The sequence below is a fragment of the Nicotiana tomentosiformis genome, chromosome 12 (assembly GCF_000390325.3).
Source record: "Nicotiana tomentosiformis chromosome 12, ASM39032v3, whole genome shotgun sequence".
Classification (NCBI taxonomy): Eukaryota; Viridiplantae; Streptophyta; class Magnoliopsida; order Solanales; family Solanaceae; genus Nicotiana; species Nicotiana tomentosiformis.
Window position 1 is genome coordinate 1,064,063 of NC_090823.1, and position 144,179 is coordinate 1,208,241.

At 39.7% G+C, this 144,179-nt stretch overlaps 4 protein-coding genes and 2 non-coding genes across 11 annotated transcripts; 4 read left to right on the forward strand and 2 right to left on the reverse strand.

Moving 5' to 3' along the window:
* Positions 1–54,507: 54,507 nt before the first annotated feature.
* Positions 54,508–70,756, forward strand: LOC104116056 (serine/threonine-protein kinase BLUS1-like). 5 transcript variants are annotated; one of them, XM_009626830.4, is made up of 22 exons: positions 54,508–54,809; positions 63,326–63,580; positions 63,670–63,794; positions 63,891–63,935; positions 64,173–64,254; positions 64,352–64,420; positions 64,553–64,723; positions 64,800–64,865; positions 65,362–65,430; positions 65,534–65,605; positions 65,733–65,794; positions 66,302–66,574; positions 67,078–67,208; positions 67,328–67,422; positions 67,616–67,675; positions 67,840–67,941; positions 68,071–68,122; positions 68,228–68,283; positions 69,447–69,511; positions 69,605–69,656; positions 69,951–70,062; positions 70,144–70,756. In XM_009626830.4, the coding sequence occupies exons 1-21, from the start codon at positions 54,645–54,647 to the stop codon at positions 70,017–70,019; spliced, it is 2,136 nt and encodes a 711-aa protein (XP_009625125.1). In that variant the 5' UTR covers positions 54,508–54,644; the 3' UTR covers positions 70,020–70,062; positions 70,144–70,756. The 5 variants fall into 5 exon arrangements, with proteins under 5 accessions (XP_009625125.1, XP_009625126.1, XP_018633149.1 ...); XM_009626831.4 differs by having other exon boundaries at positions 70,152–70,756; XM_070191525.1 differs by adding an exon at positions 56,834–56,891 and having other exon boundaries at positions 54,671–54,809; positions 69,951–70,756.
* A 999-nt stretch (positions 70,757–71,755) lies between these two features.
* On the forward strand, positions 71,756–73,089 carry LOC104116055 (uncharacterized). The gene has a single exon (XM_070191680.1). The coding sequence runs from the start codon at positions 71,798–71,800 to the stop codon at positions 72,836–72,838; it is 1,041 nt and encodes a 346-aa protein (XP_070047781.1). The 5' UTR covers positions 71,756–71,797; the 3' UTR covers positions 72,839–73,089.
* Positions 73,090–89,033: 15,944 nt separating this feature from the next.
* On the forward strand, positions 89,034–91,524 carry LOC104116054 (protein yippee-like At4g27745). 2 transcript variants are annotated; one of them, XM_009626828.4, is made up of 4 exons: positions 89,034–89,191; positions 89,989–90,066; positions 90,168–90,306; positions 91,074–91,524. In XM_009626828.4, exons 3-4 carry the CDS (start codon positions 90,214–90,216, stop codon positions 91,299–91,301), a joined length of 321 nt encoding a protein of 106 aa, XP_009625123.1. In that variant the 5' UTR covers positions 89,034–89,191; positions 89,989–90,066; positions 90,168–90,213; the 3' UTR covers positions 91,302–91,524. The 2 variants fall into 2 exon arrangements, with proteins under 2 accessions (XP_009625123.1, XP_018633147.1); XM_018777631.3 differs by having other exon boundaries at positions 90,171–90,306.
* Positions 91,525–91,598: 74 nt separating this feature from the next.
* Positions 91,599–91,672, reverse strand: TRNAV-AAC (transfer RNA valine (anticodon AAC)). The gene has a single exon. It is a non-coding gene; the product is annotated as a tRNA-Val (tRNA).
* Positions 91,673–92,175: 503 nt separating this feature from the next.
* Positions 92,176–92,249, forward strand: TRNAV-AAC (transfer RNA valine (anticodon AAC)). The gene has a single exon. It is a non-coding gene; the product is annotated as a tRNA-Val (tRNA).
* Positions 92,250–92,656: 407 nt separating this feature from the next.
* On the reverse strand, positions 92,657–97,202 carry LOC104116053 (plant UBX domain-containing protein 10-like). The gene is made up of 4 exons (XM_009626827.4): positions 96,215–97,202; positions 93,910–94,080; positions 93,626–93,829; positions 92,657–93,110 (listed from the first exon to the last, which is right to left on the reverse strand). Exons 1-4 carry the CDS (start codon positions 96,986–96,988, stop codon positions 92,880–92,882), a joined length of 1,380 nt encoding a protein of 459 aa, XP_009625122.1. The 5' UTR covers positions 96,989–97,202; the 3' UTR covers positions 92,657–92,879.
* Between the last annotated feature and the right edge of the window lie 46,977 nt (positions 97,203–144,179).

Below are 144,179 nucleotides of genomic sequence, written 5' to 3' on the forward strand. Positions count from 1 at the left end.
TCCGAAAGCTAGAGTTCGCAATCACTAACCCAAAAGCCTTAGCGAAGTCCAACAATGATGTACCTCCTCCTTTCCTCTCCCCAAAACCGAAGCCTCCATGCACCTCGCCATAACCACCTGCAATCAACCCAATATTCCCATTGAAATCCCCTCATGTGAATAGCTTCTCAGCAGGCGGAACCTGGCGCACAATCTCATCCAACCCTTCCCAGAAGCGCCGTTTAACCTCCTCATCTAGGCCCACATGCGGCGCATAGGCGCTAACGATGTTTAGGGTGCACTCTCCAACCACCAACTTAATAGTCATCAATCTATCATTCACTCGTCTAACCTCAACCACAGACTCTCTAAGTTCCCTATCCACCAAGATGCCCACTCAATTCCTACCTTTCTGGACTCCTGAGTACCAAAGTTTATACCCGTCCACGTCCCTCGCCCTCGACCCTACCCACCTTGTCTCCTGGACACACGCTATATTGACCCTCCTCTTCTGGAGGATCTTCACCAACTCTATAGATTTACACGTCAACGTACCTACGTTCCATGATCCAATTCTCAACCTACAGACACCTTTGTTCCCTTTACCTCCCTTGCCTCCCGCCCCACCCCCTAAACCCTGCCCTACCTCCCGTCCCACCACACCCGTTCCCCCCGAGGACATGACCTCACTCGACCATCCCAGACCACAGCCACTATACCCACGACAGAGTAAGGGGAATCACTATCACACAAGGCAACAGACCAAACCAGAAGAATACAAGTTGCAACTACAGGCACACTAATATAGTAAATAAAGTAGTACGAGGTAAGATGCCAGCAATTTAACTCACACAACAAAGGGAAACTAGAAAACGGGAGGTACCAACTCCCGCGAGCAAAAAAAATAATAATAAAAATACCGATACCACGAGTACCAGATATAGAATGAAAGAACTTGGAGCAAGTTTTTCTGAAGCGTGTCGGATCTGCTCAAGAGCACTGGAAAGTCCTGTTGTGTCCCGCTGGAAAGCTGTTCGGAAGTCGCCGGAATTTACGAAACTTGCCGGCAATCTGAACACACCGGGAAATAGTCCGTCCTCGCTGGGAAGAAGATGCACCTAAGTTGGAAAACTGAAACAGCTTGAACAAGGATCGAATAAAGGTCAAATAAGGAGATGATGAAACTCGAACCACAAAGTGATAGCAAAATCAGCAGAAAGAAACAACAACAACTTCTACTTCAGCTCTCAAAAAAACTGAGACCCGAGAAATTATTAAAGCAGTGTATAGAGGAGAGAAGAACCAACTTCTCAACAACAACCCTTAGTAAATCGAGGAACCGATTATTTGAGACGTTTAGGACTTCGCTTAATAACAACCAACGGTTGGAATCGGCGGATTTGCGGAGGAGCAGCACCGTAGAACGACACGCGAGTGGGGACTGAACACAGAGAGCGGCGAAAAGTGAGAGGAAACTCGAGGGCAAAACTACCCCGTTGAAAATGCCTTTCAGCAATATAATAAATCATAAGCAGATATAAAGCACACAACAATAATGGGGTAAATCTGTAAGTTACATAATCTTCCAAGAATTTCTTTAAAGGGTATGAATTTCTTAGTTTTGTATTCTACCTCAACGGCTTAGATATATCAAGTGCCAGAATCAAACGGATAAGGAATACCATATAAAAGGCAGGCATTAGTGGAAGGATAATCTCGTAAATATTTGGACTGCCAGCGATATAATGCACGATTATGCCGAGGTCGTTCGACTTGATCCAGAATAATATGTTCACTGCCGAGGGTCGAGCGACACGAACAATAGATGCATCTATTATACTGTCGAGGCATTCAGCCAGCTCCACAAGAAAGGAAGGAAACCATCGAATTACGAGACACATGCTTACAATACAGTACATGAGCACAAAGTGAATATAATCTTTACCGTTTCTCAAATAACTTGCCAACAACTCAAGGTGATAAGGCTCGGCCTAGTATACATACATTTATTTCTAAATCAATTTCAATTATAAATTCAATTAATTAAGCCAGCAGAATGAGTTCAAATAATTCAAATATTACATGATAAGGTCCTAAGTATACCCGGGCATAAACATGCTTTAGATACGTACTGAATGTCGTCACCTAGTGCGTACGTAGCACCCACAACTAGTAACACATAACAATTACATCACCTAGGGGGTAGTTTCCCCCTCACAAGGTTAGACATAAGACTTACCTCACCTCGAAATGCCATAACCGGCTCCAACGCCCCTCTAACTCTTCAATTCAAAGCCAAACGATCCGAAACTAGTCAAATAATATACAACTCAATCAAAATACACTCCAATGCGTATAAGTTAACGACTTATAATGATTCTTAACTCCGTTTGAAAACTCAATAAAGTCAACTCTCGGGCCCACGTGCCCGGATTTCGAACATTTTTGAAGATAAACTTTACCCATAATACCACGAACTCAAATATATAATTCATTCCTAATTCCATGTCCAATTTCGTGATAAAAATCCAAAAATACCAATTTCGAGGTTTCCTACCAAAATTCCACAATTTCCATAAATTTTCTTCTTTAAATCCACATATAAACCATATATTTAGCTTACAACAAGTGAAAAATTACTTACCTTGTATTGCATGATGAAACCCCCCCTCCCCCCACCCCAAAATAGCTCGCCAATTTCGGCCACCCAAGAGAAAAATGAGAGAAATGAGAGCTAATCCTCGATTTAAAAGCACCACTGCCCAACAACTTTCGCACCAACGGACCATGAGCCGCACCTGTTGCTCCGCACCTGCGGACAAATCCATCATAGGTGTGGTTCTCCCTAAGCCCAGGCAAATATGCTTCTACAGACCCAAGTCCGCTCCTATGCGAACGCTTCTGGGGTCCTACCTTGGCTCATCCGCGCTCGCACATGCGGTGCCCTTCCACTTCTGTGACTCCAGTCTTGCCCACCTCCTTTCGATTCTGCGATCACTCCTCCGCATCTGCGACTTCGCAGGTGCGGAATTTTCCTCGCACCTATGCTCCCAGGTCCCTTCCACAAAAATCGCACCTGCGATGGCCCCCTACGCACCTACGTGACCGCACCTGTGGCCATTCCTTCCGTAGGTGCGATGACACCAGACTTCAGCAGGAACAACATGTCCTCAATTCCAAGTTTCAATATGTTTCAAACCTGAGCCCCCCCTCCCCGGTATCCCATCCAAACGTACCATCACAACCCAAAATACAATACGGACTTAGTCGAAGACTTAAATCATGCCAAACAACATCAAAACTATGAATCGACAATCGAAACCTCCTTTCAACTTTCCAACATTCAAACTTCGACGAACGCGTCAGATTCATACTTAAACATTCCGGAATGACGCCAAACTTTACGCATAAGTCATAAATCACGATACAAATCTATTCCAAGGCTCAGAATCCCAATCGGATATCGACAACATCAAAACTCATTTCAATCAAACTTAAGAAATCCTTGAACTTTTAAAAATGCCAACCTTCCATAATAAGCGCCGAAATGCTCCCGAGCCACCCGATACTCGACCCGAACATACGTCCAAGTCTAAAATCATTATACAAACCTATTGAAACTTTCAGATCCCGATTCTGAGGTCGTTTACTCAAAAGTCAAACCTTAGTCAACTCTTCCAACTTAAAGCTTCCGAAATGAGAAATTTCCATCCAAATCAACTCCCAACTTCCTGAAATTCAATTCCGACCACACGTACAAGTCATAATACCTGAAGTGAAGCTACTCAAGGCCTCAAACCGTCGAACGATGCGCTAGAGCTCAAAACGACCAGCCGGGTCGTTATATTCTCCCCCACTTAAACATACGTTCGTCCTCGAACGTGCTAAGAACAGCTCCGGAGTTGCCCCAAAATCACTGTTCAACACCTTGTGCACCTACCCATGCCACCACTACCCAGTTGAATACATTAGCTCGAGCCAGACTGAAGATCCTCCATTTTATTTAGTCAATAAGCCTTAGAACCAAATTCTCACCTCCGAATTTCTCTACAAGACCTGATTCTAACATACGAACATCGTATCAATTACTACACACTGTACCAAAACATGATCATACACCTTTGCTGAATTCGTACCATGTACCATATAATTCCTATGTCCATAATACATCCTCCGACCACAATACCTGCAATTTCAGGAATCTGATGCCAGTAATACGCCTCATAATATATGTAAGCCTTGTTCCAACTCTCGCAATACCGCCACTACTAAAGAGATGTGTAGAAACTCATAACCACCTGCCAAAACAATAAATCATTGGGTCTCTTCACCTAACAAGCACCATTACCTCACTCTGAATTAAATAACGATAATTTCTCTTTAATATACCTATTTAACTCTGATCGCTCTTATCTCAGGTCCAATAATCTCGTCTCACCCAGTATAGGCTGCTCGGGCAATAATCTACCTCAAACACCATCTTAAATCTTATATGACGCCATCAATGTGCCAACAAGCTACAACCCAAATATGACTCATAATGAAAAACGAACTCTGGCAAGGAACTACCTAGCTCGCATAACGAATGAAAAGGTCAAGCTGATGTTATGGTTTCATCTCGGAGATAAGAAACAGGGCACACAAATAAGGATAAGGAATCGTACTTAAAATCTCACTGTTGCGGCGTGCAACCTGATCCAACTATGACACTATTGCGGCGTGCAACCTGATCCGAATAGGACATTATTGCGGCACGCAATCCGATCCACACAACATACCCGTGGTGGTATGCCACCCGATCCAACAATATACCCGTGTCGGTGTGCCAACTAATCCACACAACAATCAATAAGGAAACACCCATAAAGTCGTAATGCTTATACTTATGAATGCTCGAATATCGACCACAAGCACGCCAAGTGCATAATACAACCCTGGGGAGACGGATAGCGCCATACGCTACAAAAACCCAAGAAAAGACTAAGGTGCAATAAATGACTTGTATCTCGAGAGCCATCTTGCTCATATAACACCACAAACTACGCGGGATCACATCACATATGTGTATAATAAAGATGTCTCACAACCCACCTGGCACAATATTGTATTACATAGAATAGCTGGCGATGGGAATAACATCCAATGCACGAAGACTCCTCCGTAAGCAATGCTATGACGAATGAACACATCCAACCTGACGTAGAGCACACATTCACATTAGACCCACCAACAGAGCTCAAAACGATTCTGATCATACCATACTTGGCCAACAACGTTTCAGGATCCACAATGGCCCTATTTATGACACACACGAGCAGCTGTCTAATCTGGACCAAACTCCTACAATCCACAACCAAATAACTAGAGCGCCTTTCAGGCATAACTCTTACACTAGCGATAGTACCAGCATCTCCATACTTGGTTACAATCCTTACAAATCAAGTGACTAACATGTCACACTTATACAAATTTTTCCGTGGGATACGATCCCACAACCTTCCGCACCAGGTAGCAAAGTCTGCACATCCATACCACCAACCGTACTAATTCCGTAAAGCAAATCAATATCCAAAGCCACTTACACAGGACACTGTTCTCAGGTGACACTAAAGAAAATGCCAGCTTACTCTGAACATCTGAATTCTTCCCTGCACATCCGAGCTCGTGACATTCTTATCAACACCGAGCCGCAACTTTGATCCTTAACTTCCAATTCCCATGCCACTCACTGCACCTATCATGCCGTAACGTGAGAGTACAAGAATTCATCATAACCCTTGTACTACTAGTAGAATAAACACTTCATTCGCTAGAACCCTTTCACTTAACTCATTTCAGAAGAACCATTGCAACACACAGCTGAATTCCCATAACCGTAGAAAATACAAATCTCAAGTTGTGGTTTAAACCACTATAATTCTTCTGGGAACTATTTACACATAACAATACCATTTGAATCAAATACCTCCCAAATCAATCAAATCATGGTGGCTGTCAAGCCCGCACGTACAACCACAAACCACCAGTATAACTTAACATACACGAAGGAACTGATCATTGCCACAATCATGCTGGTTCAAACCATTACTTACAGACCCAACTTCTTCCAATTTAATCTTGACTTGACTTAGAAATAATAATAATAGCTCCATTTAAAAACATAACAAAATCGATCAACACTTATCCCGAGTGACCCAAATCATGAGACCACATCGTCTCGATACCCACGAACCATCTCATACCATCCTCTTGTGCACAATAATATCTCCAACTGATACACACATTCTGAAGGACCTTCCACAAATCCGAAACTGTTTCTTCCATTTCTCCAATACTGCCCCGCATGCCCGATGATAACATAGGAAATTCCCCAAGTATTCTTCACACTCTGGTGCAAAATCGCGGTCTTCAACCACACAACGGACCCAAAATCCTTAGACAACACGCTTACATCCTTGAACCCATTAGAACCACTATTGAGAGTCACCCACTCTGACCTGGTCCCGAATATAATCAAACTCCAACACTCTGTTAGCATATGAATACTCTCAAAGAAGCAATCGGATGAATTCTTTTCTTTGTACATCACATTCATAAGAAGTATAAACTCTGAGTCTTCCCAAAACTTGTACATGAATCGATAAGGCAAAATATAGCACACATTAATCAAGTTCTTTACTTGAATTATCCCTGATATTCTCTTTTCTTAGTCATAAATGATCTACCAATGCACCGATAACCAGAAATCGCAAGAGCAGACAACCACGCGATCTAATCGTAGACGGTGGGCTCCCCCACTTAGCTTTAAGCTACCATCACATAAATGTAGAACGCACAAAGATTCCTCATTCTCAATTACCATGATCTTCCACCGTTAACCCGCCAAATTTCTCTTGGTCTCTTGTTAAACTTTTCATGAACATTTTGAATTATCAGCCATAATCGCATATTCGGTCTTATGCCGAATAGTAAGTAGAACTCTTCGTAGAAACTTCATCAAGATCAGTAGATCACGCAACTGCTAACCTGCCCACATGAGATAGCCTACCTGTGGAATTCCATACCGACATCTTCCAACGATATTGCACTGGGTACCACTACTACGAAATCAGTGAACCCTCCTGAGCCCATGCTCATCTACCGGCTGTAAAAGTCTGTTTATTCCCCATAGACATCAACTGAGAGTACGACAATACATTCCAAACTCGAAGTCGCGTCGTATCCCATAACGATAATCAAGCTCTTACACCCTTAAACACTCAAATCAACCTTCTTTCCGTCATATTCAACCTTCCTCAGCACAGTAGCCATCATTCCAAATAAAATCCGTAGAACTAGTCACTGTCCACCATGATTCCCAAATCGCTCTAAACGTTTCTCAAGGCATGTGGTTATCCTACCACAGAATCCATATACTACTCTGCCCCTCCCACTTCGGTTAAACCATCTCCTTTAAGCAACTTCTCGATCTCTGCTTTTCATACTTGACCTGCTAGCAATTCAACCACCGCGAGATGCCTCCCACCATGTCCTTCCTCATCCTTCTCTACCCAAATGTTGCATAAAATCAAAATCCATCTCTGTAGCACAGGGACTAATAAATTGCTACCAACTCTAAGCCTCATCGAAGATCATCTTTATCGAGACATCAACATTAGGAATATCGATTCGATTCTGAAACCGCTACACACCGCCATCTCTGACAACCGCTTCTCAGGCACCATCACAACACCCTGCTCCGAAGGTAAATCAAAGAAGACCATAACACCGAAAAACCTTAATGCGTTCAAACAAGGACGGTGATATCATATCACAAATGAGAATTCCACTATGCTCGAAAATATCAAGTCTCGCTACTCCATCAATCAAAGCCCTAACATTCATAGTCCGATTGTCTTTCCTCCGCTGGAATTCTAAACCATGCACCGAGAAATCCTCTTTTCGAGTCACTCATTGCCTCGACATATAAACAAGCACCCTACCATTACATCAACACTGTGGGATAACAACACATGAACATCATGATAGTGTGTGCATAGCCTCGAAACCATAGGAAATACAGATACCAGGCTGAAACGACATAACACCCTTTCACAAGGCGACGATAATAGCGTGCCCGAATGCGCAAGGAGGAACATTCTGCACCATGACTGCAGTTCCACTACAACTCCTCGGTGCCTAATTGATAACAAGTGCTCCACGTTGCATAATATTGAGTAGGAAGGAAACGAAGGCATAAAATTCAGTGAAATCAAATCGCACGAAGAGGAATCAAGAAGGGAAGTGCTCCTAACAGCCCTGTAGCATCTCGAAGATAAGTACAGACATCTCTGTACCGATTTGTAAGACTCTACTAGACTTGCTCATGACTCGTGAGATCCAAGTGAACCTAATGCTATGATACCAAGCTGTCACAACCCAAAACTCATTATAGGTCGTAATGGTGCCCAACGTCGCCGTTAGGCAAGCCAACAGTGAAGTACCAACTTAATTGTGTATTTTATTATTTTTAAAATCGTGAATTTTATTAGATAAAGAAATCAACACATAAAAACCATGGAAACATACTCTTTAAGTAGAATAAATAATAAAAGAGTGTAAATGCTATGCAGAATCACATCCAACATCTAGAACATCCCAAAATCCAGTGTCACAAGTGCATAAGCCTTTACTAAGGAGCACAATAATAATACAACATCTGTCCAAAATATAACTAAGACAGGATAAAGTAAATAGTATGATGGATACTCTGCGGGCTGCGATACGTAGCATGGAATGCAGCTCACCATAAAGTCTCCTCAGACGTTGCACCTATGCTGCAAGATAACTACCAATTGAACCTGTCACATCCTGCACATTTAGTGCAGAAGTGTAGCATGAGTACGTAAATTAATGCGTACCCAGTAAGTATCTAGCCTAACCCCAGAGAAGTAGTGACGAGGGTTCGACATCGACACTTACTAGAGGTCCAATAAAGCAATGTAATAAATCATAAGCAGATATGAAGCACACAACAATAATGGGGTAAATTTGTAAGTTACATAATCTTCCAAGAATTTCTTTAAAGGGTATGAATTTCTCAGTCTTATTCTACCTCAACGTCTCAGATATATCAAGTTCCAGAATCAAATAGATAAGGAATACCATATAAAAGGCCAGGCATCAGTGGAAAGATAATCTCGTAAATATTCGGATTGTCGGCGATATAACCCACGATTATGCCGAGGTCGTTCTGCCCGATCCAGAATCATGTGTACACTGCCGAGGGTTGAGAGACACGAACCATAGATGCATCTATTATACTGCCGAGGCGTTCGGCCAGCTCCACAAGAAAAGGAAGAAAATCATCGAATTACGAGACACACGTGTACAATGCAGTACATGAGCACAAAGTGAATATAATCTTTATCGTTTCTCAAATAACTTGCCAACAACTCAAGGTGATAAGGCTCGACCTAGTATACATATATTTTTTCTAAATCAATTTCAATTATAAATTAAATTAATTAATCCAGTAGAATGAGTTCAAATAATTTAAATATTACATGATAAAGTCCTAAGTCTACCTGGACATAAACATGCTTTAGCTACGTACAGACTCTCGTCTCCTCGTGCGTACGTAGCACCCACAACTAGTAACATATAACAATTACATCACCTAGGGGGTAGTTTCCCCCTCACAAGATTAGGCAGGAGACTTACCTCGCTCCGAGGTTCCATAACCGGCTCCAACGCCCCTCTAACTCTTCAATTAAAAGACAAACGATCTGAAACTAGTCAAATAATGTACAACTTAAACAAAATACACTCCAATGCGTATAAGCTAACAATTTATAGTGATTCTCAACTCTGCTCGTAAAGTCAATAAAGTCAACCCTCGGGCCCACGTGCCCGAATTTCGAAAATGTTTGAAGATAAATTTTACCCATAACACCACGAACTTAAATATATAATTAATTCCTAATTTCATGTCCAATTTTGTGGTAAAAATCCAAAAGTACCAATTTTTAGGTTTCCTACCAAAATTCCACAATTTCTATAAATTTTAATCTTTAAAATCCACATATAAACCATATATTTAGCTTACAACAAGTGGAAAATTACTTATCTTTTGTTTCATGATGAAAACTCCCTCAAAATAGCTCCCAAATTCGGCATCACCCTTCGTGCATTAACACTCACAATATGACACGGCATCACCCTTCGTGCTTTTACTCTCATATCATGGCACGACATCACCTTTCGTGCATTAACACTCATAATATGGCACGGCATCACCCTTCGTGCATTAATACTCACAATATGGCACGGCATTACCCTTCGTGCATTAACACTCTCTCTTACCATAATGCAATGCATAAATAACAACAGGGAGATAGAATAACAAGTACAAACCTTACTTCAACATTTGGTTCCATAATATCAATCTCAACTTGAAATAAAAACTCAATTATCACCAGAAAATTTCGTAAACATGATAAGAACGATAATTTGAATAACACTAGTATAACACGTAGCAATTTGGCATAGGAATGAGACAATATGAGAAAAACAGAGAAACATGGAAAAATAGGTAAATTGGCGGCGCATAGGTACTCGTCACCTCACATATACGTCGCTCACATGAATTTCACTTAGCAAATAATCTAAGGTTCCTAATTCTCTTAAGTCAGGGTTAGACACAACACTTACCTTGCTCCGAAGGCCACTTAATTCTCAATCACAGTTTTTCCCTTGGAATTTACCTCCAAACCACTCGTATCTATTCAAAAATGACTCAATAATAATAAATTTTGCTAAAGGAATCAATTACATTGCATAAATTTAGATTTCCTAAATTTTCCTCCAAAAAGTCAAAAATTGCCCCCGGGCCCGCTTGGTCAAAACCCGAGGTTCGGACCAAATTCTATTTACCCATTCGCCCCCGAGCCCGAATATATAATAGGTTTTGGAATCCGACCTCAAATTGAGGTCTAAATCCCCAAATTTCCGAAATCCCTACTTTCTACCCAAAACCCCTAATTCTACCATAAAAATATTAGATTTTTGGTTGAAATCTTGTAAAATGTAGTGAAAGATTGAAAGAAACTAGTTTAGAATCACTTACCTAATATTTGGGGAAGAGATGGTCTTTGGAAAATCGCCTATTGTGTTTTAGGTCTTGAAAATTTGGGAAGTGAATGAAAATTCCCGTCCAAATGTCATTTTGTTCATCTGCAGACGTCACATTTGTGACCTGAGCTTCGCAAATGCGAAGCTCGCAATTGCAAAGGGGCTATCGCAATTGCAAAGCCTTCACAATCCCGCTGCCCTTCGCAAATGCAAGGAAAGTGTCGCAATTGTGATCACTGACCTCACAAATGCGGACAAAATATCGCATTTGCGATCTATACCCCTCCCAGACTCCCTTCGCAAATGCGAAGAAAAGTTCGCAATTGCGAACACAGGCTGGCCCATCTTCTCTTCGTATTTGCGATGAGAAGTTCGCAAATGAGACCTCAACAGTGATCGCAAATGCCAACCATGACCTCGCATTTACGAGGTCTGAGGCCTGCAACACAGCTGAAGCACACCAGCTATTGTTTTCTAAGTCCAAATCACTTCGTAGCCTATCCAGAACTCACCCGAGCCCTCGGGGCTCCAAACCAATCCATACCCAGTATGACATCAAAATCAACCATGTCGAGAAGTAGAAGATCTACATGAGTCTCAATAATCCCAATGGTGACCACACACGAATGATAAACACGATCTACAACAATAGCATATCCCACTGGTGTGGACAGCTATACAGGAGCACTCAAAGACTCACGGGGCACAACCAAATATGAAGCAAAATAGGATGACACATAGGAGTAAGTAGATCCCGGATCAAATAGAACCGAAGCATCTCTACTGCAAACTGAAACAGTACCTGTGATAACAGCGTCAGATGACTTAGTCTCAAGCCTGGCTGGGAAAGCATAACACCGGGGTTGGGTCCTACCACCCTGAACAACGTCCCTAGGACGACCTCTAGCTGGTTGGTCTCCACCTCTAACGGCCTGACCTCCACCTCTAACTGTCTGGCCCCTACCTCTGGCTGCCTGACCCCTGCCTCTGGCTGGCTGAGTGCAGCAACTGGTGCCGAAACCATGGCACGAGAACTCTGATGTTGTGAGCTGCCCGTTGCCCGAGGGCAAAATCTAGCAATGTGCCTCGGATCACCACAAGTATAACATAACCTCGACTGCTGTGACAGCTGACCCTGAAACTGACCTTGCCGACCTGAATAACCACCCTGATAAATCTGGAGTGGAGGTGCACTAATAGGAGCTGGTGGTGCACTGTAGGTTAGTTGGTCGGAATAATGCATCTGAGGGCCACGACCACCTGAGGCACCGTAGCATGACTGGAGCGCTGAATGAAACGGCCTGGGAGGATGGTCTCTACCAAACGCACTCCTGCCTCTAGATGAGGCACCGCTGAACTCACCGGAATGATGAGGCCTCTTGTCAGACCCCTGGCCTCCCTAAGTAAGAACCATCTCGACTCGTCTGGCGACATTAGCAGCCGCCTGAAAAGAAATCTCACTCCCAGTCTCCTTAGCCATCTTCGATCTAATAGGTTGAGCAAGTCCATCAATATACCTCCTTACCCTCTCTCTCTCGGTGGGAAGCAGAAGAATAGCATGACGGGCCAAATCCACAAAACGGGTCTCATACTAAGGAACCGTCATACTGCCCTGCTGGAGACACTCAAACTGGCGGCGACACTCCTCTCTCAATGTGATAGGCAGAAACTTCTCTATGAAGAGCTGAGAGAACTGGTCCCAAGTAAGAGCAGGCGACCCAGCTGGTCTGGTCAACAAGTAATCTCTCCACCATTTCTTGGCGGAACCAGTCATCTGAAATGCAGTAAAATCGACCCCATTGGTCTCCACTATACCCATGTTCCGTAGAACCTCGTGATAGCTGTCAATATACTCATGGGGGTCCTCTGAAGGGGCACCACTAAAGTAAACAGGAAAGAGCTTGGTAAACCTGTCCAATCTCCATAAAGCCTTAGAAGACATAGCTGGCCCATCTCCGACCTGTGCCGCAATAACCGGCTGAACTAATCCGATTGGCTGAGCTGCTGGAGCCTGATACTGGGGAGCTATCTGTTCCGGAGCAGGAGTGGTAGGAGTTTGGGCTCCTCCTCCAGCCTGAGAGACTGCTGGTGCCATGGGAAATGCGCCAGTCTAGGCCACACTCACCATAAGGCCCACCAAACGGACCAAAGCGTCCTGAAGTACTGGGGTAGCAATGAACCCCTCCGGAACCTGAGCTGGTCCGACAGGAACAGTCTGGGCTGGAACCTCCTCGTCAATCTCTATCTGAGGCTCCACTACTGGGGCTACTGCTCGGATCCTAGGCTGAGCCCTGCCCCTACCTCGGCCTCTGGCACGGCCTCGGCCTCGACCTCTGGCACGGCCTCGGCCTCGACCTCTGCCCCGCGTAGGAGCTATCACTAGAGGCTCTGGCTGCTGCTCAGCTGAGCAAGCGGTACGTGTTCTCGCCATCTGCGAGAGAATAAGAGTAGAAGAGTTCAATCAGTGTTAAGAAAGCAAAATCGCACGATAAAGAAGAATAGAAGTGAAACTTGTTCCTAAACTTCATAGCCTCTCGAAGATAAGCACAGACGTCTCCGTACCGATCCTCCAAACTCTACTAAGCTTGCTCGTGAATCGTGAGACCTATGTAACCTAATGCTCTGATACCAACTGTCACGACCCAAAATTTCCCACCGACGGGACCGTGATGGCGCCTAACATTTCACTTGCCAGGCAAGCCAACGTTAGAAAATCATTAAACCAATTCCTTATTTCCATTAAGTAAATAACAACCATTAACTAAAATAAAATATAATAAGTGCGGAATATCATAAAACTGTATTAATTACTACCACCCGGATCTGGAGTCACAATTCACGAGCATTCTATAATTTACTACAAGTAATAGTCTGAAAGAAATACAACTGTCTGAATGAAAGAAAACAGTAGGACATAAAAAGATAGACGAGGACTTCAAGGTCTGTGAACACCGACAGATCTACCTTGAGTTTCCGGACAGCGGACCAATAGCAAATTTCGATTAACCTGAGCCGGTATCAAAATTTGCACAGAAAGTGCAGAGTGCAGCATCAGTAACCGACTCCATGTACTGGTAAGTGTCGAGCCTAACCTCGACGAAGTAGTGACGAGGATAAGACAAGGCACCTACAATCAACCTATACAATTTAACAGTGTATATGCAAATAACAGGAATGAAGAACTAAACAGGAAATATCGGGAAGGGAGACATACTGAGGGGAATAAAAGATAAAGAACTACAATAGAATGATCACAGGAGCACTCAATATACCATGAATCAACAGGAATAGTGAATACAGTAAAGAAAAATGCATGGCATCACCCTTCGTGCTTTTACTCTCAATATCACCATAAAATTAAAAGAAAAGGCACTGCATCACCCTCCGTGCTTTTACTCTCATATCATGGCACGACATCACCTTTCGTGCATTAACACTCACAATATGGCACGGCATCACCCTTCGTGCATTAATACTCACAATATGGCACGGCATCACCCTTCGTGCATTAACACCCTCCCTTACCATAATGCAATGCATAAATAACAACAGGGAGATAGAATAACAAGTACAAACCTTACTTCAATATTTGGTTACATAATATCAATCTCAACTTGAAATAAAAACTCAATTATCACCAGAAAATTTCATAAACATGATAAGAACGATAATTTGAACAACACTAGTATAACACGTAGCAATTTGGCATAGGAATGAGACAATATCAGAAAAATAGAGAAACATGGAAAAACAGGCAAATTGGCGGCGCATAGGTACTCGTCACCTCACATATACGCCGCTCACATGAATTTCACTTAGCAAATAATCTAAAGTTCCTAATTCCCTCAAGTCAGGGTTAGACACAACACTTACCTTGCTCCGAAGTCCACTTAATTCTCAATCACAGTTTTTCCCTTGGAATTCACCTCTAAACCACTCGTATCTATTCAAAAATGACTCAATAATATCAAATTTTGCTAAAGGAATCAATTGCATTGCATAAATTTAGATTTCCTAAATTTTTCTCCAAAAAGTCAAAAATCGACCCCGGGCTCACTTTGTCAAAACCCGAGGTTCGGACCAAATTCCATTTACCCATTCACCCCCGAGCCCGAATATATAATAGGTTTTGGAATCCGACCTCAAATTGAGGTCTAAATCCCCAAATTTCCGAAATCCTTACTTTCTACCCAAATCCCCTAATTCTACCATGAAAACATTAGATTTTTGGTTGAAATCTTGTAAAATGTAGTGACAGATTGAAAGAAGCCAATTTAGAATCACTTACCTAAGATTTGGGGAAGAGATGGTATTTGGAAAATCGCCTCTTGTGTTTTAGGTCTTGAAAATTTGGGAAGTGAATGAAAATTCCCGTCCAAAAGTCATTTTGTTCAGCTGCAGACGTCGCATTTGCGACCTGAGCTTCGCAAATGCGAAGCTCGCAATTGCAAAGGGGCTATCGCAATTGCAAAGCCTTCACAATCCCGCTGCCCTTCGCAAATGCAAGGAAAGTGTCGCAATTGCGATCATTGTCCTCACAAATGCGGACAAAATATCGCATTTGCGATCTATACCCCTCCCAGACTCCCTTCGCAAATGCGAAGAAAAGTTCGCAATTGCGAACACAGGCTGGCCCATCTTCTCTTCGTATTTGCGATGAGAAGTTCGCAAATGAGACCTCAACAGTGATCGCAAATGCCAACCATGACCTCGCATTTGCGAGGTCTGAGGCCTGCAACACAGCTGAAGCACACCAGCTATTGTTTTCTAAGTCCAAATCACTTCGTAGCCTATCCAGAACTCACCCGAGCCCTCGGGGCTCCAAACCAAACATGCACGCAAGTCTAAAAATATCATACGAACTTGTTCGCATGATCAAATCGCCAAAATAACACCTAGGACTAAGAATTTAGTACCAAATCAAATGAAATTCTCAAGAACACTTTAAAATTTCTATTTTCTCAACTGGACGTCTGAATCACGTCAAATCAACTCCGTTTCTCACCAAATTTCACAGACAAGTCTTAAATATCATAATAAACCTGTGCCGGGCTCCGGAACCAAAATACGGACCCGATACTAACAATGACAAATATCAATTAATTTTTAAAAACAAATAATTTTCAGACATTTAATTTTCATCAAAAATTCATAACTCAAGTTAGGGACCTCTGAATTCAATTCCGGGCATACGCCTAGGTCCCATAATTCGATATGGACCTACCAGGACCGTCAAAATACGAATCCGGACTCATTTATCAAAAATGTTGACCGAAGTCAACTAAAATTAATTTTTAAGGCAAAAATTCTTATTTTCATTAGTTTATAATATAAAAGCTTTCCGGGAACCTGTCCGGACTGCGCACACAAATCGAGGAGGATAAAAATAAGATTTTTAAGGCTGAAGAGCGCAGATTCGAGTTCTAAAACATAAGATGACCTTTTGGGTCATCACAACGCCCAAGTCCGAAATCATCATACGAACCTATTGAAACATTCAAATCCCGATTCTGAGGTCATTTACTCAAAAAACAAACATTAGTCAACTTTTCCAACTTAAAGCTTCCGAAATAAGAATTTTCCATCCGAATCAACTTCGAACTTCCCGAAATTCAATTTCGACCATACGTACAAGTCATAATACCTGAAGTTAAGCTACTCAAGGCCTCAAACCGCCGAACGATACGCTAGAGCTCAAAACGTCCAATCGGGTCGTTACAAAGGGTTAGTAATATGAATTTGGCTCGTTGTTAAAGTTGGTTTTTTTCACCTTTTAGCTAAAATGTTTTCCGTGTTAAAATTCTTGTATTCTCTATTTTATTCCGCACTTTAATATTTTTATATAAAAAACACGTGAGGAACCTTTAGGTCGTAGTTATGGGTGTACATGGACCAGGTTGGTTAGGTTTTTATCAAAATCAAATCAAACCAACTATATCGGTTTAGATTAGTTCGATTTTGTCGGGTTTTTTTGGCATTTTTATTATATGAATATTATTTCAATTTTACTTTGTTAAATTTTTTATAAGTAAATATACGTTTAGTAAAAAATAAAAAAGTTGTCAAACATATGATCTATTATCATATTCTTATGGGAGAATTTTCTTAGTAACATTTAGAGTAATAGTTATTTTTTTAGTTGTCTGACAATAATTTTTTATTGATGTGCATTTCAAGGTTAACTGAATTTAAAGGTTAACTGAATTTAATAATTAAATATAAAAATCAATATGACACTTATACAATGATATGTTCTATTTAATTTTAAATTATCGAAATACCACTTCAAATTCGAAAGAGAAATAAGAATTAATAGATCTTGACATATGAATATGGAAGAACAAAGAGATTGACACATTTCATTAATACTTGTTAAGAAAGTGATCTTACAACGCATTATTTAAAGTTAATAAAAATAGAGCACTTCATATTTAACTATATATTATCTCCCATAAGAGAATCGCAAATATTTCTAGACATTTTTAAATTTTTTGTTTTATGAAAAGTCTTAAAAGTATATATAAAAATTATATATTTATATGTCGATTTGGTTCAGGTTTCTTTACTCAACACTAAATCAAATCAAACCAAACCTAATCAAATTTTTTAATCGGTTTGGTACGATTTTCCGATTCGGTTTGTACATCTCATAAATATACAACTAATTGTGCATTTTAAACATATCACTTCATTGGACCTTTAATAACCTCCTCAAAGAAGAATAGACATACAAATCATGTGTAAGAAATAATTTCAATGACGACAGTATTCAAAGTTAGTGCCAAATTTGCGGCCACCACAAGACGGATTATATTTAAAAACTTAATGCCTTTTTCTCTGGCACTATTAATTAGTAATGATAAAATGACTAAGAATGATATGTATATCTTCTTTTTGTGTGCGCGAATTGAGAGGATTAAATCAAATGAGATTCAAGTAGATAGACTCTTACTTGAATTTGCATAGTTATTGTTCAAATAATATGCGAATAGATAACATACGCGTTGTTTTATGCGAAATACATAAACCTTTTAGATTTGTGTCACTATCCAAAATTCGCATGTCGTGATGACGCCTATCTCAATACTAGGCAAGCCAACAACCTCAATAAACCACGATTTCTTTTAAGTTTGAAAACTTAATAATTATTTTTTTTTTAAAATCCCACAAATACTTGCAAATACACTCCCAAAGTCTGGTGTCACTGAGTACATGAGCATCTAAATGATAACATAGTCTGACTGATACAATGTAGAACAATACAAATAACTGAAAGGAAAGAGAGTCAAGGTCTGCGGACGCCAAGCAGCTACCTCGATAATCTCCAATAGATGAAACTCTGAATTCTAGCAATCGCCGTATCCGGAAGTACCTGGATATGCACACGAAGTGCAGAGTGTACTATGAGTACAATCGACCCCATGTACTCAATAAGTAACCAGACTAACCTTTGGGCTCAAAGTAGTGACGAGCTCAACAGGTACAGTCCAATATAGAAATAACATTTCAGAAATGTAGGCATGCTTTCAGGTTCAACAGTTAAACTCAGTACAAATAAAATAGATCGATTTTGAATGATATGAGAAATATGACATCCCTATATCTACATGCCAATGTACATGCTGTATGTGATGCACCTCAGTGGAAACCTCGTGTACTCAAAATACTCAATCACTCAGTATGGTATATGGCCAATCCAGCCCAGGGAAGATCCATCATATATATATATATATATAAACTAACAGTCAGTCACTCAGTACTGTATAAGGCCAATCCAACCAGGGGAAGATCCATCCCCAAATATAAATGATTCGGACAAGATTCATGTCCAGGGAAAATTCATCCCTCAATATAAAATGCTTCGGGCAAGATCCGTCCCTCAATATAAAGTCAATCGCGCTCACTGTGGGGGGTGCAGACTCCGGAGGGGCTCCTTCAGCCCAAGCGCTATAATAGTCCGATCTAGGCATAAATAAATAAAATATGATGCGGCATGCAGCCCGATCCCATAAATATCACTCAAAATCTCCAGTCTCTCGGGCTCTCAATGATATGAAAATCAACCCGACATGATAATATGATGTATCAATGAATGACAACAGAGACTGATATATGATATGCACATAATAGATGTGACTGAGTACAAAATTATAAATTTAAACAAGTAATTCAATAGCAATAAGAGCTTTGTGGATCCCAAAAATATCGGCACGTAACCTAAACATGATCTTTAACATGAGTCTCAACTCAATTTCCTATAACACGTGGAGGATATGTGGATAATGACATGAGTATTTGACTATGCAACTCCACGAAATCAATTAAGTCACAATTGCTATGGTGCACGCCCACATGTCCGTCACCTAGCATGTGCATGCGTTACCTCCAACAAATCACATGACATGTATTTTCGGGGTTTATACCCTCAGAACCAAGTTTAGAAATGTTACTTACCTCAAACCGTGCAAATCCTCTATTCCAATATGCCTTTGCCTCGCGAATCGGCCTCTGAATGCCTCGAATCTAGTCACAATTAATTCAATACAGTCAACACAAATTATAGAAATTAATTCCATATGAAAATACTAAATTTTTTCTACAAAATCTGAAATTCAACTCAAAAATCGTTACTGGGGCCCACATTTCGGAACCCGACAAAAGTTACAAAATATGAACGCCCATTCAACCATGAGTCTCCAACCATACCAAATTACGACATCAAATCGACCTTTAAATCCTCAAATCTTATTTTCAAATCCCTATACCCAAATCCTCAAATTTCACCTCAAAAACATGTAATCTAGTCGAAATACTCAATGATAATTCAATATTATTGACTAACAATAATCATAAGTGACTTACTTCAAGTTTTTCCGTGAATTCCCTCTGAAAAATCGCTTCAACCCGTTTTGGAATGTCCAAAAATGCCAAAATCCCGCAACCTCTCTGATTTTATTTTGTCCAGGGCTTTTCGCATTTTCAGCTCACTTGGCCGCATCTGCGGGCTCGCATATGCGAGGGCTTCGATGCTTCTGCGGCTCAGGGCACTTCTACGGACAACAGTCCACTTCTGCGATGAGGCTGCCCCTTCCCATTTTTCACTTCTGCGCTACTATGCTCGATTCTGCGTTCCGAAGGTGCGATTGCACTAGAAGACCAAAATTTTCAGATTTTTTCTTAAGTCCAAATTTGACCCGTTAACCATCTGAAATTCACCCGAGGCCCTCAGAACTTCAACCAAATATACCAATAAGTCCCAAAACATCATATGAACTTAGTTGAGGCCTCAAATCACATCAAACAACGCTAAATACACGAATCATATCCCAATTCAAGCTTAATGAAACTAAGAAATTCCAACTTCTACATTCGATGCCAAAACTTATCAAATCAAGTCCGATTGACCTCAAATTTTGCACACAAGTCATAAATGACATAACGGACCTATGAAAATTTTCAGAACTGGATTCCAACCTCGATATCAAAAAGTCAACTCTCCGGTCAAACTTCCAAACTTTAAATTTCCTATTTTCGCCATTTCAAGCCTAATTTAACTACGAACTTCCAAATAGTTTTTCGGAAATACTCCTAAGTCCTAAATCACCACACGAAGCTATTGGAATCATCAAAACTCAATTTCGGAGTCGTTTACACATAAGTCAATATCAAGTCAACTATTTCAACTTAAGCTTTAAATATTGAAACTAAGTGTTCCAATTCATTTTGAAACCTCCCCGACAAGTCACGTGATTATAATTGAACACAGGATAAGCAGTAAATGGGGGAATGGGGCTTTGATACTCAAAATGACTGGTCGGGTCATTATAATTTATTTGAATAAAAATGGATGACTCAAATATCGGGGAGAAGTTTTAATAATATTATCAGCTTGTGTGTGAATATACTAGTACATATTATTGTGAATGTAAAAACGATTAGCAAATGTATAAGTTGCAATATTATATGCACTTTATAAGGTGCAATTAGTGAATTCGAATTCTTGATTGCGACTTATAAGTCGCAATCACTGAATGAGACTTATAAGTCGCAATGAATGAATACGATTTATACAGATAACTCACAATGATATTAGGTCGCAAATGCGATTTATAAGCCGCAAATGCAATTTATAAGCCGCATTCAAAAATAAGTCATATTCAACAAATTGAATTTATTCGTCTGATTTTGGCATAGGTTACCTTCGATATATGCAACCTCAAACTCCTTCAGTGCATGCTGTTTTTCGTCTGATTTTCATAATTGGACCTTCCAAAATTCCCCTCCAAAATCAGATAGTTTTTTTTGGTAATTCGTTAATCAATCTACTTGATTTTAACTCATCCAAAATCGAATTCCCGTATCAATCTAGCAGTGTCACAGGTACTGATGAATCGGACAATAAATTCTCGTTATAACATATTTTGAGTGTAGATAGTGTATGGGTCAAAATCCGTCCATATAATATTTAAGTCAAGATATTATTAAAGGAAGAGTTCCCAAGTCGTCGTCTGTCGAAATGGCCCAAGGAGCAGTAAGTCTGTGATCGAGGAGTCAACAAGACATGTCGTCAACAAGAGATGTGGTCAACAAGAGATGTGGTCGAGGTGCCAACAAGAGACGAGGTCGAGGTACCCAGATATGAGTAACAATGAGGCCGAGTATGAGGCTGTAATTGTAGGTTTAAGAATAGTACTTAAATATGAAGCAAAACAGTTGAAACTGTGATGCGATTCCCAGCTCGTAGTCAACCAAGTGACAGGGACTTTCCAAATCAAGGAACAAAGATTGCGAAAATACCAGACCGAAATCTGCAAGCTACTGCCTGAGTTCGATGAATGTCAGCTCGACCAAATCCCACGAGCATAGAATGCCGAAGCATATGGCCTCGCCAAACTAGCCGCAACCACCAAAAGCATCACCATCGGAGACCAAAACGTGGTCCATCTTCTCAACTCATCACTAGACCAAGTCGAGTTAAGGACTATAAATTAACTTGGGACTGGCGCAATCATATTGTCGCATACTTGCAGGACGGTACACTCCCTGGCGACAAAAAAGAGGCCAAGAAACTAAGAATGCAAGCGGCCAAGTACAGTATCCTCCGCAGCAACCTACGACGACCATCTAGTGAAGTGCTTGGGCCCGAACCAAACTCAGCGCGTCCTTGAAGAAGTCCATGAAAGCCATTGCAAAGCTCACTCCGGTAACCGGGCACTGGTCAGATGCCTCATACTGGCAGGATATTACTTGCCCACCATGAAAAAGGATGCCGCAGAATTCGTAAGGAGATGTGAGCAGTGTCAAAAGTAGACCCCAATTATTCACCAAGCAGGCGAACATCTCCACTCAGTCACATTCCCTTGGTTGTTCATCAAATGGGGAATGGACATCGTGGGCTCCCTACCAGCAGGGCGAGGTAATGTACAATTCCTTTTTTGTTTTAACTGACTATTTCTCTTAGTGGGTGGAAGTAGGAGCATTCGCCCAAATACGTGAAAAAGAGGTAATCACCTTTATATAGAGAAACATCATTTGCCGGCTCGGCCTTCCCAAAGAAATCAACTGTGACAACGGACCCACGTTCATAGGAAAGAAAACCGCTGAATTCTTCGAGAGATGGCATATCAAGAGGATACTCTCGACCCTGTATCATCCTGCTGGTAACAGACAAGCCGAGTCCTACAACAAGTCAATACTAAATATCATGAAGAAAAAGCTCGAATACGCTAAGGGATTGTGGCTAGAAATACTACCAGAAGTATTGTGGGCCTACCGAACAACTCCAAAAATGAGCACAGGAGAGACTCCCTACTCTTTGGTATACGGGACCGAGGTACTAATACCAGTCGAGGTCGGAGAACCCAGCCTAAGGTACTCCCATGAGAGCAGCACGAGTAACGACGAGAGCAGAAGGTAGGAACTCGACGAAGTAGATGAACGCAGAGAAATGGCCTACATAAGAATGGTCACCCAAAAATAACAAGTAGAACGTTACTACAACAAGAAAGCAAAGGTCAGGCAGCTCAAAGTGGGGGACTATGTACTGAAAGCCAAAACCCAAGAGAGCATAGATCCCAGGGAGGGCAAGCTGGGAACAAATTGGGATGGTCCATATAAAATCACATCCGAAGCAAACAAGGGTTCGTTCCAATTAGAAACAATGGAAGGAAAGCTACTACCAAGAAATTGGAATATCAACTACCTCTAATACTTTAACTTCTGAGAGAAAAAGTGTCCCTCAAACCGTACTCATTTTTCCTCACTTGAGTTTTATTCCATTTGGGGTTCTCAAGGAGGTTTTTAACGAGGTGGCGAAGGGAACGTTTTGAGTCGAAGTACGCGAAGGTAGGGCCGTGATTACTATTTTATTACTTGACCTCTCAATATTCTCCAGATTGACCAATGAAGGGATTAGATAGAGTGGGACTGGAACACCAACTAATACTTAAAAAATCTGTAAATTTATCCAAGTATGTAACCAAAAACAACAATGTCAAAGCAATAAACTTTACGCTTATCAGAACATCTTTCTTGCATTTAGGTTATATTCGACCTCGCTCAAACAAACACCTACCGGCCCTCGGCCATAACTTAATGAAAGGTTATGTTCGACCCTGCTCGAACAAACACCTACCAGCCCTCGGCCGCAACGTAATGAAAGGTTATGTTCGACTTTGCTCGAACAAAGCCTTACCGACCCTCGTCCGCAACTTAATGAAAGGTTATGTTTGACCCCGATCGAACAAACACCTACCGGCCCTAGGACATAATTTAACAACAGATTATATTCGATCTCGCTCGAACAAACTGCTATCGGACCTCAACCACACCCCAACAAAGAAATAAAAACATGCAAAAGTATAGAAAATAAACCGCAGGAAGAGAAGAAGATGCAAGGAAATACTTTGAAATTTCATATACTTAAAAAATTGTTTACAATAGGCTCATGAAGACACCAGCAGAAACATACACAAAAAATCAAAAGAAAACTACTGGCCATTACCATCACGGCCTTCAACATCCCCACCGACTTCTTCCTAAATGGCATCAGCACCCTCGCCATCAGCACCCTCGCCCTCAGGATATGCAGCATCATACCAGGCATTCTCCTCGAGCCAGTCTACACCCTCGTCCCCCTCATCATCACCTTTCTCAGGCGTAGCAGGGTTATACCCACAAGTGACTCGAGCCTCACGAGCCTTAACACAAACATCTTCGAGGGCGACCTCAAAAACGGATCCCTCCTTATGAAAATCTCGAAAGACATCCAACTGACCCTCGGCGTGAATCCATTCCTCAAATAATTCCCAAGGAACATTGGGAAAATCTGAAGTACGAGAAGAAGACGGTTGTGCAAGCAGTTGGGCCTTCTCATTTTCCAAAGTGGTCACCCGGTCATGGAGGATGGAGTTATCCTTCTCCAGCTCTCCTCTCCTCTCCTCTCCTCCAGTCGATCCTCTTTTACTTTCGCCGTCGATTGGTCAATCTACCGCTCGATCCGAAGGGTCCACGCCCTTGCTGACCTCAAGCTCCTCCTCCTTATTCCTCAACATCCCCTCAAGGACGCTACACTTCTCAATGGATTTTACCAGCTCATCGTCCTTCTCTTTTAACTCATCACGAAGGACATGCATGTCGCCGCCCTCACGGATTTGCCTGCGAAGCTCGCGGTACTTGCTAGGATACTCGAAGTATTTGTTTTTTAACCTCACAAATATTTCTCTACGCTTCTCCTCCCTCCGTGCGCTCTCAATCTCCAAAATCACCATCTGCAATCATAAAAAAGAAAAATAAGTAAGTCAAAAACAAAAATGCCCCTGCTAACAAAAACAAAAAAAGAGGAGAAGGACAAAACACCAAGCACTCACCCTAAGATCAAGGCCAACAATGCTCCTCGACAAAGTGACGTCATCTAATTCTTCGAGGGTCTTCCCTCTATTTCGGAACAAAAAGGGTCGAGGGCAGGAACTACATTCTCTATGTTCTTCAGCAAGTCACGATCCATAGGGATCGCAATGGTCCTCGTAGACCTCTCGAACCTTATCTCAAGTTGGGTAAACCCTTCCTCCATCATATTCAGATCGTCCGCATCAACGTCAGAACCCGACTGATCGCCTTCCTCAGCAATGCCTTTACCTCTCTTGTTGGTAGGCAAGGAAGTATCAGCGACTGGTTGGGAAGTTGATGCCTCCTCTTACCTCGAGGTATCGAAATCGTTAGCAGCCGGTTCTCCACCCTCCACCACCGTATAAGGGAAATGCATATCCACTACGGCTTCTGCCAACCTCAGAATCTCGAACCCCAACTCGATAACATCTCCTATAACAATGGTTGTCGTCTCGCACAGTGAGAAATCACCCGCCCTCAAGTCAACGGCCCGAGCGACCCCGTCGCTAGCATCTACAGATCTCCTCTTACGGGGATCCAAATCCCCCTCGCTCGGCACAAGCTCATCGTCTTCATCTATAAGAAGGTATAATAGAGAGGTCGAGGTATCCATGACCGAAGCCCTCATGGCCAAGGAAGGAGCACATCTGGACGCTACAACAGGAAGGACTGGGGTACAAGTAGAAATAGCCACAGGCGATGAAGGCACCAGGGCATGAAAAGAAGTGGTCGCAGTCGAGGATGGGGCGGAAGCCGAGGGCATATCAGATTTTCTTTTTCAGAATGAGGGGGAGGAAGCTCTCGATCTCCTCGAAGATCCCCTGACCGAAGCTAGGAAAACTATAGGGAAAAGGGAAGATTAGCGAGGTAAACGAAAATGAAAGGAACTAAGGCTCCGATAATAAAAGGGGCTTACCATCCGAAGGTAGAGTAGGACCAAACCTCTTGAAGAAGCCCGACCACTCACGGATCCCCACGATGTGAGGGAGGAGCCGACCAACCCAGTCATAAATATCTTCGACCAAAAGAGGAGGCGAGATCTTAGCTGAATGAAACAGGGACCAGAAGTCAAAGCCCAAACCCAAGCAAGGGAGAAAAATCAGACACTTACAAATAGGTAAACTAGGCACTTATAAGTATAATTCCAAACCTTAGGAAAACCATCGACGTTGGCCACCACGTCCTCGCTTCTGACATGGAAGTAGTTTAACCAAAATTGGAAGTTAGATTTGTCGTCCATCTTCACCACCAAGTATTTGCCTCCTCGGTAGCGAAGGTTCAACATTGTCCCCCCATAAAAGCTAGGGGCGAACATATGTATTAAATGCCGAAGTGTGAGATCAACCTCGGCCAGCTCGGCAAATTTGGTGAGCATCATTATGAGTTTGTAAGTGTATGGAACGAGCTGGGCTAGGAAAACGCCGTAATAACGACAAAAGTCCTCCGCCAACGGAAGGAGAGGAAGAGTATAGCCGATTTGGAAGAGATGGGCGTAGAAGGCGCAATATCCAGGACGATGGACATGCACCATATCCCATCCAGCCAGGATTAACTCAAGATGATCGGAAATGCCGAACTTAGCCCTAAGATCTCCCAATTCCTTATCCGTCATCACCTACCGAAAGGCTCCAGGGTCGGCGTTAGGTGATTTGGAGAAATCAGACCTGGTATCAGGATTACGAGGGACTGTCTCCACCAAAGGGAAGCCTCCATCCTCGACTGCGGCAGGAGAATTCCCCTCATGAGGGGGAACACCATCGCTAAAGGGACCGCATCACTTCCCTCGCTAGATTCAGAAGGTATGTTAGTCATGTTTTAACAGAAAAAAGAAAAGTATCAAACAATGAAAGAATCGAGAACAATGGAAACCACTGGAACAGAGAGGAGATGTCTCAAACTAGGGAAGATAAAGAAAGAAATATGGCGTTTCGAAGTAGAAAGCTTGAAACTTCAAAATCACACCCTAACATCTCTATTTATAAGAACCTGAGCACCAGAACCAAAAAAGGTCCATTATTACTGCACCGTAACCGAAGTGGCAGGTTTAATCAAGGAATACATGCGAAACGAGGCAACACATCGGGAATATGCATCATAATTATGCATGACATTATGATGTCATCATAATTCATGGACAGCCCAGCTCCAACAAAATGACTGGGAAAATCGAAGCGTTTTGAAATAAGTGGCTCGCATAGGGCCACATTGGTAGTTCGCTTTGACCACCACGACCTGCATGGCTTGCTCGATTGTCTCGACCACAATGAGCAAAATTTGCTCATCGACCCCGCTTGAAGACGGCCTAAATAACCGGAGGGACTAACTGTATAGGTCAAAATCCGTCCTTAGAATATTTAAGCCAAGATATTACTAAGGGAAGAGTTCCCAACTCGTCGTCTGTAGAAATGGCCCAAGGAGCTGCAAGTCTGTGGTTGAGGAGTCAACAAGAGACGTGGTCAACAAGAGTCATGGTCAACAAGAGCCGTAGTCGAGGTGCCAACAAGGGACGAGGTCGAGGTCGAGTACCGTTGACAAAGCTGTAACGGCTAGTTTTCGAGATAGGACATTAAAGAGAATATTCAAGTGGATATTCTGTGCACTTGTACTATTAGGGTTTCTTAGGAACATGCCCCAGATAAATAGAAAAAGAGACAATGATAGGGGCATGTGATATTTATTTTGTAAAGAACACACTGATTAAAAGATTCGGCTCTCACTTGCTAAGAAACAAACATCACCTTTTCACTGAGATTCTTGGCCATACGTTTCCATCAGATCCGAGAATAACTCAATTATTCAAGGATTTTTCTATCATCCATCATTGTCAGGAGGAACATCCACCTATTCCATTTTTTATTGGGTGAATCATTCCTCCTATTTACTTAAATGTTATTTATTGTTGTTCATTGTTATTAAATGCTATATTATCGCACCTGATTTCTAGAGCAGTTATTACATATTATTGCCACTGATTCATCCAGATCCACACTACATTTATTGCTTTTTTAAAAACCCCATCTAGGGATATTATTATTAAGGTTAACCTTTGTTAACATAAATTTAATTATTTAAACCAAGATCTATATGTTTTGGTAAAACAGATAGGTAAATGTAATTGCAAGAATGGAATATAAGACATTGTATTTGTTAGTTGGCCAACTTCAGCATATCTCCTATAGTTATTGGAATATACTTGCTTTTGCACTATGAGATATATGTGTTTACCCTCGAAATCGGATAATAATTAAATTTGAAAGTGGTTTTAAGGATACGTGGATTGACTTAACACAAATTGATAAATCAAATTGCAATTGAAATAAATAGTGATAAAGTAAATGCAAACCACACGAATTGAACAGTTTCAGCCTTGAAAGGTTAGCCATCCTCGAGCCGAATGTATTTCGATCGATATCAAGACAGAAGAATAAGAACTTAAAGATAATAATAATGTATTGCTTTGGAATTCATGTTACAATGTGTTTTATGAATCGGTTCCTTACTGATACGCGCCGAGATTCCTGTTGTAATATCCGACCAGCCACAGATATTTTGGTCTTCTGTTGGTTATGCTAATAATGTTTCTTCGAGCTCGATTGGGACTAAGGCCGACTCCGGGATTACAGACTCAATGTTCACGAAGTCAGGCTTTCAAACCTCGGGTTCCAACTCGGTGGGGCTCGGGGTCGATCTTCAGTCTTTGGTTGTCATGTTTCTAGCCTTAACCTACCATATCGTAGGCAAGCTCGATTTCGACCGTATACAGATAGTACCCTTATTTTTCTTAGAGTAGACGACGAGAAATGACATGAGCTTCCGATTCTTTCTTCGACATCACACGAAAAATGACAAAACAATCGAAACGTCTCGTAAGTCAAGTCTTTATGGCATTAAATATTTGTCAGTTGCTGGTTAGCCACTCCTGGATGCGAACCGTCATTGAAAACTATAACTACCCCCTCATTTACTCATTCAAACTTTACATTCAAACCTTCTGCCCTCGTACCTTAGTAATCTCAATATTTTCAGGCACTTATATTTCGATTATTTGAGATATTTTTATAAGAACTTCTGTTTCGTCTTCATCCAAGCCATCAAGTATACTCTTCTAACTTTTTATTTTTCCTCCATTTTCCTTCATTTTCAAAGAAGTGGTGAAGACTTCAAAAATTGTTCCCCAAAAATAAACTCCTTCTACCTCACGGCCGGCTACCGAAGAGACCGTTTCGTGTACTGCTATCGAGGAACCAGTACTGGAACCTCCTCTAAAAGTGTTCATCAGGGGGGGGGGGGACCCGGTCAATGCTGATTTTAAGGTCGAAAAGCCCTCCTCCGTACCAGGCCGGTGCGAGGAGGTCTCGAGGTATAATTTCTCGATCACCGAGGATATTCTTTCCGAAGTCAAAATAGATTGTAACTGGGTTGACAAATATGTGGTGGTTCCCGGACTTGACGAAGCCATCATCACCCATGTCGAGGGAGTTTTAAGTGTTTACACTTATCCCTTCACGCTGGGCCCCTTAAACCCGGTTATCATTGACTTTTGCAAAAGATACGAGATAACCCTCGGTCAAATTCACTCTTCTTTCTGGAGGATCGTTATCCTTCTCCATTTCTTTGTAAGCAAGATCGAAGGGTGCCCTTTCACTATCGACCACCTCATGTGTTTATACAGTCCTCGACTCTACCAGGGGGACTGATCAAGCTCGCTCGTCGGACTAGTAAAGCCACGTTCTTGAGTATCGATGAGGATAGGGATCGAGGTTGGCTAGGCCGTTTCGTCCGAGTGAGGACCTCGGACTTGATCTCGGCTGGGCATATGTCGTTCCCCGAGAAGTGGAATACGTCACATAAGTATAATTTTGTTTCCAAAATTTAATTTATCGGTTTTTTCCTTCCTTCTTATCAGTGTTCTGTGGTGGTGCGATTGTTTCTCGAGTCCCGAACGCAGCTCCTCGACTCAAGGAGTGGGTCGAGGGCATCGTATCACAAAGGTCTTATTCAGAGCGTTCGTGGCGCGAGCTTTCAAAGGGCCGATGGGAGGCCCGTTCTTATGGTAAGATCTCTTTCATGGGTAATATTTGGTTTTCTTTTTGCATCATTAAATTCTCACTTGTTTTATTTCCTTTTGTAGGTTTATCCAAGGATGTCCAAATGAGGCCCCCATCCGGTAGCAATGATTTCCCCACCGAGTCCCCTGCTCCGAGACAGGGTGAAGAGAAGAAAAGAAAAAGGGCCCCGAATTCTCCGAGCTCGGAGAATAAAAAGCCAAAGAGAAGGCTGGTGCGTAAATCCAAAGAACGCACCAGCGCTCGAGCACTACCTTCGGCTTTTATCTATCGGTTGAGGGACGAATCCAAGGGAGAACAAGAGGAAGAAGCCTTCAATCTGGTGACCCGAGTGTCATCACAACTCGAATGGCAAGGGGCCTCCGAACCAGAGGGAGACGATGCCGATCTTCATCAAGTTAGGGAGGTCGAGGAGGGGGGAAAGGCCGAAGCTTCCCGGGATATGGGAAATGCACCGAAGGAAGCACTCGGTGTGATAGAGATCACTGAGTCACCTTCGTTCATTGAGTCTATGTAAAACGAGGCTCAGACGGTGAAGGAACGTCCCAACGAGGGGGTCCTCGGAGCGGACGACCCCTTCCAAGGTTTTTTTTATGGAGTGGACTCTACGACCACAGAGGGCATCACCGGGTTGGGTGATTTAGAGATACCGAGGAAAAGTCCATATTTGGGAGCAAGCATACCTTTCTCGAGCCCCAAACTGGTCAATCGGTTCCCTGCCCCGAGTATGGATCCGGGCCGGAAGCGATCCATCACTATCTCCCTTCCGGAGGATCCCCGAGTCCTCTCCGCCCCCGTAGGGGTGGCCAGTTATCTTCGGTGTCTGGTGACCGAGGATAACTAGGCCAAGATGAACGACATGGATGCATCTTGTCTGTTCAATGAAGCACAACATGCGTTAAACCGGGTAACTTTAGATATTTATCAACGGCTTTCAATTTGTACTTGGGCTATTTTACAAATAACTCTAACATTTTCTCTTTGTGCTTATAGGCCTCGGCTTTACCACGAGACTTTTCTCTGATACCTGGATAAGCTAAAACAGCTTGAGGTTGAGGTCCGAGGGCTCATTGAGAATAAAGATTCTTACAAACTTCTCGGCAAGCAGCGTGAGGGGCTCCAGCTTCGGCAGCAAAGGGAAAGGCCAAGCTGTATGCCAAAAAGGTTGAAGAGCTCCAGTCTCATCTTAGTTCAGTTGCCTCTGGTCGAGAAATTATGGCCAAGTAACTTGAAACGGCCAAGTCAACAGGTTTTGGGGCGATTTTCAAAGAGAATTCACGGGAAAAACTTGAGGTAAGTCACTTGTGATCATTGTTAGTCAATAATATTGTATTATCATTAAGTATTTCGACTAGATTACGTGTTTTTGAGGTGAAATTAGAGGATTTGGGTCTAGGGATTTGAAAAATGAGATTTGGGGATTTGAAGGTCGAGTTGTTGTCGGAATTTGATATATTTGGTATGGTTGGATTCGAGGTTGAATGTGTTCATATTTTGTAATTTTTATCTGGTTTCGAGGCGTGGGCCCCACTGGCGATTTTTGAGTGTAATTTTGGATTTTTGTGGGAAAATTAGTATTTTGATATGGATAATTCCTATAATTTGTGTTGACTGAATCAAATTAATTGTGACTAGATTCGAGCCGTTCAGATGTTGATACGTGCAGAATGGAATTTGTGGAGCATTGCTTAGCTTGCTCGATATTAGACTCGGCTTGTTCGAGGTAAGTAACTCTTCTAACCTTGGAGCTAAGGGTATGAACCCTAATTATACGTGTTATGTGTTTGGTGTTGAGGTGACGCACGTGCTAGGTGACGGGCGTGTGGGCGTGCACCGTATGAACTATGACTCCATTATTTTTGTGATACTGTGTAGTTACCTGAACTTTTCTGTAATCATGAAATCTCTGCGTACTAGAGTCATTGAGCTGTGATTCATGTTATAAACCATGTCTAGACTATATATACTTATCCTGTTGGGACCCACTGTAGTCATTACTACTGTTGAGTTATTTGCTTACATTGCAACTTCATACTCAGTCATGTTCATTCATTGCATATCATATCTTAGTCTCTGTTATTTTTTATTGATACATCATATCATTATTTTGGGCTAGTTTCATGACATTGTGAACCCGATAGACTGGAGAGATTGATGACTAAGTGAGGCCGAGAGCCTGATTTTGAGATATTAATACTATAGCATGTGAGTTGTCCGTGCATCACGTGAGCTGTCCGTGCGGATCCAGATATTAATACTACAGCACATGAGTTGTCCGTGCGGATTATAGCGCTTGGGCTGAAAGAGTCCCTCCGAAGTCTACACACACCCCTAGTGAGCGCAGGTACCTATTGAGTGTGAGTGTCGTGTGATTGGGAGGACTGGGTGGATTGATACTCTAAGAGTATGAATATGGTTGTTCACTATGTTGCATTGCATTGACATGCACACTTGACATACAGTCATAGAGATGCATTTTCCTCATGCTATACGATATTGCATCATTCATGACTTCACATGCACATTGACATGTAGGCATAAAGATGTACTTTTACTCATGCCATTTGATAATGAAACATTTACCTGTTGAACAGTTTTGGAAGGAAAAATCACGATTTTGCAAACTTACTCATATTTTGGTGCTTTCGGTAAAAGATTTGGTTTTTCATTGATATACTTGAATCATGCCTATTTTCTGGAATTGTGAACAAGTTGAACATTATATTGCTGAGTTATTTCATGTACCACTTTTTATTATATTATTATGCGTTGTTGTTGGCTATTGGTGTTGGGATGTGACTTGTGTACCCGCTCGTCACTACTTTCAATCTAAGATTAAGTTTGTTACATATTTAGTACATGGGGTCGGTTGTACTCATACTACACTTCTACACCTTGCGTGCTGATATTGGATGTTGATGTTGCTGATCGACGGGAGCTGGATTTGAAGATGTACCCGTGTTCCAGTCGTAGTTGCCTCTTGTTCATGGTAGCCTTAGATTTATAAAAAAATGTTTATGTACATTTCGAACAGATGATATATTTATTTCATACCAGCTTTGTAAATTTCTAATCTTAGAAGCTTGTGATTTGTACTACCAGTCCTTGGGGAGTGTATTAGAGTCAGTTAGATATTAATTGAATTAGATAGTTGTTAATTGGCTTACCTGACGGTTTGGGTTAGGTGCCATCACGACTAGGTGGATTTTGAGTTGTGACACTTGTTTTTCCCTTCGACAATTTACGAGTTTTGTTTTCCTTTGCTTTATTCTTTATGTTTGCAAAGATCGAAATGCCTTTGCATGAACTAGTCAGGTCATGTTCAGAAGTTCGAACAGGCCTTGCCTTTGGCATTATTTTGTCTAAGGCATCGTGGGGGTTCGGAATGACTAGAACTTTTCCCCAAAGTACTTATAATGAATTTTTTTTATAGTTTGTCGAGGGTAGCCTTTAGAACTGGTTTAGAAATTTTCAAGGCCTTGTTTTTTATTACTGGTTACGGACGTCTCCGAGACGTTTTAATATAGTTGTAGCCTTTTTAGTTTGGGTGTTGCCTAGTGGGCTTGTCACCTCGAGTTATCCAGGCTTTGCCTAAGATAACAGTCTCCGAATGGGGATAGCCGTAGCCTTTAAGGTTCGGGTTGTTGCCTAATAGATCTTGTGCCCCCGGGCTCCCTCAGCCCGAGCTATCCGAGTTTGTTTTTGGACGGCAGTCCCCAATTGGGAGTGATCGTTTGAAACTGGATAAAGGCTGCCCTTGGGCTCGATAACTTAAGGGGATTGGATGTAGGAAATTCCTTAAAAGGAGAGAGAAAAGGGAGAAATTCTTAAGGGACAAAATATTTATCCACAAGGTAGAAACTTCTTTTTATTCTTGTGCATAATAGTTACACATATGTACAAGCTTTGTGCCAGGGCTCGAGCAGTCTATGCGGGCACAGTTCTTTTGAGCGTTTGGCTCTTACAGTAAATTCTATCGATCGAGCTGAGACAATTCAATCATAAAGTTTCTTTCCTTGTTGAAGTCGTTATCCGGGGGTAATGACCCCCAGTGTTGGGGGCTGATTGTAGAGAGGCCTCGAATACTATTGTCGAGATCTTCGATATCGGTTTGTAACTGACCTTCGATTCTAAGTTAGCATGATTTACTGTTGCCTCGTTAAAAACTTTGTCGTAAAACCCATTTGGTACAAAACCAGTTCAAGGGAAAAAGAGTGCAACGCATGCTTTGAGGCCTAAAAATTGTATCGGTCCTTGTTTGCTACCTGCAAGTGTTAGTTCAAAATAAAAGAAATGAATGGGGACGTACCTTAGCAGTAGTATCTCTTTAAGTGAGCTATATTCCAGTTGTTCGGTAGTTGCTCACTGTTCATTATTCCGAGTTGGTACGATCTTTTACCGGTGATCTCGATAATTTGATAAGGGCCTTCCCAGTTTGGTCCCAACATCCCTTCGTTCGGGTTTCAGGTATTTAGCGTGACCTTCTTCAACACCAAGTCCCCGATATTGAAATGTAGAAGGTTGGCTCTTCGATTGTAATATCTGTCGATCCGCTATATTTGGGCGGTCAACTGGACAAGGGCCGCTTCGCGCCTTTCGTCTAATAGATTCATGCTTGTATTCATAGCCTCGTCGTTTGATTCCTCGGTTGCATATGGGAACCTGAGACTCGGTTCTCCAACTTTGACCGGTATTAGAGCTTCAGCGCCATAAACCAGTGAGAACGGGGTGGCCACAATACTGGACTTCGAGGTCGTATAGTATGCCCATAGAACTTCGGGTAGAATTTTCTTCCATTTTCCTTTGGCATCAGTCAACCTCTTTTGTGGTTTTGGAGTATGATTTTGTTGGTCGATTATGCTTGTCCGTTCCCACTAGGGTGGTAGGGTGTTGATAGGATCCTTTTGATCTTATGATCTTCGAGAAATTTGCTTACCTTGTTGCCAATGAATTGTTTCCCGTTGTCGCATACGATCTCGGTCGGCATTTCGAACCGGCATATGATGTGGTCCCAAATGAAATCAATGACTTCTTTATCCCTCACCTTTTCCTATGCATGGTCTTCCACCTGCTTAGAAAAATAATCAGTCATAAACAATATAAATTGAACCTTACCAGGTGCCCATGGAAGGGTGCCAACGATATCTATTCTCCACTTCATGAATGGTCGTGGAGACAAATTTGAGTGCATCATCTCCTTGGGCTGATGAATCATCGGAGTGTGTCTTTTTCATTCATCATATTTTTGTACAAACTCCTTCGCGTCATTTTCCATATCGATCCAGTAGTAGCCGGCTCTGGTCACTTTCCGAATCAATGATTCCGCGCCTGAATGATTTTCATAGGTGCCTTCGTGGATTTCCCTCAAAATGTACTTTGTATCCCCTGGTCCTAGACATATCGCGAGTGGGCCACCGAATATTCTTCTAAACAGGGTTCTGTCTTCAGACAAGCTAAACCGGGCTGCCTTTGTGCGCAGGGCCCTCGATTCTTTTGTATCCAAGGGCAATTTTCTGGTCTTCAGATATTTTATATATGTATTCCTCCAGTCCCAAGTTAGGCTCATTGAGTTAATCTCGGCATGACCTTCTTACACTACTGATCTCATAAGTTGTACGACTGCCCTTGAGTTGAACTCGTCATCCTTGACCGATGACCCTAGGTTAGCGAGGCATATGCCTCACTATTTTTTTCTTGAGGTACGTGTTGCAAAGTCCATTCTTTGAAATGATGTAATGTTACCTGCAACTTAGCCAAGTGCCTTTGCATTCATTCTTCTCTGATCTCGAACGTCCCATTAACTTGGTTCACCACAATGAGGGAATCTCACTTGGCTTCGATCACCTTTGCCCCTAAGATTTTGGCTAGTTCGAGACCTGCAATCATGGCCTCATATTCGGCCTCGTTGATAGTCAATTTTACAGTCCTAATAGATTGTCTTACTACATTGCATGTTGATGGCTTCAACACGATGCTAAGTCCGAACCCTTTTGCGTATGAGGCACCGTCCATAAAGAGGGTCCAGATCCCCGAGGAGGTTCCTGAGTTGATTAATAACTCTTTTTCGACCTCGGTATTAGGGCCGACGTAAAGTCGACCACAAAATCTGCTAAGATTTGAGATTTAATGGCCGTACGGGGTCGATATTCAATATCGTAACCACTGATTTCAACGGCCCATTTGGCCAACCAGCCCGAGAGCTCGGGCTTATGCATGATAATCCTCAACGGGTAAGTAGTCACGACACATATGGGGTGACACTAGAAGTATGGTTTTAGCTTTCTAGTGGCGCTTAGCAAAGCGAGAGCCAACTTTTCTAGGTAAGGGTACCTAGTTTTGGCCTCACCTAGGGTCCTGCTAACATAGTAAATTGGAAATTGTGTACCTTGCTCTTCCCGGACCAGGACTCCACTTACCGCTATCTCTAATACTTCCAAGTACAAGTATAGTTGTTCGTATGTCTTTAGCGTGTGAAGCAGCGGTGGACTCGATAGATACCGCTTGAGTTCCTCCCAGGACCGTTGGCACTCTGGGGTCCATGAGAAGTTATTCTTCTTCTTCAATAGTGTGAAGAACTGGTGGCTCTTGTCTGAGGACCTCAAAATGAATCGCCCTAGGGCGGCTATATGCCCGATTAATCTTTGGGAAAAGGGAAAGAGTCCTTGGGACATGCTTCATTCAAATCCTTATAGTCTACACACATTCTAAATTTGTTCTCTTTTTAGGGACTACTACTACATTTGCTAACCACTCCGGGTATTTAACCTCCCGAATAGACCCTATTTTAAGGAGTTTAGATACATCATCCTTGATGAAAGCATGTTTGACCTCGGACTGGGGTTTCCTCTTCTGCTTGACCAGATGGAACTTCGGGTCCAGGCTCAGCTTATGAGTGGTTATCTCCGGTGAGATCCCTATCATATCAAGATGGGACCAAGCGAAACAATATTCATTAGCTATAAGAAATTGAATGAGTTTTTTCTTGAGCTCGGGGCTTAACCCTGTGCCCAGGTGTACCTTTCGATTGGGCAAGTGTTCACTCAATACGACTTGTTCTAGTTCCTCGACCGTTGATTTTGTAGCGTCGGAGTAATCGAGGGCTATAAAAGATCTGGGGACCCCGTAGTCATCATCATCGTCTACCCATCGATCCTCCGATTCTGTCAGGGCCGATATCAGTTATTGCTATTTGGCCCCGTCTTTGACCATCTGGTTCGGATCCTCCGATGTTGAGATTGTGGATGTTGGGATCACTTTATCCACTGCGAACATTTCCTTGGCGGCTGGTTGTTTCCCATAGACTGTTTTGACTCCGCTGGTTGTTGGGAATTTCAGCACCTGGTGCAGTGTCAAGGGCACTGCTCTCATGTTGTGGATCCATGGCCTCCCAAACAAAGCGTTTTACCTCAAGTCTCCTTAGATCACCTAAATCTTAGCTTCCTAGATGGTCCCGGCGGAGTTCACCAGTAATGTTATCTCTCCCTTAGTGGTTTCACATGCCATATTGAATCCATTTAGAACTCGGACTGCAGGCACGATTTGATCTTGTAAACCGAGCTGCTCCACAACCCTCGATCGAATGATATTGGCCGAGCTACCTGGATCAATTAGCATACGCTTAACTCGAATTTTATTTACAAGTACAGATATTACCAGTGCAATGTTGCACGATTCCTTCCGCGTCCTGGTCATTGAAAGACAAGGTTCCTTCAGGTATGTAATCTTGAGTTCATTTCTCCCTCGTGATGGACACTTTGGTGGTGCGCTTCAACATCGGCCCCTGAAGGACATCGACCCCGCCGATGATCATGTTAATGACATGTTGAGGTTCTTCTTGTTCAGTCTGTTTGTTAGAATCCATATTCCTGATATGATTCTTGGCTCGGTCGCTCAAGAATTCTTGAAGATGTCCGTTATTGAATAGTCGGGCTACTTCGTCTATCAATTGTCGGCAATCCTTCGTTCTGTGGCTGTGAGTGCCGTGGTATTTACACATATGGTTAGGATTCCTTTTGGGTTGGATCAGATTGTAGAGGTCGAGTCTATTTGGTATCTTTTATGCGTCCGATAACTGATACAATGGCGGCAACATCGACGTTAAAGTTCTAATCCGATAGCCTCGGTGCTTCTTTAGATCCGATGGGCCTGTCGAAGCCATTTTTGCTCATGAGTCCCCGGTTGCTCTGACCTCGATCACTTCTCCTTTCATTTCTCATAGAGTTCCGCCCGAACCCACTACTTCTTCAGTCAACCGATGTCTCTCTTGACTCTGTCGATGGTTCTGACGGGAAAAACGGACACCGAAAGGGCCCCGAGTTGATCATCTTCCACCTTGGGATGCATAGGGCAATGCCTTCAATTTGGTATATAATATGTCCCAAAAAGACCCCATATAACACACGAAATGTATTGCTCAAAATGCTCCATTACAGGGCAAATCCTTAATCGGTTTTTTCGCAATTTTAATCCGATTTTCCCCAAATTTTATATCTTCTATCCAAACATCATATATAGCCATATTATGACTTTAAACTCATTTAAATCATGATTAAAAAGTTTCATATTCATTACGTCACCTTGGGACGCACAGGTGTAACAACCAAAATGTGTAGAAAGCGTAGCATGAGTACACCACAGCGGTACCGAGTAAGTATCAAGACTAACCTCGGTGGAGTAGTGACGAGGAACAGTCAAGACACCTACTAGACATAATAACCTGTGCAAGTATGAATGTGAAACTAACAGGAAATAATATCAATATAAAACTAAGCATGGTAAAAATAGCAAAACAATACTTGCAGTAGAAAACTAGAAGCAACAATTAGCAACAAGGCACAACAGGTAACAACACCGTAGAGTGAGTTGAATACAGTTTAAGTCTAGTGAAACCAAGTAAGAAAAATAAGTAACAACTCCATAAGAACAACCGCTTTCACACAAGATTTATTCAAGAATTTCCCCGAGATACCACACCTCATAATCACAAATCATGAATAGCTCTCACCACACGCGCATAATGATATTCACGCCATGTCTCGCCACATGCGCAAACTCACATATATATAGTCTGCCTTGTCACGCCGCATGTGCAATTATCAATAACAATAGCACGGACAACTCACATGAGAACACCCCGACAATCCTCTCAACAATAACACGTGTGCCAAAAACATAATAACACAATATAATGACTTACACCACATGTGCCCATATGCCACAACATTTCCTCAAAACAATTCCAATACCACAACCAAACATAGTCCTCAGCTCAACAACACTGAGTACAACAATAAAAATAACAATAACACGAGAGTATGGCAAGTAAATCAACACAAGAATTACAAAAGACAAAGAAACGGAAGAACGAGCTCACAATGAAAGACATAACAAGTAATAATGATTTCAAATAAGAATAACTCAACAATGGGAGAGATAATGTGTAGCAATGATATCCAATAAGAGTAACTCAACAATTGAAGGGATAACATGTAACAGTGTTTCTAAATAAGAGTAACTGGTAGATCTGCAGGTGCTGCCCTAACTGTTGTACGAGCTGCACCTCTGCCCCTGTTGAGGCCCTTACCACGACCTCGGCCTCTCGGGGCCCTAGCTAGTGGTACTGGTGGTTGTCCATCCTGCCCGGTAGCACGTGTCCTCACCATCTGTGAGAGAATAGAATATAGTAGTTTAGTTACCGAAATCAATAAATCTGAAAGACAAGAATACAAGAATGTGAAATTTCCTAAGGGTTCGGTAGCCACTCTAAGATAAGTACAGATGTCTCTGTACTGATCCGCAAGACTCTACTAAACCTGCTCATGACTCGTGAGATCTATGTAACCTATGCTCTGATACCAACTTATCACGACCCAAAATCCTAACTTGTCGTGATGGCGCCTATCGTGGCACTAGGCAAGCCTACATTTATGAAATAACTCCAACACTTAACAGAAAATGGATTTAAAACAGTTTAAATAATAAAACTCCTCATAAACAAGATAGAAAATCCAAAACTCAACGCGAAAATTCCCAACATCCGGGTGTCACTAAGTACATGAGCATCTATACATCACAAGTCTGGAAAACACTGTCTAATATAGTCTGAACCTAAATACAATAAGCAGAAAGATAGGGAAGGAGAGACAAGGTCTGCGAAACGCCGGCAGCTACCTCGGAATCTCCAGAAGACCAACTGTGCGCGGAAATCAACACCCACTGTGTTTGAAGATACCTAGATCTGCACACGAAGTACAGGGTATAGCGTGAGTACAACCATCTCAGTAAGTAGCAAGACTAGATAAAGAACTGAAAGTAGTGACGAGCTTCACAGTTATAGTTCAATTACAGTGATTTTAACATAGGAAGGTGGGTATTCTTTCAAGTTCGATAAATTAGGTCAAGCAGTTACTTCATGACAAGTTTAAGTGAAAAGAGTGTAATATCTTTTAGAAATTTCAAGAAAGTGATAAATGGCAGCTAAGTGCAACAATAATGAAATCAAATACATCCTCTCAGGGCCACAGTCACTTAGCCCTCCCATTCACTCAACACTCCACTCTGGAATCTCTAACCTCTAAAGCAATAAACCCGGTCTCTGATGCTCATACTTCACCTGCTGACAGTTGAGGCACCGAGCTACAAACCCCACTATATTCTTTTCATTCTTCTCCCCCAATAATGCTGCCTCAAGTCCTGATACATCTTCGTGGCACCTAGATGGATGGAATACCGCGAACTGTAGGCCTCCTCAAGAATTAACTCACATAGCCTATCCACATTAGGCACACAGATCCGACTCTGCATCCTCAATACCACATCATCCCTAATAGTAACATCTCTGGCATCACCGTGTTGAACCGTGTCCTTCAGGACAAGAAAATGGGGATCATCATATTGGCGCTCTCTGATGCGATAATATAAGGAAAACCGAGAAACCACGCAAGCTAGAATCCGACTGGGCTCCGAGACATCTAATCTCACGAACTGGTTGGCCAAGGCCTGAACATCAACGGCAAAAAGGTCTCTCACCAAGAGGAATGAATGCAAGGCTACCCATACTCACCGCCTTTCTACTCAAGGCATCGGCCACCATATTGGCCTTCCTGGGATGATACAGAATAGTGATATCATAGTCCTTTAGCAGCTCCAATCATCTTCGCTGCCTCAAATTTAGATCCTTCTGTTTGAACAAGTGCTGGAGACTCTAATGATCTGTAAATACCTCACAAGAACACCGTAGAGATAATATTCAATGCATGAACGATGGCAGCTAACTCCAAATCATAGACAGGGTAGTTCTTCTCATGGGGTTTCAACTGGCGTAAAGCATACGCAATCACTCTACCCTCATGCATCAAGACACACCCAATACCGATCCGAGAAGCATCACAATACATTGTATAAGAACCAGAAGCTGAAGGTAGAACTAGAACTGGAGTTGTGGTCAAGACAGTCTTGAGCTTATGAAATCTCTCCACACACTCATCTGACCACCTGAAAATAGCACCCTTCTCAGTCAACTTGGTCAAAGGCGATGAAATAGATGAGAAACTCTCCACGAAGCGACGATAATAACTGGCCATGCCCAGAAAGCTCCAAATCTTCATAGTTGAGGATGGTGTAGGCCAACTCTGGACCGCCTCTATCTTCTTCCGATCCACCTAAATCCCCTCACTGGACACCACGTGTCTCAAGAATGACACTGAACTAAGCCAAAACTCACATTTAGAGAACTTAGCATAAAGCTTCTCCTCCCTCAACCGCTGCAACACAATCCTCAAATGAGTACACCGGGATATAACTCACATTTGGAGAACTTAGCATAAAGCTTCTGCTCCTCTTGGCTGCGAGAGTACACCGGGATGTCATCAATGAACACTATGACAAATGAGTCGAGATAAGGTTGAAATACATTGTTCATCAGATGCATGAATGTTGCGGGGGCGTTGGTCAGCCCAAAAGACATCACGAGAAACTCATAATGACCATAACGGGTCCTGAATGCTGTCTTTAGAATATCCGAGTCCCGAATCTTTAACTAGTGATACCCAGACCTCAAGTCAATCTTAGAGAATACCCACGCTCCCTGAAGTTGGTCAAATAAATCATCAATACGCGGTAAATGATACTTGTTCTTGATTGTGACTTTGTTCAGCTGCCTATAATCAATGCACATCCTCATAGTATCATCCTTCTTCTTCACACACAGAACCAGTGCACCCCAAGGTGACACACTAGGCCTAATAAACCCCTTTTTAAGGAGTTCCTGAAGCTGCTCCTTCAATTCCTTCGACTCATCCGGTTCCATACAATACAGTGGAATAGAAATAGATTGAGTACCCGGTACCAAGTCAATACCAAAATCAATATCCCTGTCGGGCGGCATACCCGACAGGTCTGCAGGAAACACATCCGGAAAATCTCGCACCACCGGAACAGAATCAATAGAAGGAGTATCAGCACTAACATCCCTTACAAAGACCAAATAAGATAAACAACCCTTCCCAAACATCCACTGGGCCTTCAAATATGAAATCACCCTACTGGAACATAATCTAGAGAACCTCTCCACTCAATCCTTGGCAACCTCGGCATAGCCAACGTCACAGTCTTAGCGTGACAATCCAGAACAGCATGACATGGAGACAACCAATCCATACCTAAGATCACGTCGAAGTCCACCATACTAAGCAATAAGAGATCAACTCTAGTCTCCAATGCCCCAATCGTCGCTACACACGACCGATATACACGGTTTACAATAATAGTATCGCCCACTGGCGTAGATACATGAATAGATGAAACTAAGGACTCACGAGGCATATCCAGATAATGAGAAAAATACGATGAGCTGGACGAGCCGTTTGAACGAGCCTATAAGGACGACCCCTGATGTGGTAAGAATTCCCCCAGAAGGTACACCACTGAAACCACCCGAACCTCGAGGCCTCTTGGCCTCCCTCTCACCACGCTCCTGACTACGAACTATCTCTATCTGCTGAACAATGTCAACCACCTCATCAAAAGTAGCACCAGATACCCTCTCCTTGGTCATAAGCAATCGCAACTAATATGCGAGACCATCAATGAACCTCATGATCCTCTCCCTATCAGTGGGAACCAACCAAACTGCATGACGAGATAACTCAGAAAACCTCATCTCGTACTGGGTCACAGATATGCCATCCTAGCGAAGTTGCTCAAACCGTCTGCGCAGCTCCTCCCTGCGAGACTGCGGCACGAACTTCTCTAAGAAGAGAACGGAGAACACCTGCCATGTAAGTGGTGCTGCACCGACCAGCCTGCGCCTCTCATAAGCCTCCCACCAATTGAAGGCATCCCAAAAAAACTAAAAAGTATTGAACGAGACCCCACTGGTCTCCAGAATACCTGTTGTATGAAGAATCCACTGGCACTTGTCCAAGAAACCCTGGGCATCCTCCGACTCAGCATCTCTAAAGGATGGAGGCTAAAGCCTCCTAAATCTCTCAAGTCTCCTATGCTCATCATCAGTCATAACGGGGACCACCGGGGCCTGAGCAGCTGCAACCGACTGGGCTGGTAGTACCCTCGGTGTGTAAAGTCCCTGTATCACCTGCTATGGAGTATGGGCAGCGGGGGTATGAGTACCTCCCCTGGCCTGAGAAGTGGCTAGTATGGCCTAAGCCGAAACCACCTGAGCAAGGCCTGTGCAAACCATCAATATCTGGGCCAAAGCCTCCTGAAGGCCTGGAATCACAATGGGCACAGCTGGTGCCTGAGCTGGCCCCACTGGCTCAGCCATATCTGGAACCTGCTCCTGAGCTGGAGCAACTGGTAGATCTGCAGGTGCTGTACTAGCTACTGTACGAGCTGCACTTCTGCCCCTGTCGTGGCCCCTACCGTGACCTCGGCCTCTCGTGGCCCTAGATGGTGGTACTGGTGGTTGTCCATCCTGCTCGGTAGCATGTGTCGTCACCATCTGTTAGAGAATAGAATATAGTAGTTTAGTTACCGGAATCAACAAATCCGCACGACAAGAATACAAGAATGTGAAATTTCCTAAGGGTTCAACAACGTCTCGAAGATAAATACAGACATCTCCGTACCGATCCGCAAGACTCTACTAAACCTGTTGATGACTCGTGAGACCTATGTAACCTAGGCTCTAATACCAACTTTTCACGACCCAAAATCCTAACCTATCATGATGGCGCCTATCGTGGTACTAGGCAAGCCGACATTTATGAAATAACTCCAACACTTAACAGAAAATTGATTTAAAACAGTTTAAATAATACAGCTCCTCATAAACAAGATAGAAAGTCCAAAACACAACGCGAAAATTCCCAATATCGAGGTGTCACTAAGTACAAGAGCATCTATATATCACAAATTTGGGAAACACTGTCTAATATAGTCTGAAACTAAATACAATAAGCGAAAAGATAGCATGATTTCTAAGAGGGGTTTGCAACTCAATTACTATATCACATGAAGAATTTACAGATATCAACAGGTTAATCATCTATACAGTTCCATGAAATGGACCAAGTCTCAATTCCTACGGTGTACGCCCACACGCCCGTCACCTAGCATGTGTGTCACCTCAAAACCAATCAAATGACACATAATTAGGGATTTCATACTCTCAGAACCAAATTTAAAACTGTTACTTACCTCAATCCGAACAAATATCTACTCCAACACACATTTGCCTCGCGAAACGGGATCTGAATGCCTCGAATCTAGCCATAAACAATGCGATATAATCAATATAGGCTAAAGGAATCCACTCCATAAGAAAATGCTAAGTTATTAATCAAAAGTCTAAAATCGACTCAAAAGCCGCCCCTCAGTCCCAAGTCTCAAAATTCGATAAAAGTGACAAAACCCGAAAGCCTATTCAACCACGAGTCCAACCATACCAAATTTATCAAAATCCGACACCAAATCGTTACCCAAATTCCCAAATCAAACTCTCCAAATCCCTAGCCTCAAACTCTAAATTTACACCTTAAATACACACCAACTAAGTGGGAAAATTAATGGGGAAGCAAGATTATTAATCAAAGATGAGCAGAAGGGACTTACCTCAAGAATCCACTCGAAAACCCTCTCAAGAATCGCCCAAACCCGTGCTTGAAATGTTTGAAATGAAGCCAAAATCGCGAACCCATTTTTTAATAATCTGCCCAGTACTTCTGCTTCTACGGAAACTTAACCGCTTATGCGGTGTCGCATAAGCGACATTACACACGCATCTGCGGCTCATTCCACTCCTGCGGTCGATCACTCCACTTCTGTGAACTCGCTTTTGTGAGCATCCAAGCCGCTTCTGCGGACCAATCCCATCTGCCCAGTTCCGCTTCTGCGGTCCCCCTGCCATATATGCAGTCACCCATATGCGTAATTCCCCATCGCACCTGTGCGCTTTCCGCTTCTGCGCGCCTCTCACCGCACATACGGCCACGCATGTGCGAAAAACTCTTCGCACTTGCGACCACCTGCACACTCCACTCCAAACCGCATTTGCACATCACAACCCACACCTGCGAGCTCGCACTTGCGATCAAAGCTCCGCAAGTGCGGTTACACCGGCAGAGGTCCAACTTTAGCAATCACTCAACTTTAACTTTTGATCCGTTAACCATCCGGAATCAACCCGAGGCCCCCGGGACCTCAACCAAACATACCAACAAGTCCTAAAACCTCATACGAACTCAGTCGAGCCCCTAAATCACATCAAACAACTTCAAAAACACGAATCGCACCCCAATTCAAGTCTATTGAAACTAAGAAAATTCAATTTCTACAAACAACGTCGAAACCTATCAAAACATGTCCGATTGACCCTAAATTTTGCACACAAGTCACATTTGACATTGCGGACCTATTCCAACTTCAGGAATCGGAATTCGTCCCCGATAACAAAAAGTCCACTCCCGCTCAAACTTTCCAAAAATCCAACTTTCGCCATTTCAAGCCTAATTCCACTACGACCTCCAAATCACAACTCGGACACGCTCCTAAGTCAAAAATCACCCAACGAAGCTAACAAAACTATCAAAACTCTATTCCGGAGTCTTTTACACAAAGATCAAATCCGGTCAATCATTTCAACTTTAGCTTTCCACCCTGAGACTAAGTGTCTCAATTCATTCCGAAATCTCTCCGGACCCAAACCGACTACCCCAACAAGTTACATAACAACTATAAAATACAAAATGAGCAGTAAATGGGGGAACGGGGCTACAACTCACAAAACAACCAACTGGGTCATTACACCTTGTCTCGCCATGTGTGCAACAATAAATTAAATGCCCGCTTTGTCTCGCCACACACGCACAATAATATTCACGCTTTGTCTCGCCACATGCTCAAACCCATATATATATATATATATATATATATATATATATATATATATATATATATATATATATATATATATCCCGCCTTGACACGCCGCATATACAATTATCAATGTGCGAACACCCCTACAATCCTCTCAACAATAACACGAGTGCCAAAAACATAACAACACAATATACTGACTTGCACCACATGTGCCCATATGCCACATCATTTCCTCAAAACAATTTCAATACCACAACCACACATAACCCTTGGTTCAAAAATACTGATTAAAACAATAATAACTCGAGAGTACGACAAGTAAATCAACACAAGAATTATAAAACACAAAGAAACGGAAGAATGAGCTCACAATGAAAGACATAACAAGTAATAATGGTTTCAAACAAGAATAACTCAACAATGGGAGAGATAATGTGTAACAACGATATCCAATAAGAGTAACTAAACAATTGAAGGGATAACATGTAACAATGTTTCCAAATAAGTATAACTCGACGATAAGAGAGATACACATGTAACAATAATTCCAAATAGGTACAACTCAACGATAGGGGAGATAACATGTAAAAACGATTCCAAATAGGTACAACACAACAATAAGAGAGATAACATGTAACAATGATTCCAAATAAGGATAAGTCAACAATGAAAGAGATAACAATAACTTCAATTAAGGTTAAACAATTACTGAAGAGATAACATGGCAATAAAAGAGGCAACAACTTCAATTAAGGAATATAAGAGTATATTTTCCAACAAGGGTAGAACACGAATCAATCAACTTCAACTAAGATACGTAAGAGTAAATTTGGCAATGGAAGATTTAGCATGATAAGACAACTTCATTTTAATATACATAAGAACCCAAGAGTCTAAGCCGGTCAAATTTCCACATATAAGCCGCGTACATACTCGTCACCTCGGGTACACGTCTCTCGCGTAGTTTAAGTAGTGCAAACTAACCAATTCCTACGGGGTAGCTCCCCCTCACCCCTCCCACTATGTTAGGCAAGATACTTAACTCAAAAGCCCTCAATCAATTCTCAAAAATAGATTTTTCTTTACAATTCACCTCCGCTCGGCACAAATCCAACCAAAATCGACTTAATAACATCAAATAATGCAAGAAAACTCAATTCCAATAATTAAAGTTACGATCTTTACATAATTGCTCAAAAGTCAACAAAAGTCAACTCAGGACCCGCCCGGTCAAAACTCACGTCTAAGGGTAGATTCCGACTACCCATGAAACTACGAGTTCATATATGTGATTAGTTTCAAAATCCGAGTCCAAATCAACTCTCAAAACTCAAATTCTTATTTTTTAAAAACTTGACAAAGTTTCACAAATTTTCATTTTGATTCACATGATTTTGATATTAAAATCTAAGATATATTGATGGAATATGATTAGAAAGAGAGTATAACACTTACCCAAAGTTTGTAGATAAAAAACTCTTTTCAAAATCGCCTCCTACCGAATCTAGAGTTCCAAAATATGAAAATGAGACCAAAAATCCCGTCCCTCTACTTTTTGTCCAGTAGCACGTATCGCAATTACAACCCGAGGTTCGCAAATGTTAGGAATCTATCACAAAAGCAGAGAATCTCACATCCCTACTGTCATCGCAAATGCGATGATTTGTTTGCAAAAGCGAACATGGACAGTTCGCAAAAGCGATCACAGTGATCGCAAATGCGACCAATGCCCAGCCTAGGCCAGTATCGCAAATGCGATGAAGAGTTAGCAAATGCGAACTCTTCAGGCCACTGTGCTCTTTGCAAATGCGATGATGAAGCTCGAAAATGCGTTAATCACAAATGCGACCTATTTCTCGCAAATGCGATGATGAAGCTCGAAAATGCGTTAATCACAAATGCGCCCTATTTCTCGCAAATGCGAGATCTGAGCACCAGCAAAAAATCCGAACCTCCTATGAACTCTCTGAAACACGTCCGAAACTCACCCGAGCTGTCGGGGCTCCAAACCAAATATCAATAAAAGTCTATAAACATAACACAAACTCGCTCGTGCAATCAAATCATCCAAATAGCATCCGAAACCACGAATCAGACCTCAAAACACATGACTTCAACATGAAACTCAAGAACTTCTAAAAACAAAATTGCGCATCCTATTCCTATCAAATCAACTCGGAATGACGCCAAACTTTGCAAACAAGTTCCAAATGACAAAACGGCCTTATTCCATGTCCCGAAACAGAAATCCAAACACGATAGTTATGAAGTCAACCTACGGTCAAACTTATCAAAATTTTAAGCCTTTAAATTTTCAACTTTCGGCAAAACAACACAAATCAACCTACGGACCTCCGAAATCTATTTCGGGCATACACCCAAGTCTAAAATTACGATACAAGCCTATCGGGGCCATCAAAAATACCTTACAGGGTCATTTTCATAAAAGTCAAATCTCGGTCAATATTTTCAACTTAAGCTTCTAAGTGAGAATCATTCATCCAAATTCATTCCGAAACATCCGAAATTCAAATCTGACCAAGCACGCAAGTCATAATACACACTATGAAGTCACTCAAGACCTCAAACCACTGAACGGATCTTAAAATTTAAATCGAGCGGTCGGATCATTACAGGCACAATACCTTATTCTTATTCTACTTTTTGTTCTTGAGCATCAGAATAAGAGTATAATAGTATTTTAATTATACCAATAGTGAAAAAGAAGTGAAATAATAATAATAACTTTTTTTGAATCATTCTGTTAGTTTATTTATACACTATCCATTTTATAGTCCTAAATATTAGGACCTCAGATATAATCAAATATGGAAAGATTTTAGTAATCAAAATTTTAATTGATTTGGAAGTCTTAAATATTAGAAAAAATATTAATGACTATTTTATCCATTATAAAATTTATTTTTAAAGGGTAAAAAAGGCGAACGATATTTCGCTAAGGGCCTTCGTGTTTTAAATATAGTACAGATAGATAACGTAAAACTTAAGTGGCTACTTTTATAAGATGGTTTATTCCCAAACCAACTCTTCAAATAGTTCATATTTGAAGCAAGTGTATAAAGTAGTCTTTTGTCTCTTTCTTTCTCAACTAAATATTCTTTCTAAACAAACTACAAAATCCAAATTCCTAAATGTTGCATGCGGAAGAACCAAGTCCTGAAGTTGGAGTTTTATCCTCATCTTCAACTTCATCATCATGCTCCTCTCCTTCGCAGGCACTAATCTACTGGAAGAATGAGTCTTAAATCCTGAAAAGAGCTACTGTATGCCTAGTCATTCAGTCAAATTATGGAGGAAGAAGAAGAAGAAGAAGAAGAAGTTATTATCTTTGAGGCTTATTGCACCACATTCTAGAAGAATCTTGAACGTAAAATATGTAGTCCTACTATTGATGAAAAAGAAGGAATTAATTCCACATAGGTAATTTCTGTTGTGACTAAAATATTATTTTATTTTTTCAACAATGCGGCTGAAACTAATATTGGTCCCTATTCTCCTTAGATATTCTGTGGTTCATTGAGTCTCAACACTTGTGTTAATAATGAAGTAGAAGAAGGGCAATATGTGGCATAAGAAATGAAAGAGAATGATGCGATTCAAGTAACAAAACAACAAGAAAATGGAGAGAAAGAACATCTAGAATCTGAACCAGATGAAGGAAAATAGGTAAATCAAGAAAACAACATTAATGAAGACGAAGAAGAAGACATAAATAAAGTAAGAAAAAATAGAGAAAGAAGAGAATCAGGAGGAGCAAAAAGAAGAATTAGAGCAAGTGAGTGAAAGAGATAAACAAGAAGCAACAATGGATAAAATAAGAGAAGGCGAAGATCAAAACTAAAGAGGAAAAAGAAAACGTCCAATGTCTAAATAAAACGAGTTGAATTGAAGTGAGTAAATTTTCTAGAACTGAATAAGAAGGGCAAGTGGATGAGGACTCTCAAGGTGAAAATGCATGAGACATAAAATATAATGTCAATCAAGATTCTCATCAATAAAAAGAAAGTGGTGAGAAAGGAAAAAATGAAGGCAAAGAGGAGGACCGTCAAACATACCTGAAGGAGATCAATATCTAGATGTTTAATTTCATGATCAGTTAAACAACAAAGATCAATACGATGATGAAGATCATCAGGATTTGATAACTTTAAAGTATATATGGCAAACTACATAATCACATTATGCTTTCAATTTCTAACTTGAAAATCTTTGGAGAGGATTTAACAAATAAGATCATATCATTAGAGGTTAATTTCAATACAATTAGGAGAGAGTTAAACGAGGATAATGGCCCGTCCTATTGATCGATAAATTTTTCACTTGTCTATACAATTATGAGAAGACCATATTGGTAATGTTAAAAAAAACCAGGAACTCCATGGTGTGAATACAGAGGAATACAGCAATGAAGAAGAAAAGGAGGAACAAACTAGGGCTACTTATCGGGCGGATTGTTACGCTTAACGGTTCGTCTTATCGGTTATCGTCTCATAAATGTACTAATCCGCTAGCCAAACCGATAAGATATCGGGCAAATTGATATCGGTTTCGCGATTATCGGGCGGTTATCGGACGATTTATTGGCTAAATTAAATAGTAATGAGTGCATGTACCACTTGACATTAAATCACCAAATTTAAATCTTAAATTCAACCCGTTTATATAACACTGTCATGCCCGCATTTCCAGAAGTCACTAACTGAAAATTTATGTTTTCTCCTTAGAAGAACTAGTTAAAATGGATATAGCCATATACTAAATTAGTGTTGTATATGGCTCTTTCCTTTCTGCTATTGCATCAAGCCATATAGCCATATGAAAGTGCATTTTCACAACTGGCAGAAGTCACAAGAATTTAAAAGTGAATTTTCAATAGTCTAATACCACTAAGTTAGTATCTGTGATAAAACAATAATAGTTAATATCTTAGTGAACCTTCTGAACTTGAATAGTAACTGCTACTTTGTCAAATAATGAAAGGAATATTTAATATACATAGGGGTAAAAATACAAATCTAAATTTTTTTAACGGGTTAACGGTTTATCCATTAAGAAAATTGAATAATCCACCCTCAAACTGATAAGTCGTTAATTATAAAATTTTAATCCGTTCACCAATCGTTAATCCGATAACCCGATATAATAAGCCATTAAGCCAAGTTTGCGATTCGATTTTCGGTTACAGTTCGATTTTAAACGACCCTAGAATAAACAGACACAGAGGAAGAGGAAGACAAAGAAGAAGAAACAGAGAAAGAAACGGAAACAAAGGAAGAGGAAGAAGAAGAATCACATGAAGTGGACCAAGGAGAAAATCAACAATAGTCCAATTATGATGATTATACTTTGCAAGTTGTAGTTCACAACACTAATCTGTTGTAAGAGCTGCAATATGAAAATGAGGCAGGGGTGACTGAATGGGGAGGCTAGTAAAGTCTTTTTTTAGACCCCAAAATATTGAGGCACAGTTTTTTTATAGTGAATTTTATTATTTTATTTTCGCTTAGACCAGTATTATATATATATAATTCATAAAGACTGCCTACTTACTAACGTGCGAAATATTTTCAATTTTAAGCTAAACTATTCAAATTTTCATATTAGTAACTGAAGTTTTTTACAACAAGATCTAAAATAATATATTGCAAATACATGACTAACATCTTATTAATTAAAATTAATTATTTTATGTCTTGTAAGTATGTATGGCCGTTATAACTTGGTTGGTTTTGTGCTATATCTAGTGGGGGGCACAATTAGCTACTTTCTAGACTTATATCCCTCAAGAGATTAAACCATTTAGGATCAAACTTTTAGTTGTATTTTTGAGTTTCTAGTTAATAACTTTTAGATAGAAAATTATATCCAAGCTCATGTTAGTGAATAAAAAAGTTTGCATATTAAAGTTATTGCTTCTATGTGGACCTCTCATTGTATCATGAAGTTTGTATCAAATGTTCAAAAACGAAAGACCAAATACATAGACAACCACTTAAAGTTATCGCGATTTTTTATTTAGACGCCTTAACTAGTTCTATTACCTATTGGACATTCAAACTACTATGAAAGTGCATCTATTGAACACAAAACGTCCAGTCCTAAAATTAAATAAGCATGAAGTTTAATCGCTGCTTATCTGGCAATATAACAATGAAAAAAAATTACATCATTAATAATACACCTCAACATTTACTAATTCACCCCCAACCAGACCCACCACCTTCCCCTCCTTTACCTCCCTCTTCACTAGTTCATCTCCATAATCACCCTGAGCTGCAAATTTCGCTTTCCCTACCTCTTAGAACCTCTTCAAGTTAATTTGTTGAACTTTCAAATCAAGAAAATAAGAAATCAGCCAAGCACAAATTTTGCACAGAAGATCATACCCAACCTAACATAGGGAGACAACCTTCATTTTTGGTTCCTCGAAAAATAACCTTTTTGGGTTCCGACTTTCATCTTTAAATTTTGATCAAAAGAAATTGAATTTTTTCTATATTAACTGGATTACAAGAATACTTTAGATGCCTACCTCTTTGTTGAGGAATTTTTCTATGAAAATTCAAAAGCTACCCATTTTATATCTGTTTTATGATGTTTTGCGGATGATACTTGGATTAAACTAAATAATCAATTGCAAATTACGGTGAACGCCAGATGAGCTTGTCACGATTCTTGCGAATGCGAGAAAAAGAGGACATGGGCCACATGGCTTCTTACTGATTTCAATCTCTCAAAAAGAATGCATGTTGCGAATCAACCATAAAATTTTAGTTTCTTTGTTTATGCTAATTAGAATATGATCTTCTAAATTTTGGGCTTATATCTGTGAGGTGGAAGGGTGAACTAATTATTACTGAGAATGGGATATATCTTTAAGAAATGAGGAAAATAAATTAGGAAAGAAAAACAGTAAACGAAGAGAGATGTGGTGACAGAGAAGGTGGAAGAGAAAGAAGAAGATGGAGAAAAAAAAGTTACATATAAGTTAATCACGCACTCACCTGTAAGTAAAAGTTACTCAATGTGTCATATCTGCATGAGTTGTTCAATTGGCACAATATTGACATACTTTAGGTATCTAATAGGTAACAACTTTAGTTTGGTGTCTAAAGAAAAAATCGTGACTACTTTAAGGGGCTGATTATGTATTTAGCCAAAACGAAAAATAGGACGTTTAATACCTACCATACACGTTTGTTTCCTCTTTCGACTAGTAGAAAATATTATGCTAGTTGTCTATATCTACATTATTTGCTTTGAAGACTATATAAATATGTTTATATGTATACATACATGTTTTAGATAAAAATTTACTATTTTGTTTGTGGTATAATTCTTTGCCTTTATAGCAATCTATTAGTTCTTTGTATTTTAATTTGTAGTATTTGTTTATTTTGATAAGATCAAAAATCTACTTTATAATTTTAATTGAATCCTTAAATTGTTCATCACTACTTAATTAAATTATCGTCAAGTATTTTGGTAAATGCAAGATTTTTTAAAGAGTAATTGACGTAATCATGTTATGTTGGAATATAGTCGCGATGGAACATATGTGGTTGGCAGTGTATGTTACATATTTAAAAAAATAACAAACAAGAAAAATGCAAAAATCAATAAAAAACAACAAAAATCAAACCCGATGTAAAACCATCTTAGATGGTTTAATTCGATTCCAAAATTTAAAAGATCAAATTAATTGATTTAGTTTACTTTTAATAGAATAGAACTACTTAAACCGAACCATAAACACCCCTAAAATCAAAATTTCTATATCCGAAAAGTTATTACCAAAACTTACCAACTTGAAGAATATATAAATATTCTTTTTGTCTATCTTTTCTTGGACATCCATAGTTCATGCACGTCCCCACATCAACATATAATGTACCAGACCGTATTCTATCAGTACCCTCGCACGGGTATCCACGTCAGCATAAGTACCCGGATCCGTATTCGTACTGTACCCTCGTGTACGGGTCTCCACGTGGAGAGCTCACATACAGCAATCTCATATGGGTCGGGTCTACCCATATCCGAACCCGTACGGGTCTTCCTCGACTCCCTCGCTTCATAATTTTTTCACCCGCGAGAAGAAAAAACCAAACAAAATAAACAACAAACCAAAAATCAAAGCTAAATAATTCATTTTTTTTCTTAGAATATCTCTCTCAACTCGGCGAGCATTTCAACAGTTTACTAAGTAAAAACTGAGAACAGATTTTCCGGTCGGCGAAGATGGCCGGCGGTCAGAGAAGTTACACGGCGAATCCGGAGGATTACAAGCTTCTAGAAGAAGTTGGATACGGAGCAAGTGCAACTGTCTACAGAGCGATCTATGTACCTTTGAATGAAGTTGTGGCAGTGAAGTGCTTGGATCTCGATCGTTGCAATAGCAATCTGGTAGGTCCATTATCCACTGAGTTTCAAAGCTGGAAATAACCATTTTTACTGTTATTAAAATAGAATGTGGAATTTAGTTTGAATGTGATTTGACTCCTAGGTCGATGTAGTTCTTTATAGCAGGTACAAGTACAACTGAATCCATTGTTGTCGCTCGGATCATGTATCAGTTGAGTTTCGAACTAGAAAAGTCGATTTTGTGGTTACTAAAAAAGTAGGTGTGTAGCTGTTTTTTGTTGTTTAAATGCGACTTAAATTGATTTGACTCTGAGGTGGATGTAGTTCTTTATATTAGGTACAAGTTGCCTTTGGCTCGAGAATGTATGGATATGTTAAGTGAAGAATGGTAGAGAGGAAAGTCATTATTCACAGAATTTCAAAGTTGGAAAAAATAGATTTTGTGGTTGTTGAAATAAAGTAGGTGTCTTTAAGTTGTTTATTAAGAGTGTGGAATTGAGTTTGAATGTGACTTGACTTGATTTGACTTTGAGGTGGATGTAGTTCTTTACAGCTAGTACAAGTACAACTGAACTCACCGTTTTTGGCTTGGATCATGTATGCATATCTGTAAAAGGAATTTTTGTCTTTAAGGAAGGTCCATTACCAACTAAGTTTTGAAGCTGGAAAAAAAGAAAGAAAGTAATAGGCGTATTTATGTTGTTTAAAGAATGTGGAATTGAGCTTAATGTGATTTGGCTCCTAGGTGGATGTAGTTCTTTTACAGAAAGTACAAGACAACTCATCCACTGTTTTTGGCTCAGATTATGTATTATATCCGGAAAAGGAATTTTTGTATTTTAGGCAGGTCCATTATCAATTGAGTTTCAAAGCTGTGGAACGTAAATTTTACGGTTATTAATTTTTTTTAAAAAAGTAATAGGTGTATTTATGCTGTTTTAAGAATGTGAAATTGTGTTTCCTTATAAAAGAAGAAATAAGAGTTGTATGAAACTTTGTTCTTTTTCATTTAGGGGAGGTGAGGACTAGAAATTTTCAGTGTTGAGTTGTGGTTTTTTTCTTAGCTTTGGCTCAAAAACGGGGTCGACTTTGTAGTGTGTACTCCTTGTAGTTTGCAAGCGACTAATGTAACAAGCTTCATTTCCTAATAGCTCCAAGTGATAACTGTGAGCTAAATCATGAGTTTTCTGCCGGCGGTAGTTCTCGTATTAACTTGGTATGCTGACGTAGATATGCTCTCGAAACAGTATGCATATATAAGATGCATCATGACCACAGTTCTGGGACAAAGTTTGATTTGGTTACAAAAGCTTATAAAATATAGCTAATTTAATTAGCTCAATATCTGAAGTGGTTGGAGCTGCTAATATGTGCAGGTTTGGATGTTATCTCTTCTTCCTTTTGGATTGTATTAGCATTTGGAAGATTCAGGTTTACTAGGCCTATCTGAGTATCATTAATCTTAGTCTCCAATAATCTCTTCGAGGGCACTCTGGAAAGACCAGATAATAATCTTCAATGTATCATCGAAACCTGTTATGTAATAACAACTCAGTTTTTTCCCCCGGTAAAGATGTCTTAGGCAAAATAAGCTCTTTGGGATTAGCACTTTTGTTTTTGTCTTTTGGGCGGGAATCTTCAAGCTCTAGAGAAGTTAACTATAGAATGGTGTCAGCAATAAAGAATCCCTTGCTATAACCAGCCTTAGACAAGTGTCAAAGAAGGTACTGCTAAATGTAACTATGCTCTTCTATGCTAGGTTTTTCCAAGTGCCGACCCAAGACTTGATATGCTTTTGCTGGTGACAGTAGTTCATGACAGAATCTTGAAATTAATAAACTGGTACCTTTGGATAATACCTGCGGCTGCATAACCTGCACTTTTTCATATATTTTAAAGTTTCCAACATGCTAAATCCATTTACATCTTCAGTTTCACAAGATTTTAACATGAATACTTGAACCTCTTTATGATCAATTGCTAGTTTTGTGAAGTATCGGTTCTATCTACTCTCCTTTGATGTTCACATTTTGGACTCTTATTTATACTCAAATATTTAACTACAGTTGAACGTCCTCCCTGTCACACTTCAAGCTATTGCTTGGTACGAAAGTGCAAATAAGGGTATGCCTTTGTTACACTTGGGACAACAGCTTCTTACAAAATTCCAGTTGGTTGTGTCATTGTTTATATGTATGCATTGACAGATAATTACCTGACCCACGATTTCTCTTTTCTTTTTTGTGGTTTTGGTTGGGGAGGGTTGGTTATGTGCGGGAATAGTCGTCCGTTTATGCAAAATATTGGAGGTGTTGGTTACTCTCCCTAGTTAGACAATGCTTTCAAATCTCTATCCTAAAGGCAGAATTTCGAAACTAACTCCATCTGGGATAAATAACTCCTTAAATGCATTATCTTAAATGTTAAAAGAAGCTAGCCAATTGCAACTTCTACTTACAACTGCAGATGAATTTTTTTAACAAGACTGGTTTGATGTATTCTGTCATTGAGATATTTCCTGTCGATCTTGTTAAGCAAGAGGTAGCTTGATATATGTGGTATTTAATTTAGAACTTTTTCATTCCATGTCATAACTAAAGCGTATTAGCTGCAGAATGAATAAAGAAGCTATCTTTATTAATGAGTAAGGAGCTCTTTATATAGAGCAGAGAAAGATACAGAAGAATCTACGTAAAGATACACAAGGATAAGAGATATAAACCTAACAGACTCCTAAAATATAGGTTAACTGAAGGATACAAAAAGATACATATAAACTAGTTCAAAATCTCCTATGTTTACAGGACACTAGTCAAGAGTCTTTTACGCGCCCCCGCAAGGTGGGGCTTATGTCAACAAGACCCAACTTGGGATAAATACGTAGAAATGCAGAACAGGGCAGCGGCTTCGTAAAAATATCTGCAACTTGATCCGCAGAATGAAGATGATGGACCTCGAGAACCTTAGACTGGACAAGCTGACGAACAAAGTGAAAGTCGATCTCAACAGTTTCATACGGCTATGAAAAGCTGGATTAGAACAAATGTTTTTTTTTTTTTGATGAAATAAGATTCTTCATTGCAGGCATCCAGAAGATGCAAAGTTACAAGAAGGAATTGAGTTAGCTCCATTACAAAGACTTAATCTGCTTAGGGAGCTAACTCAAAAACAAAAGTAAGGATATAACTGAGTTAAGCTAGACTCAGAGATCCAATGAAATCTAGAAGAGGAATTACATTATTTACAGGTGTTAGAGAACTCCAACTAAATAATTGCACAAGGTATTTGGCTTTGATAGCGTGTATAGAAGTTGAAATGCCATCAAAGCATCTGCAATTCCTTTCTTGCCAAATGCACCAAAAAATGCATGCTGGGATCATCTTCCAGACTTTTTTGATGGCCCTTTCAACTTTCCAGCTGCTCCAACCTTCCACTGTTTCCCTGATGCCCTGTGGTTGTGTCCAGCTTATTCCCAGGATAGAAAGAAACACACACCACATATTTGTTGCCATTGGACAATGTAAGAATATGTGGTTGATTGACTCAGAACTTTGCTGACATAGGTAGCATCTATTTACCAGCTGAAAACTCCTTTTGCAGAGATTGTCTTGAGTTAGGCAGGCTTCTTTGAGTGCAGTCCAAGTAAAGCAGATAACCTTTGTTGGAAGCTTTGTCTTCCAGATGAGCTTCATGGCCACGAGTCAATGTTTCCATTATGCTCACATATGTGTCTGTAGCCCATCTTCACTGAATATGGACTTGAGTCACAACCAACTCATTTGATTCTGTCTGCTCATTCATAGTGAAGGTTCCCAGTCTACCAAGCAATGTAAACAAACTACCTAACTCCCAGTCATGCATATTCCTTCTGAAATGTGGGACCCATGAGTTTCCTGATCTGTATTGATTTATTGTAGAGTTGGGATCACTAACAATCTGAAACAGTAGTGGAAAGCTCTCTTCCAGTGGGAGACTGTCCAACCAGATATCTTTCCAGAATCTAACATGTAACCCATTACCCACCTTGAATGAAATATTCTGTGAAAAATCCTCCCAAAGGCTACTGATGTATTTCCATGGGCCAACACCATGGGGAGACCTGCTGAGTTTAGTCCACCAGTGATTTTGTAGTCCATGTTTAGCAGTCACCACCTTCTTCCATAGGCTGGCGTCTTACTCCCCGAATCTCCCAAGCCATTTCATTAGCATGCTCTTGTTGTGTTTTGCCAAGTCTTTTATTCCAAGTCCACAGAAGTCCTTTGGTTGAGTTACTTTGGCCCATTTGACCAGGTGAAACTTGTAACCCTCACTGTTCCCTTTCCAGAGAAAATTCCTTCTAAGTTTGTCCAATTGTTTGAGCACTTTGCTGGGCATAGGATATAGTGACATGTAATAGGTTGGTATGCTGTCCATTACACTACTAATCAAGGTTACCTTGCCTCCCATTGATAGATATTGCAGCTGCCATGTTGCCAATCTCTTCTCCACCTTCTCTATCACACCATTCCACACTGCAGTAGACTTGTACTTAGCTCCCAATGGAAGGCCCAGGTATGTTGCGGGGAAGGAACCAATACCACAACAAAGAATATCAGCTAGATCTCCCAAGTCAGGAACTTCATTAACAGGGTAGATAATGCTTTTTGCCATGTTGATATGAAGTCCAGAGATAGCTTCAAAAATGAGCAGAGTTAGATTAAGATATTGAATTTGGTAGCAGATGGATCAGGTGGATAAAATATAGCTTGACCACAATCAAGTATTCGATTCTCATCAACAGAAGTCCAGTCGGCTTTTTTTCACCTCAAAAAGTATTACGGCAGGGTGATCCCTTGTCTCCTTTCTTGTTTATCCTAGCTATGAAGGGTCTTAGCAAGATGTTGGACAAATCAAAGCAGCTACAGTGGCTAGATGGTTTCAGTGTTGGGAGACCTCAAAGGAATGCAGTCTCAGTCTCACACCTGCTCTATATGGATTGGAACAAATGTAAGTAGTGCTTATGTTGTCACAGAGAACTCGAGGAGGACATGACAGCGGGAAGCGAAGTTCACGAAGCAAGTTGATGAGCCAAACAACTTCAACTATATTCTGCCTCAGTAGACGACCGAGAAACAGAGCGTTGCTTTTTAGAAGACCATGAGATGGGAGAATCACCAAGATATACAATATACCCCGTGATAGAAGTACAATCAAGTGGGTCACCAGCCCAATCCGAATCAGAATAGGCAACCAATTGACAGCAGATTTTTTAGCAAGCTTAATACCAATATAAGCAGTATGACAAAGATATCTCAAAAGACACTTAATAGCTTTCCAATGTGAAACACCCGGTTGATGCATAAATTGAGATAATTTACTTACTGCAAAGGCAATGTCAGGCCGAGTGAAGGACAGGTAATGAAGCTTTCCAATGACTCGACGATAAAGAGTGCCATCTACTTTGGAATCCTCAGGAGAAGTTTCAAAGGTACATGTAGATGTCATGGGTGTGAGAACACCTTTGCATTCAGCCATGTTTACATCTTGGAGAAGATCTTTGATATACTTATGCTGAGATAGGAGTAAACCATTTGTTGTGTGTGTAACCACAACACCGAGAAAATAATGAAGCAACCCAAGATCTTTAAGAGAGAACCTTGAAGACAGAGCATTAATTATGGACTTCACTACCTGTGGCTGGTTACCATATGCGTGGAAATTGGAGATGGCAATTCAAAGCTTGCACTTAAAGGAGATATATCACTATGTTCCTTTTTAATATCTTTAACTAATATATCCCATGCTGGGAGTTTATTAGTATCCTTATATTGTTGGAAAATATTTGCAAAGGGATAATTATTTTCCAAAAATACGACATCTTGGGAAAGATATATTTTGGAGGTGACATGATCAAAACATTGATGAGAATAATATTTCTTCGAAAAACCTAAATAAACACATGGTTTTGACTTTTGTTCTATTTTATTTTTGGCATATGGTCTAAGCCATGGATAGCATAAACAACCAAAAATTTTAATAGACTCATAATTTGGTGCTTCTTTAAATAAGATTTCATACGGGCACCGATTATTTAAAAGTGGTGTAGTGAGTCTATTTATTAGATATACAGCTTGATGACAAGCAAAACTCCAAAATTTAGAGGGTAGCGAGGCTTGGTGTAGAAGTGTTTTTGCAGTTTCAATAACATGCCGATGACGACATTCTACCAAGGCAACTCGTTGTGAAGTGTATGGTGGGGAAACCAAGTGTTCAATATCCTGTGATTTTAAATAGGAAGTTAAGCTTTGGAATTCACCTCCATCAGTGTAAAAAGAGGAAATTTTTGTTTGAAAACGTCTTTCTAAGAGTGGATGTAGTGTTTTAAAGACTTCCAAAACTTCCTGTTTAGATTTTAAGGTGTATAGCCACATATATTTTAAAAAGTGATCCACAAATAGAATATAATATCGTTTTTGATCAATGGATAAATTTGGTGCAGGCCCCCACAAATCACTGTAAATTGTTTGGAGGGGTCGTCGACTCTTCAAAGAATTAACTGAAAAAGGTAATCTGTGGCCTTTATTAGAATTGCAGGAATTACAATCAGAACTTATTCTGGAAGAACTAACAGGAATTGATAATTTATGCAAAATATTGTTTAAAGTGCGACGATTTGGATGACCCAAATGCCGGTGCCATAGTTTGATTGGAACAACCACATTGCACTTAGGATTGCTATCTGGTGTCCACGCATACAATTGCCCGTTACTCTGCCCTTGAGCTAGTGGCGCCCCGTACTCAGATCCTTCACAAGATAAAAGAGGAAAAAATTCCATGGAGGTGTTATTGTCAGGACAAAATTGAGAGACAGATATGAGATTATTTTTTATAGGAGAGAAAAGAGTATTAGATAGGGTAAAGCGATAATTTGATGCTTTTAGTTCAGCGTTACCAGTTTGGGAGATTGGTATGGTGGTACCATTACCCATAGTGATTTACTCAGGCCCGTGGTAGTCTAGTCTTGAGCAGTTGCTAGGCTTTGAGCATCAGAGGCAATGTGATGGGTGGCCCCTGTGTCGATGATCCATGGTGCTTGTTGTTGTAGTTAACGTCCAGCAAAGTTGGCTCTAGCCTGAAAATGATTGTGGGACTGTCTGCGACAGACTCGGGCAGAGTGACCAGGACGATCACATAGTTGACAAACCAAATTGTTATCTGCTGAGCAGAGCTCTTTCGAGACTTCCATGGTTGGCCTCGATTGGGTTGATTGTTGTTTGCTGTATTGGTACGCCTATTGTTGGTGTTGTTTCGAGATTGTGCAGTAGAGCGTTGCGCGACAGCAGCAGTAATGGAATTTGAGAGGGAAGCGCGAGTATCATGATGTTTCAGGAAGAGTTCATGATCAAGTAACTTCTCATACAACTCTTCATATGAGATGGTAGTATCTCCTGCCCGAATAGCTGCTGAAAATTCTTTGAATTCAGATCCAAGACCAGTGAGGATCTTCACAATAAGCTCCTCGTTGGAAACAGGAGCACCAGCTGTAGCAAGTTCATCATAAAGAGTGCGAATTTGATGCATATAGTCAGTGACAGGCAGATCATCCTGTGCAAGACGAGCTAAGCGATCACGTAGACTGAAAATGCGCGTTTGGGATTTATTTGCATACGCTATGTGAAGCGCATCCCAAGCAACCTTTGAAGAGTTGGCTGAAGCAACAGATGCAACAAGGGTAGGATCAACTGAAGCCAGGATGGCGTTTTGAATTAGTTGATCCTGGCAAAACCAGGTTAGGTACGTAGGGTTGGTAATTGTTTCGTTGCTCGAGGAGATAGTTCGGCTAGAAGCAGGGGTAGTTCTATCAAGATGGCCATACAGATCGTGCCCACGCATAAGCATCGACTTCCAAAGGGAAAAATTGTGACTACCTGCAAGCTTAATGGGAAGTTGTGTGACAGGGTTAAACTGAACAACAGTGTTGTTCGTCGCATCAGAGTTGACAACAGTAGGAGCCATTTGAGTAGGGTAGGGATGGGAAAAGAAATTAGGATCTGACTCGCAAGAGTTCCTTTAAGTTCTGATACCATAAAGTGTATAAGCTGCAGAATGAATAAAGAAGCTATCTTTATTAATGAGTAAGGAGCACTTTATATAGACCAGAGTTCAGTCAGAAAGATACAAAAGAATCTACGTAAAGATACATAAAGATAAGAGATATAAACCTAACAGACTCCTAAAATATAGGTTAACTGAATGATACAAAAAGATACAGATAAACTAGTTCAAAAAATCCTATGTTAACAGGAGACTAGTCAAGAGTCCTTTACTATTGTCAATCTTTCTATAACTTGGGGGGCATTATACTTTTCCTTGTCTTTTGGTTCTTTATTGTTGCACATGCGCTTTTAATTTTCATTTGCTGACTATTTAATTGAACAAAGTACCATTTTTTGAAAAAACACCATTTTGCCTTTTAGAGGAGTAAACACTGCGACACTGTAAAGGAAGACTTCTATTTGTTAGAGTCCTTCAGTCCCGCTTCTATATGTTTTTTTAAGACAAATTATACTTTTTCACAGGATGATATTCGCAAGGAAGCTCAAATAATGAGTTTAATTGGCCATCGAAATCTAATAAAGGCATTCTGTTCATTCGTTGTTGATCACTATCTTTGGGTGGTGATGCCCTTCATGGCTGAGGGTTCTTGTCTACACCTCATGAAGATAGCATATCCTGATGGATTTGAAGAAGCTGTTATTGGTTCTATCTTGAAAGAAACTCTTAAGGCTTTGGAATATCTACATCTACATGGACACATTCATCGAGATGTTAAGGTTTTTTAAACTAAAGTTCCCTCCCGATGTTGATTCTTCAACTGGTGATATTTGTGTTTTTTTGGGGGTGATATTTGGTGTTATTTCAGGCAGGGAATATATTGCTGGACACTAATGGGGTAGTAAAGCTCGCCGACTTTGGGGTTTCTGCATGCATGTTTGACAGGGGTGATAGGCAACATTCTAGGAATACCTTTACAGGAACTCCATGCTGGTGAGTATATAAGCCTCTTACTGCTCGATTCTCCATCCATCTTTGTTTCTTTGAATGTTTTCGGTTTTTCTCAAAGTATTTCAACTGATTTTGTAGGATGGCACCTGAAGTTTTGCAGCCTGGAACTGGATATGATTACAAGTGAGTTTACTTGTCACTGTATAGAATCTTGTTGCTGAGCAAGCTCCGCACAAGTTTGTATACCTGGTTAAGATGTGATACTGAACTTTGATTAAAATATTTCATTTTGTTCTTGACTGAGCAGAACAATGCTTGGATATTTCTACTAAAATATTTACTTATACATGGTAACAAAGAATAATTACCAGGACTAATTTACTTTTTGAGAGGCATGATTTGTTCATCGTCCTTCTACAGAGCTGACATTTGGTCACTTGGAATAACTGCCTTAGAGTTGGCTCATGGTCATGCACCATTTTCAAAGTACCCTCCAATGAAGGTTTATATTCATTAACCAAGAGTGTTAAAGAATAATACTAGCTATATGCTTGTGTTTACATTACATGAAATCGTTGGCCTTGGTTCTCCTGTGATAGGTTCTGCTCATGACCATAAATAGTGCTCCTCCTGGACTTGATTATGACCGTGATAAAAAATTCTCAAAGGTAATTTTTTTAGTTTGAACTGATTGATTTTGACGATGGATATATTTGGATGATCTTGCTCTAAAGGTGTGATGGTTTAACGTTTATGTTCTTTTCATGTATGAAATCCCAAACTTTTTGATTTTTTAATAGTCATTCAAGGAAATGGTTGCAATGTGCTTGGTGAAAGATCAAACTAAAAGGCCAACAGCTGAAAAGTTGTTGAGACATTCTTTTTTCAAAAATGTGAAGCCTCCAGAGATTTCTATAAAGAAACTGTTTGCCGGCTTACCACCACTTTGGAATCGAGAAAAAGCCCTCCAGGTATCTCATAATAGTTCTGTTTTAAGATTTTCCCTGTTTAGCATCATTTAATTTTTCCTTGATGAATATACTGCAGCTTAAAGATGCTGCACAGCTAGCCATGAAGAAAATGCCTTCATCCGAGCAGGAAGCAATATCACAGGTTTGAGGCAATTGTTAATAGATCGCATTTTTGTTGTGTAATGCTGTGCTCAACTTCCCCAAATAGGGGAGATCTGCTACTTCGCTGCTCGCTTTGCAAAACTCTGCTTAAGCTTTCCTTTAATACTTTGCTGCCTTTTACGGGTAGACCATCTTCAGTTTCCTGCGTCTATACTACGCTTGCTTTTAGACAAAAGGCCGAGAAAGGTACTCTTCAGTTTCCTGCATTTATTTGTGATCCAAAGCGCCTATGCTATACTTTTTCCATATGCTCTTGGCTGAAATGGTTTCATACGTGCATTCTGCCTAGGCTTAGGGCAATTCTTGACATGAAAGCAAAGAAATTTTCCTTTTTGGGGTGGTTTGCTTGAGCCTATTAGTAAATTTAGCTTAAAATTTCTTTATTTTCTCTACCAGTAGCACCTAAGATTGAAATAAACAGGACGGTTGACTCCTTTTATATTGTTCTGATCTAATATCTTGTATTCTCTTTCCAGAGTGAATACAAACGAGGTGTTAGTGCCTGGAACTTTGATCTGGAAGATTTAAAGTTTCAAGCTTCAATGGTATGTACATGAGAAGACATCTATAAAGTGATGTAGATAATTTCAACTTGTTCTTATGTTTTTCATGACCCAAGTAAGACAGAATTCTCTTTCACCGTGGCAGGTGCAAGATGATGACGAAATACCGGAGATTAGGGAAGAAGATGAAAGCATGAAATCTTATACGAGCTACAAGGTCCTTACAATGTTATTGTAAACAGTTTTTGAGTTATATTTTTACCTTTTGCTTATCAGAAAAGGTTTTGAGTTATATTTCAAGTTACCATTTGCATTGGATAATAATACATGCTATTATTATACAGGAGAATTTGGTTTCTGCACTCAATGATGGAAAACCTTCCTTAAAACAAGATACTCTTTCCAGGTACAGACGACACTATTTCTTTTCAGTGACTGTAGAAAATACCATTTTATCTACTCCAGGTTACACAGTTAGGCGGGGATCCAGGGACAAAGAAGTACAACACAGTTAACTTGTAATTTACAAAGCGTAGAAGAAATACCAAGTTACTTTTTGACGTTTTTGTAGCATTAATTTGCAATGAGGAAAGCTGACCATGGTTTGAACTTCAAGTATTAATCAGCTTGAGTTCTTTAAGCTTAATAAAATGAAGCCATAAATGATGTGTGTTTTCATCAAAAGTTTGTCATAAGGGTTTATATCTGCGAATGCCGACAATAGTTATTTTTCTCAAAGGTAGCATGACAATCTGTCTCCAGGAGAAAATGTAAAAAAAGATTTTGTTATTAACATCAAAGTATGATAGATTGGGTATCATGTGAGAAACTATACCATTCGCTTTATGTATCTTAAGTATTATCATCTCAATCAAATTTTATTGATTTTTCCCTCAATACTTTATATTTCCAGTGAGCAAGAAGGTGTTAGTGAAGTGATATTAGCTGAATGCCAGAGAAAGAATGATTTGGAATGTAATGAACTGGATTCAGACCATCAGGAGAAAGGTCGACTGAAGAAAAATTCATCAAAAACAGAGCTGCCACCCCTTACTTCAGACAAAGATGCAGTACAGGCCAAGAGTAGAAGTCAAACACCAAAAACTCATCAAAGTGTGAGTGGAGCGCTTATGCCATGTGTTATCCTAAGTCATTCGGCGTCAGAAAGAGCTCACAATTTTGAAAGGTCTTACAGAAGTTATTGTTTTGTTCTATCTGCTGTTTCCTGTGTTGCACCAAAGCAATTTGAAATCTGAGGATTCAGTAACAAAATAGCCATTTCCTTCAGTTCATTAATCAGCTGTTATGTCGACAGAAATTGATCAAAACTTCCTTGTGCGTGAAGATTTTGGAACCATATGCTTAAAATTGGTCTCTTTACCATCTTTGTGGCTGGTTATCCATTTCTTTTTCAGATCATTATTTATTTTGAACAATTAGAATGCTAACAGACAAATAATTGTCATTGACATGTTTAGCGCTTTAGTAACTTCTTATCAAGACTGACCTTGAGACTAGGGATTAGTTCAATATGGTGTTATTTGTTGTGTTTAATAGTTTGTGCACACCGAAGTATGATAAAATTGTTAATTTGTTGGCCCAATGGTATTATATGTTTTTTATTTGTTTTATTGCTACATGTTATCTAAATACAAACTTTGCCGCATGTAACTTAAGTTTCTGTTGTAGAAGCAAGATTGAAAATCAACAAGCTGAAAAAGCTCATCAAGTACGAAGAGCGCCCAGCTTTAGTGGCCCTTTAACACTTCCAAGCCGAGCTTCAGCAAATAGTAAATCAGCTCCAATTAACTCATCTGGGGGTATTAACACATTCCCTACAAGTTCTTTAACTAAAATTGTTTTGACTATGTTTTATAGGAATAGTCATGCTGAAGCTGGATTTTGCTTTACGCTAATAGTAATTCTTCTCTCTCTCCAGGATTAAAAGATTCTTTGGATGACAAATCAGTGATAAACTTGGTTCAAATAAAAGGGAGGTTTTCCGTAACCTCAGAAAACGTCGATCTTGTTAAGGTACATCATTTCTTTTAAATTCTCTCCCTTTTTGGTGACAATTTTCTTACCTAAATATGTATGCTGGGATATTGCGTTATGTACCTTTCCTTGACATTTTTCTCAAGTAAGCTGTTCAGTGTTGCCTTATATTTCAGCATAAGACAATGTATGTCCTGTACTATCTTTGACATAAGATTCATGTGATACCCAGGGGTCACAACTGAGGAAGGCTGCTAGTGTTGGAGACTGGATATTGGATTCCAAACTGATGGTTAGTGAATTGGTCCCTTCTTTGGTACCACAATTAAATGATTTGAAAACTAAAAAACCTCCTTGCCCCACATTAAAGCTCCACTTCTTAGACAAGTTAAAATGAAAATGAAGAAAAAAAAAATTAATGGATCTAATGGTAAGATATTGCTCATCAATTTTCAGCCTCCCGGTCAACTATCAAAGGAGCTTGGCCATGATAATGTTCCAGCCTCAGTTCTGATGCCTCACCTACAAAATCTTTTTCAACAGACATCAATACAACAGGTAATGTTTCAAGTTTATGGTAGGAACTTAAGACTACTACTTCATGCGCCATCTATTTTTCTTGTTGTTCTAATCTCTCCCTGTTGAAAAGAGAACCACTCCTTATTTCTACTGTTTTTCTATTACTAGGATCTAATTATGAATCTGTTGAGTAGCTTGCAACTATCTGAGGCAGGAGATGGTGAGTAAACATCTAATGACATGTCTAGTCTTATTACGTAGAGAACATGTGTTCTTAATGGTAACATGGTTTCTGGAATATTTTGAATTTCTTGGTTTCTCTCAGCTTCGCAACATGGAAAGTTGTCTTCTCCGCAGCGTATTCCAGAGAATAATGGAAGTGTAAGTACACTGTTTTTGCATTTACAATATGATTTTTATTCTGGAAAACATATGCCTTTTAAAAATGAAATACTGAAATTGATTTCTTTTAAGTTCATTGTGCTCATGTTCACGGTTTTCCTTCTCATGTGATGATACAGCAACACTATCCGCTAGTTAGTTTTCTAGCTAAAAACTTTGTTTTCTCATATAATGAACTAGAGATGCCTTATCTCATACTTTTGAACTTTACTCCAGCGATTATACCTGTCAACAGTAACACTGAGCTCCTAAATAGTTTGGAGGAATTTCTTTGTACCTACAATCTTTACAATTCAATGCAATGAACCACCTGATAATTGGTCATGTGCAACTCGCACTAGCCCCCCCCCCCCCCCCCACAACAAACCCTCGCGCGCACTTTCATTTTGTTAGAGTTCTTTTATCTATTTCTTTCTCAGCTTTACACTGTAAAAATCTTTTATTAAATTTCCTGGTGCTGAATCCATTTGCATCCTAAATACTCAACAAGCGTTTTACGATCAGACATAGTGCTGTGATATCCTTCAATGATATCCCAAGCAACTTTATATCTGAATAGCTAGTTAAAAAAAGGAATATAAACTTTGATTGTTGCATAATCTATTTAGCATGTGTTGATGGATGATAAAGCTGCCTTAACTTGTTACCTTCTGCCTGTCATATTTCAAGTTTCTTCCCGGGAAACTGGTACCACTTACAAATGAATGTCATGTGTTAAGACTGCTATTATTAGTAACACACAGAGAAGAAACGATGTTTTATTAATAATGGCAATGCATTACAGTATATAGTCTCATGTATCGTTTGGCAGGTGGATGTTCCATTATTGAAGCTTCTCTGGGCTGACCAATACCCAATAGGTGCTATCAGCAGATGTTTTGATTTTACCTTTTACCTGATTTTCATTTTAGCCTTCACTACATATAAACCAGAGAAATAACTGATTTGCTAGGTAATTGCTGCTGATAATATTGTATCAACCTCAATCTCAATGCTTTGACATATTCATTTTTTTCAAGTACTTCTGAAGTATTCATCTTATGTAGCTCTATATGTATTACTTGGTATACAGCCTAACTATTCCAGTCATCATTTCTCTGTTGTCACATTCATTTTCATCAAGACTTCCAGCTGGTTTGCAGGTTGAAGCAGCTGTTTCTGAGAGGGAGCGCATCTTGCTCGTCAAAGTATCTGAGCTTCAAGCTAGGTAAGCTAAGCAGTGGACTCACATCAACTTTGTCGTCATGCTTCTCTTTTATACAGACTCTTTGCTTAAACTTATCTTATCTCAATTGCGCAGGATGATTAGCTTGACGGATGAATTAACTACAGAAAAACTAAAATACATGCAGGTGAGTGACCTTATTGTTTTTCTTTAGCGCAATAGGTCATTAACTTTTTCGTGGATCGAAAAATAGAAAAAAAATATAAGACATAGTTTCATAGACTATGGATTAAGTTCTTTCAGGGGATAGGACCAGCAGGTGCTCCATCCCGCCCCCAAACACAGCCACCCACCCACACACACCCAAAAGAATAAAACCAGAAAAAGAAAAAAGTGTGACGTAAGCACGGGATGGGTAGAGGCTCCTTTCCGGCATCTTAATGCATCTCATTTATTAACAATGATTTTCTACTGTTGCTAGTTGCAACAGCGGCTAAATGCCATGTCAAGTCGGGAGGAAGATTGGGACAGGAGAGAATTGGATTCATGATGCCAAAAGATCTTCACGATTGTGTAAAGATGTGTATATTCAGGTTTCTGTCTGATGTTGCTACAACCATAGTTTCAAATTCCTTAATCCAAGTTGAATTACCAACTCAGACACATTGATTTAGATTTGCAGATTGAGTTATAGTAGTAAGGAGCAGAGTTTACTATTCACATGGCTGGAAAAATGCTCGTCATTGTTGAATAGAAGCTCATGTGGAATAGTCCAGCTCCAAGTGATGAATAAACAGAATCATCGGTTTGTAGAGAATTTCTTCATTTATTGGGTGAGCGCGAGCTGAATACAAGCTTCCTGTGCAGATCCGCGTCTCCAGTCTCCGAGGTATTATCTTACTTATGCAGGAAAAAGTCGAACAGGATCTGTTCTATAGGCTCGTACCACTATATCCTTTTTATGCCGTTGAAATAAAATTGTGGCTAAAGGATCTGTGGGGAGATGGAGAGAGGATGGGATGGGGGAAGTTACTGGCCAGTTTATTTTAGATCCTGGATTTATCTTGTAATCTGAATATACATTAAGTTGTAATTTTGTTCATATATATACCTAATGAGACATGCGTAAGTAGTCCGATTAAAGTCATTCGTGGGAGGATTCATCCATATTTTTTGACCTTGTATTCTATATTCTACTACTATTAAGCTTACTTTGGAGAAATAATGTACGTCTAAACAATAATTGTCATTCATGGTAATACTAACATGATCTTTGATTTGATTTGATTTGCTCGTGCCCATAACCAAACTTTATTAAGAAAAATAGACTTTATTTTCCTCATTAAAAAGAGTGGTAGTGTGTGAAATGAACATGGAACCTACTAAAACCATCTATGCCAGTATAGTGGTAGTGTCTGTTACACTAGTTTGTAATGTTATGTCTTTTGTTTCTTTCTTTTTTGCATAGTTTGATATGTGGATGCAATCCCGTGATGACAATATACAAACTTATAAAATACTATAAAATAACGGGCAAAGTTGATCTCCAATAATTCAGAGACATCTTCTTATATACCTCACATGTGAGCACGTGCCCCTAGTTTTGGCTCAGCTCATATTTTGAATCAGAGAAAAAATCTAAATATCATCTCTATACTATTTGAAATTATTCAATTCTATCCTTTTTATGTATTTTGATATGTCTTTAATTTCTAAGATAAATGAATGAATTCAGTGTATTTAAAATTTTCAAGAAAAAAATAATAAAAAACTATTTTTTAATTTTTGACTATGATTTATAATTATGTTTTCTCTAGGTAAGGATAAGGGTCAGGCTCCACATGTGAGATTTAATTGGATTTATTTTTGTTATTGTTATTTATAATTATGTTAAAATTAGAGCTTCATTAGGGTCGAGGACTAAAAGTCGCACTCCCTCCGTTCTAGTTTATGTGAACCTATTTTTTTTTTAGTCCGTTAAAAAAAGAATGACCCATTTCTAAATTTGAAAATAATTTTGCTTAAACTTATAATTTTATCATTAATGAGAAGCTTTTATAACCACACAAATACTCTGGGTCCCTTTTTGACTTGTTTAGGACCACAAATTTCAAAAAAATTCAATTGGAGGGAGTAATATTTTCCTATCAACAGAATAATATTAAACTAATTAAAAGTTATTTGAATACATAATTACTCAATTTTACCGGACAATTTTATCTTTCTTTTGAATACATTTGAATTATTTGACTTATCCTAGTCTTATACGGAGTCTCCCGAAGTATATCTTTTGATAGCTCCCACAATTTGACAGCAAAAATTTCAGTAATGGCCACTCTTTCTTCTCCTCCTCCATCTCTCTCAACTCTGAGAAAATCCTTCGTTTCTAATCCCCCAATTTCCCCTTCCTTCCGTTGTCTAGTTCCGCAAATTAAAAAAACCTTAACCCTCAAAACCCTAAATCCCAACTTCAGAACCCTCCAATCCTCCGCCGTATCCGCCGCCGCCACCACCTCTGAAGTCCCCCTACCTCTCAAAACTCGCCTGAAAAATGGCGAAACCCTCTACGGCATTTTCCTCCTCAGTTTCTCCCCAACTCTCGCCGAAATCGCCGGTCTCGCCGGCTACGACTTCGCCGTCGTCGACATGGAGCACGGCCACGGAGGTATCTCTGACGCCCTCCCCTGCCTCCACGCCTTAGCCGCCACTAACACCCCCGCCATCCTCCGTATCCCGGAATCCTGTGCTACTTGGGCTAAAAAAGCCCTCGATCTCGGCCCGCAAGGTATCATGTTTCCCATGATCGACGGCCCGAAATCAGCCCGAAAGGCCGTGTCTTACTGCCGTTTTCCTCCCAACGGAATCCGCGGATCAGCTCACACTGTTGTTCGGGCCTCGAGCTATGGAATAGACGAAGGGTATCTAAGCAATTATTCCGACGAATTACTAATCATGTGTCAAGTAGAATGCACTGATGGTATAAAAAATATAAAAGACATCGCGGCCGTTGAAGGGGTTGATTGCATTCAAATGGGGCCGTTGGATTTAAGTGCGAGTTTAGGGTACCTGTGGGACCCAGGGCATAAGAAGGTGAGGGAAGTAATGAGTGCAGCTGAAAAAGGGGTGTTAAAGCGGGCCCCAGCTGAAGGTGGAGCCTACTTATCTGGATTTGCAATGCCACACGATAGACCTGAGAAGTTGAAATCAAGAGGGTATCATATGGTTTCGGGTGCAGTGGATATTGGCTTGTTTAGAAATGCTGCTGTGGAGGATGTTAAGAAGTTTAAGATGAGTGTAACTGATGGTTCTAAAGATGATAGTGATGAAAAAGATCGTAAAGACGTTGAAGAGAAGTATTGGAGTGAATAAAAATTTGAACATTGCTTGAAGGAGTGAATAAAAGTGGAGAAGGATAGAGGGGTGGGCTTATTGTTCGCGAGTTTCGAATTCTTAAGGGTTGGCCCAGACAGATTTCTCGGTTATTAAAAAAGAACTGTGTTCGATTTTGTGGTAAATTTTGGAAGATTTTATGTTATGCCTTTTTTTTTAATTCGAAATAATGGGACTATCTCAAAGTTTAGAATTTGAGTTACTTATGCAATAGAACAATACTTTAGTTAGTTGTTTCTTTTTTTTTTAAAAAACCTGATTATTGGTTAATTGTTTTGGTACTTGTAATTGGTGTAGTTGCTAGCTGGTCCTAAGTTTGGCCTCAGACGGATTGCTAGGTCATTAAAAAATAAGTTAATGGAGTAGTAGAGTGAATAAAATGTAAACTTTGTTAGGTTTTGTGTTAGATGTTGGAAGAGTTTATGTTCTGCCTTTTTTGTTAAGTCTAAGTAATGAGACTAGCTCAAGTTTTCAATTTGATACTTTGGTTGGTTTCTTTTTTCTTTTTAAAGATGAATTATGGTTGATTGTTTTAGTACTCATAATTGTTTTAGTTGCTAGCAGCTCTAATTCTACTTCTTTTGGGTATGGCAATGAGTCTTGGCATGAAAGTTTGCTTCTTTTTAATAGTTTCTTACAAAATAGAAATACTTATCTTTAGTACATTAGAAGAGCTGCTGTGGATAGCTGTGGAGGTATGAAGTTCAAGATGAGTATAGTTGATGGGTCTGAAGTTGATAATTGTCAAAAGGAATGTAAAGTGGAGTGAATAAAAGCATAAACTTTGCTCTTCAATTTTGAGGTAGATTTTGGAACATTTATCTTATGCTTTTTCTTGATGCTGTATTTAAGTATTGGAATTAGCTCAAGTTTAGAATTTTCGCTATTTATATAAGCTATCTAGGTCTATTAAGTATTGGTTGAAGGTTCTGAATATTATACTGATGAAAAAAGGATCGTAAAGATGTGAAGAAAAGTACTGGAGTGAATACAAATTTGAATTGTGTTAGATTTCGTGGTACATTTTGGAAGATCTTATTTAAGCTACTTATGCGATAAAACTTTTTCTCTGAGCAAGACTTTGGTTGTTTTTTTTTTCTATCTGATTTTGGTTAATTGTTTAAGTAGCTTTAATTGGTTTGTTTGCTAGCTGGTCTTGTTCGTGATTGATTTTGGAAGATCATATGTTATGTTTTTTTTCTTGATTCGAAGTAATGAGACTAGCTCAAGTTTAGAATTTGAGCTACTAATGCATTAGAGCGATACTTTGGTTAGTTGTTTCATTTTTTAGCTGTTTTTTGCTTAATTGTTTTAGTACTTGTAAGTTGTAATCAGTATAGTTGCTAGCTGGTCCTAAGGGTTGACCCTAGACGAATTGCTCCATCATTAAAAATAAGTTACTGGAGCGAATAAAAATTTCAAATTTGTTAGTTTTTGTGGTAGATTTTGGAAGATTTTATGTTTGTTTTTTTCTTGATTTTGAGTAATTGGAATAGCTCAAGTTTAGAATTTGTGTTACTTATGCAATCGAGCATTTTTCGGGCTGAGCAAGACTTCGGTTGATTATTTCTTTTTTTCTTTTTAGCTGATTTTTGGTTGATTGTTATAGTACTTGTGAGGAGAAGTATTGGAGTGAATAAAAACTTGAATTTTCTATTACATTTCGAGGTAGATTTTTGAACATTTATCTTCTACTTTTTCTTGATGCTGCATTTTAAGTAATGGGATTAGCTCAACCTAATACAAGCTATCATGGTCTATAGAAACAGGACTGGAGCTTTTTTTCTAACCGGCTAAGCAAGACTTAAGTTGCCTTTAAAGAAAAAACCCATTTTAGCAGATTCTTCATTGATTTTTTCAGAACTTGTAGTTGGTATGCTTGCTAGCTGGTTTTGTTCCTTCTTTCTTGGGGAATCTTGGGTATGGCACTATGGCGGTCAATCTGGGGTTAGCTCAAGTTTAGAATTTTAGTTACTTATGCAATAGAGCTTTTTCTCCGTCTGAGCAAGAGTTGGTTGATTGTTTCTTTTTTCTTTTTAGTTGATCATTTTTGTATTTGTAATTGTTGTAATTGTTTTAACTACTAGCTACTCTAATTCTACTTCTTTTGGGTATGGCCATCAGTCTTGCATGAAAGTTCGCTTCTTTTTAATAGTTCCTTACAAAATAATATTCATTTATAGTACTTAAGAACAACTGTTGTGGAGGCTGTGAATACGGCGGTTGTGGGTACCTGCCGTTCAGAAATGCTATCAGAGTAGGGAAGTTAGCCAAGTTTTCCTGCCTAGTTTAGATAAAGCACCCCTTTTTTCAAAGAAAAAAAGAAGGGGGTCGATTTAGGCTCCTTCCCTTGCACTGCGTAGCCGCGCTAGCAGGTAAACGAGAAATCTAGTAAGCGGGATCAAGAAGAAAATTCTTTTTTCTCCAAGAATTTAGTTCAGGCGTTATGGCTTGAGGAGATTAATATAGTTGAGCTGCAAGCATCCTGAGATTTAACTGCAAGCCCTCATATTCAACTTGCTGCCTCATCCACATAGCATGAACTCGCTCGAAGTGCTTTCTCCTACTATGGTGTATACATCTCGATCGGAAAAGAATCAAGAGAAAAAGAAAGAAGATCTGAAGATGATAAATGTTAAAATGGATGGTAAAGATGGTGAAGGGAAGTATTGGAGTGAATAAAAACTTTTAACTTTGCTCTAACATTTTATAGTAGATTTTAGAACATTTATCTTCTGCTTTTACTTGATGTTGTGTTAAAGTATTGGAATTAGCTCAGGTTTTCTGATTGCTTTCGTTTTTCCTGTTCAACTGATATTTCATTGATTCTTTCAGAGCATTATGACTATCAATCCGGGATTTAGCACAATGAGCTTTTAAAGTCTTTAAACACAGATAGAGTTTTTTTTTCCTAACTAAGCATGAGTACTATGGTTGACTGCTTGTTTTTATTTTTTCCGCAGCAAATTTTCTTTGCTTGTTTCAGAACTTATAATTGATTTACTTGCTATATGCTCTAGTTCTACTGTTTTTGTTTGGGAATCTTGGGTATGGCATTGTGGCTATTAGTCTTGGCATGAAAAGTTGCTTCTTTCTTAATCTGTCAGCTTCTGTGGTAGCTCTAGAAAAAATGTATGAGAACTGAGATTTGTGTGTGCTCTGCTATCCCATCTTACTGTTGCCACCACCAGCTACAATACTGCAATGTTAACAGAATGTTCCATTGAAAGGGAAGAGTGTTAAACAAGGAAATTTGTTATCTTGGAGTTTGATATTTTTGTTGTACCTTATCCATTTATATCTTGTTTCTAATCTAATGTATTATTACTTGCTATTACTACTTGAATTATCGAAATGTTAAACACCATGGACGTTCTCTTTTCGAAGTGAATATTGGATTCAAAAGTAAAAAAGGATAGCCATTAATACTTGGATTAGTGTAGGCTTCATATATCACACCCTTTAAAGATGCGGCCCTTCATCGAAATCTTGCGTGAACGCAAGATGTTACGTACACTGGGGTGTCCGTTTTCCTTTTTTCTTTTTCCCTAGGCGTAAGACACTGAGGAGAATGGTCAAAGACACTGAGGAGAATGGTCAATATAGGAAGAGAAACTTTAAGCTACAATGAGACAAACGGCCAAATGATTTGATAGGTGTCACTTTCTTTTGTCCGAGGGATAGGGAGTTTTTTCTAATTTAAGTGATATTATTGAAATGAGATTATTTTATTTTTATTTTTTAAGAGTCTTCACTCGGATTTATTGAATTAGGGTGTTCCGCATTACCATTTATTTTAAATTCCAAATCAAAGAAATTTGACTCTGAATTATGGTCCGCGAACACAGAAGATCGAGTAAGGAATTCTGTTAACCCGAGAGAAGGTGTTAGGCATTTCCGGATTCAGTGGTTCTAGCACAGTCGCTTTAATAATTATACCTGGCTTAATTAATTCTAGATATTTTATGTTCTAGAAAAAATTATGCATTTTTGCCTTAAACCGCTTTTAATTGCTTGATTATTCGTAATTATGAAATTATCTTGAAACGAGTTGCGCGTACGTGTACTCATTTTGTTTGGCGCATTAAAAATCATGTCACGCATGCGTGTACACAATTGATAACACTTTTATTATAATTAAGATTATTCAGTCAAAGTCGCGCGAACGCGTACATTGAATTATTTTGGAAATCATAATTTTGTTGCGCGAACGTGTACATAACTATGATGATTTGATTAATTTAGAGCGCACTTGAAATATACTACCGTGTTCATGAATTATTTTTCCTAAACTAATTTAAAAATTGTTGTAAAGTCAAGAGTTATGAAATGTATTTGTGTAGAACTAGAAGTATGGAATTTAATTACTAAAATTATTTACAAAATGAATTACTTTACTAAGTTATGAAAAGTATTTGCAATTATTCATTATGGAACAAATATGAGCTAGCTTATGAATTTTATTACCATGGGCCATAGTACTTAAACCATCCGACCCAAAAATTCCTAAAGGCCCCATCTTTCTATTCTTAAAGTCAGAAAATTCCATGGCTCATTCTTCCTTAACATCAAAATTATTTCATGGCACATTAACGTTCGTATGGCCCAATTTCCTTAATACATTACTGCCTTTTGCACCTTGATTTACTCTAACATGAATTTTTACTTCTCTAAAATTGTATTAAATAAATAATAACAGTGAAAGTTTCATGCCTTACTAATTCATGGAACTAAATATTCTATAAAACTAATCCACCAAAAATAGCTAAAAAATTTAAGAAAAACTAACCAAGAACAGGAAAACTATTATTGTTTATGGATTAAAAAAGGAAACAAACATATTCTTGCTAAAGCTTTAAACCAACAAAAGATGACAAACTAATTTATGCTAAGTATGAACAGGAAAAGAAACATGCTCAAATAATCAGTAAGTATGAACCATAAAATTTTACTCAAATACCCATCATAATAAAATAAATCCAAACCTATATATTAATCAAAGATAAAGTAAGAAATGGACCTTGATACAGCTTCTCACGAAATCAAATGAAATGAAGAAAGAAAATCTGACCGGAGTCTGGCTCGCCGGAGATCTCAATGAAGACGGAGAGACAAAGTCGGAACCTTGTTACGTTTATTAGGATACTTCAAGGATGTTTTTATGCTTGAATTTAGGGAATTTTCTAGTCTTAAACGGGGTGATGAATTGCTGGATTTTTCGAAAGAAAGAGAAAGAAAGAATGACACGAGTAGAAATTCCCTTAGCGTAGAAGAAGAAAAAAAATTCTCTCAATTCCCTCCTCTCTTTTTTTCTCTATTCCTTCTCCTCACATTTTCTCTACTATTTATAGAAAAAGTTTCGGAATTTTTTCAGATTTGTTTTTATTATTTAATTATTTATTTATTTTTTTAAAAAATAATTCCCTCTTCCCATTTTTCTTCTTTTAAAAAAAATATAAATTCCCAACTTTCCTTTACTTTTATTTTTTAATTTTCCACTTTTTATACTTTTCTTTTTTAATTTTCCACTTTTTATACTTTTCTTTTTTTAATTTTCACTTCCTTTTACTTTTTTAAAAAAAAATGTTCACCTTCCTTTACTTTTATTTTTTAATTCCAAATTTATTTTACTTTTAATTTTTTAAATTTATACATTCTTTTACTTTTATTTTTTTTAATTTTCCACTTTCTTTTACTTTTTTATTTAAAATAATTTTTACCTACTTTTACTTTTACTTTTTAATTCCATACTTCTACTTTTTCTATTTTTTTATTCCCATCCGAAATTTTAAAAAAAAATATTTAATTTTTTTTATTTTTAATTTTTTTTATTTTAAAATAAAGATTAAAAAAATAAAAATAAAAATAATATTAATAGTAATAATTGACCTTTGAAATTATTTTAAATTTTAACCCTATATATAAAAAAAAGTGTAACAAAGCTAAAAAATATATATTAAATTTCTAAAAATATTTAGATAGTAGAAGGTGATAAAAATTCAAATATAGTAAAACAATTAGGTGCTCACATCTGCCCCTCTTTGCTTGAAAATATGAAAAATTTTCAGGCAAAGACTAGGTGAGCCATGTGACTAATATTTTACCAAACCATTATTCAAACGGAAAAGAAATAAAAGATAGGGTTTAACCGAGTCTTGGTTTTGGACAACCTACATATCTCGGGTCATAAGGAAATCAGATCGCGTGTAGTTCAAGGAGAATGGTAGAATGATGAGTTGAGGAGTCGAGTGATATTCCGTCGAGGCTCCGGTCCGTGGTCATGTTATTATATCAAAATAAAAAAGAAACTAAACAAGCTTATCAACTATGAGTTACAAAATTACTATCTATGAATCTTCTTAAACTTGATCTTGAGTCTTGACTGGTTCTTCATGCAGACTCTGATCTAAACCTTGATGCTCGCTAGCTGTAGGTGCTAGTTCATTGTTCTATAGCTTCTTCTAATTAAAACGGGACTTCAATGCTCGTGGATTCAGTCATGTCTTGAGCATTCCACATCTTTCAACTACTTTTTGCATTTTGGATTCACTTTTATTTTATTTTATTTTATTTTGAATTGAGACTTCATCTTTTGGTCATCTCGAACCCTGTGCCTCGAGGTAAAACCTACTCAGATACCAAAATAAACAAACGAATAAAATTTTTCTGCTCCAGTTTGCACTAGAAAAATTTCGTGTACCCCGAAAAGATCATGCTGATTTTTTTTGTATTCTTTTATTGTCAAAAAAAATATCTCAACTAAGGATTGGTGTACCTTATGTTGGGAAATATGGCCAGGGAATGATATATCCTATATTGGCAATGATATCAGGGTGTGGTGTACCCTGTGTTTAAGATAAAATTAACTAGGGAGTGGTGTACCCTATGTTGGAAAAACACAACTAGGGATTGGTGTACCCTATACCGATAAGGAGACCAGGGAGTGATGTACCCGATATTCACATCAACTAGGGAGTGGTGTACCCGGTTGAGACCCTATATTGAAAAAAATACTACGGAGTGAAGACCCTATGTCTAAAATAACATCAACTAGGGAGTGGAGGCCCTATGTTGGAAAAGAAGACTAGGGAGTGAAGACCCTATGTCTAAAATAATATCAACTAGGGAGTGGAGGCCCTATGTTGGAAAAAAATATTAGGGAGTGGAGACTCTATGTCTAAAATAAAATTAACTAGGGAGTGGAGACCCTATGTTGGAAAAAATAAACTAGGGAGTGAAAACCCTATGTCTAAAATAAAATCAACTAGGGAGTGAAGACCCTATGTCTAAAATAAAATCAACTAGGGAGTGGGGACCCTATGTTGGAAAAGAGACTAGGGAGTGGAGACCCTATGTCTAAAATAACATCAATTAGGGAGTGGAGACCCTATGTTGGAAATGAGACTAGGGAGTGGAGACCCTATGTCTAAAATAAAATCAACTAGGGAGTGGAGACCCTATGTTGGAAAAGAGACTAGGGAGTGGAGACCCTATGTCTAAAATAACATCAACTAGAGAGTGGAGACCCTATGTTGGAAAACACAGCTAGGGATTGGAGACCCTATACTACCATGATTTGGAACTTTCTTTCTTTTCTTTTTATTAAGAGAATGAATAAAATGCGGGAAAGAATTTGGTGAAGACTTCCCTTTTTGGAGTTGTTGCTGCTGCAGAGCTATCTTAGTCTCCGCGCAGTTTCTTTTTGGTTGCACTTGCTTCTTGCACTTTTGGATTGCACATGTTTCCTATTTTTTTCAAACAAAGAACAATTTGCCTGTCTGAAACGGTAGTTAGTTTTGTGGCCTTGAGTGTTTCAGTCACTTGATCTCGGTCGGCTTTTTTGATGATACTTTCAACTGCAACTGATTGTTTCCTGAAGACCAATTTCATTTATGTCCTCAGAGAACTTTTGGCTTTTCAAGACTCTACCATGACGGTTAGTCACGTGGGACTTAATCTTTTTCAACTTTATTTTGACTTTGTGGGCATTTGACTTTCTTTCTTCTAATTTTAACTTCAAAGCATTGGGGAATCCTTGGCTTTTCAAACCTTGCCAAGACGGTTAGTCACGTGGGACTCAACCTTTTCAACTTCGTTCCTCCCTTATAGGCATTTTAATTTGATTTCCTCCTTTCGAGAGTTTTTGATTTCAAAGCATCAGTCACCATAGCTAGTTTAGGGTTGACTTGATGCCCCTGTCGAGGCTGGGTGTCTTTTGAGTATTAGCTTGTATCAAACAAAAACCCTGTAAATCAGTCTTGCCATCCCTTCTTCGCCTTAGTTTTGGAATAGAGTTAGACCGAAAGGGATTCAAAAAAAAAACAAATAATGGAATGGACAATGAATTTAGACAAGAGGTATCCCTTTCAGGAAAAGGAAAGAAAGACTTATCTGGAGTACATGCGGACTTCAATGAACATGACATGCCTTTTGGACTGGATGCCTGATCTGTGTAAACCTTTCGACTCTCAGAAATTTATCACAATTTTTGCCTCGAAATCGAGAAACCTTGCCCAGGACTGTGTCGATGCCAATGGCTGTGAGGATCCTCTTTTCGATCAGTGGCGCCCTTTGCGGGTTTTCACTAGCTGACCTCTCTCATTTATTTTCTTACCATCGCCTTATAGTGCTCTTTGCGAGTTTTCACTACAAGACTCTTTTATTTTAGTTCTTTACTCACCATCGCCTTACAGTGCCCATGAGGGTTTTTAGCAATAAGACTCTCTCATTTTAGTTTCTCTCATTTTATTGTATAAGATCCAAGTGATTGTATCCTCCAATTTTGAATATCTTTTTCGATTGATCGGAAGGACTTGAAAATGATTTAGGTAAAAAGAATTTGGAGTGAATTACAACTTTGGAACCTTTCAAGCGAAACTATCGCCGAACCATTGTAACATCTGCCCCAGTTTTCACTTTTGGGGGAATGTGGATTTTTATTTTAGTGTGACTGAACCCCAGAGAGAGACTGCCTACGTATCCTTTCGGAATCAAGTCGAACGTAGTTCAAGTGACATGAAATTGTTTGGATTTTCTTTCTTTTTCTTTTTCTTCTGTTTCTTTTCTTTTCAATTTCTTTTTCCTTTCCTTTTTCCTCTTTTTTTTTTTTTCATTTTTCATTTCATTTTCTTTTTGTCTTCTTTTTTCTTTGTTGTTGTTGTTTTTTTTTTTTTTTTTTCAATAACACTTTTAGGTTCCAAAGAGGGTAATCAAAGAAAGTGAACCGGCTCAAAGGGTTTGCAAAAGGTGGATATTATTTGGATAGTGAGAAAGAAAGCCTTCTTCATCCCAATCGGAGAACATTAATGTATATAGAGGATCAAATAATAGTACCTTTTGACAGCACTTGCATTGACAGTTATTTCAGGGACATTTCCTTCGATGTTTCCCAGGTACAACGCTCTCTTTTGGCAGTACTCTAGTTACTATGTATGGATCTTTCCAATATGGAGCTAATTTTCCTTTAGTTGTTCCGATTCTTTATTTTATTTCCTTAAACCTATCTTCATTGTATTCTGATTCTTGATTCATTATTTCGAAGTCTGATAGCGTTTTAGGATCTGGGCATAAAGTCTACAAGCATGTCATGTTATTGAAATATGCATTTAACATAACTGAAAAGAAAATAAGAAAAGTGACAAGATTAAGAAAATAGACATTCCTAGACAATGAAATATTAATTTCATTTGATTTTTTTTTGAATTTTAAAGATATAAGGGTTTACATCGGAAAGTAATACAATAAATTAAAACATCCGGATTACACCCTGAGATAATCCGGACACAGAAAGGATAACAAGACTGGCTACCGAGAATCCCGTATGATGGGAAATTTTCAGGCTTGGCGACCGTTTTTTGGGTTTTCTTCTGTCTCGGCAATGGATGCAATGGCCTTCAGTGCCGGATCAAATTCCTCATCTTCACAAATCATTCCGATTACTGGCCCCTAGGTATGAGTAGTCAGAGGATTGTTCATATAGGGTCCTCTTCATCCCTAAGCACTATCGCCTGGACCTTGATGAGGTCTTCCACTGCTCTTTTAAGAGACCAACAGTCTTCAATATCATGTCCCACTGCTCCAGAGTGGTATTCACATCTAGCATCATCCCGGTGCGACGGGGACTCGGGGTATTTCCAGTTCATGGCTACTGGCTGCAGCAGACCTAGCTTGACTAGCTTTTGGACCAAGCTTGAGTATGATTCACCAATAGGGGTGAATTGATTCCTTCTGAGGGGCTCACTTGGGCGAGGATTGTATTGGGTAACATTTGATTGGGGATTATACGGAGCTTGGTAAAGATGTGCATTTCTGGGATGAGAGCTCGGTTTTGTGTATAATGTTGTGGCCGCGTGTATTATCGTGCGTTCATCACCGCATAGGGAGGCGGTGCCACGAAATAAGCAGCATCTTGATGGGGATAATAGTGTTGTGGGACCTTAAGAAGTATATATGATTGGTTGAATGATATGCGGGCCCCCTCAAGCTAGAAGCCATCATGGCTCCCCCTTCTCTCCCGTTTCTGTTCATCAAACCCCATGAACCATTCTGAACAGCCTGTGATGCGGCCTTAAAAGCAGCTTCACTCAAGATTCGACCCATTTTCAAACTATTTTCGACCACCTCCCCAATTTTAATAGCCTCAACGAATGGTCTACCCATAACAGACATCATGTTCTGGAAGTAATCTGCCTCTTGGGCCTATAGGAAGACTGTAACCATTTCAGCTTCGTCCATTGGAGGCTTTATCCTGGCGGCTTGCTAGCGCCATTTGACAGCATATTCACGGAAGCTTTCTGCTGTTTTCTTTTTCAAATTGGACAAAGAGTTTCTGTCGGGAGCGATGTCCATATTATACTAGAACTGGCGAACAAAATCTCGAGCCAAATCGTCCAACATGCGCCAATGAGTAATTTCTTGATCGATGTACCCCTCGGAAGCAATTCCAGTGAGACTTTCTCCAAAATAGGCCACTAACAGCTCCTCTTTTCCATCAGCGCCCCTCAGCTGGTTACAATATCGTTTCAGGTGAGCGATCGGGTCTCTGTGCCCGTCGTACTTTTCAAACTTTGGCATCTTGAAGCGAGCTGGCAAGTGGACATGGGGAAACATACACAGGTCGGAGTATGAGACACTCTTTTGGCCACTCAGACCTTGCATGTTTTTCAAGCTTTGTTCCAGTCTCTTCATCTTCCGAGCCATTTTCTCTTGCTCGGGATTCGTGACAACCTTTTCTTGCCCAACCAAGAAGTCATATTATGGAGGTTGAGTAAATGAGTATGGGGTCACATATGTTATTTTTGGTTGAAATTGTAGACCCTGAAAAGTGAACGTTGGAGGCTCAACATAAGGCTCAACATACGGCCGTGGTATAGTTGGTTGTGCTGTGGTGCATACTGGTGCTGCAAAGTACATTGTTGGCGGTGCCTTTGAAGCCGGCGCCTGGGGACGAACCACATAAGGCATTCCGGGACCGTTAGATGGCATTGGAAGGTATCCGCACGGGATGAATAGGTTGGGCACATGGACATTGGTAGCCTCACCTGACCCGGGGATCAACTCAGGGAACCCAGGTATTGCACTTGGTGGTTCCCTATCTTTAGACCAGGCATCCCACATTTCCAACATGTGGAGACGCAACATCCTATTTTCTTCAGCAGCTACTGATTCTGGCTGTGAAATCGCTGATGATGGGCTATCCTCATGATCGATAATTGGTAGATGACTTTCGGAGGCCATAAGAACGCTGCCTTTGAATCTTGTGAAGGAAGGATGGGAAACCAGATTACCAACAAAACCAACCACTTGAAAACAGAACCTGGCTAATTTGCACACACAACCTTGTTAGTTTTGAGACATTTAACATATAGGAAATCGCACGTTGGGATGCAATGCACCTAAACAGTTAAATGCTTCTATCATGGGTTTGAATGGTTCTGTGTTTCATCGTGGTTTTAACTAATCCTTTTCCACAGTGTATCTCTTTTCTTTTCATTTTTTTTTTCATATCCCGATTTCTTTTTCTTTCTCTTTTTGTTGTTTTTCGCTCTTTGTTTTTCTCTGTTATTTTTGTCACTTTTTTTTTCAACTCAATTTTCTTTTTCTTTTTTTTGCTCAATTTATTTATGGCTATGATCGAATCCGATGGGGATTGCCTACGTATCATGACGCCGGATGAATCAGATCATTACATAGTTCAGGAAGATCGGGAATAGACTGACCCATTTTTCTTTTTCTTCTTTTTATAAAGACTTTTAAATATATATTTTTTTGAGTTTTTTTTCTTTTTATGGAATTTTTGGAATTTTGTTTTTGAAAGAAGGAAGAAAATATTTGGATTTTGATTTGAATTTTTTTTTTCCGAATGAAAGTCTTCGAAAAAGAAGGAAAATATTTTTGGATTTAGTTTGTTTTTGAATTTTCTAAGGAAAGAATTCTAAAGAGGTAATTAAGGAAAAGAAAAATATTTATGAATTTTTTTCTTTTTGAAAATTGGTGTCGGAACCGATGAGGTTTGTCTACGTATCTCACATCCAGTGAGAATCAGACTCGCATAGTTCGGTCAGTTTTGACACAACCTAAAAAACATGCTTTTAAAGATATTGACTCATTTTGAAATGACTCTTATTTTTTCAAAAATTTTGGTAGAGTTTCGGGACTTTTCCAAATATCGAAATTTTCATAACCGGACAAATTTCTCTCTCCTCCCTCAGTCTTGGTTTTTCTCTCGATTTTCTTTCCCTATCCGATCAAAATACAAGCCGAAACAAATAAATTCACAAATAGCACGTAGGATGCATCACGATGGTCTTTTGTTTCAGGTACACATGTCCTATACGGACCCAACCCCTGTGTTGAGTTCCCAAAGTCAATTGCACGTGATGCAAACAAATGTTCCTATTAGGGATCCGGCATGAAAAGCTATGTTATTCTAGGTTTAAAAATCTAAGGGTGTGTTCTAGACATGGCTTATCCAAGCAGACAACACGAGCCGAGGTGGGGGCAATATACCGGGAGCACGAAAGTCTGCCCGGCCTAGTTGCTGATCCAGCCTCGTTCTATTTGGTATGACCTCTAACGGAAAAGTGGGCCACGTGCACGTGTGCACCATAGTTTCAGAAGACTCAAAAGGGAGGCGTAAGAACACAGTTTATACAGTTCAAATAATATCAAAGTGGTAAATGAGCGACAATTAGCACATCAGGCCCACAAATACAGTAGTATCAACAATAAAGAAAGCCAAGTATAGATTACATTACAAACTCGAATTCTGAATCCTGAACCCTGAACTAGAGATTCTGGGTTCGTTCCCCAGCAGAATCGCCAGAGCTGTCACACCTCATTTTTCCCGAGGGATAGGGAGTTTTTCCCAATTTAAGTGACATCATTGAAATGGGATTATTTTATTTTTATTTTTTTAAGAGTCTCCACTCGGAATTATTGAATTACGGTGTTCCGCGTCACCATTTATTTTAAATCCCAAATCAAGGAAATTTGACTCTGAATTATGGTCCGCGAACACAGAAGACCGAGTAAGGAATTCTGTTAACCCGGGAGAAGGTGTTAGGCATTCCCAGATTCAGTGGTTCTAGCACAGTCACTTTAATAATTATACCTGGCTTAACTAATTCTGGATATTTTATGTTCTAGGAAAAATTATGCACTTTTGCCTTAAACCGCTTTTAATTGCTTGATTATTCGTAATTATGGAATTATCTTGAAACGAGTTACGCGTACGTGTACTCATTTTGTTTGGCGCATTAAAAATCATGTCACGCATGCGTGTACACAATTGATAAGACTTTTATTATTATTAAGATTATTCAGTCAAAGTCGCGCGAACGCGTACCTTGAATTATTTTGAAAATCATAATTGTGTCGCGCGAACGTGTACATAACTACGATGCTTTGATTAATTTAGAGCGCACTCGAAATATACTACCGTGTTCATGAATTATTTTTTCTAAACTAATTTAAAAATTATTGTAAAGTCAAGAGTTATGAAATGTATTTGTGTAGAACTAGAAGTATGGAATTTAATTACTAAAATTATTTACAAAGTGAATTACTTTACTAAGTTATGAAAAGTATTTGCAATTATTCATTATGGAACAAATATGAGCTAGCTTATGAATTTTATTACCATGGGCCATAGTACTTAAACCATCCGACCCAAAAATTCCTAAAGGCCCCATCTTTCTATTCTTAAAGTCAGAAAATTCCATGGCTCATTCTTCCTTAACATCAAAATTATTTCATGGCACATCAACGTTCGTATGACCCAATTTCCTTAATACATTACTGCCTTTTTCACCTTGATTTACTCTAACATGAATTTTTACTTCTCTAAAATTATATTAAATAAATAATGACAGTGAAAGTTTCATGCCTTACTAATTCATGGAACTAAATATTCTATAAAACTAATCCACCAAAAATAGCTAGAAAATTTAAGAAAAACTAACCAAGAACAGAAAAACTATTATTGTTTATGAATTAAAAGGAAACAAACATATTCTTGCTAAAGCTTTAAACCAACAAAAGATGACAAACTAATTTATGCTAACTATGAATAAGAAAAGAAACGTGTTCAAATAATCAGTAAGTATGAACCATAAAATTTTACTCAAATACCCATCATAATAAAGAAAATCCAAACTTATATATTAATCAAAGATAAAGTAAGAAATGGACCTCGATACAAGTTCTCACGAAATCAAATGAAATGAAAAAAGGAAATCTGACCGGTGTCTGGCTCGCCGAAGACCTCAACGAAGACGGGGAGACAAAGTCGGAACCTTGTTACGTTTATTAGGATACTTCAAGAGTGTTTTTAGGCTTGAATTTGGGGCATTTTTGAGTCTTAAACGGGGTGATGAATTGCTGAATTTTTCGAAAGAAAGAATGACACGAGTAGAAATTCCCTTGGCGTAGAAGAAGAAAAATAAATCTCTCAATTCCCTCCTCTCTTTTTTTCTCTCTTCCTTCTCCTCACATTTTCTCTAATATTTATTGAAAAAATTTCGGATATTTTTAAGATTTTGTTTAAATTAGTTAATTATTTATTTTTAAAAAAATTTCCACTTTCCATTTTTCTTTAAAAAAAAAAATAAATTCCCCATTTTGCTTTACTTTTATTTTTTAATTTTTCACTTTTTTTTACTTTTATTATATTTAAATTCAGACATTTATTACTTTTTTTTTATTTTTTTATTTTTCACTTATTTTACTTTTCTTTTTTAATTTCCACTTTCTTTTACTTTTTTTTTTAAAAAATTTCACCTACCTTTACTTTTATTTTTTAATTCCAACTTTATTTTATTTTTTATTTTTAAAATTTTCACATTCTTTTACTTTTATTTTTTTTTAATTTTTCACTTTCTTTTACTTTTTTTAAAAATAATTTTTACCTACTTTTACTTTTACTTTTTAATTCCATACTTCTACTTTTCCTATTTTTTATTCCCATCCGAAAATTTTAAAAAAAATATTTAATTTTTTTTCGGTTTTTTAATTTATTTTATTTTAAAATAAAGATAAAAAATATATTAATAGTAATAATTGACCTTTTAAATTATTTTTAATTTTTACCCTATATATAAAAAAAAGTGTAACAAAGTTAAAAAATATATATTAAATTTCTAAAAATATTTATATAGTAGAAAATGATAAAAATTCAAATATAATAAAAAATGAGGTGCTCACAATAGGTATCAAACATAAACAATTAGTAATTGTTTAAGCATAGTGTAAGAAATATTTACAATTACGGAGTAATTACATGTTAATTCTTTCGAAAGCAACTAGTAACGAATCTGTTAGGGTCACTTGTAATATAAATGTTCAAGCATCTCCCAAAAACAATTATACTACCAACAGATAACATCATAGAGGAGAAATTATAGGCTGACCTAGTCGGGTTTGCATAGAGCAGTGCTGAGAGTTCAATCGAAAATATAGCTCATATTAAAATGGTCTTCTTTTTTTGCCACTGGATATAGTATTCGTATTAGGTACGGATTAATTTGAATTCAGTGTCACATAACACATATTAAAAAAATATTTTTCAAAATAAAAACAGGCACAAGAAAAAAAAGGAGAATTGGTGAAAAATAAAGAAGAAGAAAAGGAGAATAGAATAGATTTGAAACGTCGTCGTGCACCCTGATGCTTCTTCTTTTGTAATCATATAAGTCATAACTCACCAAACTCCGACACATCTTTTACCCCCCACTGTACAGACAACCCCAACACACACAAAAACACAAAACACACACATATTCTCTATCTAAAAGCAACTGATCAATCTGCCATTGCTTACCACACTATGACCAGGTACTTTTCTTAACTACATATTTCTAATTCTTTGGATTTATTTTCCTTTTTTCCCTTTGAATGGTAGTAGCATCTTGACTTTTCACCTACTATTTCCAAATGAGGTTTTCTTTTTCTCAACTGGATTGTACTGTTTTTCTTCTTTTCTTTTCCCGTCTAAGATAAAAATTGGATCTTTGTTGCTTTGTTTTCCCAAGTTTCCCTTTTTTTCCCTTGGTATGTTATCAAAGATCATCACTTAATTGACCTTTGCGATAGGAAATAGTAGGTATCTGGTGGAATAGTATGGTTTCAATCAGTGGCGTAAGCAAAATTTTTACCAAGAGGATTCAAAAATTTATAAAGTAAACACGCTAAAAAGTAAAGGGAATTCAACATCTACTATATAACAACAACAACAATAACAACAAACCCAATGTAATCCACATAGTGGGGTCTAGGGAAGAGCAGTGTGTACGCGATCTTGCGCCCATCTCGTGGAGATAGAGAGTCTGTTTCCAATAGAGCCTCGGCTCAGTGAAACATAAGCACAACAATAATGAAAAGAAGATATCAACATCTAATATATCTACATGAAAAAAATTTGACCTTAAATACATAGTGTAATTTTCAGGCAAAGGGGTTTCGGGTACACCCCTTACGCCCACGTAGCTCCGCCCCCGGCTCCGATACCAATCATCATAAAAAAAGAAAGAAAAAGATCATCACTTAATTGATCATGGCTTAGTTGGTTTTTAATAAACTTGATTTTGATGGTTATGATCAACACTGTTACACTGCCTTTTGTTCGTCTGTAGATAATATCAGATACTTTTTTGGTCAAAGAAGAAAGGCTGTGGAGATAATATATTGTACTAGCTCTTGAAAATCAAAAGGTATAATCTTTTTTGCTTTGCACTTTGCTATTTGCTGTTAATTTGGTTATATTGGAACTGTATTCTGCTTGGTAAATAACATATTACTGTGATGATCTCAGAAGAGTGTCACAGCTATTGAGAAAACTGTGCTTATTTTGATCATCAATGGCCGAAATTATTGGCCCTAGACTGTACAGTTGCTGCAATTGTAAGAATGAAGTTGCACTACACGATGACATCATTTCTAAGGCTTTTCAGGTTAGAATTTTGGGATTTTTTCCCTTTGCTTTGAATTATATGAATACAAATATTTTATTAAGCATATGATGATTGTATATTGTTGGCCTGAGATGAATTTAAGTGGAAAAACATATTCAGTGAGTATTCATTTAGCCGACCCCATTTTGTTTGCGATTGAAGCGTAGTTGTTGTTGTTGTTCTGCGATGTTGTGTAGTACTAGTTTTGTAGTTAGCCATTGCCACTAGTGTTTACAGTGTCAAAGATAATAGTATGAAATTGGATAATTGGATTGTCACACTTATTTCTACTCATCTCTAATAGCAAAGCAATGATCTTTCTATGTATACAAACAAGTGGCTCCTCTGCTATTGAATTGAGCATTTATGTGTTTGTAGTTCAGATACATACCTGAAATGCTATGTTGCTCGGACTCTTCAAAAAATGTTGCTGGGTGCGTGTCGGATCCAACACGGGTGCAATAGCATTTTGGAGAGTCTGCACAACATAGCTGAAAAGGAAACAAGTTAGAAAGATGTCGCATCTTGGTCTTTTTTATTTTTATCTATTTCAATATGACCTATAGGTCACGGATTCGAGCAATGGAAGCAGACACTAATGCTTGCATTAGGGTAGACTGACTGTCACACCCCTTGGGGTGCGACCCTTATCCGGACCCTGCGTGAATGCCGAATGTTTTGTGCACCGGTCTGCCCTTTTTATTTTAGTGCAAAATCTATCCTTTTTGATGTTATCATGAATAAATTGTTGTGTAATTTGACATTAGGGAAGACATGGTCGAGCATTTTTGTTTTCTCATGCAATGAACATAGTCGTGGGGCCAAAAGAGGATAGGCAGCTAATGACGGGCCTCCATACAGTTGCTGATGTCCATTGCTGCGACTGTCGTGAGGTTGTTGGCTGGAAATATGAACGAGCTTATGAAGAGACTCAGAAGTACAAGGAAGGGAAATTTGTACTTGAGAAGTCGAAGATTGTCAAGGATAACTGGTAGTCCACCGTGAAGTCTGTGGATGTTCATACATGTTAATCTTGTTAAGTCAATTCTCAGCAATTCAAAATGTCAATTCATTGTTCATTGCTGTGTAAATTTCTTTTGTTTGTTGTCCGATTGGATTGGATATTGGATATGTTGAACACTCTGTGTGAATATTCCATCTCCAAAATCATGAATATGTAAATATTACAAAATTATAATATTTGCTCTACTTGGTTTAGTATAGAGTGCCATACTATTCTATATGGTGGTAAAAACATCCAACAAGTTGCCAAAAAAATAAGTGTAAAATAATGGCTTCGCCCGGACTCGAACCGGAGACCTTCAGTGTGTTAGACTGACGTGATAACCAACTACACCACGAAACCACTGTGAAAGTCAATTTGCTCGCAATATTATAAGATCTTGTGCAATCTTACGTTAATAACATTGTGGCCTCGTGTTCTAAAAAATCTAATTGTAGCAGCAAAAATGATGTTTTTGTCATTTGACTAGCATTTCCAATTAACTATTCATGTACCAAGAAACTGAATTCAAAGCCTTGTAACTGAGAGAGAATACAACAATTCATAGCTCAAAAGCAAACACTTTTGCTTATGATAACTCGTTCAAGAGCATGTACGCAAAACCAATTAATTGCATCCTCCTAAGAGCCTAAAAATGCTGCACATTTTACTGGGACTTGAACTTGTCGCACTGATCTTTGTCATTCTTTCAATCAGAGAAGCAAAAGAGAAAGATAACAAAGTGAAAATGATATTTTTCCACATCATTAAAGAGCTCATGTAATAAATTTAGGAGAGACTAGGTCAAGAAGTTACTCCAGAAGTCAACTGGAAGATCCATATTATATTAATAAATAACGGAGCATGTTTTCGTGGTGTAGTTGGTTATCACGTCAGTCTAACACACTGAAGGTCTCCGGTTCGAGTCCGGGCGAAGCCACTTTCTTTCTAATTTTTGTGGCAAACTTTGGTTTTTGCACATAACTCATGGTTTGGATTTTTTAGGTGTTTACAATATAATAACTACTCATCCTATTGTCCTTTTTCTATTTTTTTTAAGTGTGTAGGACCTTTGCATATATTATATGACTGATTGTCATTGGTTTATTGCTTGTTTGATTCTATAATGTCTAAACACAAAAGAACTTGTTACTTAGTCTTAGCAACTGCTGGACTAAATAGTTTGAGCAAGAAACTGGAGAACATTTGTGTAAGGACCGATGTTATGAAGGGATAATTGGACGAGATGACTTTATTCCATGTTAATAAAGGCTTGAAGAAATTCACAAGCAGAATATATTGTTCTCTCCCCTTTCTTGCCGCAAAAGTGCTAGGTTGCTTTAATACTGAATGCTAAAACTGGCTTCTTTACAATTTGTATTTGATTTTGCCTAATGAAAGTATCATCCAATTCACTTATTTCCTACTGTTATCAGGGAAAGCAGTAGCATCGTATATAGGCAACAATTGTCAAATGAATGTTTGCTAACTATGGCTGAGTACAAATATTTGAGAAGGAAATTTTCTAGAACAAGACTTCTAATTGAAACCATCAGTCTGCATGCTGTTCTCATGAGCTCAACTCAATAAAAAGGCTGGCCTGAGGATGTAATCCAGCATCTTTAAGGGACAAAGAAAGCTTCTCTGCGCCATACACAGTGCGGGGGAAGTTGGATACAAGGCTGTAATTGTCAACCTCAAGGCATCCCAGAGAATCAACATAGTCATACAACGATTGTATTGTTGTTGCACAATGAAACCTCCTGTCCTTGCGCTCTCCAGTAGGAAACCGTACCAAAACCTGAATGATCCAAGAAAACAAGAATTACGAAACACCAATATCAAAACCTTTCTGGTCACCGAGAATCACATATAAAATTTAAAGCATTAGAGCTTGAGATTCTGCAGTTTTTATATTGCCCTCTGTTTCCCCTAAATCATCTGCATTTAACATGTGCACAACCTTAAAAAACCAGTTAACCAGTACAAGATAATTTTCAGGATTCCATATGCTTTCTGATAAGTCCCTTTACCGGACAGCGTCCATTAGCACTAAATCTTCTCTGTTCAAAATCTTAACGAAATCATTCAAGACTGAACTGAACGAGACTCTACAAACAATGGTTTACCACCATGTATATGTTCTTCGGAGCTAGAACAATCAAATGAATGAAATGAAATTATGGTAAGTCATGAAAGGAGAATTACGAAATAAGACTTGAGCAGTTAAAGTTTCTATCTTACAGGAAAAACCATGCCTGTCAGAAAATTAGTAAAACAGACTTATAATATGAGAATAAAGAGCAAGATGAATACTTGAGTAACATCAGGACCCTTCTCAGGTTCAGTTCCCAATGCCAATAGTTTCTCCTGGCGCATTTTAGCTAATGCAGCTTCTCTTTCAGCAGCTTCACGGGCAGCTCTTTCCTGGGCCTCTTCTTCCTCCTTTCTTTTCCTTTCAGCTTCAGCAGCTTCCCTTTCCAGCCGCTCTTGCTCTTCTTTCCTCTCACGCTCTCTAGCCTAGCAAAGGGCAAACAGTTCAGCTATGCAAAAATAACTTGAAGAGGGGAAAGGCATATGCGCAACCTAAAAGCACTTACCTGATCAGCTTCTAGCGCAGTGCGATAAGCAGCATCTTGCTCCTCCCTCAAACGCATATTGTTTCTTCTTTCTTCTGCCTCAACCCTGGCCGTGACAAGCACAGGGGCACTTTCCTCGATCACTCTTTGCAGTACTGTAAGCAATTCTTCAGGAGATTTTGGCCCTTCCACCTACAGAGCGTTGATCACCAAAATAAGTATACAAGTCATTGGACTAAGAAGAAGATCTATGAAGCAGGTTTATTTTTCTACACAAAAAAGGTCATCGAGACAAGTGTGCTTCCTTCAGAAAATAGTAGTAGCAATTATGGTATGACAGCTCTATGTTGCTCTTCTTTTTTTTTTTTCCCTTTTTTGAGGCACTCTTATGTCGCAAATATAGCATCAATTGGTTTTTAACACTTTGGGCTATAAGCCTAATAATGTTTTCTGCAAAGTTAAGTTTGTTGGTAAAAAAGGCAAAAGCACCAACAGAACGATGGAGGACGATATTGTTTTCCAAGTTGACCATCCCACTTCAAACAATAAGTCCATACTTAACCAGTCTGATAAAATATGTAGCATCAAAAATTAGTTGCATTCTCCTATTATCCCCTAAATGTCATTCCTTTCTGCAGCCATGTGTCTTGTAACGTTACCTTTTGGACCCTTTACATCTACGGCGTATACTCTAGCATTTCAGCTATACTCTTCTATTACTTTGACAGGAGGTTGTTTAGGTTCATACAACTTACTTTGATACAAGCACCAATTAATTTCAAGTCACTACACATTCTTAACCAAAAGAAGAATGTAAGATTGTTCATTCAAAAATGAAGAAAGGCAGTGTTGTGATTAGAGCCCATTTTAGTAAAAAGAAGATAAATTACTCTCTTGATACATACATTCCGCAGAAGTCACACTAACATAGAGACACTCAACTGCTTGGGTAGGGAAAGGGTGAGGAGTACGACAGGGATCAACCATGTTTTCCTCTATTTCATCAAATATTACAATTTCAACAAAAAATGAGGGAAAATGACAATAACCATGTCTTTTTTCCTTATAACCAACAACCATAGGCCTTCGTCATGTTTAAATCACTAAAATAATTCCACTTAAGCATTCAACAATCAGATGTACCCGAAGAACTCCCCAAGGAGTACACATAATTCATAAGTCACTTCTAGATACAATTTTAATGATATGACAAAAGTTCAAAACAATAGCATATAGACTTTGTTGGAATTAGATAAGCAGCTGCACTAATATTCCATAATCCTAATTTAACATCTTGAACCTACCAATAGTTCAAGTACAAAAAGTTCTCTGGTTTTCCTTTTTGTCTGTTTGATTAAAAGTTATTTTTAAAGGAGTGAGAAGACAGATTATATGCCTTGTTTGTGGACAAAATAAAATTATAAGCCAATTATGTTAAGCCACATGTGTCATAGATTGCTATGCTGCTTTAGTTATTAAGAAGACATGTTAGCAAATTAAAATACTAATGGAGAATTCCCCATTTAAGCTGATGGGGGTAAACCATTTGTGCAATGTTGTAATTAGAGCAATCTTTGCCTCAATCAAATTATGTCACAAGAAATAAAGTTCTCAAATCCAATCAAACATGTCAGTCACCGCTACGTCAAATTTTGTCACGCATTACCTCACGCAGCAATAAACATTGGTCATCCATAAAGTCCAAAAACTATGTAAAGGGGCAAACAAGCTAGAGAGAGCTTGTTGAGGCTACGAGCTCTAGTATTTCTTTCTCCACCAAGTTCAGGGAACAAGCTTGTGCTTATTGCTTTTAAGTTAGTGATATATCATCCTAATTCCTATCTTTTCATTCACAAATCATATTTTCCCACTATAGTCAAACTCTTCACCCTTTATTTAATATCGTATTCAGTTCAACCAAATATCTCTAGGACAACAACTGATAATATACAAGCAATTCATGCATCAAATGGTGTGCTTACTGGCCAATGGAGCTGGAACTAGAAGCATGGGAGACAAGGGATCAATTCCTAACAAAGGAAAAAAATTAAGGTGGTTTCTTTCTATTTGTCTTAGCCTTGAGCACATTTACCCATTACCTATACTGATGAAAAGATGCATGTACCAAAGGAATAGTTGAGGTGCTAGTAAGCTGACACGAACAATTATGACCAAAATATACATACACACAAAAACCAATCTAGACATTATCTCCATAAATGAACGTTCAATCCATCGTATACTATACCAGCAATTTGCAGTAAACAAAATAGTAATATAACTGCTGTGTAAATTTCCAAGACTAGATGACTATAAATTGTAATACCTGCTGAAGCAAAGCGATCCTCTGGTTCGTCGCAGCCATTACAACAGCACAAAACGGAAACCTCGAAGCCTTCAAACTATTACTCATCTTAAAACCTTCACTAGCTCTAATACTTCCACCCCAAGCAACAAAATTCTCATTAATAAACGCCACCAAATCCTCATTACAAAGTGTCTTTTCACAAAACACAGGCGTATCCTGATGATCCGGTGAATGCAAATAAACAAACAGTAGCTTGTACTCATTCCTAGACCTTTGCAATGCGTCCATAAAACCCTCAGCTACAAAATTCGGCTTTAAACTACCAAAATCCCTCTCGAAACTAGTAACAAAATCCATAGCCTCTGATACTGCTGCAGATACGGACACTAAACGGGCCGACGACTCACCATTTCGGCCCGAGTTCAGCCCGATCATGCTTAATCCATACGAAAGAACTCCACTAGCCGCCCACACACCAAATCCAACAGCTCCTGAAATTAACCCTAGACTACCGGAAATAATTGAAAACGGCAGAGTAATAATCTTCCAAGCGAGTCCTGGCGGCGGTCCATGGGGCCCACCGACAACAAGTCCGGTTTCCACTTCTTCGGGAATCGTGCTAGTAGTAGCTTCAGAAGCAGAACGGTAATTTTCGGCGGAACTGGAGGTGAAATTTGAGATCGCTAGTTCGAGATCCCAATTATGTGCGGAGAGAATTTCAGTGCATAAATCGGAGTCTTCGAGTCCAGTTGTTGCCTGAAATTTAGCTACTTTATCAGCTACATCATCCATTTCTGATTTCTCCTTTCAAATTCTCACTATATTTGTATAATTGTCAGAAGAAGTTTACGTAGGGGTTTTGACTACTACCTGTTCGATGAAATGACAAATGAGAGTATAAGATAGTGAGAAAGATGGATATGATTGATTCTATTTTACTATGAATTATGGCCAAAATTGCCTCTGGCTGTCTTGGGAATAACAAATCTGCCATTCCCATGTTTTTCAGACGGAGCAGAGATATCAATTTACAACTACCAAAAATAATGTGATGTCATTTGCGCACTCCGACGACGACTAGAGGGCCCCGGTAACAATACGGTGTCGTTGTATTTTTGAGCAATTAGCTATTATGGCAAAGGTAACAAATGCGCTATTGAAACAGGGAACACTAACCTTTAGTGGCGATCAAAGGAGTCAACACAAAAGGTCGTCACTGATAATCTAATTTCTTGTAGTGTGAAATGAGATATTAATTTTTTCTCTATATACTTTATTATTCTACTTTTTTCCTCTTTAATTTCGAGCATTATTGTCTTGAAATTTTTGTGTTGGTCATATAAGAAAGAAGGACCTGGTAAAAAGATATAAGTGGTAGACATGGATGTTATGAGATTGCTTACTCGAAAAATCGGATATAATTAGATTTATAAGTAATTTTAAGGATATGTGATATAACTTGACACAAATCGCACATAGAAATGAAAATGTGCAGATTATTGACTATAGAAGCTGAAGATAAATTATTAAACAAGAAGAAAGAGTGTGCTCAAGTAAATAAGATCAAGAGATTCCCGTTTCAATGGGAGAAGTAATCTTTGTTACAATGTATGAATCTGCCATGTGCTTACAATAATCCCCCTCTTTATAATAGAGGGGTCCTATTTTGTATACAATAATAAAAAATATATAGTGAAGAGCCCATGATGAATTATTTTTTTCCTAATCCCTGCTAAGATTTTCTCCCTTAGTGCGGTTACAACGGCCTTTGTCTGTGAGCTCGATACTGACTCAAACTCGATATTGGATCGGGCCATCGGCCTCGACTCGAGCTCGATCCTGACTCGGAGTCTTGACATTCGGGGTGGGTGTCGGTCAGTCTGTGCGTCTCCGGTAACCTTCGCATTGCCTCGTGGTTTGTTTTGGTTATGTGCCCGATAATGACACCGAGCCGGTCCTTGATCAGTCTTGGAGCTCGAATTATGACGCCCTCACTTTGGACCTCGACCTAAGCTTACGCAGATACCTTTCGATCGAATTATTATTATCTCGACCAGTCCATACGACTGACTAATAGGTTTTGACCTTATACAGAGATGATGGAATGTTTTTAGGATGTGGGTTTGTTTATTGGAGGAAAAAGAACTTTGCTAATATTTAGAGCAGTGATTTTAGTTTCTAGTGAATAAATTACGATGAGGAGAAGTGAGAGGAATGAAAACAATGAAAAAGGAAACTGGAAGGAAGAGAAAAATTGGAAAAAAATGAAGAACCAAAAGTAATACTATTAGAACAAGGATCAAGAACTATCTGAAATTAACATACGATCGATAATATCAGAAATTAGTTATTCACAGCCTATATTTTGATTTTTTAACCGACTGAATATTAGAAAAAGATTATTCTAAAAATATAATGAGATTTTTTTAGGCATAATATATAAACTCGCCCTAAAACTTAGCCTTAGCTGGCAAGTATACCCTCCAACTTTGGGTGCGCACAAGTAGTTAGACACCTAAACTTATATAAAATTGAACACGTAAACACAAATGCTGTTATGGTACTAACGTAACACATAAATTTTGTAAGTGTCTAGATGATTATTTCGTAAGTTTGAGCGTTCAACTTACAAAGTGAAGACAAGTTGAGGTGCATACTTGTGCACACCCAAAATTAGAGGACGTACTTGCCAGCTGAGGCCAAGTTTGAGGGCTTGTTTATGTATTATACCAATTTTTTGTAATCGCGCTAAGGGCTGCAAGTTCGCTAGCACTTGATATAAATGTAATTCACTCTTTAGCAAACTGACATAAGTAACGTACGCTGAATGATCTTACTTCAGATACATTTAACTGATCAATTGCATTTATGTACTTGTCCATTAACTATTTCAAGAGACAAAAAACTTACTGAAGAAAACTCTTACCCCAATATTTTAATAAGCTTTTCCTCTCGAAGTTTTACCAAAGAACAAGATAAAATTGAACTTAAAAACAAGATCAACAAATGGATAACAGGGGACTCTTGTTCTATATTTGCCTTGTTATTTCCTCTTCACAACTTATACCTTATGTACAGGGCGATTTCCTCTGGGCGCAAGACGTAGACGTAATACTGAAAAACGAATTGCACGTACCAGCAACCGTCCGTTGCAAATCGAGCGACGACGATTTAGGAGAACATCAGGTTTCGCCTAGTAACACGTACAAGTTTTCCTTCAGAACAAATTTTTGGGGTACAACTTTATTTTGGTGCAAAGTTTGGTACAAGACAAGTCCTGATTCCAATTCTTATACTGAAGCTAGCTTTGAGGTTTATAATGCTGAAAAGCATCCAGAGCATTGTGATCGTATTTGTACGTGGGAACTGCTAGATAGCGGCATATATTCATATGATCCTTACAACAATAGATCGATTAAAGAATATGAGTGGAATAATTAATGAAAGTATAGATGCAGCCTATTCAATATATAGTCTCTCTTTTCAATTAAGATCTCTTATATTCAAGCCTCGGGAACGGAGGTGTATCTAGAATTTTGGGAGAATAGGTGCACCATTACAAAAAGATAGATCCAAAATATAAATTTTATAGGTTCAATCTTATTGCACCCATTACACTTTTGGAATTATAAGATCAAATATTTTTAATAATAATTTTCTTACATATATATATCATAATCTATTTTGAAAATATAGGGCCCAGTTTAACCCTTTGACTATATATTATACATCATCCACTGCACTAGTTTTAATATATACATTTGGTTTAATTATATAAAATTTATGATGACAAGAAGAGAATAGAAATTTCAATGTGTTAGGCCCAAAAATTTCAAAAGAATAAACCAAATAAAAAAAAGAAAAATAAAAAGTACTTAATTAATACGGAAGAAGTGATATCAGATATGCCCATCTTTCATGGATGCGCTCATTCTAGAAATTGAAAGAAAAAATAACAAGAAAGACGTAAAATTTGAACTCCCAACCTCAGAGAGGTGCACCTAATAACCATCGGATCATGTGTCACTTTGAGCTTGGAGGTACACGTGTGCACATACACATATACAATATATATATATATAAAAGTTTTGAAAAACATAACATTACATAATCTAGGGAGTGGACCATGGGTTCACGTGACCCTAGGGCCTAGGAATCCCCTAGATACGCCGTGGACCATGGGGTCACGTGACGCTAAGAATCCCCTAGATACGCTCCTGCATTAGTCATGGTGAGTATCGCTCACAAGGCCGTATCCGATGGTTCCATCAATTTTTAGGGAATCAGAAGTCGTCAGCCAAATTCATGAAATTCATCATGTATATAAACACTCGAAAAATGGACATAATCATTAATTCTCGTTCCATGACCCCGAAACGCCAGAAAATGATGTTAGTCATGGCGAGAATTTCCCACAAAGTCATTTTTTATGGACCCACTAAATTTTAAGTCAATCGAAGTCTGTCAATTATTTAAATATACTAGTAGGATCCAAGTGGCCATGCATAAAATATGTAGCCTCTATGTGGCCTACATAATATTCTTATGACCCTGAAATGTCAAAAAATAACGTTAGTCATATTGCTCGCAAGGCCACATTCAATGGTTTTACCAATTTTTAGGCGAATCAACGGCTGTCAACCAAATTCAGAAAAATCATCATATATACAAATACACGAAAAATGGACATAACCATTAACTCCTATTTCATGATCCCGAAACACCAAAAAATAACATTAGTCATGGCGAGTATTGCTCACAAGGGCGGTTTTTATGGACCAACTAAATTTCAAGTCAACCGGAGTCCGTCAGCACCCGTAGGATCCAAGTGACCGTTCATAACACAGGTAGATTCCACATAGTATTCTTATGATCCCGAAACACCAAAAAATAATGTTAGTCATGGTGAGTATTGCTCACAAGATTGTATTTGATGGATCCACTCATTTTTAGGCTAATCAGAGTCCGTCAACTAAACTCAAGAAAATTATTGTGTATATAAACACATAAAAAAGACATAATCATGAATTTCAATTTCATCACCCCAAAATATCAAAAAGTGAATATAATCAAAAATTCGTATTGCATGACCATGAAATATCATAAAATGAACCCCAAAGTTATGGCGAAACAATGAGTATTGGTCACTAGACAGTTTCCTATGGGCCTACAAATATTTAGGCCAATTGGAGTCCTTAAAAATAATTCTACAAAATCACAATATACTATTACACACAAAAAAAGTGATATCATCATAAATTCATATTGCATGACCATGTGATGCCATAAAAAGAACCTGAAAGTCATGGCGAAGCTATGAGAACTGGTCACTAAGTCATTTTCTACGGACCTATGAAATTTGAGGCCAGCCGGAGTCTATAAAAAATATTCTACAAAATCAACATGTACTAATACATACGAAAAAGTGAATATCATCACAAATTCATGTTGCATGACCACGAAATACCATAAAATAAATCCAAAACACCAAAAAGCAACAATAGTCATGTAGAAATAATGACTTATGGTCACTAAACCGTTTTGTATGGACCTATAAAATTTAATACACACGAAAAATGGATATAATCACAAATTCATATTGCGTGACCATAAAACGTCATAAAATGAACTCGAAAGTCATGACGAAACTATGAGTATTGGTTACTAGGCCATTTCCTATGGACCTATAAAAATTGAGGCCAATCGGAGTTCGTCAAAAAAATTCTACAAAATCGACATGCACTAATACACACGAAAAAGTGGATATTATCACAAATTCGTGTTGTATGACCAAACAATACCTAGCACACAAAAATTTGAGAATCGTCCTAAATTCTTGTTTTGAAGCCCTAAAATTTTAAAAAATGAGAAACGATCATGGTGAAACAATGACTATTATTCATTACGTCGTTGTTGATGGTCTCGTAAAATTTTAGAAGATTCAGGACTGGTTTCCCAAATTCATGCATATAGCGTGGACTATAGCAATAAAAATCTGGGAATCGTCCTAAATTCCTATTTTATGATCCTAAAATACCAAAAAAATAAAAAAACGGTCATGGAGAAGCCATAACTATTGTTCATTAGGTTATTTTTGATGGGCCTGCAAAATTTTAGAAGATTCGGAGTCGGTAGCCCGAATCCATGTATATGGCGTGGACTATAGCACATGAAAAATAAGGGAATCGTCCTAAATTTCTATTTTATGGCCATAAAACGCCAAAAAATGAGGAACGTTCATGAAGAAGAGATGACTTTCATTAGGTCGTTTTAATGGGTTCGTAAAATTTTAGGAGATTCAGAACCGGTCACCCGAATTCATGCACATGGCGTGTATTATAGCATACGAAAATCTAGGAATCATCTATTTTATGGCCCTAAGACGCCAAAAATGAGAAACGGTCATGGCGAAGTGATAACTATTGTACATTAGGTCATTTTTTATGGGCCCTCAAAACTTTTGGAGATTCGGAGCGGTCGCCCGAATTCATGCAGATGGCGTGGACTATAGCACACAGGGAATCATCCTGAATTCCTATTTTATGATCCTAAAATACCAAAAAATGAGGGATAATCATGGATAAGCGATGACTATTGTTCATTAGGTCATTTGTTATGGATCTGCAAAATTTTAGGAGATTCGGAGCTGGTCGCCCGAATTCATGCAGATGGCATGGACTATAGCACGCGAAAATCTGGGAATCGTCCTGAATTCCTATTTATGGCCCTAAAACGCAAAACAAAATTAGGAACATTCATGTAGAAATGATGAATATTATTCATTAGGTCATTTTTTATGGGCCAGAAAAATTATGGGAGATTCGAGGCCGCCCGCCCAAATTCATACAGGCGTGGACTATAGCACACGAAAATCAGGGAATCATCCTGAATTAATATTTTATGGCCCTAAAATGCCAAAACACGAGGAATGACCATTGCAAAGTGATGACTATTGTTCATTAGGTCATGGGCTCGAAAATATATAGGAGATTCAAGGTCGCCTGAATTCATGCAGATGGCGTGGACTACAACACACAAAAATCTGAGAATCGTCCTGAATTCCTGTTTTATGGCCCTAAAACTCAAAATTGAGGAACGACCATGGCAAAATGATGACTATTATTCATTAGGTCATTTTAGATGGAAATCATGACTAAGCTATGAGTAATGGTTACTAGGTCATTTCCTATTGACCTATAAAGTTTGAGGCCAATCGGAGTCCGTAAAAAAAACTACAAAATTGAACACACAAAAAAGTGGATATTATCACAAATTCGTATTGTATGACCAAAAAATACCCAACACACGAAAATCTGGGAATCTTCCTGAATTCCTGTTTTAAAGCCCTAAAACGCCAAAAATTGAGGAACGATCATGGTGAAGTGATGGCTATTATTTATTAGGTCGTTTATTATGGTCCTATAAAAGTTTAGGAGATTCAGGACCAGTCATCTGAATTCATGCATATGGCGTGGACTATAGCACAAAAAAATCACAGAATCATCCTAAATTCCTAATTTATGCCCAAAAATCGCCAAAAAATGAGGAACGGTCATGACGAATAGATGAATATTTTTTATTAGGTCATTTTTATGGGTCCGCAAAATTTTAGGAGATTCAGGGTCGTTCGCCGAAATTCATGCAGATGGCATGAATAACACATGAAAATCTGGGAATCGTCCTGAATTCCTATTTTATGGACCTAAAATGCTAAAACATGAGGACCGGATATGGCGAAACAATGACTACTGTTTATTAGGTCATTTTCGATGAGCCCGCAAAATTTTAGGAGATTTGGGGTCGATCTCCCGAATTCATGTAGATGGCGTGGACTATAACACACGAAAATTTAAGAATAGGTAGGATTTCCAGTTTTTTGGCCTTAAAACGCCAAGAAACGAGGTGGTCATGGAAAGACGATGACTAATATTCCTTAGGTCGTCTTTGATCGGCCAACAACATTTAGGTGATCCGGGTTCGGGCACCCGGGCCAATGCAGATGGCGAGTGCAATAGCAGACAAAAATCTCGGGATCGAGCGGGATTCCAATTTTATGGCCCTAAAATGCCAAAATATAAAGAAAGGTCATGGCGAGGTGATGAGTAATGTTCCTTAGGTTATTTTTTATGTGCCGGCAAAATTTTAGGTGATCAGGGTCCGAGTGCCCGGGCCCATGCAGATGGCGTGGGCTGTAGCACATGAAAATCTGGAAATCGGGCGAAATTCCAATTTTATGGCCATAAAACGTTAAAAAATGATGAACGGTCAGGGGAGGCGATGACTAATATTCCTTAAATTGTTTTTGATAGGCTAACAAAATTTTAAACGATCCGGGTCCGACCGCCTGGGCCCATGCAGATGGCGTGGGCTAGTGCACAAGAAAATCTGAGAATCAGACGAAATTCCAGTTTTATGGCCAGAAAATGCTAAAAATGAAGAACGGATATGGCAAGGCAATGACTAATGTATCTTAGGTTATTTTTTGTGGGTCGACTAAATTTAGGCGATCTAGGTCCGGGCGCCAGGGCCCATGCAGATGACGTGGGCTATAGCACATAAATATATGTGAATCGGGGCAGAATTCTAATTTAATGGCCCTAAAATGCCAAACAAAGAGGAACGGTCATGGCGAGGCGATGATTAATGTGTCTTAGGTCGTTTTTTATGGGCTGACAAAAGTTTAGGCAATCCAGGTCCGGGCTCGGGCTCATGTAGATGGCATGGGCTATAGCACACAAAAATTTGGGAATCATGCGGAATTCTAGTTTTATGACCCAAAAATACAAAAAAAAATGAGGAACGGTCATGGCGAAGCGATGACTAATATTCCTTAGTAGGGGTGGGAATAATACCAACCGAACCGAAAAAACCGACCGAACCGCAAATTTTGGTTTATTCGGTTTCGATTTTTCGGCTTATTCGGTTGGTTTGCGGTTTATGTTTTCTATAATTTCGGTGTTCGATTCAGTGCTCGGTTTTGCAACTTCGATTTTCGGTTAAACCGAAAAACCGAAGTTTTCTAATATGGGTCCTAACCTCTGGGCTCCTTTTAAGTTGTCTAGCCCAACTTTTTCACATATTTACATTATAAAATTTGAAGTCCAAACACAAATAAAGTCCCACATTCAAAAATTATCCCTTTTTATTTGGAAGAAGTTTTAAAACTAGACACGGTTTCAAACAAAATCACATAATCCTAGCATCATAAGGAGATTTACATAGATGGCAACATAATGTTTCTTTCCATATAAGAAACTTATAACAAACAAAATCTCTCACTTGTAATCACGCTTTTTCCATATCCCATCCAAACCCTTTCTCTTCTTTTTTTTCTAAATAAGTATTAATTATACAAAATGGTATAATAACAGAATGACACCAATATATTTATGATAATTCTAGTATTTTCATATTTTAATTAGAAATATTTTATTATATGAATGATATAATCTCGTTTTCGAGTTTTAGTTGCACTAAAACATGAAATTAGTCATATTTTTTAGTAGAAAAAGTCCGATTTAAAAGCTCAATACGACAAGACCAAACCGACCGAATTGAACCGAAAATCGACCGAACCGAATTAGCAAAAACCGAAGAAACCGAACTAATTTTGGTTCGGTTATTGGTGCAACAAACAGAATACCGAAAGCCGAACAAACCGAACCGAACTTCATAAAAACCGAACCGGCCGACGCCCACCCCTATTCCTTAGATTGTTTTAGATGGCCGGTAAAATTTTAGACGATCTGGGTCCGGGCGTCCGGGCCCATGCAGATGGCATGGACTACAACACACAAAAATCTGGGAGCTGGGCGAATTTTCAAGGTCCCCTCTAAAATGCCAAAAATGAGGAACACTCATGGAGAGACGATAACTAATGTTCCTCAGGTCATTTTGGATGAGTCAGCAAAATTTTAGGCGATCCGGGTGCGGGCGCCCGGGCTCATGCAGATGGTGTGTGCTGTACCACACTAAAATCTGGGAACTAGGCAGAATTCTAGTTTTATGGCCCTAAAACGCCAAACAATAAGGAACGGTCATGGCGAGGTGATGACTTATGTTCCTTAGATAATTCTTTATGGGCAAAAAGGTTTTTAGTAGATCCGTGTCTGGGCGCCCGAGCCCATGCAAATGGCGTGGCTTATAGAACATGAAAATCTAGGCATCAGGTGCAATTTCAATTTTATGGCCATAAAACGCCAATAAATGAGGAACGGTCATGGCGAGACGATGACTAATGTTCCTTAGGTCCTTTTTAATTAGACAAAAAAATTTTAGGCGATTCGAATCCGGCGCCCGGGCCCATGCAGATGGCATGGGCTAAAGCATACGAAAATATGAGAATCGGGCGGAATTCTAATTTTATAGCCCTAAAACGTCAAAAATGAGGATGGTCATGGCGAGGTGATGACTAATATTCCTTAGGTCATTTTTGATGGTCCGCCAAAATCTTATGTGATCCGTGTCCAGGCGCCCGATCCCATGCTGATGGCGTGGGCAATAACGCACGAAAATCTCAAAATTTGGCGGAATTCGGGTTTTATAGCCCTAAAATACCAAAAAATAAGGAATGGTCATGGAGATGCGATGAATAATATTCCTTAAGTCATTTTTGATGGGTGTGCAAATTTTTAGGCCATGAAGATGGCGTGCTCTATAGCTGCCCAGGCCCATGTAGATTGCGTGCTCTATAGCTCTTGAAAATTTGAGAATCAGGCGGAATTCCAGTTTTATGGCCCAAAAATGCCAAAAATAAGGAATGATCATGGAGAGGCAATGATTAATGTTTCATAGATCGTTTTTGATGGGCAGTCCAAATTTAGGTGATCCGAGGGCGGGCGCCCGAGCTCATGCAGATGGCGTGGGCTAAAGCACACGAAAATCTGGGAATAGGGCGGAATTCCAGTTTTATGACCTTAAAACACCAAAACATAAGGAATGTGCATGACGAGGTGATGATTAATGTTTGTTAGGTCGTTTTTGATGGGTCGGTTAAATATTAGGCAATTCGGGTTCAAGCTCCTAGGCCTATGCAGATGGCGTGGGCTATGGTGCACGAAAATCTGGGAACCGAATGGAATTTCATATATTTTTACCCTAAAATGCCAAAAATGAGGAACGGTCATGGCGATGCGATGACTAATGTTTCTTAGGTGGTTTTTGATGGGCCGGGAAATATTTAGGCGATCCGGGTCCGGATGCCTGGTCACATGCAGATGGCGTGGGCTATAGCACATGAAAATCTGGGAACCGAACGGAATTCTAGTGTTATGGCTCTAAAATGCCAAAACATGATGAACGGTCATGGCGAGGCATTGAATAATGTTCCTTAGGTCATTTTTGATAGGCCGGCAAAATTTTAGGCGACCGGGATCCCGGCGCCCAGGCCCATGCAGATAGCGTGGGATATAGCACACTAAGATCTAGGAATCGAGCAAAATTCAAGTTTTATGTCCCTAAAATGTCAAAAACGAGGAATAATTATGGCGGGGTAGTGAATAATTTTCCTTAGGTCATTTTTTATAGGACAAAATTTTTTTAGGCGATCCAGATCTAGGAGTCCAGTCCTATGCAGATAGCGTGGCTATAGCATACGAAAATCTATGAACCGGGCAGAATTTCAGGCCCCCGCTTAAAATGCCAAAAAATGAGGAACGGTTATGGCGAGGCGGTGACTAATATTCCTTAGGTCGTTTTTGATGGGCCGGTAAAATTTTAGGTGATCCGGGTCCGGGCACCTAGCCCATGCAGATGGCGTTGGCTATAGCACACAAAATCTGGGAATCAGGCGGAATTCGAGTTTTATGGCGCTATAACGCCAAAGAATGAGGAACGCTCATGGCGAAGCGATGAAAAATATTCCTTAGGTCATTTTTGATAGGCCGACAAAATTTTAGGAGATCCGGGTCCGGGCGCCCGGGCCCGTACATATGGCGTGGGCTATAACACACGCAAACCTGGGAATCAGGTGGAATTCAGTTTTATGGCATTAAAATGCCTAAAAATGAAGAACGGTCATGGCGAGGCGATGAATAATGTTCCATAAGTCATTTTTTATGGACCAACAAAATTTTAGGCGATTGAATTCGGGCACCCGGTCCCCATGCAGATGGCATTGGGTATAGCACACAAAAATCTGAGAATTAGATAGAATTCCAGTTTTGTGGCCCTAAACTGCCAAATAATGAGGAACGTTCATGGCGAGGCGATGACTAATATTTTTAGGTCATTTTTTATGGGCCAACAAAATTTTAGGCGATCAGGTCTGGACGCCCGGGCCCATGCAGATAACGTGGGCTATAGCATATGAAAATCTATAAACCGGGCAGAATTCCAGGGCCTCCTTAGAACGCCAAAAAATGAGGAACGATCATGGTGTGGCTATGACTAAGAGTCCTTAGTTCGTATTTTATGGACCGACAAAATTTTAGGCGATCCGAATCCGGTCACCCAGGTTCATGTAGATGGCGTGTGTTATATAGCACACGAAAATCTAAGAACCGGGCAAATTCCAATTTTATAGCCCTAATATACCAAAAAATGAGGAACGGTCATGGAGAGACGATGACTTATGTTCCTTAGCTCATTTTGATGGGCCGACAAAATTTTAGGCAATCCGAATCCGGGCACCCCGGCACATGCAGATGATGTGGACTACAGAACATGAAAATCTAGGAATCTATTGGAATTCAAGTTTTATGGCCATAAATCACCAAAATATAAGGAACGGTCATGGAGAGGCGATAACTAATGTTCCTTAGGGCGTTTTTTATGAACTAGAAAAATTTTAGACGATCCGAATCCTGGAACACGGGCCAATGCAAATGACGTGGGCTATAACACAGAAAAATCTGAGAATGGGGCGAAATTCCTGTTTTATGGCCCTAAAATGCCAGAAAAGGAGGATCGGTATTGGCGAGGCGATGACTATTATTCCTTAGGTCTTTTTTTATGGGCTGGCATAATTTCAGATGATCCGAGTCCAAGTGCCCGTGCCCATGCAGATGGCATGGGCTACATCACACAAACATTTGGGAAGCAGGCGAAATTCTAATTTTATGGCATAAAAATCCGAAAAATGAGTAACGGTCATGGCGATGCGATGACTAATATTCCTTAGGTTGTTTATAATGACCGACAAAATATTAGGCAATCCAGGTTAGGGCGCCGGGGCCTATGTAGATGTCGGGACAATGGTAATGAGGCCGAATTCCAGTTTTATGTTCCTAAAATTCCAAAAATTAAGGAATGGTCATGGAAAGATGATGACTAATGTTCCTTAGGTCGTTTTTGATGGACCGACAAAATTTTAGGCGATTCAGATCTGTGTGCCCGTGCCCATGCAGATCGCGAGGGCTATAGCATATGGAAATATGGGAACCGGGCAGATTTCAAATTTTATGGCCCTTAAATGCCAAAAAATGAGAAACGGTCATGGATAGGCGATAACTAATGTTCCTTAGATCTTTTGTGATGGGCCTGAAAAATTATAGGTGATCCTGGTTTGGGCACCCAGGCCCACGCAGATGGCATGTATTATAGCACATGAAAATCTGGGAATCGGGCGAAATTCGCGTTTTATGGCCCTAAAACACTATAAAACGATAAATGTCATGGCAAGGCGATGACTAATATTAATTAGGTCATTTTTTGATGGGCTGACAAAATTTTAGGCGATACGGAGCCGGGCGCCCGACTCTATGCAAATGTCGTGGGCTATGGCATATGAAAATTTTGAAACCGACAGAATTCAAATTTTATGGCCCTAAAATGCCAAACAACGAGGAATGGTCATGGAGAGGCGATAAATAATGTTCCTTAGGTAATTTTCAATGGGCCAGCAAAATTTTAGGCGATCCGGGTTCGGGCACTCGGACCCATGCAGATGGCGTGGGCTATGACATACGAAAATCTGGGAACCGGGCGGAATTCCAGTTCTATGTCCTTAAATCGCCAAAATATGACGAACGGTTATGGCGATGTGATGATTAATGTTTGTTAGGTCATTTTTGATGGGCCTGAAAAATATTAGGCGATCCGAGTTCGACTTCCCAGGCCTGTGCAGATGGCGTAGGCTATAGCACACGAAAATGTGGGATTCGAACGAAATTTTATTTTTTATCCTAAAATGCCAAAAATGAGGAACGGTCATGGCGAGACGATGACTAATGTTCCTTAGGTGGTTTTTGATGGGGTCGGAAAATTTTTAGGCAATCCGGGTCCGGACACCTGGTCCCACGCAGAAGGCGTGGGCTATAGCATATGAAAATCTAGGAACCGGGCAGAATTCTAGTTTCAGGCTCTAAAATGCTAAAAATGAGGAATGGTAATGGCGAGGCGATGACTAATGTTCCTTAGGTCGTTTATGATGGGCCGGTAAAGTTTTAGGCAATCCGTGTCCGGGTGCCAGAGCCCATGCAGATGGTGTGGGCTATGGCACACGAAAATCTGGGAACCGGATGAAATTCTAGTTTTATGGCCCTAAAATGCCAAAAAATGAGGAATTGTTGTTGACGGCCAATTTTTACCCTCCCCCTTTTAAAGTAATTTATTTATACTTAATAATTTACAATAAATAGTTTTAAACTATTTTCCAGTAATGAATGTATATATTTTTTTCAAATTAACCAAGCCTTAGTTTTAAAATTAATCACATAGCATTGACGTTATGTAATTACAAATATATTTACTATTTTAGGATTATTAAAATAATTTCTATGCGTAAGTTCTATAATTAATTTAGTAAATTGCTCTTTAAATTTTTGGTTAATTAGATTACTATGTTAATAATTCAAAATTAGTATTACAATTTAGAAAAATAAAGTTTTTTTTACAAATAATTAATTAGTAGTATTTAAGTATTATAATTTACTACATTTTATTGAATATAATTAAGTTAATTAAATTAATTTCAAAAGGGTAAAAGACTAAAAGGCTACGATTGCAATTCCTTAACTAATTACAAAGTGGCTATTAGTTAAATTATTTTATCCCAAATACAAACCCCAATCCGAAATTATCCAAACCAAACACCCATCCAATTTTCCACCTTTGTGATCCGTGACAATCTCTCTGAACCAATCCGCTTGCGCCATGTCACTCGTCTTTATCACTCACACAAGAAGCACATTCAATCTGGGCCATTAGTTTTTTTGATCGATGACCCAAGTTTTTTCCTTTATTTGTTCTTTAATTTAAAACACATCTTCCTATTCATCTCAACCGTCAAAACCCAAGAGATCCAAATGTCCATGTATTTTGTCATTTTAAATTGTTAAAGCCCGAATTATCAGGGCCATCGATCTAAAGATCCAATGGCCCAAATCTCCCTCACCCATTTTATCCCTAGAGACGGACTATCCCAACCCCAAAAACCCTAATCATTCTCTATTGACCCTGCCGCCCCCCTTTCCCCTTTCTCTCTTCTTTCTCTCATCCTTCCAGCCTCCATCAATCACAAAACCTTGCACAACTCCGTGCAAGGTCAACAAATCAATAATGAATTCATCCTTTTTGTCTTCCCCAACCGTGAATCTCGCTGATTTCATTCCCGTTTTATCACACAAATTTGAAATCCCCAAAGCTTAACTCTAAACCCAAAGCCGAAAGTTCAAATCATCTGGGTTCTGTTATGTTCTTTCAAATCAGAGCCTAAAATTACCTTTTGCCTCATGAAATCCGTGAATCCTGCTGCAAATTTCCTTTTTCAATCACAAAATTCAAACATCTAAATCCTGAAATCCCAGACCCAAAGACGCAATATCAAATCTCCGCTTTTCCTTCATGTTTTGTCAAATCGGAGCATGCATGGAGTTCCTTCTCAGAGTTCATCATGAGGATTCGAAGTCCCGAGGTCAAACTTAGTGACCTCTGGACAATAGAGTTTAGCTGATGGTCCTCTGACTTCAACGATCAATCTCCCTTCTCAGGTAAAAATCTTTGTTGTTTTCCCCTATACTCTTATGTGATTTCACTCATATTGCTCACATCATCAGCTCATCGTCATCTTCCACTATCTAATTTGAATTCTGTTGAAACCCTATAGCCTTAAATGGCACTATAAATAGGGCTTTAGTGTTCTCACCTAACATCACGAACCACTGAATAAAAAACCACCTAACACTGAAGAGAAACACAAACACAAACACTTCAACCACCTAAAATTTAGGTTTCCTTACTATTTCCTTTATTTTGCTGAGTACTGTCGTTGGTCTAAACTTGAGGTTTCTAGGGTCTTAGGCAACTGATAAAGAACTCTCGTTTGGTCTGCTGCTCTAAAAAAGGTCAGCATATCTCTCATTCTTCTCTCTTATTCATTTTCTTTGAATGCTACAAGCATGCTAGTTAGGTTCTGAGTATTACAATTGTTTTTATGGTGTTCAGTATGTTAATATTTATGTTCTGTTAGTTTAATATCTTCTTGTGATTAGTTGTCTTGCTTTGAGTTTTTAATCGGTGATTGGTCAAATTATTAATTGATTCTTGTTGATCTTTATTCCTGAGCTTCCAACAGTCTACATGTTTAAGTTATTATATGTTCATGTTCACATGAACTTCATAGCTTTCAATGACATGCAGTAACCTTTATCCTTATTTCTTGCATCGCTATAGTTTTGTGAGTTTTGAAGTTGAGCTTATTATCTGATAATCATAAATAAGATGAATCTGAAGGTGTTAAGTTTATATCCTCTATCCTTTAACATTAAGCAAGGACTCTGAGTGTTTATATGATTTCTTATCTACTTATGTTTGCTAGACCGTTTTTGAGTTGCCACTATGGTCTTTCATTTTGTTTAGTTGCTTGTTATTTCTATTGACCTAATTTTGTTTGAACAAAACCTCTCCTCTCTTCTCCCAGTAGTCCTATTGTACACATCTGTTAAGGCTAAGTTATCTTTCCTTATAACCCAATCATAATCCTATTTCTTTTCTCTGTTACAAAGACTGATAACTTGTTGGGCTGAACTTAATGGTTTTCTTAATTAGTCAATATCCCAGTTACATGCTTACTTGGTATCACACCTCCTATCTCTGATCTTCTAGGGTTATTATTAATCTTTAAAAACAACTGACATGCATTTCATCTTTTAAGATTGTCTTCCCTTAAAAAGGATCTAGTTACTCTGCTATAACCAGGTGGTAACTTGTAAAAACAGAAGCATGATCATTTTCATATTCATGTGTTAATATAGACTTAAGTTTGAGTTATCATTTTCATATTCATGTGCTAATATAGACTTAAGTTTGAGTTAAATCTGTCTTAAATGCAATATCTTTTCCTTTATCTGTAACTCTCTCTCCTCATGACATGCTTAATCCAATTCCATAAATGTGTAAAGTTTCCCCTATTTACATAAGATCATTACTAATATAAAATGTTTAAGTAGCTAACTGAATACTGCATGTTCTTGCTTAGCTCTTGATTTTATACCTTGTCCAGGACTACCCTAGTCCTTGCTTTCCTGGTAATTTTAAAACCAAATCGAATCCCTAAGTCTCATAAAGATATTTGCTGATACTATCTGAACTTGTTGGTTTTTTTGAAGCTAACACTATTAGGAGCATGATTCTGTAGAAAACCTTAGGGTTTCCATGTTACAGTCTGTAAATTTGTATACCTATTGAGAAAGTTTATCATGTCCTAGATATCTCTGATAATCTCTGTATCAGTTGAGTCATTGTTATATAACTTTGCCTTTCCTGGGAACATTGTTCTAATATCATATTCAAACCTTTGTGATATGCTTATGATGCCTCTGTTCTTCACATGTATGTGTTTCAAAGTCAGATCTTTAGAATTCATGTGATATATGCTTGTTTGGTAATCCAATATGGACTATATGTTCTTATGATAGGAGGGAAAGTATATTTTGTGGTAGGTAATGCTATAGCATTTAGTTTACATTGAGAGGGCCTCATTGGCATTTAAACCCGTAAGAAAAATATGTTGTTAGTGATTAAGGGCATTTGGGAGTGGAGTTCAACTCTAGGTTAGGCTGCCCTCCCTGACACAAGCATTGCTCTGGGCCTTGAGTCCTTTGGAAACTTTGAAGTGTCGGAGGATTCAAAGGGAGCATCGACCTTGAGTGGAATTTCCTCCTTAGCCCTTAATTCATTGACACATTTAGTTCAATGTGTAATGACAACGAAAGGTTTTCAATGTGAATTATTTTCTAAGTAGAACCACCACAATTAATATAATTTCCCATGGTATTGATTTTTCTTTTGTGCAATTATTTATCTATATACTTGTTATGTATATTTGAATATGCTGACAATATGGGAATACTTCTAATGACCTTCTTTTATTCTTTTGGGCATGTATACATTTGGGCATGCTGCGTTCCTAAGGAATTCAGGCCCAAACTAGCTTTGCTGCATCTTTTGAGAGTCCAGTCTGCTATAGCCGCGCTTCTCAATTATTGGACCTACCTTATTGAGGCCCAATCATCAGAGTCCAGTACTCTCTCCCTTACTTCTTTCGTTACTGCTCATTATTTCCATAACTCAAGTTACTGCTTTCGTTATTTTTACTTACTGCCTTTGTTGTCTTATCGTATTTCATTATCATGTATTCAACACTCATATATTAGATTGTGTGCTTTATCTTCATACCTTATAGGCAAACCTTAACTGATATTGGATTAAAAGAGAATTAGTTAATAATTAATCTTCGCTCCGCTAATGATAGTTTATTCATCTTGTTCACTCACCCACCTTTCTTAAAAAATTTTGAAGCTCAATCTCGTAATCAAAACAGCAGCCCATTTTCAAAAGGAAATTAGAAAAGAATTGTTGGTCTTTGATAACAAGGAATGAAACCTGATTTTTTATGAAAAGCAGTAACGAACGATCACCCAAATGAATTCTTCAAAGATTTGCTTTCTTCAGAATTTTACATCTTCTAAAACTGTAGAAGCATCCGTTCTTTAAAGGTAATTACTTTCATAACTTAATTACAACCCTTAAAATATAGACCACTCTCAAAACTCTCTTAACCTTCAATAACTCTTTTATAATCTCACATCCCTTCTAAGCCTTACATATATACTTCCTTTAATATATGGTAAGCCACGCCTTAGTAGTAATTAAGCATAGTATAAATAACTTATTCCTTACAATTATTCCAAGTCCTATGGAGCTACCTCAGGTAGATTTTAAGGGGTGCCTAACACCTTCCCCTTGAAAGAACAAAAACCCTTACTTATAATCCACCGGTTTGCAGACCTATAATGAACATAACTTAGTAATTAAATAGGTACCCTAGAATACCTTTAAATATTTGGTGGTAACTCTCTTTCATTAACAACAGAGAAACCACAAGTTGAATCCTCTCTTGACTGGTGCAAAATAGGGTGCAACAACTGTCATGGAGAGGCGATGACAAATGTTCGTTAGGTCATTTTTTATAGGCCAACAAAATATTAGGCGATCCATGTCCGGTATCCCAGGTCCACATAGATGGCGTGGACTATAGCACAAGATAATCTGAAAACCGGACGGAATTTAATTTGTATGGCCCTAAAACGCCCAAAAGCAAGGAACGGTTATGGCGAGGCAATGCCTAATGTTCCTTAGATAATTTTTTATGGGCCGACAAAATTTTAGGTGATCTGGGTCCGGGAGCCCGATCCCATACAGATGGCGTGAGCTATAGCACACGAAAATCAGGGAATCAGGTGAAATTTCGGTTTTATAGACCTAAACCGCTAAAAGATGAGGAACGTTCATGGCGAGGCAATGACTAATGTTCCTTAGGTCGTTGTTGATGGGCCGAATTTTTTTTAGGCGATACGGGTCCGGGATCTTGGGCCCATACAGATGGCGCGGGCTATAGTATATGAAAATTTGGGAATCAGATGGAATTCCAGTTTTATGGCTCTAAAATGCCAAAACATGAGAAACAGTCATGGCGAGGCAATGAATAATGTTCCTTAGGTCATTTTTGATGGGTCGGCATAATTTTCGGCCATCCAGATCTGGGCGCCCAGGCCCATGCAGATTGCGTGGGCTATAGCATACGAAAATCTAGGAATTTAGCGGAATTCCTATTTTGTAGCCCTAAAATGCCAAAACACGAGAAACGGTCATGGCGAGGTGATGCCCAATATTCCTTTGGTGGTTTTTGTTAGGCCGACAAAATTTTAGGTGATCCGGGTTTGGGCGCCTGGGCCCATGCAGATGGCGTGGGTTATAGCACACGAAAATCAGGAAATCAGATGAAATTTCAGTGTTATGGCCCTAAAAGGTCAAGAAAATGAGGAACGGTCATGGCGAGGCGATGAATAATATTCCTTAGGTCATTTTTGATAGGCTGAAAAAATTTTAGGTGATCCGTGCCGGGCGCCCGTCCCATGCAGATGGTGTGGGCAACACACGAAAATTAGAGAATGTGGTGGAATTCGAGTTTTATGGTCCTAAATTTCCAATAAATGAGGAACAGTCATGGAGGGGTAATTACTAATGTTCCTTAGGTATATTTCGATAATCCGGCAAAATTTTAGGCGACTTTGGTCCAAGCGCCTGGGCCCATATAGATGGCGTGGGCGATAGCACATGAAAATTTAGGAACCGGGTGAAATTCCAGTTTTATGACCGTAAAATGCAAAGCAATGAGGAATGGTCATGACGAGGCGATGTCTAATGTTCATTAGGTCATTTTTTATGGACCAACAATATTGTAGGCGACATGGGTCTGGGCACCCGTGCCCATGCAGATGGCGTGGGCTAGCACATAAAAAACTAGGAACCGGGCAAAATTCTAGTTTAATGACCCTAAATCGCCAAAAATGAGGAACAGTCATGGAGAGGCTATGACTAATGTTTCTTATGTCATTTCTTATGGGCCGGCATAATTTTAGGCTATCCAAATCCGGGCCCCCAGGCCCATACATATGGCGTGGGCTATAACACACGAAAATCTAGGAATCGGGTGGAATGTCTGTTTTATAGCCATAAAATGCTAAAATATGAGGAACGGTCATGGCGAGGCGATGACCAATGATCCTTTGGTGGTTTTTAATGGGCCAAAAATTTTTTAGGGGATCCAGGTCCAGGCTCCCGGGCCCATGCAAATGGCGTGGGCTATAGTACACAATGGAATTCCAGTTTTATGACCCTAAAAGGCCAATAAGAGGAATGTTCATGGTGAAGCGATGACTAATGTTCCTTTGGTGGTTTTTGATGGGCCGGAAAAATTTTCTGGCCCTAAAAGGCCAAAAAATGAGGAACGATCATGGCGATGCGATGACTAATGTTCCTTAGGTCGATTTTGAATGTCCGACAAAATTTTAGTTGATTTGGGTCCTAACGCCTGGGCCCATAAAGATGGCGTAGCATACAAAAATCTAGGAGCCGAGCAGAATTTTAATTTCATGGCCCTAAAACGCCAAAAAATGAGGAATGGTCATGGTGAGGCGATGACTAATGTTCCTTACGTCATTTTTGATGGGCTGGCAAAATTTTAGGCAATCAGTCTCCGGGGGCCCGGGCCTATGCAGATGGCGTGGGCTATATAGCACATAAAAATATGGCAATTGGACGAAAGTACAGTTTTATGGCCCTAAAATGCCAAAAAATGAGAACAGTCATGACGAGGTGATGTATAATGTTCTTTAGGTCATTTTTGATGGGTCGACAAAATATTAGGCGATCCACGTCCGAGCGCCTGGCCCCATGCAGATGGCGTGGGCTATAACACATAAAAATATTAGAACTGGGCAGAATTCCAATTTTATGGCCCTAAAACACCTAAAATAAGGAACTGTCATGATGAGGCGATGACGAATATTCCTTTGGTCATTTTTGATTGGCAATTTTGGGCTATCCGGGTCCGGCGCCCGGGCCCATACAGATGACGTGGGCTGTTGCACACTAAAATCTGGGAACCGGGCGGAATTCCAGTTTTATGACCCTAAAACGCCAAAAAATGAGGAATGGTCATGGCGAGGCGTTGACTAATGGTCCTTAGGCCGTTTTTGATAGGCATGCATAATTTTAGTCGATTTGGGTCTTGACGCCTAGGCTCATGTAGATGGCATGGGTTATTGCACACGGAAACTTGAGAATCGGGCGTAAATCTAGTTTTATAACCCTACAATGCTAAAAAAACAATGAGGAACAGTCATGGCAATGCGATGACTAATGTTCCTTAGGTCATATTTTATGGGCTTGCAAAAACTTTTAGGCGATCCGGGTCAAGGCGTCCGGGCCTATGCAGATGGCATGGGCTATAACATACTAAAATTTGGGAATCGGGTGGAATTCTAATTTTATGGCCCTAAATCGCCAAAAACGAGGAATGGTCATGGTGAGGCGATGGCTAATGTTCCTTAGGTCGTCTAATAGCACGCGAAAATCTAGGAATCGGGCGGAATTCTAGTGTTATGGCCCTAAAACTCCAAAAATGAGGAACTATCATGGCGAGGCGATGACTAATGTTCCTTAGGTCGTTTGTTATTGGCCGGTAAAATTTTAGGCGATTTAGGTCTGCGCGCCCGGACCGATGCAGATGGCGTGGGCTATAACATAAGAAAATCAGGGAATCAGGTGGAATTCAAGTATTATGGACCTAAAACACCCAAAAATGAGGAATGGTCATGGCAAGGTGATAGCTAATGTTCATTAGGTTGTTTTTTATGGGCCGGCAAAATCTTAGGTGATCCGTGTCCAGACGCTCGGATAGGAATCAGGCAGAATTTCAGTTTTCTGGCCCTAAAATACTAAAACAAGAGGAACGATCACAGTGAGGCGATGACTAATCTTCCTTAGGTTGATGTTGATGGGCCAGAAAAATGTTAGATGATCCGAGTCCAGGCGCCCGAGCCCATACAGATAGCATGGGTTATAACACATGAATATCTAGGAACCGAGCAGAATTCTAGTTTTATGGCCCTAAAATGCCAAAACATGTAGAACAGTCCTGATGGGCTGAAAAAACTTCAGGCGATCCGTATCCGGGTGCCGAGGCCCATGCAGATGACGTAGGCTATAGCACACGAAACTCAGTTAATTGGGCAGAATTACAGTTTTATGGCCCTAAAATGCCAAAACATGAAAAACGATCATGACGAGTAGATGAATAATGTTCCTTAGGTCATTTCTTATGGGCCGACATAATTTTAGGCTATCCGGGTCTGGGCGACCAGGCCCATGCAAATTGTGTGGGCTATAGCATACGAAAAATGAGGAACCTGGCGGAATTTCTGTTTTGTGGCCCTAAAATGCCAAAATATGAGGAACGGTCCTAGAAAAGCGATGACTAATGTTCCTTAGGTCATTTTTGATGGGCCGACAAAATTTTAGGCGATCCGTCCCCGGGCGCCCGGGGCCATGGAGATGGCGTGGACTATAGCACACCAAAATGAGGGAATCTGGAGGAATTCCAGTGTTATGGCCCTAAAAGGCCAAAACGTGAGGAACGATCATATGAAGGCGATGACTAATGTTCCTTAGGTCGATTTTTATGGACCGACAAATTTTTAGGTGATCCGAGTCTAGGCACCCGTGCCCATATATATGGCGTGGGCTATAGCACACGAAAATCTGAGAACCGGGAGAATTCCATATATATGCCCCTAAAATGCCAAACAAATGATGAACGATCATGGCGAGGCGATGACTAATGTTCCTTAGATGGTTTTTGATGGCCGACAAAATTTTAGGCGATCCGGGTCTGGGCGCCTGAGCCCATGCAGCTGGCATTGGCTATGGCATACGAAAATCTAGGAATCGGGCTAAATTCTAATTTTATGGCCCTAAAACGCCAAAAAATGAGGAACGGTCATGGCGAGCCGATCACCAATGTTCCTTAGGTCATTTTTGATGGGTCAAAAAAATTTGCGACCCGGGTCGTGGAGCCCGAGCCCATGTAGATGGCGTGAGCTATAGCGCATGAAAATTTTGGGGCAGAATTCTAGTTGTATTGCCCTAAATCGCCAAAAAATGAGGAACAATCATGGCAAGGTGATCAATAATGATCCTTAGGTCGTTTTCGATGGGCCGACATAAATTTAGGTTATCTGGGAAAATGCCAAAACACGAGGAATGGTCATTGGGAGGTGATCATTAATGTTTCTTAGGTGGTTTTTGTTGGGCCGGAAATAGTTTAGGCGATCCAATTTCGGGCTCTGGGCCTATGCAAATGGCGTGGGCTATAATACACAAAAATCTGGTAATTGGGCGGAATTATAGTTTTATGGCCCTAAAATGCCAAAAAATGAGGAACGGTCATGGCGATGCAATGACAAATGTTCCTTAGGTCAATTTTAAGGACTGACAAAATTTTAAACGATCCGGGTCCGGACACCCGGGCCTATACAGATGGTGTGGGCTATAGCACACAAAAATATGAGGGCCGAGAAAATGTTCCTTAGGAACGGTTATGGCGAGGCGATGACTAATGTTCCTTAGGTCATTTTTGATGGTCCGAAAGTTTTTAAGGCGATCCGATTTCGAGACAGATGGAGTGGACTAAAGCACGCGAAAATCAGAGAATTGGGCGGAATTCCAGTTTTATGACCCCTAAAAGGCCAAATATTGAGGAACGGTCATAGTGAGGCGATGTCTAATGTTCCTTAGGTTAATTTTGATGGGCCGGAAAAATTTTAGGCAATCTGATTTCGGGCTCCGGTCCCATTTTATGGCGTGGGCTATAGCACATGAAATTCTGGGAATTGGGCGTAATTCCAGTTTTATGGCCTTAAATAGCAAAAAACCGAGGAACGGTCATGGAGAGACGATGATTAATATTTGTTAGGTCATTTTTGATGGGCCGGAAAAATATTAGGCAATCCGGGTTTGGTCTCCCAGGCCTACGCAGATGGCGTGGGCTATAGCACACGAAAATCTGGGAAACCGAATAAAATTTTAGTTTTATGGCCCTAAAATGCCAAATAATGAGGAATGGTAATGGAGAGGCGATGACTAATGTTCCTTAGGTGGTTTTTGATGGGGCGGGAAAACTATTAGGCGATCCGTGTCCAGATGCCTGGTCCCATGTAGATGACGTGGGCTATAGCACATGAAAATACGAGAACCAGGCGGAATTCTAGGCGATCCGGGTCCGGGTGCCCGGTCCCATGCAGATGGCGTGAGCTATAGCACACGAAAATCAGGGAACCAGGTTGAATTCTAGTATTATGGCCCTAAAATGCCACAAAATGAGACACGGTCATGGAGAGGCGATGACTAATGTTCCATAGGTCATTTTTGATAGGCCGAAATTTTTTTAGGCGATCCGGGTCCAGGCGCCCGGTCCCATACAGATGGCGTGGGCTATAGCACACGAAAATGAGATAACCTGGTGGAATTCTAGTTTTATGGCCCTAAAATGTTAAACATGAGGAACAATCATGGCGAGGTGATGACTAATGTTCCTTAGGTCATTTTTGATTGGTTGACAAAATTTTAAGCGATCTAAGTTTGGCGCCCGAGCCCATGCAAATGGCGTGGGCTATAGCACACGAAAATCTAAAAATCGGGTGGGATTCTAAATTTATTCCCCTAAAATACAAAAAATGAGGAACGGTCATGGAGAGGCGATTACCAATGTTCCTTAGGTGGTTTTGGATGGATCGGCAAAATTTTAAGCGATCTGGGTCCAAGCGCATGGGCCCATGCAGGTTGCGTGGGCTATAACACACGAAAATCAAGTAATCGAGCGGAATTCCAGTTTTATAGCCCTAAAATGCCAATAAATGATGAATTGTCATGGAGAGGCGATGACTAATGTTCCTTTGGTCATTTTTGAAGGGCCGACTAAATTTTAGGCGATTCGGGTTCGGGCGCCTAGGCCGCTGAAGATGGCATGGGTTATGGCCCACGAAAATCTGAGAACCTGGCGGAATTCAAGTTTTATGGTCCTAAAATATCAAAATATTAGGAACGGTCATGGAGAGGCGATAATTAATGGTACTTAAGTCATTTTTTATGTGTCTGCAAAATTTTAGGTGATCTGGGTCCGGACGCCTGGGCTATAGGACACGAAAATCTAGGAATGCGGTGGAATTCCAGTTTTATGGCCATAAAACGCAAAAAAGCGAGTAACGGTCATGGCGAGGTGATGGCTAATGTTCCTTAGGTTGTTTTTTATGGGTCGGCAAAATTTTAGATGGTCTGGGTTTGGGCCCAAGGGCCACGTAGATGGCGTGTGCTATGGTACACGAAAATCTTGGAATCAGGCAAAATTCGAATTTTATGGCCCTAAAACGCCAAAACAATGAGGAACGGTCATGGCGAGGTGATTACTAATGTTCGTTAGGTCATTTTTGATGGGCCGGAAAAATATTAAGCAATTCGGGTCCGGGCTCCTTGGTGCATGTAGATGGTGTGGGCTATAGCACACAAAAATCTGGGAACTAGGGAGAATTCTAATTTTATGAACCTAAAACACTAAAAACGAGGAACTTTCATGGTATGGAGATAAATAATGTTTTTAGGTCTCTTTTGATGGGCGGAAATTTTTTAGGCGATCCGTGTCCGGTCGCCGATCCCATGCAGATGGCGTAGGCAATAGCACACGAAAATCTGGGAATTGAGAGGAATTCGAGTTTTATGGCCCTAAAATACCAAAAAATGAGGAACAATCATAGATAGGCCCATACAGATGGCATAGCCTATGGGCCGGCAAAATATTAGGCGATTCGGGTCTGGCGCCCTGGCCTATGCAGATGGCTTGGGCTATATAGCACACAAAAACCTAGGAATCAGGCGGAATTATAGTATTATGGCCCTAAAACGCCAAAAATGAGGAAAGGTCATGGCGAGGCGATGAATAATATTCCTTATGTTTGATGGGCCGACAAAGTTTTAGGCTATCCAGGCCAGGGCGCCTTGTTCTATGCAGATGGCGTGGGTTGTAGCACACGAAAATCTGAGAATCAGATGGAATTCCAGTTTTATGCGCGCTAAAATGCTAAAAACGAGGAACGGTCATGGCAAGATGATGACTAATGTTCCTAAGGTCATTTTTGATGGGCCAACATAATTTTAGTTGATTCGGGTCTGGGCTTCTGGGCCTATGTAGATGACGTGGGCTATAGTATACGAAAATGAGGGAATCGAGAAGAATTCCAGTTTTATGGCCCTAAAATGTCAAAAAATGAGGAACGATCATAGAGAGACGATAAATAATGTTCCTTAGGTAATTTATTATGGGGCGAGTAAATTTTAGGCGATCTGAATCCAGGCGTCCTAGCCCATGCAGATGGCTTGGGCTATAGCACACGAAAATTTGGGAATCTGGCGGAATTCTAGTTCTTTTGCCCTAAAACGCCAAGAAACGAGGAATAGTCATGGCAAGCCGATCATTAATTTTCCTTAGGTAGTTTTCGATGGGACAACAACATTTTAGGCGATCCGGGTCCGAGCGCCCGGGCCAATGCAGATGGCGGGTGCAATAGCACACGAAAATCTCGGAATCGAGTGTAATTCAATTTTATGGTCCTAAAACGCCAAAACATGAGGAACTGTCATGGCGAGGCGATGAATAATGTTCCTTAGGTCATTTTTTATGGGCCGGCAAAATTTTAGGCGTTCAGTGTTTGGGAACCCGGGCCCATGCAAATGGCGTGGGCTAGCACTCAAAAATCTAGGAATGGGGCAGAATTCCAGTTTTTTGGCCCTAGTATGCCAAAAGACGACGAACGGTCATGGAGAGGCGATGACTAATGCTCCTTATTATGATGGGCCAGCAAACTTTTAGGCGATTCGTGTTCGGGCGCCCGGGCCCATGCAAATGGTGTATGCTATAGCACACGAAAATCTGGGAATCGGCGAAATTCTAGTTTTATGGCCCAAAAATGCCGAAACAAAAAGGAACGGTCATGGCGAGGCATTGACTAATGTTTCTTAGATCATTTTTAATGTGCAGGCAAAATATTAGGCCATCCGGGTCTAGGCGCCTGGGCCTATGCAGATAGCATGGGCTATAGCACACAAAAATCTGGGAATCGGGCGGTATTATAATTTTATGGCCCTAAGCCATGAAAAAATAAGGAACGATCATGGTGAGGCAATAACTAATATTCCGTAGGTCGTTTTTGATAGGCCAGCAAAATTTTAGGCGATTCGGGTCCGGGCACTCAGGCTCATGAAGATGGCATGGGCTATAGCACACTAAAATCTTAGAATCGGGCGCAATTCTAGTTTTATGGCCCTAAAATGCCAAAAATTAGGAAAGGTTATGGAGAGGCAATGACTAATTTTACTTAGGTCATTTTTTATGGGCCGGAAAAATTTTAGGCGATCCGGGTCCAAGTGCCTGGGTCCATGCAAATGGCGTGGGCTATTGCACACGAAAATCTAGGATCGAGCAGAATTCCTGTTTTATGGCGCTAAAACATTAAAATAATGAGGAACGATCGGCGTGAGGCAATGACTAATGTTCCATAGGTCATTTTTGATGGGCTGGCAAAATTTTAGGCGATCCGTGTCCAGGCGTCCCGGCTCGTACAAATGACGTGGGCTATTGCACACGGAAATCTGTGAATTGGGCAAAATTCTTGTTTAATGGCCCTAAAACGCCATAAAAGCGAGAAACGATCATGGCAAGGCGATGAATAATATTCCTTAGGGAATTGTTTATGGACCGGCAAAATTTTAGGTGATCCGGGTATGGGTATCAGGGCCCATGCAGATGGCCTGGGCTATAGCACACGAAAATCTGGAAATCGAGCGAAATTCCTAATTTATGGCCCTAAAACGAAAAACACTTAGGAAAGGTAATGGCGAGGAGATGACAAATATTCCTTAGGTTATTTTTTATGGGTCAGCAGAATTTTAGGCGACCCAGGTCCGTGCGCCCTGGCCTATGCAGATGGCGTGGACTATATGAGACGAAAAATTGAGAATCGGACAGAATTGCAATTTTATGGCCTTAAAACACAACAAATTGAGGAACGATTAAGGCGAGGTGATGACTAATGTTACTTAGGTCATTTTTTATAGGCTAGAAAATGTTTAGACGATCTAGGTCCATTTGCCTTCGGCCATGCAAATGGCATGGGCTATAGCACACGAAAATCTGGGAATCAAACGGAATTCTAGTTTTATTGCCCATAAATTCCAAAAAAGAGGAACGATAATGGCGAGGCAATGACAACTTTTCCTTAGGTCATTTTTGATGGGTCGACAAAATTTTAGGCAATCCAGGTGGGGGCGCCCGGGCCCATGCAGATGGCGTAGACTATAGCACACGAAAATTTGGGAATAGGGTAAAATTTCAGTTTCATGGCCCTAAAACACCAAAAAATGAGGAACGGTCATGGCGGGGCGATGACTAATGTTCCTTATTATGATGAGCCAGTAAAAGTTTAGGTGATTCGTGTCCGGGCGCCCGGGCCCATGCAGATGGCGTATGCTATAACACACGAACATCTGGGAATCAGCGAAATTCTAGTTTTATGGCCCAAAAACGCTAAAAATGAGGAATGGCCATGGTGAGGCGATGACTAATGTTCATTAGGTCATTTCTGATGGGCCAAAATATTTTTAGGCGATCCGGGTCCCGGCGCCTGGGCCCATGCAGATGGCGTGGCCTATAACACATGAAAATCTGGGAATCGAGCAGAATTTAAGTTTTTTGGCCCCAAAACGCCAAAAAATGAGGAACGGTCATGGAGAAGCAAAGACTAATGTTCCTTAGGTCGTTTTTGATGGGCCAACAAAATGTTAGACAATCTGGGTCCAGGCCAATGAAAACCTGGGAATCGGGCGGAATTTCAGTCTTATGGCCCTAAAACACCAATAAACGAGGAAAGGTCATGGCGAGGAGATGAATAATGTTCCTTAGGTTTGATGGGGCGGCAAAGTTTTAGGTGATCCGGGTCAGGGCGCCCAGGCCCGGGCAGATAGCGTGGGCTATAACACACAAAAATCTAGGAATCGGGTGAAATTCCAATTTTATGGTTCTAAAACTCCAAAACACGAAGATCGGTCATGGAAACACGATGACTAATATTCCTTGGGTCATTTTTGATGGGCCATAATAAATTTAGGTGATCCAATTCCGGGCGCACGGGCCCAAGCAGATGGTGTGGGCTAAAATCTAGGAATCGGGCAAAATTTCAGTTTTATGTCCCTAAAAGCCCAATAAATGAGGAATGGTCATGGAAAGGAATGAATAATGTTCTGTAGGTCGTTGTTGATAAGCTGACAAAAGTTTAGGCGATCTGGATCCGAATTCGAGCACCCCGGGCCTATGCAGATGGCGTGGGCTATACCAGACGAAAAACTTAGAATCGGGTGTAGTTATAGTTTTATGGCCCCAAAATGCCAAATAATGAGGAACGATCATGGCGAGGCAATGATTAATGATCCTTAGGTAATTTTTTATGGATCAGCAAAATTGTAAACGATCCAGGTCCGAGCGCCCGGGCCCATGCAGATGGCGTGGGCTATGGCACACGAAAATCTGGGAATCGGACAGAGTTTCAGTTTTATGGCCCTAAAACGTCAAAAAATAAGGAACGGTCATGGTGAGGCGATGACTAATGTTCCTTGGGTCCTTTTTTTATGCGCTAGAAAAATTTTAGGCTATTCAGGCCTGGGCGCCCGCGCCCATGTAGATATCGTGGGCTACAGCACAAGAAAACCTAGGAATCGGGTTTATGGCTCTAAAATGCCAAAACGCGTGGAATGGTCATAGCGAGGCGATGACTAATGTTCCTTAGGTCATTTTTTATAGGCCTGCAACATTTTAGGCGATCCGGATACGGGCGCCGGGCCCATACAGATGGTGTGTGCTATAGCACACGAAAATTTGAGAATCGGGAGGATTTCTAGTTTTATGTCTCTAAAATGCCAAAAAAGAAAAAACGGTCATGGCGAGGCGATGATTAATGTTCATTATGTCATTTTTTTATGGGTCGGTAAAATTTTAGGGGATCCGGGTCCGTGCGCCCTGGCCAATGCAGATGGCGTGGGCTATAGCACACGAAAACCAGGGAATCAGACCGAATTATAGTATTATGGCCCGCAAAAGCCAAAATATGAGGAAGGGTCATGCTAATGCGATGAATAATGTTCCTTAGGTTTGATGGGCCAGCAAAAGTATAGGCGATCCAGGCCACGGCGCTTGTGCCCCTGCAGATGGCGTGGGTATAGCACCAGAAAATTTGGAAATATGGCGGGATACCAGTTTTATGGCGTTAAAACGCCAAAAATGAGGAACGGTCATGGAGAGACGATGACTAATGTTCCTTAGGTAGTTTTTAATGGGCCGACATAATTTAAGTCGATCCAGGTCCGGGCGCCTGGGCCGATGCAGATGGCGTGGGTTATATAGTATACAAAAATTAGGGAATCGAGCGGAATTCTAGTTTAATGATCCTAAAATGCCAAAACACGAGGAACGGTCGTGGCGAGACGATAACTAATGTTTCTTAGGTCGTTTTTGTTGTGCCGACAAAATTTTAAGTAATCCGGGTCTGGGCGCATGAGCTCATGCAGATGACGTGGGCTATAGCTCACGAAAATCTGGGAATCGGGCAAAATTCTAGTTCTTTGGCCCTAAAACGCCAAGAAACGAGGAATGGTCATGGCAAGACGATGATTAATGTTCCTTAGGCCGTTTTTGATGCGCCGATAATATTTTAGGCTATCCAGGTCCAGGCGCCCGGGCCAATGCAGATGGCGGGCAATAGCACACAAAAATCTCAAAATCGAGCGGAATTCCAATTTTATGGCCCTAAAATGCCAAAAAATGAGGAATGGTTATGGCGAGTCGATGACTAATGTTCCTTAGGTCATTTTTTATGGGCCGGTATAATTTTAGGCGATCAAGGTCCGGGCACCCAGGCCCATGCAGATGGCGTGGGCTATAGCGCGTGAAAGTTTGGGAATCAGGCAGAATTCTAGTTTTATGGCCCTAATATACCAAAAGACGAGGAACGATCATGGAGAGGCGATGACTAATGTTCCTTATTATGATGGGCCGACAAAAGTTTAGGCGATTCGTGTACGGGCGCCCGGTCCCACGCAGATGGTCATCGACGGATATCTAGTTTTTTCTCGCCCAAAAATGCCAAAAATGAGGAATGGTCATGGCGAGACGTTGACTAATGTTGCTTAGGTAATTTTTAATGGGCTGGCAAAATTTTAGCCATCCGGTTTGGGCGCCTGGGCCTATGCAAATGGCACGGGCTATACACACAAAAATCTAGTAATCGGGCGGTATTATAGTTTTTTGGCTCTAAACCACCAAAACGAGGAATGGTCATGGCAAGGCGATGACTAATGTTTCATAGGTTGTTTTTATGGGCCAAAAAACTTTTAGGCGATTGTGGTCTTGACGCCCACGCTCATGAAGATGGTGTGGGCTATAGCTTACGAAAATCTTAGAATCGGGCGAAATTCTAGTTTTATGGCCCTAAAATACCAAAATATGAGGAAAGGTTATGGCAAGGCACTGCATAATTTTTATTAGGTCGTTTTTGATTTGACGACAAAATTTAAGCGATTCGGGTCCGAGAGCCTGGGCCCATGCATATGTCGTGGGCTATAGCACACGAAAATCTGGGATCGTGTAGAATTTCAGTTTAATGGCCCTAAAATGCCAAAAAAGAGGAACGGTCAGCGCGATGCAATGACTAATGTTCCATAGGTCATTTTTTATGGACCAGTAAAAATTTTAGCAATCCGGGTCCGAGCGCCCCGGCTCATGCATCTAGCGTGGGCTATTGCACACGAAAATTAGGGAATTGGGCTGAATTCTAGTTTAATGTCCCTAAAATGACATAAAACAAGGAAAGATCATGGCGAGGCAATGAATAATATTTCTTAAGTCATTTTTTTTGGGCCTGCAAAATTTTAGGCGATCCAGGTCTCGGCGCATGGGCCATGCAGATGGTCTGGGCTATAGCACACGAAAATCTGGGAATCAGGCAAAATTCCAGTTTTATGGCACTAAAACGCCAAAATATTAGGAAAGGAAATGCCGAGGCGATGACAAATGTTCCTTATATCATTTTTATGGGCCAGCACAATTTTATGCGATCGAGGTCCGGGCACCCGGGCCCATGTAGATGGGTGGGCTATAGCAGGCGCAAATCTGAGAATCGGGCGGAATTTTAGTTTTATGTCCTTAAAACCCCAAATATTGAAGAACGGTCATGGCGAGGCAATGACTAATGTTCCTTAGGTTGTTATTTATGGGCCCAAAAATTTTTAGGTGATCCAAGTCCGGTCACCCTGGCCCATGCAGATGGCATGGGCTATAGCACACTAAAGTGTGGGAATCGAGTGGAATTACAGTTTTATGGCCCTAAACTTCCCAAAAAGAGGAATGATCATGGCGAGAAGATGACAAATGTTTGTTAGGTCATTTTTGATGGCCCGACAAAATTTTAGGCGATCCGGGTCTGGGCCCCATGCAGATGGCACGCGCTATAACGCACGAAAAGCTGGGAATCGGGCGGAATTCCAGTTTTATGGCCCTAAAATGCAAAACAAAACGAGGAGCGATCATGTAGAGACGATCACTAATTTACTTTAGGTCATTTTGGATGGCCGAAATTTTTTTAGGCGATCTGGGTTCGAGTTCCGATACCCATGCATATGGCGTGGGAAATAGCACATGAAAATTAGGGAATCAAGCGAAATTCCAGTTTTATGGCCCTAAAACGCCAAAATAGGAGGAGCGGTCTTGGCGAGACGATGAATAATGTTCCTTAAGTCATTTTTGATGGGCGGGGAAAATTTTAGGCGATCCGAGTCTAGAAACCTGGGCCCATGCTGATTGCGTGAGCTATAACATACGAAAATCTAGGAATGGGGCGGAATTCCAGTTTTATGTTCCTAAAACGCCAAAAACTGAGGAACGATCTTGGTGAGGCGATGATTAATGTTCCTTAGGTCATTTTTTATGGGCCAGAAATATTTTAGGCGATTCAAGTCTGGGCGCCCAAGACCATGCAGATGGCATGGGTTATAGCACACGAAAATATGGGAATCAGGCGGAATTCCAGCTTTATGGCCTTAAAACACCAAAATATAAAGAGCGGACATGGCGAGGCAATGACTAATGTTCATTAGGTCATTTATGAAGGGCCGACAAAATTTTAGTTGATCCGGGCCCGGCGCCCGGGCCCATGTAGATGGCCTGGGCTATAGCACACAAAAATGTGAGAATCAGGCGGAATTCCAGTTTTATGGCCCTAAAACGCTAAAAATGAGGATCGATCATGGCTGGCTATGACTAAAGTTCCTTAGGTTATTTTTGATGGGATGGAAAACTTTTAGGCAATCCGAGCGCCCGGGCCTTTGCAGATGGCGTGGGCAATGGCAGCCAACAATCTGGGAATCAGGCAGAATTCTAGTTTTATGGCCCTAAAACGCTAAAAATGAGAAGCGATCATGGCGACCGATGACTAAAGTTCCTTAGGTCTTTTTTTATGGGCCAGAAAATTTTTAGGCGATCCGAGTCCCGTCATCGGGGATCTTGCAGATAATGTAGGCTATAACATACGAAAATCTGTGAATCTGGCAAATTCCAGTTTTATGGCACTAAAATACCAAAAAACGAGTAACGGTCATGACGAGGCGATGACTAATGTTTCTTAGGTTGTATTTGATGGACTAAAATTTTTTAAGCGATACTGGTCCGAGCCCCCGGGCCCATGCAGAAGGCGTGGGCTATAATACACAAAAATCTAAGAATCAGGCGGATATCCAGTTTTATGGCCCTAACATACCAAAAAATGATGAACGCTAATGGCGAGGTGATGACTAATGTTGCTTAGGTCATATTCGATGGGCTAGCAAAATTATAGGTTATCCAGGTTCGGGCGCTCGAGCCCATGAAGATGGCGTGGGCTATAGCCCACAAACGTCTGGAAATCAGGCAAAATTCTAGTTTTATGGTCCTAAACTGTCAAAAATTGATGAACGGTCCTGGCAAGGCGATGACTAATATTCCTTAGGTCGTTTTTGATGGGTCGGCATAATTTTAAGCAATCCAGGTCCTGGTGCCTTTGCCCATGTAGAAGGCGTGGGCTATAACACACAAAAGTTTAGAAAATCGGGCGGACGTCCAGTTTTACGGCCCTAAAATGCAAAAATGAGGAATTGTCATGGCGAGGCGATGACTAATGTTCCTTAGGTTGTTTTTGATAGGCTAGCAAAATTTTAGGCAATCCAGGTCCAGGAGCCTGGGCCCATGTATGGCTAAAGCACACGAAAATCTGGGAATCGGACTGAATTCCAGTTTTATGGCCCTAAAATGCTATAAAAAGAGGAACGATCATGGCGAGGTGATGAGAAATGTTCCTTAGGTCGTTTGTCATGAGCCGACAAAATTTTAGGCGATACGGGTCCAGGCGCCCGGGCCCATGCATATGGCATGGGCTATAGCACACGAAAGTCTAAGAATCGGGTGAAATTGCAATTTTATAGCGCTAAAACACCAAAAAATGATGAACGTTCATGGCGATGCAATGACTAATGTTCCTTAGGTAATTTTTAAACGATCTTGGGCCATGCAAAAGGCGTAGGAACGAGGAACGGTCATGTTGGGGCGATGATTAATTTTTCATAGGTCGTTGTTAATGAGCCGTCAAAATTTTAGCCTATCCAGGTCCGGCCGACCGGGCCCATATAGATGGCATGAACTATAGCACACGAAAATCTGAGAATCGGACGGAATTCCAGTTTTATGGCCCTAAAATGCCACAAAACGAGAAACGGTCATGGTGAGGCGATGACTAATGTTCTTAAGGTCATTTTTTATTGGCCAAAATATTTTTAGGGGATCCAGGTCCGGGCGCTCTGGCCCATGCATATGACATGGGATATAACACCCGAATATTTGGGAATCGGATGGAATTCCAATTTTATGGTCCCAAAATACCAAAAAATAAGGAACAATCATGGCGAGGTGACGATTAATGTTCCTTAGGTTATTTTTGATGGATGTCAAAATTTTAGGCGATTCGGGTCCGGATGCTCGAGCCCATGTAGATGGCGTGGGCTATAGCACACGAAAATCTGAGAATTATGCGAAATTTTAGTTTTATGGCCCTAAAATGCCAAAAAGTGGAACGGCCATGGCGAGGCGATGAGTAATGTTCATTAGGTCATTTTGTATTTGCCGGCAAAATTTCAGGCGATCCAGGGTTAGGCGCCCAGGCCCATGCAGCTGGCGTGGACTATAACACAAGAAAATCTTGGAATCACGCGAAATTCCAATTTTATGGCCCTAAAATGCCAAAACATGAGAAACGGTCATGACGAGGCAATGAATAATGTTCCTTAGGTCATTTTTTATGTGCCGGAAAAATTTTAAATGATCCAGTTTTGGGCCCCCGGGCCCATGCAGAAAGCGTGGGCTGTAACACGCAAAAATCTGAGAATCGGGCGGAATTCCAGTTTTATGGCCCTAAAGCCAAAAAATGAAAACCGATCATGGAGAGTCGATGGCTAATGTTCCTTAGTTAGTATTTGATGGGCCGGCAAAATCTTAGACGATCCGAGTCTGGGCGCCCGAGCCCATACAGATGTCGTGGGCTATAGTACACGAAAGTTTGAGAATTGGGTGGAATTCCAGTTTTATGGCCCTAAAATGCCAAAAACTAATGAACGGTCGTGGCGAGACGATGACTAATATTACTTAGAGTATTTGTGATGGGATACTTTAGGCGATCCGTGTCCGGGCGACCGGACCCATGTAGATGGCGTGGGCTATAGCACATAAAATTCTAGGAATCGGGCAAAATTCCAGTTTTATAGCCTTAAAACGCCAAGAAACGAGGAACGTTCATGGCGAGGCGATGATTAATGTTCCTTAGGTCATTTTTGATGGGACGGAAAAAAGTTTAGGCGATCCGAGTCTGGACGCTTGGCCCCATACAGATGGTGTGGGCTATAGCATATGAAAGTCTGGAAATCGGGCGGAATTCCAGTTTTATGGCCCTAAAATGCCAAATAACGATAAATGGTCATGGAGAGGCAATTACTAACGTTCCTTAGGTTATTTTTGATGGGCCGGTAAAATTTTAGGCAATACGGGTCCCAGCGCCACGGCCCATGTAGATGGCGTGGACACATGAAAATCTGAGAATCAGGCGGAATTCCTGTTCTATGACCAAAAAATGAGGAATGGTCATGGCGACATGATAAATAATATTCCTTATGTCCTTTTTGATGGTCCGGCAAAATTTTAGGCGATCAGGGTCTGGGCGCCCTAGCCCATGCAAATGGCATGGTCTATAGGCTATAACAAATGAAAATCTAGGAATCAGGCGGAATTCCAATTTTATGGCGCTAAAATGCCAAAAAATGAGGAATGGTCATGGCGAGGCGATGACTAATGTTCCTTAGGTCGTATTTGATGGGCCAGCAAAAATTTAGGCGATCCAGGTCCGAGCGTCCGGGCCCATGCAGATGGCGTGTGCTATAACACACGTAAGTCTGGAAATCGGGCGGAATTCTAGTTTTATAGCCCTAATGACGAGCTCAAAACACACACTTAATTTATGCTCGCTAATCAAATATAGTATAGTATAATATCGTATTCACAGAGATTGGATTTAAATAGTATTCTCGTAGTTTGTAGGTTGATCGCTATCCAAGAGAATCAACAATTGAGGTTTATATGATTTCTAACTAAAATTTACTAAGAATATAAAGCTATTGACTAATGATAATCTAAACAAAGATAAGCAAGGAAGTTATTAGTGGGAGGAAATAAGGGTTGATAGGATAGGTGCAAGATAATTGTTAGGATCTAACTCTAGATAATTCACTTCTAATGTTCAAGTGAGTCTCTTGAATTCACTCAATTATTAGTTCAAACGTTCAGCAAAAACTCCTCTCTCGATTAAGTCTTAACCTCACTCCATTTGTATGCATCTGGGCGACCGGACCAGAATCGCCTAAAATTTTGTCTGACCATCAAAAACGACCTAAGGAACAATAATCATCGCCTCGCCATGACCATTCCTCATTTTTTGGCGTTTTAGGGCCATAAAACTGGAATTCTGCCCGATTCCTAGATTTTCTTGTGCTATATTCCACGCCATTTGCATGCGTTCGAGCGACTGCCTAAATTCGCCTAAAAATTTTCCGAACCATCAAAAATGACCTAAGGATCAATAGTCATGGCGACTGTTCCTCATTTTTGGCGTTTTAAGGCCATAAAATAGGAATTCAGGACGATTTATAGATTTTTGTGTGTTATAGTCCACACCATCTCTAAGAATTCGGACGACCGGCCCCAAATACCCTAAAATTTTGTATGAACATAAAAAGTGACCTAATGAACGTCATCGTTTCTCTATGATCGTTCCTCACTTTTTGGTGTTTTAGGACCATAAAATGGAATTCAGGACGATTCCCACATTTTCGTGTGCTATAATAGTCCACGCTATCTGCATGAATTCGGACGACCGGCCCCAAATTTTCTAAAACTTTTTGGGCCCATAAAAAATGACCTAATGAACAATAGTCATCGCTTCACCATGACCATTCCTCAATTTTGGCGTTTTATGGTCATAAAACGGGAATCTAGGATGATTTCCAGATTTTCATGAGTCTGCGCCATCTCCAAGAATTCGGACGACCGGCCATGAATCTCTTAAAAATTTTAGGAACATCAAAAGCGACCTAATGAACAATAGTAATCGCTTCCCCTTGACCGTTCCTTTTTTTGGGGGGCATATTAGGGACAAAAAAAAGGAATTCCGGATAATTCTCACATTTTTGTGTGCTATCCATGCCATCTGCATGAATTAGGGCCCATCAAAAACAACCTAATGAACAATAGTCATCGCTTCGCCATGACCGTTTCTCATTTTTTGCGTTTTAGAGGCATGAAATTCAAAAATAGCCAGATTTACAAGTGGTAATTGAAAAATAGCCACAATTTCAAAAGTAATCGAAATTTATCAACTTTTTATATAAAGATAAATCCGAACAAATACACTGTTCAAAATCCGGAAAATATTCCAGCATAATATACTGGAATTCAAATTTTTTACATGTGAACTTCCAGCATAACATGCTGGAATTTCATAATGTGCTGGAGTTCCAACATAATATGCTGGAAGTTCATACACAAGTGTTCCAATCTCAAGTATATTATGCTGGAACTTTCCGTGTGCTGGAGTTCCACCATAATATGCTGGAGGAGTTTCAGCATAATATGCTGGAAGTTCATACACAGGTGCTCCAATCTCTAGTATATTATGCAGGAATTGTCCGTGTACTGGAGTTCCAGCATAATATGCTGGAAGTTCATACAAAGGTGCTCCAATCTCTAGTATATTATGCTGGAACTTTCCGTGTTGCAGCAAAACAGTGGCTAGTTTTTAATGACTTTGCAAACGCTGGCTATTTTTCAATTACCAGTCCGAAAAGTGGCTAACCCGTGCTATTTTAACGTTTTAGAGCCATAAAATAGGAATCAAGATGATTCCCAGATTTTCATATGTCATTTGCATGAATTTGAGCGACCAATCCCGAATCTCCTAAAATGTCAAAAAATAAGAAACGGTCATGGAGAAGCAATGGCGATTGTTCATTAGGTCATTTATGATGAGCCCACAGAATTTTAGTCGATTCGAAGCCGGTCGTCCGAATTCATGAAGATGGCATGGACTATACGAATAATTGGAAATCGTTGTGAATTTTGATTTTATGGCCCTAAAATGCCAAAAGTCGAGGAACGATTATAGAGAAGAAATGACTATTGTTCATTAGATCGTTTCTGATGGGCCCATAAGAATTTAAGCTATTCGGGGCTGGTCACCTGAATTCATAAAGATAGCGTGGATATTAGCACACGAAAAATCAGAAATCATGCTTAATTCCTGTTTTATGTCCCTAAAATGCCAAAAATAAGAAACGGTCACGGAGAAGTAATGATTATTGTTCATTAGTTCATTTTTGATTGGCCCACAAAATTTTGGGCGATTCGAAGCTCTTCGCCCGAATCTCCTAAAATTTTATGGGCCCATCAAAAACAACCTAATGAACAAATAGTCATCGATTCGCCATGACCGTTTCTCATTTTTTGGCGTTTTAGAGGGGTGAAATTCAAAAATAGCCAGATTTAAAAGTGGTAATTAAAAAATAGTCACAGTTTCAAAAGTAATCAAAATTTAGCTACTTTTTATGTAAAGATATATCTGAACAAATATATTGTTCAAAATTCGGAAAATATTCCAGCATAATATGCTAGAGTTCGAATTTTTTACATGTGAACTTCCAGCATAACATATTGAAATTTCATAATATGTTAGAGTTCCAACATAATATGCTGTAAGATCATACACAGGTGCTCCAATCTCGAGTATATTATGCTGGAAGTTCATACACATGTGCTTTGATCTCTAGTATATTATGCTGGAACTTTTCGTCTACTGGAGTTCCAGCATAATATGCTGGAAGTTCATACACATGTGCTCCAATATCCAGTATATTATGCTGGAACATTCCGTGTTGCAGCAAAATAGTGGCTAGTTTTTAATGACCTTGCAAACGCTGGCTATTTGTCAATTACCAGTCAGAAAACTGGCTAGCCCGTGGTATTTTAACGCTTTCGAGCATAAAATAGAAATTCAGGATGATTCCCAGATTTTCAGCCTGTCGCCCGAATTCAAAAAGATGACATGGATTAGCACATGAAAAGTCAAAACTTATCCTAAATTTCTATTTTATGGCCTTTAAATTCTAAAAAATGATGAACGGTCATGGAAAATATAATGACAATATTCTGATGGTCCCACAAATATTTAGGTGATTCGGAGCCCGTTGCTCAAATTCATAAAGATGGCGTGGACATTAGCACACGAAAAATTGGAAAGCGTCCTAAATTCCTATTTCATGGCCCTAATATGCCAAAAAATGAGGAAACGTCATGGCAAAGTGATGACTATTGTTTATTAGGTCGTTTATGATTAGCCCATAAAAGTTTAGGCGATTCGGAGCCCGTCACCAGAATGCATGAAGATGGTGTGGATATTAGCACACGAAAAATTAGAAATCATCCTGAATTCCTATTTTATGGCCCCACCAAAATATAAGGAACACTCATGGAGAATCGATGACCATTATTCAGGTCGTTTCTTATGGACCCACAAAATTTTAGGCGTTTCAAGGCCCGTCACCCGAATACATGAAGATGACGTGGACATTAGCATACCAAAGTCGAAAATTGTCCTAAATTCCTATTTTATGAACTTAAAATGCCAAAAAAGAGGAACAATCATAGCAAAGCAATGATTATTGTTCATTAGGTCATTTTTTATGGTCCCAAAAATTTTAGGTGATTCGGAGCCCGTCGCTCGAATTCATGATGATGGCTTGGATATTAGCATACGAAAAATTGGAAAGCGTTTATTCTATGGCCTTAAAATGCCAAAAAACGAGGAACAATCAAGGCGAAGTTATTCATTATGTCGTTTATGATGAGCCGACAAAGCTTTAGGCGATTTGGGGCCCGTCACCGGAATTCATGAAGATGTTCTGGATATTAGCACATGAAAAATTGGAAGTCATCCTGAATTCATGTTTTATGGCCCTAAAACACCAAAAAATGAGGAATACCCATGATAAAGCAATTACCATTATTCATTAGGTCATTTATGATAGGCTACACAATTTTAGGCAATTCAGAGCTCGTCGCTCGAATTCCTTTTTATATAATAAGTATGTATCCATTGAATCCATAATCTCTCCTTCTTCTTGCAGGTATTCCAAAGATGCTTCAGAAGTGCAACCTTGTTACATGTGAAATCAATAACATTCAAGCCACTTGCAGACTATGGCAAACATAACCTATCACATGCCAGTGTAGCCTTCTTCTTTGCAGTAGTTTTTCGTGTCCATAAGACTCTTTTGCAGACTGTTTCAATCTTGTGAAGTACTATTTTTGTTTGAGGAAAGACCCGAGACCAGAAATATTGGATTGCAACCCGCACACTCTTGATCAACTGCATTTGAAGCCCGAGTCTTGGATTATTTCTTGCTGAATATCCATTGAAAATCCTCCAAAGTATATGCAGCTCTTGCTCTAGTTTGCTACAAGTCCTAACACCTCAGAGAATTGTTGGTTTTTAAATAATAATAAAATATTCAAAATAAGCCTCGATCAAACTTAAACCCTCAATTAGCATTTTCTTGGGCCAAAAATAAACAAAAAATAAATTGGGGTCCAAACTTATAGGGCTCTATCCACGAATTCTTACAAGTTTTGTGAGTGTATACAGGTAAAATCGAGCTCGATGCTTGATCGAGCATCTGGAATGGTAGGCCAGGATCGACACATCCATAAGAGATCTAAGTTACGGATGGAGCCGAGATCGATATCGAGGTTCGAAGTTCGACATGGTCAGCCAAGATCGGAATATGATATTTTTGGACCTAAAGCATCGTCAAAACATGCCATCGAGACCATCAGATTTGCCCTTGAGATTACCGAAGGCACGACCGATCCTGCTTCTAACGGCCTTGAAGAAAAGATTCGCCAACTCATCCGACAAGGATCCGTGATTCTCGCCATTAATCATAATGGTAGAAATTACGGGATTAAGTCAAAAAGGGGGTCAACGGTCTACAAAATAAAGGACTTATGTTTTTTATAAAATAATGTCTTAAAGGGAAGATATCCCCTAATATATAAGGTAGACTTGACAATTCACAAAACGCATTGTAATTGATATCAAAAGGCAAAATACTATCGTTTCTATCTTTGTCATTGCACTTCAACATCAATAATATTAGAAGTTATATTATTCCTAGCTCGGGGAAAATTAATCTCACAAGGCTAAGGTTGCTCAAACTTGCGTGGTTTGCATTTACCTTTCTATCTTTTATTTTCCATAATTGATCTGATTTATCACTCTGTATCAAATTATATCACGTATCTTTAAAACCACGTACAAATTCAATTGTTATCCAATTTTTAGGGTAAACAGTTTGGCGCCCACCGTGGGGCTAAGGATAATAGTGGTTATTTGATACAAATCTTCATAACATGTACTACTTTACACTTGCTCTTTGAAGTATCTTTGATTTCAGGCAAAAAATGTCAAACTCTCAATTAGCACCCCTACATATCGACAATGAGTCAGGTCATCAGGGTGAGTATAACAACATAATGCCCGGTAACGTAGGGTCACCCGTTGGTCCCATTGGAATTTTGATCGCATATCCGATTGATATTAATTCACATGTGGCGATCGATGCCAACTTGCCTACCAACCCCGAAAACAGCATCTGTGGAGGGACCCGATTGGCGACCCGAAACACATAAAATAATAAAGAAGACGGGGTTAGCCTATGGATGATCTTCTAAATGCTGCAAGCTCAATAAGTGGCGATAGCTCAGTTGCAGAGCCAAAGCCAGACGTCGAGCAGGGTTGAACCCGATCCGCTCCGTGAGGTCGTCCGCAGAAATGAACCGGTAATAGTAAGGTCAAATGAACAAGAATCCGATACTAATCCCGAGATTATAAAGATGCTCTAGGAGTTGACAAAATGGATAGAATCAGGGGAAAAGAAAATCAAGGCGAACAACAAAAAGGTGGAAACCTACAATTCTAGGGTGGATCAAATCCCAGGAGCACCTCCGATATTGAAAGGATTGGATTCCAGGAAGTTCGTGCAAAAACCTTTTCCCCCGAGCGCGGCTCCAAATCCAATCCCCAAAATATTTCGTATGTCCGAAATACCTAAGTATAACGGAACTACCGATTCAAGCGAGCATGTAACTTCTTACACGTGCGCCATCAAAGGGAACGACTTGGAAGACGACGAAATAGAGTCGGTTCTACTGAAAAACATTTGGGGAAACCTTGTCAAAAGGAGCTATGATATGGTATCACAACTTACCTCCTAATTCCATTGATTCATTTGCTATGCTTGCAAACTCATTCATGAAAGCACATGCTAGTGCAATCAAGGTCTAAACCAGGAAACCAAACCTTTTCAAAGTTAAATAGAAGGGTAACGAGATGCTCAGAGAATTCGTGTCCCGTTGCCAAATGGAACGAATGGATCTGCCGCTAGTAGCTGATGATTGGCCTGTTCAATCTTTCACTCAGGGACTCAATATTCGGAGCTCGGTGGCTTCACACCAACTGAAGCAGAATCTGATAGAATACCCTACCGTTACCTAGGCAGATGTACATAACCGGTATCAATCAAAATTTAGAGTCGAGGATGACCAACACGAGCCCCCCTCAGAGTCTATTTATCCCGTCAGAACCCTCGACAGAGTCAAGAGAGACATCGATCGTGAACTAAGATCAAACAGGGATCGATGTCTATCATATAATGGAGATCGAAGGAGCAGTGGGTTAGGGCGGAACCCCATAAGAAATGATAGGAGAAATGATCAAGGTCAAAGCAACCGGGGGCTCATGACCAAAAACAGCTTCGACAGGTCCACCTGGCCTAAAGAAGCACCGAGGCTATCAAAATACAACTTTAATATCGTTGTTGTAGTCATCGTATTTGTTATCGGGCGCATCAGTGATACCAAATAGCCTTGACCTCTACAATCCGATCCAACTCAAAGGGACCCTAACCGGATGTGCAAATATCATGGCACTCCTGGTCATAGAACGAAGGATTACGACAACTGAGAGAAGAAGTAGCCCGTTTATTCAACAATGGGCACCTTCAAGAATTCTTGAGCGACCGAGCCAAGAACCACTTTAGAAACAAGGATTCTAACAAACAGACAGGACAAGAAAATACCGAACCTCAACACATCATAAATATGACCATCAGTGGAGTCGACATCCCACAAGGGCCGATGTTAAAGCGCACCAAAGTATCCATCACTAGGGAGAAACGAATTCGATATTACGTACCAAAAGGAATTTTATCTTTCAGCGATGAGGATGCGGAAGGGATTATACAACCTCACAATGATGCACTGGTAATATCTGTAATTGTAAATAGAACTCGAATTAAATGTGTGTTGATTGATCCAGGTAGCTAGGCCAACATCATTCAGTCGAGAGTCGTGGAACAGCTCGGTCTACGAGACAAAGTCGTGCTTGCAATCCGAATTCTAAATGGGTTAAACATGGCATGTGAAACTACTAAGGGGGAGGTAACATTAGCGGTCAATATCACCGGAACCATACGAGAGGCCAAATTTTATATGATCGAAGGAGACATGAAGTACAATGCCCTTCTCAGAAGGCCGTGGATCCATAACATGAGGGAAGTGCCCTCAACTCTTCACCAAGTGTTAAATTGAATAAATGCTTAACATAAGGGCAGTGACTCCGACGCAACCAAATCAATGGTCGAAGAGCTGGAATAGGTTATATTGGCCGAGCATTTTCCCAATCGGAAGGTATACCTGGGCACGGGGTTAACTCCCGAGCTCGGGAAAAAACTTATTCAATTTGTTATAACTAATATAGATTGTTTCGCGTGGTCCTATCTTGATATGACAGGGATCCCATCGGAGATAACCACTCACAAACTAAGCCTGGACCCAAAAATAAATCCGGTCAAGCAGAAGAGGAGGCCTCAGTTCGAGGTCAAACATGCTTTCATCAAGGACGAGGTATCTAAACTACTTAAAATAGGGTCTATTCGGGAGGTTAAATACCCAGATTGGTTAGCAAACGTAGTGGTAGGGCATAAAAAAGGGTAAACTAAGAATGTGTGTAGATTATAAAGATTTGAATAAATCATGCGCCAAAGACTCCTTTCCTTTGCCCAACATCTACCGTATGATCGATACTACAGCCGGCCATGAGATCCTTAGTTTTCTTGATACCTATTCCGAGTACAACCAAATGTGGATGGACCTAGATGATCAGGAAAAAACCTCTTTCATCACGAAATATGGCACATACTGTTATAATGTAATGCCGTTTGGATTAAACAATGTTGGTGCCACATACCAACGCTAAGTAAATCGGATGTTCGACGAACAAATAGGAAAATCAATGGAAGTTTACATTGGCGATATGTTGGTTAAGTCCCTACAAGCAGAGGACCATTTAAAACATTTGTAGGAAACCTTCAGCATATTGAAGAAATACAAGATGAAGCTGAACCCGGAGAAATATGCGTTCGAAGTTGGATCAAGTAAATTCCTCGGGTTCATGGTATCCAACCGAGGAATCGAGATCAACCCCGACAAGATCAAAGCCATAGAAGAAGAAGAATAGCCGCTCTGGGTGATTTATCTCGAGGTCGTTCGATAAAAGCCACAGATTCTCCGCACTGTTGAAAAAGAAGAATAACTTCTCATGGACTCCTGAATGTTAATAAGCTCTGGAGGAGCTCAAAATATACTTATCGAGCCCACCGCTGCTTCACACACCAAAGACAGACTAACAAATATACTTGTACTTTGCGGTCTTGGAGATAGCGGTAAGTAGAGTCCTAGTTCGGGAAGAACGAGTTACACAATTTTCGAACTATTATGTTAGTAGGACCTTAGGTGAGGCAGAAACTAGGTACCTTTACCTAGAAAAACTGGCGTTTGCCTTACTAAGCACCTCCAGGAAATTAAAACCATACTTCCAATATCACCCCATATGTTTCGTAACAACTTACCCATTAAGGAACGTTATGCATAAGCCTAAAATATCAGGCCAATTGGTCAAATGAGTCATGGAAGTAAGTGGTTATGATGTTGAGTACAGCCTCGGACCGCCATTAAGTCACAAATTTTGGCAGATTTTGTGGCTGACTTTGCGCCGACCTTAATACCCGAGGTCGAAAGAGAGTTATTGATTAACTCGGGGACATCTTCGGGAATGTGAACCCTCTTCACGGATGGCGCCTCAAACGCAAAAGGGTCCGAGCTTGGCATCGTACTAAAGCCACCGACAAGTAATATAATTAGGCAATCTATTAAGACTGTGAAATTGTGTCACGACCCAAATTTTTCCTTCGTGAATTTGTCGTGACGGCACCTAGTCTCTACGACTAGGTAAGCCTAACACTTTGCGGAGATGAAATAAATAAATAAAAACATGAATATTAACAACTAACAGTAGCAGATACTTTAAATAAGCAATTGATATGCCGATCGGCATATACAATAATCAACTCTCGAAATATAACTAACACTCCCAAGACCCGGAACACCGTAAGTCATAAGCTTCTACAAAGTTCTAACTGTTCTATACATTAGTGTCTATAGAAATAAGATAAGAATTTACATAGGGGATATAGGGGGACTCCGAGGATCTGCGGGTATAGGCAGATGTACCTTGAAATCTCCGGAGCAGCAGCGACTGCAACTAAGAACGAGGCTGATAGGAGGAACCTAGATCTGCACACGAAAAACATGTGCAGGGATATACATGTGAGTACACCACAATGGTACCCAGTAAGTGCCAAGCCTAACCTCGGTCGAGTAGTGACGAGGTCAGGTCAGGGCCCTACTAGAATATATACAATAAAAACAAGGCAGAGTGAAATATCAAAATAAAATAATGGCATCAATTTAACAAGAATGAAAACATAAAAAGCTAACAGCTCAGTACACAGAAATAACAATAGTGGATCTCCCGAGATACCGTCTCGTAGTCCCAAACATAAATGTGCAGGGGGATCTCCCGATATACCGTTCCGTAGTCCCAAAGTAAATGTGCAGGGGGATCTCCCGGAATACCGTTCCATAGTCCCAAAAGTAAATATGCAAGGGGATCTCCCGGAATACTGTTCCGTAGTCCCAAAAGTAAATACACAGCTCAAACAATAGAATTCAATAGCTACAACATGGGATCCTACAATTTAAACTAAGTACAAGACAAGGAAAAACAGGAAATTTACTAGACATGATGCACGGAGTTCAGATAAATAATTAAGGCAAGCAGTCATGTTATTCTAATCTAACAGGATACTACGCATGCTGATATGACTCAAATAAGAAGGAAAACAGGTTATTACTTAGCAGAAATCGGGTTTTTACAACAATTAGCCTGTGTACGTACTCGTCACCTCACGTACACAGTGCGCACATATCAAAACAATACCAAATCCTAAGGGGAATTCCCCCACA

Coding starts and splice junctions, on each gene's coding strand:
- LOC104116053 (XM_009626827.4), bottom strand. CDS start 96,988: ATGGATGATGTAGCTGATAAAGTAGCTAAATTTCAGGCAACAACTGGA. Junction 93,830..93,909: donor CTGCGCTAGAAGCTGATCAG/GTAAGTGCTTTT, acceptor GCCCTTTGCTAG/GCTAGAGAGCGTGAGAGGAA. Junction 93,111..93,625: donor AGGGTCCTGATGTTACTCAA/GTATTCATCTTG, acceptor TGGATCATTCAG/GTTTTGGTACGGTTTCCTAC.
- LOC104116054 (XM_009626828.4), top strand. CDS start 90,214: ATGGCCGAAATTATTGGCCCTAGACTGTACAGTTGCTGCAATTGTAAG. Junction 90,307..91,073: donor TCATTTCTAAGGCTTTTCAG/GTTAGAATTTTG, acceptor ATTTGACATTAG/GGAAGACATGGTCGAGCATT.
- LOC104116055 (XM_070191680.1), top strand. CDS start 71,798: ATGGCCACTCTTTCTTCTCCTCCTCCATCTCTCTCAACTCTGAGAAAA.
- LOC104116056 (XM_018777633.3), top strand. CDS start 54,645: ATGGCCGGCGGTCAGAGAAGTTACACGGCGAATCCGGAGGATTACAAG. Junction 63,581..63,669: donor ACATTCATCGAGATGTTAAG/GTTTTTTAAACT, acceptor GTGTTATTTCAG/GCAGGGAATATATTGCTGGA. Junction 69,512..69,604: donor GTATCTGAGCTTCAAGCTAG/GTAAGCTAAGCA, acceptor TCAATTGCGCAG/GATGATTAGCTTGACGGATG.